Source organism: Ambystoma mexicanum, chromosome 6p (genome assembly GCF_040938575.1).
Source record: "Ambystoma mexicanum isolate Mex_15411 chromosome 6p, UKY_AmexF1_1, whole genome shotgun sequence".
In the NCBI taxonomy this organism is placed as follows: domain Eukaryota; kingdom Metazoa; phylum Chordata; class Amphibia; order Caudata; family Ambystomatidae; genus Ambystoma; species Ambystoma mexicanum.
The window spans coordinates 587,145,327-587,289,505 of record NC_090935.1 but is presented as its reverse complement, the minus strand read 5'-3'; positions in this window follow the sequence as shown (position 1 = coordinate 587,289,505).

Here is a 144,179-nt window from a genome sequence, read left to right as displayed (position 1 = left end):
TCTCTGTGTAATGCACTGGTTGCGCGACCTAGCCGTTCCTCCTCCATGTAACCTGTGATGGGCGAGTTTATAAAATGGACGTCAGCCACTTTAGAGTCAGGGGGAAGTCTTGCCTTTCTCTGAGCTCTGCAGTGGATATTGCTTACTCCACTCATTATTGCCCGCAACTAGCATCTTTCTGTGGCATCCTCTGGACGTTTTTGGTCTCCCTTGCTGCCTCAATCCTGTTCCCTGGCCAGAGGGTAAAAGTGCGTCAAAAAAAAGAATAATACTAATTTCGTGGAGACCCCATCACACCCTATGGTAGAAGTGACACTCATTTGCTTAACTCCGCCGCCTGCTCATTCTGATGCTTGGGGAGTTTGGGATTTGGGCAACCCTAGACAAAATGGAAAGTTGGCACCCATGCATGTAGATTTTCGGAGATCTTTTTGCAGCCTTCATGCACACACAGTGTGCTGAAATTCTGTCAGAGCCATGTATACCTTCTATTCTTATGCAGTTGATTAAATGAGTACCATTTTGGTGAGGCATACGCCAGTAACATCCATGTGCAATGCTGCTTTGTAGCTGCTGGCACTCATTGTGATGCAGTAATCGCCAGGTAGCCTATAGCCTGCAGTGATATGTTTGGAGTGCATGGGCTGTGAGAGCCGAAGGAGGTGGCTGGCGCTTGTTCTTCTTCTTGCTGATAGATTTTTATCCATCAGCGGTGATTTTTTTGGATACCGAGGCTTGAGCCTCATTACTCCATCTTCTCGGGTTGAGTGTGTAGTCGTGGGTTTGTATTCTTCTTGGTCTGTGTGGTCTTGTCACAGTAGGGCTGGTTTCACAGGGTCTTCGCAGTGATGGGCCGCGGGTAGCGGTCGAAGGGGTTTGCAGTGGTGGCAGTGAGTCTTCTGATCAGAGGGTTCGGGTTCTGATCCAGTTCTTGGCAGAAGTTCTTACTCAGCTTCGCTAGATGTTCATCCAACATCTCGATGTCCAGGTCTCTGTGAAGGTCTGCTATCCTTGTGAAGATTGGAGCTCCAGATGATATCCGCAGGGCCTTGTTCTGGACTATCTGAAGACTCTTCCGGTGTCGCTCATGGCAGGTCATCCATGCTGGTGAGGCATAAGTCAGGGTTGGTCTGATGATCGCCTTGTAGACGTTGATCTTTGTCCGGAGGGGCATGGACTTGCTCTTCAGGAGTGGGTACAGCGCTGCCATCTTTCCTGTTGCCTTCTGCTGAGTATTCTCGATGTGGCTTTCCCAGGTGGCTGGAAAGGCCTCGCTCTCTTTTATAGACACCCATTGGAAGCAGAGCATGCCTTAGGGGTGCGTCCGCCTGGGGCGCCCTGCCATTAGCCCCCCACCACGCCCGTTTGGGGGAGTCTTTCAAGGTCTCTCCTGAGCTGGCATGGTGGGAGAAGGCGTGGCAGGCGTACTATTGAAAATAAACACGCGCCGCTCACGGGAGTGGCGCGCATTTAACAACAACAGGAGCTGATCAGTGCCTATTGAACAATTTGGTGCAATATCCCCCCACCCCCACATGATCAGTGGCAAACTTGAGGGCAGGGGGGCACCAAATTTATGTTTTGCTTTCCAGGGCGCTAAGGCCGCTAAGGCCGGCGCTTATTTGAATTCTCGGGTTCCCCCCAAAAATATGTACTTGTTCCTAGGTCCCCAGCCCACCCTAACCCGCCATGCTAGTAGCTCCTGCTTGATGTGCTGGGCGGTCTGATGTGAGAGGGCAAAGGCAAGCGGCGCCGATCTATGCCTGCTCTTTACCGGCTCTGCCATGCCTGCTCTTTACCGGCTCTGCATCTGCTGCACACTTAATCTGTATGACTCCTCAACACATTTGTTTTGCAGGCAGCTGAAGACAAGGCCGTTTAACTTCTAAGGACCTTATTAGGAGTTTTGGAGTATGCAGTTAAATAACTATTATTATTTGATTGGTCTTATAGTTAAACAAGTTAACTTTTAACCATTTAAGAAAACAATAACATAATGCAATACTGCAATGACCACAAACTGTACTGCATACCCTGACCAACAGAGGTAGAATTGTCAAATAAGACATTTGGACACTTGCCATTGCTTGCCATGTTTTAAAAAAACATAGCACTTCTTCCTGGCTCCCTGGACGCCTCCAGTCTGCATCAGCCTTTCAAGTGCAGTCTGTGTACAGCCTATTGATTTACAGACCGGTGTCTCTGTACCTTTTGTTTTCATGGCATCTGATAATGTGGTTTTGAATGCCAGATAATGTGGTTATGAATGCCAGATGTTATGGTTATGGATGCCAGATAATGGGATTATGGATGCCAGGTAATGTGATTATGGATGCCAGGTAATGGGATTATGGATGCCAGATAATGTGATTATGGATGCCAGGTAATGGGATTATGGATGCCAGATAATGGGATTATGGATGCCAGGTAATGGGATTATGGATGCCAGATAATGTGATTATGGATGCCAGGTAATGGGATTATGGATGCCAGGTAATGGGATTATGGATGTATGGATGCCAGGTAATGTGATTATGGATGCCAGGTAATGGGATTATGGATGCCAGATAATGGGATTATGGATGCCAGATAATGTGATTATGGATGCCAGGTAATGGGATTATGGATGCCAGATAACGTATCTTTGCCTTAGATTGGCCTGAATGAATGAAAGGTTCAGTAATTGTAGCTGCTGGTTGTACTTGCTAACGTGGACAGTATGCTGAGTTATCGCTGTGCTCTGCTCTGGGGCGCGCAGTGTAGATCTTCTTCAGGGTGTTTTCCATTTTCCTCATGACAAGCCCTAATCAGGACAAAACACGGCTTTGATTATTGAACGTCTTTGACACATGTCTGTCCTCATGCAACTGCTGTAGAAAGGTGTGGTATCCTGGGCCAGGTAATAAGACAAGGAGCAGGAACCAGACTGACCCAGGTCAGTTATAAATAGAAGCAGGATGCTTTATTCTTCATAGTTACAGCTTAGCAGTATAGAGGTGGGAGGGAAGGTAGCATGCCTCCACTCTGGCCCCTGACTTATCTCCAGACCCTCCGGGTGTCCTGGGTTGCACATACCTCACAGCATTCTAACAGGCCTCTCACTGCAAGCCCTCAAGACTCATTCACTCTAGTCACTGCAAAAGGCACCTGCTTTGGCCAATGAAGACTGCCAATAATAAAACCAACATTTTCTTACCCCACCCATTGCCCTACCCTCCTAGTCAAGATCAGAGCACCGCAGGTTTATATTGTACACTTCATCCACTGTTTACTCAAAAATTGCCATCAGTTGCTTTCATTCAGTTACTGTATTTTATTTTACAGCAAACATGCAAAACTCATAAGGCGGCCCCAAGGCGCTGTGCCAGATGCCGCCGAACTGTCCGTTCTCCGAGCCCACATGCGGTAGTTGCACCCCTTCGAAATCACAGCGTCTTAAACCGCAGGTCACTGGTCACGCCATTGCTCCCATGTTGAAACGCAAGCGTATGTAGAGCAGGGCTTGCAAAATGCACCTGCCGGATGGTGGTGGGATGACAAGATTCTCATGAGCAAGAAAGAAGGTGAGTTCTGTCTAGTAGAGAAAATTCCTGCCTCGGAGGGCCAGATGCTGTTCGGCACAAAGGGATTCATACATAGTTAGAAAGGTGGAGATCGAGGTTGTATCGGAATTGATAAATGGGGCATAATCTGATTAGGCTGAAAATGCCAATTTGGCTGACCTGCGCAATGAAATCACAATGGGCAAAATGGAGAATGACCTCCGCATTTTGGCTGTGGCTAGGGGAATGGCGTGTAGCCCCTGGCCCAATTAGGGCCGGCTAGGTGCTTTGCTGGTCACCCGAAGGAAAGTGAATAAAATAAACACCAGGGTATGGAAGTATTTTATTTAAATGTATAAAGTGCTTATCTTTCACTGTAAAAACGTACCCGTTCTCTTTTTCAGAATGGACCATCCACTGTATGGAATTCTATGGTGGACCAATGGACAGAACTCCCCCGCCCTAAGCAATAGACTGGGCTGGGGAGAGATCTTGGAACGGAGAAACCGTTGGAATAACTGTTTTTGTTTTTGTTCATGGAACAGTTAACGAGATGGGAGGAGATCAGAAGGGAGAGAAGAATGCTCCCAGGGAAGCTGTGGACTCGTGCGCCCCCATGGCTCTGCATGAATTTAAGGTGCTGGAGCCGGCAGCAGTGAATGCACCAACCCCGGGCCATTGGGCGCCTCTCAAAGACAAAAGAGCGGAGGGCCACAGCGGTGTGTGTGGCGCTCCACGTGGGGCGCAGGGTGCCGCATTGAGACGACTGGCATGGGCCCCACGCAGGACAGTGATAACAGCAGTGCCCCACGTGGGCACGGGGCAATGCATGAACAATGACAGCACCTGGAGCATTAGGGAGGGCCAGGCCTGCCCTGAAGACCATCCACCAAAGATACTGCGCCTGCCCTATCCCTTCTTAAAGGGCATTTGGGTGTGGCTGACTTCACACTCCTGCACACAATCCAAATGTACATCGTTTTTCATGTAGTTAGATTAGATGCATTTGCTTGTTCATTGATATGAATATAGTTATTTGTGCATTTATTTATCTAGACATAATAGTCTGTGTTGCATAGGAAGGACTTAACATGGGTACTGTGGGGGAGTGGGGTGGTAAGTGGCCCCCATCCTGGCCCAGTGACACAAAAGGAAAAAGATTGGTGTTACTGTCTTTAAAGGCAAATATTCGCTTTTGGGCGAAACATGTTCCAGGTATCCTCAATAATGCGGCTGATGCTTTGTCCCGTTCTTTACAATGCAGGAGTTCCAGTGATGGCTGCCTGGGGTGGACCTGGCAATGGTGACATTTTTGGGAGCTGGGTCCTCGGAACTAGCATCTCTGATAAATATATCGGTATCAGGGAAGACAAAGAGGGCATATGAAAGAGCATTTGTGGAATTCAGGGAATTTTGTGCGGGGCGGGGGCGTGTTGACATTTTCCACAGGCAGGCCGCAAGAAGTTTTCTGGGCCACTTACATGCAGGAGAGCGACAATGGGGGTGCCAGATCTAAAATGGCAGCCATCGGTTTCTTTGCAGAGATACAAGGAAGGACCCCGCCTTCCACTGATTTTGCAGTAAAAAAGGCATTAGCAGGTTGGAAAAAGGCGGTGGCACCCGGGGGGATAGTAGAAGGCCACTGGGTCCACACAAGATAGGAGCAATGGTGCAGGAGCTTGGGCAAATGTGTAGGGATGGCTAGGAAAGAGCGCTGTTCAGGGCAGTTTTTGTAACACCATTCTTTGGGGCTTTTCAGATCGGGGAGCAGGTGTGCGGATCCACGACCGATTTTCGGGGAGGTTTGTTCAGGGATGATCTGTCTTTTGAAGGGGAGGCCCTGGCACACATTTGGTTGCGGAAGTCAAAAATGGACCTGGAAGGTAAAAGGGCCAAAGTGATTTTGTTGGCACATGCTATGGCAAACGTCTGCCCGATCAGGGGGCTATGAGAATACTTGGGGTACAGGGGGGACCGGGCGGGCCCCTTATTCATGCACAAGGACGGTTGTGCCTATCCAATTACCAGTTCAGAAAAATCTTTGAGAGGGCTTTGAAGGCTGCTGGGCTGGAGGGGATGGGGTTTGCCCCACATTCCTTTAGAATAGGGGCAGCCATGACAGCCGCAGGTTACAGAGAAGGACAACCAAAGGCATTGGAGCGGTGGAAATCGCACGCTTACAAGGCATACATCCGACCACACCTCCTGTGTTTAGTGGCAGCATGGAGGGTGTGGGGATCAGGGCACAGAAGAGTATATGAAATATATATATGTATAAATATATTTTAATTAAAGGGGGTCGTGTTTAATAATGCACTGTTTTTCTGTCATTTTGAGGAAAGAGATGGCAAAGTCGGTGGTGTGGGTCGTTAGGTATTCGTTCGTTTGTAGAATTGAGCAGAGGGTGCGAGAAAGACCTGGGTTGCTGGGGGACGTGGCAGACATGGACATATACTGGATTTTTCGTGGAGGATTGCGAGTGGGCCAAGTGCCTTCATTGGTCGAAGGGCATATTAGGAGGCAGCTGCCAAGTCCCGGATTGGTGATTTTGCACATTGGGGGAACGACCTGCTGAGATTGGGCAGGAAGGAGCTCATCAAACATTTGACTTTGTTATTTGCTTGGGAATGTCCGGGGGCATGGCTCGAGTAATCACAGATAATTCTGCCCAGGGCCGGCTCGACAATTGAACATGTCAACACGAAAATTGAACTCCTCGAGGGCCCGTACATCATCAGGAACGGCCTACTGAGGTGCCCAGGAACTTCTCATCAGGACGGGGTGCACCTGTCTGAGCATGGGACGGAACTTTTGTTACTGAACTTTGTGGCCTGGCTAAGGAACTTTTGTTAAGGGGGTTCGTGGACCAGGGTGTCCACACCCCTATGGCTGGTGGGGAGGACACTGAGACACTGAGATCCCTTTCCGGGGGACTGCGGAGCCGAAATGGGAAGGGGGCAGCTGACTCAGCCTGCCTTTATTTATTTATTTTTTTATTTAGCGCTACGAACCCTCTGGCATCTGAGCGCTGATTATTGCCCACGGTGTGTGGTGCTCATTTTATCGACCTAGGAAGGATAAAAGGCTGAGTTTGGCCCTGTGGGATTCGAACCTGCGTCAGCAGCCTCTGCATCTATGTCAAAGCGAGCGCTCTACTCGCTGTGCTATTTGACCGACCTTCAGTGATGCCTCCAGTGAAGGGCATGGTGGGGAGGGGACAGGGCCTCACCACCATGTATTGCCCCGGGCGGGGCAGAGGGCCATGGTCCACATGGACCACTTCCCAGCAGAATATGTTATGTGGAAATTGTTAATAATGTGTATTATATGTAACGTCACATTTTTGGCAGTGCATTTATAATTTGCTATGAGATTAAAATGTGACCGGTTTGGCATTCAAAGAAGTTATGTGTCACGTGTGTTCACTCTTCACCTAGGCATGCCCCCTTGCTCAGCCGAATGCCCTATTCCAGTGGGCCAGGGAAAGAATCACCAGGGCTACAAACACACATATTCTGAAGTGGTAGCTCATGCCCACGTGGACATAGAAATACTCGGAAAATGAGGGCAGTGCAAAGGACATGCATGCTGCCATCTGCCATGTGGTGAAGAACAGGAAATAATGGTGCACCTACAAGCAGCATTGAGCGTTGTAACAGCAGCAAGGAAGAAAGGGCTGTTACTGCACAAACAGCCCCACCAGCATCCTCAAGGCAAACAAAGAGAACCTCAACATGTCTCACGAGAAGTAGTTATCAGCCTTTCAGCTCAATGCAGGGTGCATCTTGTATGTGTCGACCTCATAAGTGCAGACCTGGGACCATGTAGGTCAGTTTGTGCACCTGTCCCTCCAGTGGTGGAAATGGAATAAAATGTGAGGGCGATCCCACAAAGGCGTGGGGGGTGGGTGGAGTTCTGAGGCGGGATTCTGAGGAGGTGGAGCTGGCAGTTGAACTCTGCTCAAAGGAAATGTTCAAAATAATAGTCTCAAAATGGTGCAATTTCTTTCTTGCTGCTTCTTTCCAGTAACTACGCTGGCAAAATATAAAAGGTGCTCACCTTTTAAACCCAGCCATCTATAGAGCAATATTCCCTGGAAAACAAAATATCCAAATATGAGACGTGTGCTTTGATGACAATTTTGTGTGGCCTTGTGAGTAAGCGTCAACACTGGGAATAGTAAAAGGCGAGGCAAACGACTACATTCCTGTACCTTTTTACAGCCCTGGCTAAGAAGTCATCACAATGCAGTGGGCCATGGGGCTGTTTGGGATGCTGGGTTTATGGGCCCATCCAAAAGGAGGCTATAGCAGGGCATTGCCCCTGGTGGCAGGAGTCTGAAGCAAGCATCACTGGAGACAGATCTCCACACTGCTGGAATGAGTATTCGGTGGTCAGCATTGGCCACAAAGTCTAGGACTGCGTACAAACACAGGCGACACGTTAGCTTGCCCAATCAGATGATGCGGCTAATTAACCTATTTTCTGATCTGGTGTACAAAAGAACCCTTGATTTTCCAGCTTCAATGTTGTAGACAATCACTCAGTTTATTTATTTTACATTTTTAAAGCGCTCACACAGCGTGCGGGGCGTCGAGGCGCTGTTACAGGAAATGTTGTTGTGTTATTTAGTTGCGTTGTGTATTTATAAGGTGCTTAAACACCCAGAGGTTTCTAAGCGCGGACCGGGGATCGAACCTGTGTTGCTTCGTGTCGTCTTGCTTCCTAGGCGCGCACGTTGGCGCTGAGCTATTCTCCCGGACAGTTAACTAACAGGTGCATGTCTTTCAGATTTCTGGGCTATGTATGAGACTCCTACAGGGTCAGGGAGACTGCAGTTGCCGGAGATATTAAACAATGTTGTGAAATAACGGAGTTGAATAATGTGTACCTATACCTGTCTGTCCTATGCAACTTGGGTTACAGGCTTCAATCACAGTAAAATAGCTGTGTTGGAGCACAAGGAGTTCATGCACCTTCTTCAGAGGTTGGTGTTAACCTGTAACTCAGAGGCTGCAACAGAGCTAAAATAGCTCATGGGATTCCTGCAAATATTATATACAGGGCTGGTGATAGCGCCATGAGTTCTGCCCCCCTGAACCTGCAGAAAATAAAAGGTGCTTTGTCTCCAGCTCGTGTCATGCAAACGTAGGTATCTGACCGATACTTCATTTTGCATGACAGTGAGCTGGAGGCAAAGCGCCCTTTATTTGCTATCGGGCAATAGTGGTGCGCCGGGTCACACACAATACAAGAACAGCTCGGGGCTCAATTGACACGAACAAACACTCACAGCACCTGAGCCCCCTGTGGGTCCCCTGAACCAAGGGACATTGAGAGCAGTTTTTTTCGATGCACCCCTGTCCCACGGACGGGGGTCGCCCTGAAAGATCTTGCAGCAGGCGTTGTGTGGGGTATTTGCCGGGACTGAGGCAGAGGCAAGCCGGATCCCGAGATCCGGCTAGAGATCTGATGCCGGATCTGGGATTCGGCGAGAGCCGGCCCATTGGCCAGCGCTGTGTCGCTCCTCTTGTTGAACAGCTTTTTGTGTCGCCTCTGCCTCCTTCCAGGCCACTGTGGCATTGAGTGATGCTGTGGGAAACGGTGCCCTGTCAGAAATCTTACAATTTACATTCAATGTATTCAGTGATCGAAGTGTAAAAAAGGAAAGTAGTCGAACTATGTTCCCCTGCCCCGCCCCTTTCTACTTCCGCACCGCCCCCCTCCCCAGCAATCCCATACTCAACCCCCACACAATGCAAACACCATACCTACCTTTTCTCCACTGCACCCCACACTGCTGTGTTTACAATAGTACTATGAAGACAGATGAGAACCCAACGAAAGAAAATGAGGCATTTAAATAACCATTCGTTCGTCATTGTCCCCCATAGCATGTAGCTTTCATCCGCCTCCCCCTTCCAATCACCCACCATTCCCACCTCTTAAGGGACATGCCTATGGCTATAGCCATACACCCCTGCCCGGCCTCATTACGAGTTTGGAGGTAGCCATGCCTTTAATACAGGCAGGCTACCCCCAAACTTGCCAAAAAATCTGCCACCCACGAATGGGCAATTACCGGGTCATGCCGAATTTGGCAGACCCAGTAATTACCCATTTGCGGGTGCCGGTAATAAGAGACTCCCCATTCCCATTCGGCCCCATAGGGCTGAATGGGAATGGGGGGGTGGTAGCACCGGTACCGTTAGTAACGGTACCGGTGCTACCATCATATTCTGCTCGCGGGGGCAGGTACGGCCACTAGGTCAGACCTGGTGGCTGCAAGGGCACCCGCGAGCAGAACTCGTAGTATGGCGGTACAGTAGCAAAGGTGCCGGTAGTGATACAGGCACCGTTGTTGTCTTACCGCCATCCTTGTAATGAGGCCGACACTCTGTGTCTGCAGCAATCCATGATTAGTTGCAGAAGGCACACATGAGTGCAGAGAACGGGGCTTTGTGACTGCTTGACAATGAGCATTATGTCCAACTCAGTCTATACAAAGGAAGAACAGCAGCCCTGCACCTGCGAGATAGCTGGGCATGGTCTGCCAATGGAGGTTACCTGCTCCACCTAGCTTCAAATCCCCAGTAGGGAAAAGTTATGAAATAAATAAATAAATAAATAAATAAAGGTGTTCAACACTGCGGTCTGGTGCTCCGGGTTAGATAAAGTAAGGGGACGCTCACTGATTTGCCAAAAAAGTAAGGCAAAGTCATACCTTTTAGTTCACACCCACTTTGACCGGTATTACTGAAACACATGTCTAATTTGATGTGGTTGAAGGCTGCACTTCACAGAGTTGCTGGTTTCCCTAATGCAGTGGGGCAACTGACGGCACGCACATCTCCTCGAGTTACAGAGAAGACCTACAGGACATGGAAAATGTGCCACTCACCCAAAATGCGGATGTCATGTGCAGGAGACCTGATTATCACTCGCTGTTTTAGTAACTTTCCTGGATCCTCTTATGATGCATTCATTGTAGGCCAGGGGTGGACTGGGAACCAAAAGAGGCCCTGAAAATCATGTTCAAAGTGGCCCAACAATATACATTTTCCACAAGCCCAACCATTTTCCTATGACAAAATGTGGAAATAAAATAGGTTACCACACAAAAGAGGCCCAGGGTGCAGAGGCCTACCGGGAAACTCCCGAGTTCCCTGTAGGCCAGTCCACCCCTGTTGTAGGCATCGCCATCATCATCATGGATGTCATCATCATCATTTCCAACAGAAAATTGGGTCTGTGTGCCATGTCAGAAACTGGTGTTAGAGGTTACTTTGGGTCACACTCCTTGATGCACACTACTTGTTCCTGCTGACAGCCCACTGCCACATTCTTTCTCTGAAGACTTTGGTTCCGGTGGGTTGTGATAGTCGCCCTGCATGGATGCACTTGCATCATCTTGGACTGTCGTGCTTGAGGTTGTGCCCCTTCTCTGGTACTCGAGGAGTGCTGTCGGCCTCTGGCCACACGGGCTATTACTGTGTATGACTGCCTAATGGGCACACCTTTGTGGTGCTCGGCTTCTATGGTAAGCCGATGATCTTAGATGGCCACACGAGTCTCTCAATGGACTCGGTTATCTTGGCCAGGCTTTCTCCTACGCCGCTTACCTCCTCCAGCACGCAGGCTTTATCCACGTGTGCATTGATGTTGGCCTTTTCCCTGCACTGCCCTATTTTGACAACTGCGCCTTGAGGCCCCCTCAATATCTCACCCTTATCCCTGGTGCTGGTCATGAGGCACTTCTAGTCCATTTTGTAAGGCATTTTTCATTCAGTCCATAACTCACTTGATGTATCTTTTGTGGTGTCAATGCCACCAACTCCTCTCAGACTTCCAGAATCCAACACCTTCCAACACTTCTCCTCTGCCCTGATGAAGTGCAGTGCAGCTGGTAAGGGGGTCCTCCACCTGCGCGCTTTGCATGCTCTTTGTGCAGCAGGTACTACCCGCATACACAGTGGTGGAGGCCATACCATATTCTAAAGTATGGTTTTCAATGTGGATTGACTTTGTTGTCAATGTCCTCCCCTGTGGCAGACTTAACTGCACAAGGTGTGTGGTGTGCACATGCCCCGAAAAGAACAGCTTCGCAATGAGTCACCTCAGGGTCCACTCCTCTGAGTTCTCATTGCGCTTCTGACAGGTGGAATCCGAGGTTGTTGCAGCCATATGGTGCCAAGTGGTGCCAATATCCAACCTACTACCACTGCTAGAGTTGCTCATTTTGCTGGCAGATTCATTATGTGTTGAAATCTGATTGCCACGTAGAACATCACATGCTACTTACTCGCTTTTTACTTGTTTTCGTCATCGGTATTCGATCCGTTCATCCTGGCAGCAGATATTTCTTGCATGCTGACTGGTGCTTTCCACCTCACATGCTCAGAGGCATTGCTAGGGGAGAGGGTATGGGGGATATAGCCCCAGGTCTTTTGGTTGTAGTCCCGGATAGAAGCTCAGGGGCTACAGCCAAAGGGCTAGCTAGCCCGAGTCCCGACAGTCCCGACATTAGCGTAGCCCCGGATGTTTTCCAGACCTAGCAACACCCCTGCTGATGCTTTTTGTATTTATTGTCGCCAGTAAATTCGACAATGTCTGCATCAGAATTGCTACTTGTCGCTACCTGATTGATGCTTAGCACATCACGTGCTACTTCTTTTCACTTTCCGAACTAAATTCGGCAACGTCAGTGTCTGATTCGTTATTTATCGCAAGCTGACTGGCACTTTGCACATCACATGCACCTGGTATAAGTGAGGAAATCTGAAACGAACCCACTGCCCTGGTTATAAGTTCATTTAGAGGCTTCCAGACTCAGAGCGCCAGTAGGATCACCATGCCCTTCTAGTAAGACGCGCTCTGCCTTTCAGTTTCCTTCCACTCCACTATTTTAGAAACAATGCACAAATATTTACCAAGTGAACACAGATGATTCATATTTCATATGGATGGCACATTCTTATGGATTCTCACTCTGTATGGTTCATAACTATCACATATTAACTCCAGGGTCAGCTTTTAGTACAGCATTGGGGAGCGTCTGTTGATTTAAGTACAGCAGCCGAATCTTGGGCATGGCAAGACGGTATAACTTCCTTTCATTGCGGGATTTTTTTTACTGTGACTTGTTTAATGAAAAAAACTCATCGAATTTTTAAGCGGAGTTGTAATAATATATATTTGGTTTTTGGGTTTTCGGGATCATATAAAAAACAAAGTGGATGGATGGTTTCTGGGAGGAACCACCCCAAAAAACAAAACACAAAAATGAGTTTTTTCGTTGAAAAATCTGCGGTAAAAAACCCTGTGAAAAAACCTCCCGCAAATTAAATGACATAGAACCGGCAAGACTAGGCAGCTGCCTCGGTTTGCTGGATATTCTACAAATACAATTCTGAATGTTGCTAAGGCTGCACCTCCTGATCTAGCACCCCCATTCCAACAATTGCACCCCAAACTTCGGGGACAATAAATAGTCTGTATTTGGAGTTAACATCCTATTTTATTCAATAGTGAATCAAAACTAAAGTTGGTCCCCTGCCTTCATGCTAGCGAAGTCACCAGAAATGTTATACAATCACAGGCAGTTTCTTTACAAAAATTAAACCTGCCTGTAAACATCTCGATACTTTACACTACACACAGACACCTTTTCATATAAATCTACTCTATATATGTATACACTTTTAGATTACAAGAATGATGTCGCTACTTGTAAGCCTGCATACTTTCTTATTCTAATTGACCATGGACAATTTAGTACAATTTATTTTCCCCAACATCAGTGACCCGTGTTGTTATAAAAAAAAAAGAATGTTTCAACATCAAAGATATACTTTATAACATTTTAATTTCTGTACATAGGGCTGTGGGCTTCTTGTGTATGGACGAATGTAAAATACACATTATTATGAGTTATATTAAGGATCTGTAGGATTGGGTTTAGGGAAGCTTTGCTTTAATTTTAGAGAACATGGACTAGTTGTTAATTCCACATAGAAACATAAAGATTTTCTGAATGGACAAGAACTATCCCCCCAATTCAACTGCACAGATCTGACTCGTCTAATTCAGGGTCACCGCCTTTCTATGCAATGTCATTAGAGGTATTTGAATGGCCATTTAATATTGTACAATTCTTTAGGCAATGGAGGTGGCTTCCCTAAACTCCATCCCAGCCCACTAGAATGATGTTTTCCCTCAATATATCTCTTTCAAATAACTATGGGCTTCACCGGTAACACAAATATGAATCCACTGTCAAGCTATGGTGCATTGTACACCGTCCAAAGCCTCAGTCTTTGGTTACACCTGTGAAAAGATTGGGTTTAATTTAGTTGGCCATATTGTGGAATGGGCAGCCTCCACGTGTGGACCTTTGACAGCCTTCAATTGTGTTTCACATGTGTCACTTGTTTACTGTGGGCTTTCTGAATTTTTCATTTTACCAATGTATTGCGTGACCTTTGACTTTCCCAAATGTATTTTTTTATCTTACACTGTATGTGACTGCACTGCACTGTATATGACTGTATATTGTGGGGGATATGGAACTCCAACTATGCTCCTGCCCAGACAAAGGGACTCCATTCCCTCTAAAGCCCAGTCAACCCTCCTGAAAACTAAACCTATTCCCGGCACAGGCAAAACAAAGAGGTGATGGCTGGAAGGTTTTGAATGAATCTTAAGCCTCTGGCAATTGCTCTGGGCAAACCTCCAGACCATCGTTCTTTGCCTGCCGAGCCATTACAGAAAGGGGAAAGACCATATGCATATCAGGCTTGGTCCCACCCCCAAAGTGGCAGTCCAGGCAAAACTGCTAGGTCACATCCCTTCTTCATGAGACCACAAGCATCCCCAGACATGTTTTGGCCTCATTGGGTATCATCAGTGAGGAGTACCTGGGGTCTCTAGGCCCAGCTGGCACGGGACCCATGTATGGGCATACCCATCGCACTTGGGGTGACAAAGCAATACAAAGAGGTGATGGCTGGAAGGTTTAGAAACAATCTTTAACCTCCAGTGTAATCTGCAGTCTGTGGGGTGGCCCTTTCATCGCTTCCTGAGAACTTTCTCCCCTCCCCAGTAACAGCATCTGTTGTCCCTGCCTGTGTTTGCCCACATGTCCTACACCCTGTGATCCCCCCTCCTGTTACCAAGCCTGCTTGAGCCATGGCAACAGCGAGAAACTAGTTCCATCATGGGGGTAGGTGTGGGTGAGCTCTGGGAGGGGGAGCAACAGCCTTATAAGCAGTTGTCGAAGTGTACGAAAAGAAGTAGTGGAACTATGTTCCCTGCTAGCCTGCACCCACTCCCCACAAACCCCACTACCATGCCCCCTCCCAATACAAACTCCCAAACACTTGCACCTGCTGTTTAAGGGAACGTTCAGTGCAGTGCACTGAAAGTGCAAGCTTCAACGTCTTCCTACACTTTTATTTTTAAAACGAAACCATTCCGGAACTGTTCCTTTTAAAAATAAAAGTATAGGAACTGTAAGACGTAATTTAAAAAAGTAGAGGAGCACCGCTCCCGCTCACTTCGACCACTGCTTATAAGTATGTGGAGAGAGGAACTGGGGCTCTTTTCTGGGTTGCCTGCAATGCTGTACCAAACGTGTGGGTGGGGGAAGAGAAGCTGAGGAGGCCCTTTAGCAGGTACCCTTTCCCCCGTCTGCCCTCACCCTCTCCCCTCATCCTCTTGTTCCTCTTTCTCCACCAAACTGCCCTATTTTTCCACCGGTCGGCCTCCCTGCCATCTCTGCCCCTGCTCTTCTAGTTCTCTCTCTCTCTTGCTCTCTCTCTCTGTCTCTCCTTCTCTTCCTTTCTCTCCTCCCCTTTCTCAATCTCCTTCTCTTTCCCTCTCTCTGTCTGTCTCTCATTCTTTCCAGCTCTTTCTCTCTCCCTTTCTCTCTCTTTCTTTCTCTCTTTCTTACCCTCTTATCTCAGCCCTCACCCTCCTTACCAGCCCCTTCTCTCCCATCCCCCACTATCTCCCCACCAGCTATTTTTCCTCCTTGCTCTTCACACTCTCTCTCATCGCTCCCCAGCTGCCCATTCTTTCTTCTCTCTCCCCTCTCTCCAGTCTCTCTCTCTTTCTCCCTTTCCCTCTCTCCTTTTCTCCTTTTCCCTCTCTCTTTCTATCACCTCCTATCTCTCTTTCTCTCATCCTATCTCCCTTTCTCTCCCTCTCTCTCTCTCTCTCTCTCTCTCTCTCTCTCTCTCTCTCTCTCTCTCTCTCTCTCCTTCTCTTTCTCTCTCTATGTCTCTCTCTTTCTGTTTCTCTCTCTTTTTCTCTCTCTTTCCGTCTCTTTCTTTTCCCCTTCTCTCAGCCCTCACCCCCTCTACCAGCCCTCTGGCAGTATTAAGAAAATGAACAAAGACTTTGGTGCGTGCACTGCTTGTTATTGTAAGAGGGCAACCCAATCTGCCTCCATACACAACACACCCTCACCAGGTCTGTTAATCTCTGGCCCAAAGCTGTGGCTCTGCCTGGGGTCTCCCGCACAGCCGTCCCCATTTTGGCCAGCCTCCCAAGTCCACAGTTTTCTGGTCTCGTGACTGGGATCTAGAACCTGGTCTAGGTCTCTGATCACGCAAAGAGCACCTCAACGTCTGCACCTTCTCTGACTGAACTCACCTCTGCCCTGCGCTCCTTTCCTCAGTCCGTTTCCTGCCTTCAGCAATAGCCATTTCTATCTATATGGATTCTAACTTTCACCTTTTTCATAATCCACAGACCAGAACCTAGCTGAGCCTGCCAGACCCAGAGAAGAGGTGTGCCTGCCCTCCAAGCTGTCTTCTGTACCCGTGCCTGGCTGTCTGTCTGCCGGATCAAGTAGTAAGGTAAGAACTGGAGCACCAGTCACACACACTGACATTGCGAGCTTGTAAATTGTGGGGTATGTACCTAGTCTCTGAGGGGGATGATAACACTGAGGGTAGGTCAGTGTACCCATCCAGTCAAACCAGTTCCAACTCCCACAGTGGTGAGGCGCTAGCTCATTGCCACTGTAGGAGGAGGACCTGCACATCCACACAACATCACACAGTTGTACTGGAAAAATTGTAGGGTGTACCTTTCTGGTTAATCTACCCAAGTAGTCATAGCTTACAGATCTTAACTCCTAGTTTTATCCGGTGTTCGGTTTTGCCCCCCGAGTGTTCCTCAGGAGAGAGGGGCCACCTACCCTGTATCGAACTCACCTTCTAGGCCCATACTGGAGCGTGAACAAGGGTAGCTGTGGCTCATTGTTCAACATATGGACTGGTCCACCTGGAGCCTCGTTTTAGAGCATGCTACCTGTCGCTTAATTCAGTTCACTACTACCAGGGCCACCTAGGCTGTACCAAACCCATCTCCTAGACACTCACTACGAGTGTACAAGTCTAGTAGAGGTCCCAACCTCACCCACTCATCCAGTTTGATTATGCCCATATCTTGGTTGTGAGGGACGTGCATTTCTTTAGAACCACAGGAGCGGTCCTCTAGAGATTGTCTTTGCCTGGAACTCTCATGTGCAAGAGTGTCTGACCTGCCTGCCTTCCTGAATCTGAGTAGTTTTCCAGGGATACCTGGGAATTGTACCTGACACTCTTTTTGGAAGTGGATCAGCAGTTTGACATTACTGTGCCCGCTGTCCTGCAACAGTTCATCACCCAACCCCTTCCCTAGTAGTGCACTTGTGAGTGCATCTGTGAGTGCCTGTGAGCGATTGTGAGTGCACTAGATTCACCCCGGTTGACAGACTGGAATAGTGGGGACTCAGTGGTGCTGACCTACTCCCTGTAGTGATTTAGTGTTTGTCGTGAGAAACTTGTCAAGAAATTATAGTTTGTGTACAACACATTTTCTCCTGTCAGAATGAGAAATTCTGCAAGCCAGGGAGTGAGACTTTGCCCTTATTCCCCTGTGGCCCTCATGGCCACAGTGTATGGCCCGGATAATGTCGGATGGATGCCAGTATGGCATAAAAAGACCAAGCACCAGAGCCTACTGGTCTGGACCCCAAAAATCTCCTTTGATGAGACTCACCTAGCTGCCGTGCGTGAGCTTCTTCAAAGGGAGAGAGGGAGCTCGGCAGTTAGACAGTGGGAGTTCTACATATTGTGGTAGCAGCAAAATGTGTCTGTGGCCTGGAAGAAGCGGCTGAAACAAGTGACCATAGAGAAAAAGCTAGAACAGCATAACTGTGAGTAGACAATGAGAAATGACCCCACTTATAGGTGTGACCCCTGTCTGTCCCGGTTTTACCCTCAGTAACCCATTCTGCCCCAGAGGAAGGCCTAGATTTGTCTGCATTTACTCCCCCACCCAGCTTTTCTGCTGCCTTCCCAGTCCCTGCCCCTTGTGCGTATGCCCCTGATGCATCAACCTCTGTAATGTCTGACCCACTGCACCTGCGCACCCTTGTAGTATCCTTCGCTTCTGAGGCCCCTGAGCTGGCAAGCCAGGCTGTGACTACCAGGCGTACTGACCAGGTCCCTGTTTTTCCATCCCCAGCTTTCCACTAGTGCCAACCTCTAAATAGGCGCAAGCCCTTTAGCAGTTAGAGGTGCACATGTCAGACCCTTTTACGCCGCGCATAGAGATTAGGAGGCAGAGCTCGGGGAAAAAGAAAGGAAGAATGGGAGCTCAAGAACAAGCTGGTAAAAGTGTGCACACAGACAGGACTAAGCTGGCCAGACACATTGCGCCTTGCCCTCATGTACATGAGAGGTATGCCCAGTCACTTTCCTGGACTTTCTACATTTGAGATCCTGATGCAAGACCAATGCCTCTGCTGGCTGCAGCTCCTCCCTCTGTGAGCAGGTTGCCTTTGGCACTGACTGATTGAGTTTTGGCATATTTCAAACACCTTACTTCTGTCATGAGACATATGTACTGCCAGGTCAGTGAAGCACAACCTGTGCAAGGCCAGCAAAAACTATATTTGGTGGAGGAGTGAGATCTAGTGATGCTCAAGGACTTTGCCCATGGAAATAGTCTGCAGCCCAGGTGGAAGGGACCATTAACTGTCCTTACGACCACTGACATCATTCTAAAGTTGCAAGGTGTAATGTCCTGGTTTCATGCCACCCATACCAAGAAGGTGAGGCAGCTTCCTGCTCCTGAAGTAGAACCTCCGTGCTGTCTTCTATGAAGCTGGGATCTTGTCCTCCACCTCACCCAGCCCTGAAGGGTCGGGGCTCTACCCAGTGTTGCCCTGGCAGCCTTCACTTGTGTTTCACATATATGTCACTTGTTGTTTACTGTGGGCTTTCTGTATTTTTCATTGCGTGACTTTCATTTTCACAAATGTATTATTCATCTTGCACTATATGTGACTGTATATTGTGGGGGTTGTGAAACTTCAGCCATGCTCCTGCCCAGACAAATGGACTCCATTATTTCCAAAGCCTGGCCAATCTTCCTGGAAACTAAACCTGTTCCCAGCCCAGGCAACAGCTGCCAGCTTTTACAGTCAGTGTAATCTGCAGCTAGGATGCTGGCCCTTTCATCTCTTCCTGAGAATGTCCTTCCCTGCTCAGTAACAGCATCTGTTATTCCTGCCTGTGTTTGGCCACCTGTCCTACACCCTGTGATTTCCCTCTCCCTTCCTGTCACCAAGCCTCCTTGGACCCTGGGAACAGCTGTGCTCATCATCGGGTGGGTGTTTGTGGGTTCTGAAGGTGGTGGGTGGTGACAGCTGTGGAGAGATGACATTTCCCTGCCTATCTGTGCCCACCTTTTCTATACCCGGTAAGTTCCTGCCCTCTTCCTGTCACCGGGCCTCCTTGGACCCTGGGAACAGCTGTGTTCATCATGGGGTGGGTGTGGGTGGGCTCTGGAGGGGGGAGTGAAAGCTGTGGAGAGAGGACATTTCCTTGCTTATGTTTGACCATCTGTACTACACCCTGTGATTTCCATCCCCCTTCCTGCTACCAATCCTCCTTCAGCCCTGGGAACAGCCAGAAACTAGTTCCACCCGTTGTGTCCATCATGGGTCTAGGCCGTGTTTGCCCATTTGGCCTATACCCTGTGATTTCTCTCTCCCTTCCTGTCACCAATCTTCCTTGAGCCCTGGGAACAGCCAGAAAGCAGTTCCACTTGTTGTGTTTATCATGGAAGTGGGTGTGTGAGGGCTCTGGAGGGGGTTCGGGGGGTGACACACTTATAAGCATGTGGAGAGAGGACACAGGGCTCTTTTCTTGGTTACCTGCTGTGGTGTGCTGAACGTGTGGGTAGGGGCAGAGATGCTGAGGAGGCCCTTTAGCAGGTACCATTTTCCCTGTCTGCCCTCTCTCTCTCCCCCTTTCCCTCCTCTTGTTCCTCATTTTCTCCCCCAACCTGCCCTATTTTTCCACCGGTTTTCCTCCTGGCCGTCTCTGCCCTGCTCTTCTCTTCTGACTGTCTGTCTGTCTGTCTCTCTTTTTTTCTCTTCCTCTCTCCCTCTTTCCCTCTCTTATTCTTTCTTTCTCTCTCCATCCTTCTCTCTATCTCTCTCTCTCTCTTTCACCCTTCTCTCAGCACTCACTCTCTCCACTACCCCCTTCTCTCCCCTATCCCATGACCTCCTCATTGGCTATTTGTCCTCCTCACTCCCCACTCTCTCTCTCTCTCTCTCTCTCATCTCTCCCCAGCTCCCCTCTCTCCAGTTTCTCTCCTTTTTTCCCAACAGCCTACCCACTCGGCTTGTCCCGCTACAACCCTTCGCTTCTCCTCTTGGTGTCCCTTTCCCCCCCTGCATGTAGGGGTACTCTGCAGGCCCTCGGACCCATGGCTGTTGAGGTGCCTAGACTGTATGCCTGCCATTGGTGCTCCTCCTGGTGCCCACAACCCAGTGAAAGCAAACATCCATGTCTAGTGTGCCTAACATGCTTTACCAGCAATAAGTTTACTTCTCTGTCAGTACGAAATACCCGAACAAGGACTTTGGTGCATTCCATCTGCATACACAACGCGCCGTTACTGGATCTGTTAATCCCTGGCCCAAAGCTGCGGCTATGCCTGGGGTCTCCCATACAGCCTTCCCCAATTTGACTTGCCTCCCAAGTGTACAATGGCTAAAAGATACTGTGTGCTATGCACATAAAATATTATCCTATTTTAAGTCAATACCATTCTAGCATAAATATGGCCAGAAAGCAAGGCACGTTTAATGCTAAAATGTCACAGTTTTCTATTTGAAAACAATTCCCTAGTAGCTCTCCTGCAAGTTCCTCCATTTCCATTGGCTTACTGATAAAGGATTTTTATTTTAAGGCAGAGAACGAGCATGCCCTCTCAAAGCTTCTAGGCAACTCTTCCCAGTCAGCTAGACCCACCAGTCTCTGCTTACAATTCATCTGAGGAAATCAGGTCTACTTTGGGCAAAGTCTGATTAAGGCTTCCGCTGAATAGGAAAAAACAGGGAAGTAAGTGGGCACCACTAGTTTAGAAATTTTTATATATCCAGGTAGATGTAGAGGTAAAAAATGTACAATGGTAGATATTTGAATGGAGCTGGCTGTGACAAGTCTGGAGACACCCGGACTTCAAAATACACCAACAGCTAAAGACTAAGTAAGAATACAAGGTCACACAACCGCTCTCAAAAAGGGCCCAGATCCGGGCATTCAGTCAAGACATTCAAAAATATAGTTCTTATCAAGGTATCACAGAAGTACTTCAAGGTTGGTAAATAATAAAGATGAGGTTGTCAGTTGATTTTCATATAGTATTTTATCGGAAGAATAAAGCTGTCACTAATATTTCCTTAGTGAGGGAGCATTTGCCGCAACCCATATATATTTCAGACTAAAGCCAATGCATTTCGGAACATTTTTCCTTCATCAGGGCAAGTCCATGTAATTCAACATTGAAAAAATAATATGCCGATTATAATACACACAATACAAACAGTGATATAAATAATGAAAACATACCAATCAGTAGCAAGTCCACACATGTTCATAAAATAGAGAAAAACAAAAATAGAGAAAAAAAACAAAAATAGAGAAAAACAAAAATGTAACATAGTAAGTGGATTAATGGTAACCAAATACTAAATGAGAATCAGAACAAGAACTGGTTTTACCTTGGAAGATTTGTATGGGAGCTGACAAGTGTTAAAGCTGCCCACAGTAGGGTGCAGCCGTGCGGCATGCAGCAGGCAGCCGTAATGTTAACACGTACGTGTTTCAGAGTGAAATCTTTTTGGAAACAAAGGTTGGGTTCAGAATGTCAGCGTGTCTGACAGGATCTGTGATAAAGGCAGAGTGAAATGGAAATGCTAGCGAAAATCGCGGCGAGAAAGTCGCCTACCTTAACGCATCTGGAGCACAGAAAAGCTCCTGCGTGTAGCCGCCGTGCTTAGGTTCCACTGAGCAGTGTTTAGGCGGTTGCCTGGACGACCGCTCGTGTTATAGTACACGTGACTCACGAGCGCCATTAAGTGGCCGGTGCTCGCGGATAACGCTGCATACAGGTGTGGGCCTGCAACATTACACAAATTAACCAATTTGGAGGCATGCTAGGGTGAAATGCATCCTAAAAATCAAATTTAGCTAGAACCTAAAATGTGGATATTTTCACAGATATAGAAAAAACACTCAAATATGATGAACATAGGTGATAAAATAAACAAACAAGTGTGGATGTATCTAAAATATTGGAAGTAAAGCAGAAAACAAAACAAAATACAAAATGCAAGATACAAGTTTTAGCGTGATGCACTATGTTGAAAATTAGTGCATAGGCAAGGCTGGTACAAATATGTGCAGTCATGAAAAGTAAAGAAAGGTCAACAGACAGAATTCATTAGGCATATCCTCGTCCAAAGTGGTGTTGCCCACAGGAGGCAGCACCTTGGGTCCCAGACCAAGGTCCGGGAGGTTGGACGAGGAGAATACAAAGATCACAAGCAGTCCTAGTGATGCATGATGTCTTAAACGTTTTAAACATATTGGTCAGTATTGGTATGAGCACAACAGGAACATCAACAGCCAGCACAATAAGCGTGCAGAAATGGATTCAAATATAACAATGGTAATTTATCTCTTCGTTCAAACCATGGGGGACCAAACTACAGAGTTTATAGATCCAGAATGTTTCTCTACGATTAAGACGTAGGCCCAAGTCCTCGTGGGGATTGTTTCTGGTTAGAACCTCTAACACCAGGAATTTGATCTGTGACAAATTGTGGTTATTCGTGGCCCAATGTCGTGCCACAGCAGAGTTTGGATTGGAAGCTCGGATGCAGGATCGGTGTTCGTTCCATCGGATCTTTGCAGCTCTGGTGGATTGGCCCACGTAATATTTTCCACATGGGCATTTAATGCCGTAAATGATGTTGGTGCTGTCACAGGTACCAAATGTTTTTAGAAAAATCTTTTTGCCTGTTCGTGGGTGAAAGATAACGTTTCCTTTGATTACCGAGTTGCAGTTAATGCAATGGAGGCAGGGGAATGTACCCATGCGCTGTGTGGACATTTTGGTTGGAGGTAATCTTGTCTGGGCAAGTTCATCCCTAAGATTCCTGCTCCTCTGGAAGGCAAATACTGGTGGTTCACTAAATAGATCCTGGACTCTTGTGTCGTTCTTAAAAATGTTCCAATGTTTCTTGATTGTGTTCTTGATTTTGTTACTTTGAATTGAAAATTTCGACACATACACCAGTGATTTAAATTCCCTAACCGGTTTCTTTGAAGCAGAGAGCAGGGTGTCCCGATCGAGGCTATTGATTCTATTAGCAGCAAGATCCAGTTCCTCTTGGCGGTAGCCTCTCTGAAGAAATTTCTCTTTCATTACCAGTTGTTGTGCAATACAGTCTTCAGGATCACTAACAATCCTTTTCACTCGTAGTAGTTGGTTGAATGGTAGATTCCTGAGAAGGCTGGGTTGATGGAAACTCAGCCTGTGGAGAAGATTATTACGATTGGTTGGTTTCCGGAATAATGTAGTCTTGTAGGTCATATCTTTCACTGTAATTTGCACATCAAGAAATGTAATTTTCTCTCGTGATGATTCTCTGGTAAACTGTATCCGTGGGTCAATGCTATTGATATATTCATGGAACTCATCGAATCGTTGCTCAGTGCCTGTCCATACACCGAAGATATCGTCGATATAACGGGTCCACATGTGGATGTCCTTCTTCCATTCTTGTTTGGTCAGTATGTGATCCATCTCATATTTAAACATGAAACAGTTGGCGTAAATTGGTGCCATGGTGGCACCCATAGAGGTGCCTGAGGTTTGTAAATAAAACTTATTGCAGTGTTGAAAATAGGAATTTTCAGAGATGAATTGCAACAAAGCTAGGATAAATTCTTTTTGTGCGTGTACATCCGGTGATTGAAGTAACAGCCATTCAACGGCTTCAATGCCGAGGTTGTGTGGAATGGAGGAGTACAAACTTTTGACGTCTATGGTGAACATCAATTGGTTCTCTTGTGGGTTGATTGAATTCAGTTTTTGCAGAAAATGGGTAGTGTCTCTGGTGTAGGTCGAGGTTTTCTGTATCAGCGGTTGAAGGAAAAAATCAATGTAGATTCCTAAGGGTTGGTTGAGACTGTCCATCCCTGCGACTATGGGTCTGCCAGGGGGTTTTCTGAGATCTTTGTGGATTTTTGGAAGTGTGTAGAAGTTGGGAACTCGTGGGTGGTTGTTAAGGAGAATCTTGCGTGTATATTCATTAAAGGGATGGTCTAGTAAAACATTTTATTTAAAAAATAGATAGGCCAAATAAAAAAAAAATACTAGCATCCTCCATTTTAAAACTTCCTATGTAAAATTTTGAGCTATTCAAGCTCAAAATTCGAAAAAGCAAGCACAGGGGCGCAGCCATTTTGCGAAATGGAGGCCCTCCTGTGCTGGCTTTTGCTTTTGCGGCACTATAATGAAGGAAAAGCCAGCCAGCTGTAGTAAACAAACTCTACCGCTGGGTGGCTTTCCCTTCATTAGTGCCGGGACTCGGAGGACGCGGACCGGAGACCAGAGCAGGAAAGCTGCAGCTGAATCTCGGTAAGTGCTATTTATTTTTTTTACAAAAAATAAGCACTAGCTGTGGTTTTTTTTCTACGTTTTCTGGGCTGGAGGAGCCCGGAAAACTTAGAACTAAAACCGCAGCTTTAAAAACGTTGTATTCATGTTTGCGGTCGCTTTTGAAGTGACCGCAAACATAAATACAACGTTATTGTGTTGGAAAACGCTGCGGTTTTTCTTTCCAAGTTTCTCAGGCTCCTCCGGCTCGGAGGAGCCTGAGAAACTTGGAAAGAAAAACCGCAGCGTTTTCCAACACAACTGCGTGTGTTTCTGCCTGCTGTGGCTATCACTTTGGGTCTCCGGTGCTCCCCAGGAGCACCGGAGACCCAAAGTGATAGCCACAGCAGGCAGAAACACACGCGGTTATGTTTACATGCCGCGTAGTGTTTCTACCTGCAGCTGATTTCCCATTTCAAATGGGAAATGCTAAATGCTGCGTTGTCTGCCTAAATCTGCTTTCCCATTTGGGGCTCTCGGGCTCCCGGTGGGGAGCCCGAGAGCCCCAAATGGGAAAGCAGATTCAGGTAGAAACAACGCGGTTGTTTTCCGCAAAGCCGCGGCAGAAACAACGCGGTTGTTTTCCGCAATGCGGCGTTGTTTCTGCCTGAATCTGCTTTTCCATTTGGGGCTCTCGGGCTCCCTGTGGGGAGCCCGAGAGCCCCAAATGGTAAAGCAGATTCAGGCAGACCCAACGCAGTTGTTTTCCGCAATGCCGCGTTGTTTCTGCCTGAATCTGCTTTTCCATTTGGGGCTCTCGGGTTCCCCATGGAGCCCGAGAGCCCCAAATGGTAAAGCAGATTCAGGCAGACACAACGCGGTTGTGTTGGAAAACGCTGCGGTTTTTCTTTCCAAGTTTCTCAGGCTCCTCCGAGCCGGAGGAGCCTGAGAAACTTGGAAAGAAAAACCGCAGCGTTTTCCAACACAATAACGTTGTATTTATGTTTGCGGTCGCTTCAAAAGCGACCGCAAACATAAATACAACGTTTTTAAAGCTGCGGTTTTATTTCTAAGTTTTCCGGGCTCCTCCAGCCCGGAAAACTTAGAAAAAAAACCACAGCTAGTGCTTATTTTTTGTAAAAAAAATAAATAGCACTTACCGAGATTCAGCTGCAGCTTTCCTGCTCTGGTCTCCGGTCCGCGTCCTCCGAGTCCCGGCACTAATGAAGGGAAAGCCACCCAGCGGTAGACTTTGTTTACTACAGCTGGCTGGCTTTTCCTTCATTAGTGCCGCAAAAGCAAAAGCCATTACAGGAGGGCCTCCATTTCACAAAATGGCTGCGCCCCTGTGCTTGCTTTTTCGAATTTTGAGCTTGAATAGCTCAAAATTTTACATAGGAAGTTTTAAAACGGAGGATGCTAGTATTTTTTTTTTTATGTGGCCTATCTATTTTTTAAATAAAAAATTTTACTAGACCATCCCTTTAATCCATTCCAGTTCCAATGCTTTATCAAGCAGGATAGCCAAGTTGTTTCTGATAGAGACAGTGGGATCATGATCTAATCTGGCGTATGTAGTTTCATCCTAAAGTTGCCTATAACATTCGGCATCATAATCCACAGTATTGAAAATCACAAGGGCACCCCCCTTGTCAGCTGGTCGAATTGTGATTCGTGTATCGCTGTACAAATCTTTAATCAATCTCATTTCATGCGGTTTAAGGTTTTTGTATGGTGGAGTTCTGTAGTTGATCCGTTCAAGATCGCGGGTAACAAGCTTCTGAAAAATCTCTATATAGGGTACATTGATGGGTGGTACAAATCCGCTTTTAGCCCTAAATTCCTGAAAGTCTGACATTTGGTCTGGTTTGTCAATGATTTCAAGTTCTTAGAAAAATACTTTCAATTTCAGCTTTCTTACAAATTTATATAGTTCGATCTTGCTATTGAACAATGTAGTCCCATAGGTCGGTACAAAGCTGAGACATTTTTGGAGTGTTTCTTCTTCTGGTTTCCTTAGGATCCTGTCTGAGATGTTAATGACTAAATTTTCCTCTGTTGTAGCCGTGTCTGTGGTTTTGGTCTTTGGTTTCCTCCTCCCCCTGCGGGTTCTTTTGGCCGGGCGCCTAAAAAAGCTGAGGTGGGGGGTATTTGTACTGATGGACTAGTTGTGCGTTCCAGGATGGTAGTTGTTTGTTCTGCAGGAGTGTCCAAGTCCCTTGGTGCTTCAGAGTCTGAGCTAGAGGTGTTATCTGATGGATGTTTATGGAACCTTTTAGGTGCTACTGGTCCATACCTTTCCATCCACGTGTAGACTTCATCATTGATGTAATCATATGTGTCCCGTTTGAATTTCTTCACTTTCTTTTGTTCCAATTCAGTTTTGTACTCTTCAAGTTTAACATTGATATCAGAAAGAATCACACACAGCGCATGGGTACATTCTCCTGCCTCCATTGCATTAACTGCAACTCGGTAATCAAAAGGAAACGTTATCTTTCACCCACGAACAGGCAAAAAGATTTTTCTAAAAACATTTGGTACCTGTGACAGCACCTGTGACAGCACCAACATCATTTACGGCATTAAATGCCCATGTGGAAAATATTACGTGGGCCAATCCACCAGAGCTGCAAAGATCCGATGGAACGAACACCGATCCTGCATCCGAACTTCCAATCCAAACTCTGCTGTGGCACGACATTGGGCCACGAATAACCACAATTTGTCACAGATCAAATTCCTGGTGTTAGAGGTTCTAACCAGAAACAATCCCCACGAGGACTTGGGCCTACGTCTTAATCATAGAGAAACATTCTGGATCGATAAACTCTGTAGTTTGGTCCCTCATGGTTTGAACGAAGAGATAAATTACCATTGTTATATTTGAATCCATTTCTGCACGCTTATTGTGCTGGCTGTTGATGTTCCTGTTGTGCTCATACCAATACTGACCAATATGTTTAAAACGTTTAAGACATCATGCATCACTAGGACTGCTTGTGATCTTTGTATTCTCCTCGTCCAACCTCCCGGACCTTGGTCTGGGACCCAAGGTGCTGCCTCCTGTGGGCAACACCACTTTGGACGAGGATATGCCTAATGAATTCTGTCTGTTGACCTTTCTTTACTTTTCATGACTGCACATATTTGTACCAGCCTTGCCTATGCACTAATTTTCAACATAGTGCATCACGCTAAAACTTGTATCTTGCATTTTGTATTTTGTTTTGTTTTCTGCTTTACTTCCAATATTTTAGATACATCCACACTTGTTTGTTTATTTTATCACCCATGTTCATCATATTTCAGTGTTTTTTCTATATCTATGAAAATCTCCACATTTTAGGTTCTAGCTAAATTTGATTTTTAGGATGCATTTCACCCTAGCATGCCTCTAAATTGGTTAATTTGTGTAATGTTGCAGGCCCACACCTGTATGCAGCGTGATCCGCAAGCACCGGCCACTTAATGGCGCTCGTGAGTAGTCACGTGTACTATACACGAGCGGTCATCCAGGCAACCGCCTAAACACTGCTCAGTGGAACCTAAGCACGGCGGCTACACGCGTGAGCTTTTCTGTGCTCCAGATGCGTTAAGGTACGCGACTTTCTCACCGCGATTTTCGCTAGCATTTCCATTTCACTCTGCCTTTATCACAGATCCTGTCAGACACGCTGACATTCTGAACCCGACCTTTGTTTCCGAACAGATTTCACTCTGAAACACGTACGTGTTAACATTACGGCTGCCTGCTGCATGCCGCACCGCTGCACCCTACTGTGGGCAGCTTTAACACTTGTCAGCTCCCATACAAATCTTCCAAGGTAAAACCAGTTCTTGTTCTGATTCTCATTTTGTATTTGATTACCATTAATCCACTTACTATGTTACATTTTTGTTTTTCTCTATTTTTGTTTTTACTTTTTTTCTCTATTTTTGTTTTTTCTCTATTTTTGTTTTTCTCTATTTTATGAACATGTGTGGACTTGCTACTGATCGGTATGTTTTCATTATTTATATCACTGTTTGTATTGTGTGTATTATAATCGGCATATTATTTTTTCAATGTTGAATTACATAGACTTGCCCTGATGAAGGAAAAATGTTCCGAAATGCATTGGCTTTAGTCTGAAATATATATGGGTTGCGGCAAATGCTCCCTCACTAAGGAAATATTAGTGACAGCTTTATTCTTCCGATAAAATACTATATGAAAATCAACTGACAACCTCATCTTTATTATTTACCAACCTTGAAGTACTTCTGTGATACCTTGATAAGAACTATATTTTTGAATGTCTTGACTGAATGCCCGGATCTGGGCCCTTTTTGAGAGCGGTTGTGTGACCTTGTATTCTTACTTGGTATTTAGCTGTTCCTCTGAATAGGACCCATGGGGAGTCCTACCATCTCTCCAGGTATTATATCACTTCAGCACTCATCCATTCAGGCAGGGATCCCTCTTCTTTCAGAATTCCCAGACCGTTCTCTAATTTCTGTGGGTTTTTGGATTCATATTGGGTCTAAATATTCCCACACTGTGTCATTTGACATCATCATCAGGTTGACACTTCCAGAGTATACAACCCTTGATTTGACAGGTCTAAGATTTTTAGACAAGTGACAAAGACAAGTGGCAAGGGGTGGTTCTGTTCAAATGGGATTCCAATAATTTTGTGCCATATCTTTTGATAGAAATGTTTCAATTTATTGAAATGTAGATATTCAGAATCCCACAATTGTACCGAATTCAGGCATATGCAACCTGTTTGTGTCATAAAAAATGGCAAAGGAATTAAAATTGATGTATTTATTAATTATTAATGTATATTAATATGTCATGTTTAGTCTTCTTTGATGGGTCTTTCTATTATTCAAAGCAACAGCGAGGAATGTATTTTTCATGATGGTGTTTTTTCAAATGATGATAAGTTTGTAGAGGAGGAGCCAAGTAACCCCACTCCACCTGCCCTGCCTTCATTACCTGAAACATATGAACCAAAGTATGTGACGTGTACTGAACAGTTAAACCAGCAAAGAGAAGAGGGTGGGCTCTGTGTATTACCCATAAGAATACCTATACCTAAGAGAATATGGGAGGTAAAGTACCCATTGAGGAAACCATACCTACATCCAAGACAATATGATGGCCATTTGAACGAGATTCCTGAAGAAACAAAGAAGCTAAATGACCAGGATGAATGATGACATCATATAAAGTTGAATTGACACCTATATAAAAGATAACCAGACCAGAGAGGTAGACGATTTATAAAGAACAAAGAAGTACTAAGGATAAGTGACATCTTGGGATCAAGATGACAAAACTAATGCCACAAACCTGATGAAGAAACTTAGTTCAAACGTGTACAGATGCAATGAAACACAAGCAGCAAAGTAATCATGAAGCTAGCAACGTGCTTTTAAATAGATTAGACCGCAGCAAGCGCCAACATATACATATATACCTCATAGATGCATATGGACAAGTAAAGGATGGATGTTTCCACTACGTATAAAGCAGTACTGAACAACGAGGAAGGCCTCATTCAGTGTCGCAGTTAAGAAAAGCAATTGAATTAAACAGAATAAAAGCTCAGCTAAGGAGTTGACTGAGCCAAGAAAGCCAAGGTCTTATCAAACTGGAGTTGGCTGACATTGGATACAATTAACGTGAAAGAACAGAAGCTCCTGTTCAAGAAGGTCAAGCAAAAACAAAAGACGTCAGAGGACTATTGAGAATAAAATCAAATACATGAAAAGGCTAAAATTCATGGTGTCCCGTCATGTGATAGAGGGATGTTGGACGAGTGAGATGATCACACCTATGCACGGAAGCCGGATAGTCCCCATACTCCTTAAAAATTCTCAGAACACAGTACAAACTGAAGGCCAACTTCAAAGTACTAATAGACACTGGACTATTGAGGTGATGATGGATGATATTTTAGTTGGTGGGAAGCTGGTATCAAGACGAGCTTATCCGCACCTGGTTGTTCAGTCTGCATGCTGCTAATGTAGGTAGGAAAAATACTGATGGGGTTAGAGGCAACCAATTGTAGGGGACAACGTATTTGGGTGTCCTATAGTATGTGTAGCCAATGGGATGTTGTACATTTAGTGACGTTCATTGTGGCCATTTTGAAGGGATGGCTTAGTCACCCCATCTGAGGTTGACTATCCAATTACCTCTTTCTGTTACTCTCTACAGATATAGAACCTATGCTTAGTTACTCACTTAGAACCAATCCCACTTCCCGATTGGTTTTAGTAGTTTGCCACGTAGGATGACGTTGGTAATGACGCGGGTCAACATGTCAGCTATGACCAATTATGGGTATAAGAACCTAACTTTTTTATGAAGTAGTTAGAGTCAGAGTATTGAGCGATTGCTGATGTTCGTTGTACTCCCTGTTTTGAGATATTTGACATTAAAACAGACAAACTTTGCCTAACTATTTGTGTCATCTTTATTATTGACATATGAATAAAATCTGTATCCCCATCTCTCTCCAGAGTACCGCTACTCATCTTAACGGGCTGGAAGCCTTCAGTTCAAGTTTCATTTCTTGAATTCTACCCATAGAGGTTTCATTTCAGTTTAATGATTCACTCAAACAACTTGCTGTGCCTCTTAGGGTTGAAGCCTCCCATTACCTCAGCACAGATGTACTTTATGGACAGCCAGAGTTAATTAAGGTCAAAGCTAAGTGGAAGCAAGTTCTTTTAATCTATTGTAGAGAAGGTCCTAGATCCCTTGCCCCCTCAAACTGAATGCATGTAACATGCCAGGCTGATCAATGGTTCCTGTCTCGCAAAAATCAGAATTATAGTGTTTTCTGAAGACAAAAAGTACATATAGGGCGACATATATTTTTTGTGTCAGAACAATCCAGGAGATGGAGGGTGTCTCAGGTATTACACGTACATCACGAATATCGAAAATGGAGTCTGAAAACTGGACAGAAAATAATCTTGCAAGCAGATGTAAAAAAAAGCAGAACATTCTGATGTAGAATATTCTTTGACAGACAGCTGGCTATTGGACAGTGATTGATAGTGAATCAGATAAGGAGCATGGAAGGCTACCAATGAGGTGCAACAGTTGCTTAACTAGCAACAAATGTGATGAGCTCATGAGGGGTTTTCACAGTATGGGCTGCCAAGTGAGTTTGGCAGGTCTCCACAATCAGATATGGGGCTTCTATTGGCAGGGATCTAAGGATTTATAATGAGGTCTGGCTGAGTTTCACACAAGCATATCAGATTATGTTTCAGTCAAATAATGCTTGCCACGGTGAAGTTATGTGGGTTTTGTGATTGACAAGTGAGCCAACCAATCAGATTTGTATTGTGCAATCATATGTAATGTTACATCAGTTTAAAAAGTGTACAAAAGCACAATGATTTTGGGAGCTCAGTGCTGCTGCTTCTGGTGTCTTGTGAACCTGTATTAAAGATTGCTTTGAACCAAATGCCCGGGTGTCCGTTTCCAGCCTCTGTCTCTGTCCTGTCTCCAGTGCCTGGGTCCACAGATGTCAAAGTTCATGGAGGGGATGCAGAGGGCCCCCCTGTTCACTATTGTTAAGGAAAAATACAGACTCAAGTCCCATGACCATCTATCTACCGTAAAGTACTGGGAGACTGGGAAATTCAGCCCTTTTTTTAACTATTGCCCAGGCTTTGCGCATGTGACTCTATTGATAGAGGTGACATACTGGGTGTCCTTGATGATGAATAGAAGGTCTGTTTTTTGATATATTGCTTGACATGTGGCCAACTCTGAGCCTCCCATTGTACTTGTTTCCTAATACAACGCAAACTTACCTTGTAATGGGATTCACTGAAGAACAAGCTTATGCAAAGCCCATTTAGGGCAGGATGCTATTTGTAACACTGATAAATCACATTTCTGCATGCTTTTTATATTCTAAAATTCCATCAGTTATTCCTGGTGCATTTAAAGTGCACAGGAAATGTACAAATACATCACAACAGTTCTGTAATATAACATTTTCCTTTTCTATCGCTGACTCTTAGAATTGTTTTCAGGACTATTACTGTGTTTCAAATAACTCATCGTTATTTGCCTTTACATCTCTCTGGGGGTACTGCATTGACTGCCTTTGTAACATTGCTTATCTCTTTTTATTTATATTTCCTAAAGCTGCTCTGGCATCAGCTTATCTTGCGATCACTCTGCAAGCTGATTCCTGGGAACTACAACTCCCAGCATGCACATGGCATTTGGAACCCTTAGCAGGTGTGTGGGCCCCAGCGGGTGTGCCCAGTTTGTGCCGGTTTGCATTCAGGACACGTCTGGGAACATCTCTCATGCTCAACTGCTACAAAAACTAGTAACAGGTGAGTTGTCCATGTCCTAACTGTGAATACTCTATCTCTGAACTGCCCCTTACTAAAAGCATTCTCTATACGTAAAATGCTGAAATTAGATAACTTCATGGCTACTGCATTAGCAACCAACCGGCTCGAATGTTAGGAAATGGTGGCACATTACCTAGAAATGGACTTTGAAAATGCCCTATACCTGTGCATTATCAATGCACACCAACCTACTTGCACTGTTTCTCTGGAGCAAGCCATGGATATCACTGTTGTTGCAGAATCGTCTGTTATGCCCTGCATGGAACTGCCCTCCAGTAAATCTGACACTCGTATGCAGAGTATGTCTGTTGGCAGCCTTTTAGCAAAGGCAGCCCCACAGATCTTAGAGGTTCCTAAAGGCCTGTCGATTCCTTTTCTACCATCAGAACCCCAAGCACACTTAAATGTTGCATTACTAAATACTAAATCACTAGTCGGTCATGCATCTCAAATTGATGACTATGTTCTGGAGTCACATGTTGACGTATTTGCTATTACGGAGACCTGGCTCCAAGAGGCAGAAACTCATGCCGTGGTTGCTGCCATGCCTGACGGATACAACATCCTACGTGTTGACCATGGCGGGCCCAGGGGTGGGGGAATCGCCTTGATCTATAAAAAATATCTAAAACTTCACAGTACAACAACATCGGATCTTGAACACTGTGAATCTATGATGGTCAAACTTAGTATCAGTGCTACAGCCACTTTGAGTATATTAGCAAAATACAGGCCACCCAATAAAACAGTAGACTTCGAGGAACAACTATTGGCTATCCTAGGTGCCTCTCTGAAGTCATCCTCTCACATGCTTGTAATGGGGGACTTTAATCTCTGGGCAGATAATCCATTGGACTTGGATGCAATGTCCTTGCTGAACTTGCTCGAAGCATCTGGCTACGTACAAAATGTAGACTCCTACGCACAGTGGAGGACATATCCTGGAAGGATTTTAACCAGAAATATCTGCATCTCACCTATAAAGATGGATGCCTGTCTCCGGTCTGACCACTTATTTATTTCATTCAGTCTCCTAATGCCTCACTCTCTGATTCCTGGCCCTCCGGAGGCAACAAAACCTATCATGGTTAGAAATACTAGGAATGTGGCCTCTGCAGCGTTTGCTTCTGTGGTGCTCCCACAACTGGCCGGTATTCCTAATGACATGTCTCTGGGTAACCTCACCAAACACTTTAGAAGAATCTCTAATGGTGCCTTCAATACTATGGCCCCTCCGCGTCCTATCAGGCCCAAAAAAGGATCTAAGCACAACTATTGGTTCAATACAGAGATATTTGTTCTTACGAAAGACAAACATACAGCCGAACAGAGCTGGAGAAAGAACTCCTGTGCCTCCACACTTGCAGCGCATAAAACGACCACCCAAAAATATAAAGAGACTATTCTAATAGCCAAGCAAACTAACTTTGATGACCGAATTACTTCCGCTAAGTCTAGTTCACGTGAGCTCTTTTCCATCTTGCATGAGCTAGAGGGAAAAACTACGACATCTTGCTTCATGGTGGATGATGATTGGTGTCAGAACATCCAAGATGAGCTCTCTAGGAAAGACATCCAGCACCAAGAGGCCATTACCAAATGTGTTTTACTTCTGGGGGAGCAAGCAACTGAACCCCACCCACAGACTACAATGGAGGAACCGTCTAGTTCTACAATATCCTTTATTTTCAAGAAACTGTCAGACTTAGAGGTTCCAAATATTGTGCAAGCCTTGAAACCAGTCTCCTGCAAAGGTAACACCTTTCCTGCCTCCTTGTTCAAAGACTGTCTTCTCCCACTGTTACTGTGGGTGACAATAATGATTAATATGTCCTTCACGGAAGCCCAGGTTCCAACCTGTTTGTTAGAAGCTTGGATTCTCCTCTTCTAAAAAAGGATAACTTGGATCCAACTATAGCCGCCAACCTTTGTCCTATAACCGACGTACCATTTCTAGTGAAAATCCTTGATAAAATTGCCTACTATCAATACTACAAATTTGCTGAGCAACACAAAATACTGGGGCTTGGCCAGTCGGGGTTTTGTTCAACACATGGAATGGAAACGGCACTATTGACATTGTGAAAATCATTGATAAAGGTCAAACTGTACTGCTCCTGTTACTCAACCTATCTGCCACTTTTGATCTGGTGGATCATGAGCTGATCGACCGGCTGATCACAAGAGGGAAATGCTCAGATTCTGCCGCAAAATGGTTCAGATCTTTTCTCGGGATAAGAAAAGCAATAGCAAATAAAAACGACAATCAATCCTCCCCCGTACTGCTGACCTGCGGCATACCACAGGATACCTGTCTCTCTCCCCTGTTGTTTTATGTGTTGTCATTAAGTCCTTAAGTGACCTGTGTGTGATGTGTAATAAACTGCCTGTCTATACCATCACTAGCCCTCTTTAAGAGGAGTCTGAAGACCTTCCTTTTTGATAAATATAAAGCTTAAGATTTCAGTCTCAACAGTTTAGGTTTATGTTTGTTTCTATGCTTTGTCTGTCCTGTCAGCGCTCTGAGGCCTCAGTGAGTAGCGCTAGCTAGATAGAACATTTGCAGAGAATGTGGCATGTTGGCTGATGGAATTAAATGTAAATGGGCCTCATTACACGGTAGGCGGAGAACCATGGCGCTATTAGCGCCATGGTTCATGCCGGTAAAATACCGGCACCGCCTTGGTGGAAAGGGGAATTACCGCCCCATTCCAAGGTTGGCGGGGCGGTAATTCCCCCTTCCACCATTGCCCTTCCCCATTCCCATTTTTGCCCCGTAGGGCATAATGGGAATGGGGAAGGCGCTAATGACGGCACCGCAAATTGCGGTACCGTAATTCCCTGGGTCCCTTTGCGGGTTGGTTTTTAAATTCCCCAACCCACAAAGGGACCTCGTAGTAAGGCGGTAAGCATTTACCGGTACCGATAAAATACCGGTACCGGTAAACCCTTACCGCCTACCGTGTAATGAGGCCCAATAACTTTACCTGTATTGTTACATGTTTTCAAATGCATCTTTGAATTATACTGCACTCTGAGTTTTTCCGAATCTGCATGGCAACACATTTTACATGATTCTCAGAAGCAGAGCACCAATCCTTTGATGTAGAATGCTCCAATTCAATAACTATTCTTAAATAAAAGTTCTCAGTAGTCTCCATGCAATTTGTAGAGAATAGCAGCCTGTCAAGAGATTTTACTTGAATGCAGTAAGGCCCCATTCTAGCGCCTCACGTTTAGCTCAATGTTGAAGTTCTGTGTCTATTGCATTTAGTCAGACAGAGTGCTACCAGTAGCGCGCCTCAAAATGACACTGCAGTCAAACAAACATTGGCAAAGCCAAGAGTTCTGGCTTTCATGTAGGCATGGGAAAGGCATTTGCCAGGCACTGCCGTAATGGTACTACCTGTCCATAACATAGCAACAGCTGGAAAATAGGGCGATTTCCTGGGCATATGATAGCATTGTTAGGCAAATGATTGACGAATACGATACTCAAACCAAAACTGTTAGCTTTGTCAACGTTTATTTGCAGCAGGACTTTGGTGCAAGGGACAGATGTCATGAAACACATACTGCTTATAAAACAATTTACTGAAGTCACACTTGGTTAAGAAAATGTTTTACACCAGTAGCTCGTTTACAGCTGCAATTAAGTTTACAGCTGCAATTAAGCCATTAACTCTGTAGCTCAAATAGATCCCAGGAGGATGTGTTTTGGGTAAGGGTGGGGGGGCAGGTAATCGGTTGAAATGGCCATAGGGATGTTCATAAAAACGGCAGTCATTTGGGGGAGGGTGCGGGGGCAAATAACCAAACAACACCTGCAAGCTGTGTGTCCCAACTCACATGTCAGCTCTCTTCCATCTGTAGTCCAATGCAATAGTTTCGGTTTATAGGTGGTGCTGAAGTGACACCTAATAGTCAAAACTAAAAAGCAATGGTTGTATGCCGAGGGAGAGAATGATGGGGAACCCTGTCTCCGGCAGGAGCACAGATTTTGAATAATATGTGTGATGTCACGAACAAAAGCAAGGGTCAAACATCTGAATGAAACAAGACAAACTCCTTTACCATGCAACTTTAAATGTGTTTTGTTCTTAGAGGATATCCTGAAAAACGAACACATTTTGTATCTATCTACATATGTGTAGAATCGTTTTGGATCATATTCCGGGCTAGCAGTGTGTGTTTCCCATGAAATGCCCCTTCCAGCCTTCCACGGCAAGTGGAGTGGGCACCATTAAAGCGGGCATAGGAGCGCCTACTGTTTACACTGCTACCATTTCTTTTCTCTGTCCTGTTCTAATGTCTTTCCCTATCCCTGCAGATTACTCTTATCACCAAGCCTCTACCACTCAGCCTCGCGAACCTCTCAAACCCTCACCTACCTTCACTACCCCCTTTCGGTCAATCTTCCTCCACCTATTACTCTTTCTTTATGGGGTGCATGCTCCCCCTGTAACCAGGCCCACTCGGTCCTACATACTTTCTTTCACCTTAATCTACACTTTCTTTGCATCACGGAAAACTGGATCTCTTCCCTAAACTCTGTTAATCCTGCTGCTCTTTCCACCTCCTCTTGTTTGTTCTTATAACCCCCCATTCAGGTCGCAGATATGGGGTGGGTTTACTCTTTCATTCTTCCTTTACACCTCCATCTGGCCCTACAGTTGTTTCACCTCTTTCGGCCATGGACCTGACCTCCTATTTCTCCCCCAAGGTCTCTTTCTTGCACTCTGCTATTACCCTATTATCTCTTTCCACTCCCTCAAACCCTCCTCTTCTCTCACCCCATACTATCTCTGATGCTGACACTGCCCTTTCTCTCTCTAAAGCCCATCCAACCACAACACCTTCTGACCATATTCCTGCCTCCCTCGTCCCTAAAATCTACCCTCCTCTATTGTCTTATTTTACGGCTATGTTTAATGTTTCACAGCTAACCTCAACCTTTCCGCCTTCGTTCAACAATGCCACCATTCTCCCTATCCTCAAAAAACCTTCTCTTAACCATTTGCTCCCTTCTAATTTCCATCCGATATCACTCCCCCTTTATCCATCTAAGCTTCTGGAACACGTTTACTCCCACATTTTCTCTCTTATCACTTCTAACTCCATTCTTCCCCACTTTCATTCTGGGTTCCGCCCCTTCCCGTCCACAGAGACTTCCCTCCTCTCTGTCAGCGACTCACTCCTTTCTACCCGCAATGCAAAACATTCTTCTCTCTTGATTCTTCTTCACTTGTCAGCTGGTTTTGACACTGTTGATCACTCTCTTCTTCTTTCTTCTTTTTCCTCTCTTAGCTTTTCTGTGGCTGCCCCGCGCTTGATCCAATCCTACCTGTTTGATTGCACATATTTGGGTTCCTGGGCAGGAAAATCTTCTCCTACTCTCCCCCTCTGCCATGGCATCCACCAAGGCTCCGTCCTGAGCCTGCTTCTTTTCTCCCTTTACACCTGTCTGCTTGCCTCTATCATTTCTTCCTTTGGGTTGTGTCATCATCTCTAACGCTCATGACACTCAGCTCTTTCTATCCTTCTGTACATTCCCCCCTCTATTCATGCTACTCTGACCTCTTTCCTTCTGGCCATCCAATCTTGGATGTCAGATCACTACCTCATTCCTAAGTCTTCTAAGACTGAGGTATTTTCTTTCCCGCCTCACCCATTCCTCCCTGACTGTCCCCTGCTATGATTTCCTTTCCTCCATCCTTGCTCCCCATCTCTCTTTCCGCCTGCAACCTAGGCGTATACCCTGATTCCTCTCTTTCCTTCTCTTCCCACATCTCATCTCTCTCTCTCTTGTCGGTTCCACCTGTTCAACATTCGGAATGCCCACTCTTTCCTCACTTTCCATGCTTCTAAACTCTTAATCTCGTCTCTTATCTTTTCTCATCTTTTATATTTCTCCTCTCTTCTCTTCAGACTTCCTATCTCCCACCTAAGCTCTCTTAAAAGTATTTATAACTCCTCTATTCGTCTCCTCTTTTCGCTCACCCACCACAACACTATCTCTTCAGCTCTTTCTTCCCTTCATTGGTTGCCTTTTCCTTCTCGTCTTCAGTTTAACTTCCTCCTCTTTGTCTTTAAGTCCCTCTATAATGTTGCCCCCTTACCTCTCTTCCTTGTTCTCTTGGTATTCCCCTGCACGTTCTCTCTGTTCCCAATTCCAATTCCTATCAGTTCCCCACCCACCTTGTGCCCAATCTCGCTTTCGCTCCTTTTCTCTTTTGCCACCCCCCCCCCCCCCCCCCCCCCCGCCCTCCCGTCACTGGAACTCACTTCCTCTTTCCCTCCATTCACTTTCTACCTATCCTCTCTTTCGTTCAGGCCTTAAGACCCACCTACTTTCTCTGTAACCTTTTGGCTTTCTGGTTATTTTATCATTTACGTTGTACCGTCTTGTGACTTTTTTCTTGTTCAGCCCTTTTTTGAAAAGCACTCTATAAATCAAAATAAAATAAAAAAATACAAAAAATACCAAATGACAAAAGTTGAGGCAGCAAACACAACATAAAAACTATTATTTACAATATGCATTGCAAAAGTGAAGCTGATATGCTTCACAAATTACCTTGTTGTCTTTTTTATTTTAAACATAGACAGTGATTTCAAAATGGTTGACCATAACATATTCGTTCATTTTATGGATGTCATTTTTTTCTTGCTGTGCTTGCTTATTGCATTACTAGGGTGCATTGCGAATTGTGTCCCGGTGGCAACAGGGTTTTATTAGGACTGCGTGGCTACCGCTCCAGTTTCAAACTTCTTGTCCTTATTTAAAAATCCAGTCATTGGCTAGCCAACCCCACTGCACCAACATGGCCGACTCGTGTCTCCCGTGACTCAGCCTTTTCAACATGATAAGCTTGGCCTGCCTCGCGCTTTCCCTCCTTCCTCTACACCCAGGAATCAAGGACAGTTACATTATATGGGATTTGAAGATCCCTCCGCGCCCCCCACTCCTCTCAGAGACCCCCGGATTCTTGTGATACTAGTATACCCCATCCGCCTTCAGTCCAGCATTATAGAAAAGCTGCATTCCACGTTAAACACCCATTCCCCCCGAGCAGCCATCTGCTGTTCGCTTCTTGGGCACGGTGCCCTCAGTTTAATGTACCACCGCTTGTTCCACCGCAGAGTATTTTGATCATACCCCATGGCCAGGAACGAGTCACAGAAAGGGGGAAACAGCTGCTAGGGCCCCTTTTCACGCTGCATTTATACTGCTAGACATAATTACGACTTCCCATAAAACAAGAGCTGCACGCATAGATCACACTGACAAGAGTGGAACTCGGAAAAGAGTTACATGTACAAATCTAGCACATGTCTAATGCGTGCGTACCAATGATCAGTTCCCAAACTGTTAGCTGTCACATGAACTATCTGCGAAAAGTTCTCCCAGCCCATATACTTTGTTGCACAGGAAACAAGATGGCAGAAGAGCTGGGTCACGCTCCCTTCTCTTATTGCAAGGCGCTGTTGTTTCTAAGCAATGTGGCTTAGTTTATGGAGCCAGGGTTCTATGTTCATTCCTCAATAGTCTTTTTTTCGATGTTTTTTTCCCCAAAAATGTTTCCTCGAAAAAACGTATTCACATTTTTATTTTTGGGGGGATCCCCCCAATCACCCTCCCCTATTAATTTTACACTATTCCCTACCATCCCCCAACCCTTATATACTCTTGCTCACACCCCCATATATTTTTTGATGAGTTTTTTCACAGAAAGAAATTCGGAAACCAATTGAAAACATGACTGTCGAGGAATTAACCTTATACCGGAGCCAGATCTGAGATGTCCGCTAGCATCCCATCACGTGCAAGTCAAGAGGAGTTTAACTCGGGCTATGTGATGGCTAAGCCCTCTTCATGCAAGAAAAAGGACCTTGGCTGTGAAGCCAGCGGTGTGGGCTGCACTCCCGAATACCACTAATGCGGTATCATTCTCTTTATATAAGCTTTCACATGATTTTTCTCAAAACAATTGTCTCCATATTTGATGATGTTTATTCTCTCATTAGTGTTCAACAGTTGAAACTCACTGTTTAGGCAGATGTATCAGAAGAGCTCAAAATGGCCTATGCATTTCAGATTCTTATCCTTCCTCAGGGCCAGCCCATACTGGTTGGCACAATTTCTAACCAATTATCAAGCATTGTAATGTCCCACCATTCGTAGGATCACCCGCAATTGACCATAAGTATACATACGTTTGCGCATAATATTCATACCACATTATACCATATTAATAGGAGCCATCCATCACAAATTCACAGGTATTCAGTACCAAATTGCCAAGTACAATATATTGACAGTCAAGGAGATGTGTGTAGGTACAATTCGTAGTATCCGCCGATTCGCTGTCCCACATTGTCATAGCCCACCAGTGACAGTGGGTGTGATATACATGCAAACCAGAGGTCGAAGTGGGCGGGAGCGGTCGGGAGCGGTGCTCCCATACTTTTTATTTTCAGGTTTCACGGTTCCTGTACTTTTATTTTAAAATGAAACCGTTCTGGAATGGTTTCGTTTTAAAATAAAAGTGTAGGAAGAAGTTGAAGCTTGCACTTCAGTGCACTGCACTGCACATTCGCATAAATAGCAGGTGTGCTTGTTTGGGGGTTTGGATTGTGTGTGGGAGGGGGCCCAGGGATGGGGTTTGTGGGGAGCGGTGCGGACCAGCAGGGAACATAGTTCTACTACTTCTTTTCGTACACTTCCACCACTGATGCAAACAGTTCATTATGTCCATAGAATTTTATATTCATCCAATAGCAATAATTTTGCATTCATGTAGAATATACTATGCATGTACATACGTGTTTTCATAGTTCCACACGTAATGTTGAAGCGCGGGTTAAAGAAAAAATGCTGATCTAGATTAGCAAAGTGGCTTGCTGCTAAAGAATGTATTGCTGCAGTTCTCTAAATGAGTAGTACCATCCAGTTCGACATGAGTACTAACCTGTGCCTGTTAATGCCGATGCGTGATCTACAACAGATAGCTGAAAATATTGGTAGGGTCAGAGAAACCTAATTGTCCCTTCTAACGTTACTGAGGGGGTCATTCATGGATTATTTGCGCCTAAAAAAACAGGCTTTGTGCGCCATTTTGCCCGCAAAACCCTGTTTACCAAATAGGGGATTTGCGGGCAGAATGGCGCACAAATCCCGTTTTTTTTCGGCGCAAATAATCCATGAGTTAATATATAAACAGATTCGTAGTGCATCTTACCATTGTGCTTCAAACATAGACTAGTGAATCAAAGTTCAGACTGCTGGGAGCGCGAGCCGTGCGCTGTAAGATTATAGAAAATCGTAGTCAAGGCGCTGTTGACATTTTTAGCCCTCTTCATGCCTCATACTGATCTGTTTAGCATCTTTGCTCAGTAACATGATACTATTTATGTATTCTTGGGTTCAAATATGGGATAGGGAGCTCTTAGACATAAGACTTTACATTTGAAAGGAGTTTACACTACTTTTATATGCAAGTTTGCTGGGGCTCTACACAACCACTGGCATACGCAGCTACAGGGAACTCGCATGTAGAATTGTATGTAAATCCACAGAGGCCAAATTATAAAAAAAAGACATAGAAACACTTGAACTTAATAATGCTATAAGCAAGGAACTCCTTTACAATGTAAAGTCTTATGGCTAAGAGCTCCCTACCAAATGCATGAACCCAACAGTATCATGTTACTGAGAAAAGCTGCTTTAACATTGCAGCAGGAAGGATGGAGAGCGCTTAGTTATCTCATAGCCAGAAGGAATCGCCTACTGAGTCTTATATTAAAACACTGCTGGAACGGTGTCCTCTTTTCATATCCTACCTTCAACATATTGGCTATGTTGCTGCACTGCCACTAGCATGGCCTCCATTTGCTGTGGCCCATCTGGAGGAGCACAGCTCCAGCCCTTCTCGGTTCGCATGGAAGAACGCACTACAGATTGCCCAAAAAGTAGATGTTTTGGCATAAACTGGTAACCACACGTCCCATAGAACTCGCGACTTCCTAAAGTAGAAACAAACATATATGAATCTCAAACTTCTGATGCATTAGGGTTCGTGCTCTCAAAAGAACATATTTTATGCTGCACCTGTTTGTTGCGATGAAAGCAAGATAATTAATTAATAATCCCAGAGCCGCGGAGGCATTACCGAGTCAGGTAATGCCCCAGGGCCCATAGTTAACAAAGGCCCGGGGCATTACATGACTCGATAACGCCCCCGTGGCGAGGGGCTTATTGTTATTGGTAACCCGGCCCGCAAGACCGGGGTACTAAGAGCATTGTTTTTCTGTTTTGAAACGCTCTGGTGTTTCGGCACAGAAAAAAGAATGTCAACAAAATGGCCACCGGGGAAAGGAAAATGGATTCCTTTCCATGGCGGCCATTCATACTGAATGGAAAAAGGTAAACAAATCAGATGGCCGCCATGGACAGGGAGAAGGCACTACAAGTAGTCAGTCAAAAGGCAGTCATGGAAAGGAAGAAGAGACTACAAGTAGTCCCTTCTTCCTTTCCATGGCATCCATTAAGAAAATTAGAAACATGTAAACAAAGAAAATGGCCACCATGCAAAGGCGAGAAGGGACTACGTGTAGTCCCTTCTTCCCTTCCATGACTGCCTATTGTGGATCGGGGGCAGACCCGCTGGAGACAGAAGTGTTCCCAACGCATTCGCTCCGGAAATGGACCAAAAAGCAAGTTAGTGGGATTGGGAGGGCAGGGAGGGTATTGTTTGGATTCAGGGGCGTGGGGAAACACTTACCTGAATCCCTGGTGGGGGAAGATGGCAGCCTCCAGCCGTGTGGTGGCTCAGAGCGGGGATTACCCTGTTCCAAGCCTCCTCATTGGCTGAGGGGCTGCCAAGTCCCCCTGTCCACCGCTGAGGACAAAGGAAAAGAAAGTCTGGAGACGGATTCCCGGTTGGGTAATGCCCCCCGGCGAATGCCAATCAGATTGCAGGTCACAATCTGATTGTCCCGCACAGGGTATTAATGTAACTTAATGAGTACAGCTTGACATGTCTTCTTACTCCCCACTCCTTCCAATCCTTTGTGTGTGCCTGCGTTGTTCCTCGTGATCCCTTATTTTGGTGCCACTACCGATTACAGCTCTACCACAGGGATGAGCGCAGGGAAAGACCTCTGATTCTTCTTCGGGGGAATGTTTGTTTGTTTATTTATTTATATCGCACACCTTACCCATGGGCAACAGGGCGCAGGCAAAAGATAATTCGAAGCTTACAATGTTGCAGAAATATACACTTTGAGGTAGTGATAAAGATAATCAGAATTACAGGAATAAGAAATGTACAAATCTTCATGCATACAAAGTCAATATCTATGCAGGGGTAAATATGCAAATATGTACAAGGCTGTTAAAGGCGGGTACTCCTGAGAACAATATTCAGGATTACAGGAATAAGAGGTATACACATCTTCATACATAAAAGGTCAATATCTATACAGGAGGTAAATGTACAGATGTGTGCTGTTAGGACTGTTAGAGGCGAGGGCGAAGTCGCGAGCAAGGTATCACTATCTATGCCTAGGAATAGAGAGTGCAGCTACATACAAAGGTTATTGGAGTTAAGGTGACTGATGAGGTGTCTTCTAAAGTGTAAGTATGGTTGGTCAGCTCTTAGGTTGTGTGGCAGAGAATTCCAGAGTATGGCAGCTTTCACCGGGAAACTGTTCCCACCAATGGTGGAGAGTTTGAATCTGGGAATTATCAGGCGGTTGGAATTGATAGTTCTTGTTTGTCGGATGGAGGACTTTCTCTTTACCTTGTCCATCAGGTAGCTGGGGGCGGCATTGTTGAGGGCTGTATGGGTTAGGGAGGCCAACTTTAGTTTGATTTTGTTGTCTGTGGAGAGCCATTTCTGTTGGCGTCTGGTGGTTGAGATATGATCTCTCTTATTAATGCCGAGGGCAGCTCTCAAGGCATTGTTTTGTAGGATTTGAAGCCTGTGGATAATGGCTTTGTTAGCGCCACTATAGAGGGCATTACAATAATCGAGCCTGGATAGTATGAGTGCTCTTGCCAGGATCAAGCAGCTGTCATTGGATAGGAATGGCCTGCCTGTCCTTATTAATTTGCAGGTGTACGCAGTGGTAGATGCTAGTGAGTTGACCTGTTTAGTGAATGACATAGTGGCATCTAGATAAAAGCCGAGGGTTTTTACTTCCCTGGATACTCTGATGAGATTGCCATCTATGTTGAATTCGGCATATTCAAGGCCTAGTTTGTTGATATGATAGGACAGGAAGCTTATCTGTGTATCCGGGGGCATATCCAGATATTTCCCCTGAGGAATATTTGCACCAATCAAGTACATGTTTTCTTTTTTAAAAAAAATATAATTCAGCCATATTCATGGCTTTTTATAACATTATTCATACAAATGACACAACATCATAAATTGATAGAATTATTACAAATATAATCAATTGGTGAATATAGTTAATCCATTCAAAATTAATTCATTCATACTAAGCCTTACATGTTAGACTTATCCATACTTTCTGTGCTGTGCCTTTTGATGATATAACTTGCTTTTATTCCTTGTCTATTCAAGTCTGAATGACTACCCAGGTTCTAGTTAGCTGATAAAACCAGAATATTTTACCCTGCCATATACTCAATCCATACATGTTCACAGTCTTTATGCAAAATATTAGTTACCCCTGCAACAAATAGAGTGCTTTTGTCAGTGTTTGTGTCCTGGGGCAACCACAAAATAAGTGTTTTGCCGATTCAAGTTGATTTCATCTACAAAGCCTGTATTTCTGAGGTCCTCTGCTTACATTGCTGCCCAGGATTCCACCAAGTTTAATATTATTTTCAAGTAAGCGGAGCGCAGATAAGTATTAGGAAATGCTATGAGATAACTAGGTTGTTAAGGTGTGCACTGGTTTGTTGTTCTACAATGTACATAGTTGTTATCACATTACTGTATAGAGTTCATTAGCATAGCTATTATGGTTATGGTTGCTATGCACATCACATGGTTCTTTGTGGAATGTATGTATTTGATTGTGGACATTCCTCTGGTGAAGGGAGCTGTGCTGCTTCCCTAGCTGGGGGTTGTTTCACTGTGATCTGAATAAACAAAGTGATCACAAGCTACTGCTGACTTTGTGTGAGTCATTATACACAACATTGGCGACGAGGATGGAATGGATTGAGGAGATGACCCCTGGCGGCTCGTGTGAGAGTGGATCCCTGCTTGCTTACTGTCCGACAAAGGCAGCCTGGCTGAGCGTTACTTGAAGTTGGTGAAGGTGAAGCTACATAAGAAGTGCCCCAGCGTGTCTTTCAAGGAGGCAAGAGTTGCCCAAAGTGGCTATCAGTGTGACCGAGCAGAGCTGTTTGGGATTCTGTTGTGACCGCATGGGTCTGCCTGCACTGCTCCTGGCACCCCCGGATTAGCACCAGCAGTAACAGGGAATTTCTGATTTCCCCACATGTTTGTGCTGAGGTACAATTGGTGGTAACACTTCATGGTTTGGACCCAGTGTTTACCTTTGGATGATATTGGGCCTCATTACACGCATGGCGGTATTAGCACATGGACCAAGGTGTTATTAGCACCTTGGTCCAAGCCGTAAAATTACCGGCAACGCCTTGGTGGAAGGGGGAATTACCGCCCCATTCCAAGGTTGGCGGGGCGGTAATTCCCCCTTCCACCACTGCCCTTCCCCATTCCCATTTTTGCCCCATAGGCAATTTTGCGGTGCTGTAATTAGCACCAAGGTCCCTTAGCGGGTTGGTTTTTAACGCCTGCAAAAAGCAGGCGTTAAAGTACCAACCCGCTAAGGGACCTCGTAGTAAGGCGGTAATGGTTAATGGTCACCGTTACCATTAACGGTCACCGTTAACCATTACCGCCATCCGTGTAATGAGGCCCATTGTCCGTTGCTGCAACGATATGTCTCTTGGTTGCCATGGTGGTTGAGCCCACGCATCGGGGATCCTATGCGACCAAGAAGGGGTTCAGTGACGTGGACCGCTGACACCGTTGAAACATTAGATGAAGGAACCTAGCGACGTAAAGAACGTGGGAACCATCTTTGGCTCGGATGTCCGAGGAAACAGAGAAACAAGCGTTTCATGTTGTGCAGAGGGACTGGTATCCAGGCAACCAGTTTCCCTTGCTTGAATTTGCAGTCACATCATCACCTTTTAGACTTGAATGAACATTTGGAGGCTGATGTGTCTTAACGAAAATCTCTTCATCAACTGGTGAGTGTGCGATTTGTTATGGGACTCCAGTGACTGTGTGGTGACTGAGTGGTGACCCTAACTGAAATTAGCTGAACGGCAATTACGATAAGAAGGAAGAATGGTGAACGTACCAGCACCAGTATTTTCCCTCTCCAGTCCAGGCGAGCCCAGAGTACATTGGGCAGACTGGAAAGAAGGATTTAACAAATATGCATTAGCTGTGTTTGGGGCTAACTACTCAAACGAACAAAAAGAAGCGCTGCTTTTCCATTGTCTAGTCCCTGTAGGTCAGGATGTGCTAAGGAAACTCCCAGAATCTACTGACATGCTTGATGCAGGCCCTTATGAGAGAACATTAGCCAAGTTAGACAAGCACTAATGTTGCAGGTAATCCTGAGTGATTTCAGCAAATTTAACAAGAATTAATTACGTATGAATTCCATAGGCGGGGCAATGATTTGAGGCAGGCAGCTTCCATTTTATCAATATATATGTTCTTTTTATTTCCCCAAACCTCTATACCAAACATTATTTTGGGCACGATCTTTGACTTATATATGGTACAGATGGAAGAGAGGGACCCACGGTGAAAACAAAATCAAAATATCGAGGCTGAGTACCCCAAAAGGAAATACACCGAACACGGGTTACAAAGGAACATACAAAGAACTTTATTTTATACTGAACAGTTTTCGGCCCTCAGTACAACACAATGAACCCCAGCGTGGTTTGGTGTATTCAGTGAGAGACGCTGTACATTAGAATTCGTTGCTCTTTTATACCATTTACGAACACGATGTCCAACCCTACTTCGGGTTAATATTCCTCTAATACATTACTGATCTAGGGTTCATGCCGAGTTAGCATATCCACATGTAACTAGTTTGCCTTCAATACATACGTCAACAAGCCTACACAGCAACTGTGTATTCTGGGATTACCCATACAGGTCTTCTCAAACATTAATACAATGTAGTTAAACAAGTATTCTCAGTTCAGTATTTGAATACATTGTTCTTAACATATGCTCGTGGATTGGTTTCATTGCACGAGTAATCTTTTACACACAGGTCAGCGAAGGACAAGGTCTCTGTTCACAACCTCAACAGGTGGCCTGCAGGCAAGTTACATACTAATTACACACAGAGGTCAAGATGGCCATGTTGTATTTCGGAATGACATCGTCCACCATTACTCACAGGGTGACTTTACAGAGAGAACCTAAAATGGCGGATTGACCTAAAATGGCGACTTACATTGATTCTAAGGTCAGGACCTTGCAACATGGATTTCTTCGCAAGTGGCTTACGAGCAGCTTGGCGTAGGCCAATATACATATATTCGTTGCAATAGGAGGTACGATATAATTTCCCCTTTGACAAACCCTCCTTTTGGCCTATGCCAAGTGCTAAACTACTTCGGATCCCCTTGCAAATAACTCCATGCATCATCGTCCATGCACCTTGAATCGCTGTCAGAAATATCTATTGCCATCAAGTCATTCGCTAAAATTTCTTTTAACACATATTCCTTGAAGTTTTATCTGGGGCATACACTTTATGTCCTATCGTACCCATCGCTTGTGCGCAACATCCCCCTAGCATCGAACATATACTAGGTAGACACTGGATACAACAACAAAAGGAACAACAGAATTCCCAAAATGATCAGTAAGACCGAAAGTACCTTCCAAACCCAAGATCGCAAGAAGTCCCAGAACCAAGCGCTAAGATCCCAGTTTCCCTCGGGAACATGCACTTCTGAACTAAGGACGTGCAGATTCTGTATTGCCTTGAAGATAGTTGGGGAGGAATCTGGCACGAAAACACAGCAAGCGGACCCCACTAATTTACACACTCCACCACGTTCTGCCAGAATGACATCTAATGCCATCCGGTTCTGAAGCGCTACTAATCTTATCGCTTTCTGTTCTAATGTCATATTATGGAGTATGTCCGTGGTCCAGTTGATGGTTCTCTCCAGTACTCTCGCTAGTCTTCTGATATCCTCGGAATTCGCTATTTGCCCCCAAAATGGCACAACTGATTTTGCTATATCTCCCAAGATTTGTGCTGGAGTGTCACCGTTCTCGTCCCACCATGGACGAGCCTTTGAAACCTCTATTGTACTAGCTATAAACACCCCAGGTAACAGGATCCCTAAATAACAGGTTCCCTGCCAATCCCTGGGCAACCATGCAAATGCTACATTACCGCAAACAAAGTAGACAGGTTCGCCTACATACAAAGGTCTGTCTTCCCCAGTCAAATTTGCAACGTTGGCACAACCTTTAAAATCTCCCATTGACTGAGTACCATTCCTCTGTATGCAAAAAGAAACAGAATCGGGGCTATGGTTAACAGTGTAAGAAGGAGGCATGGCATCCTTATTGCCTATCAGAGCCATCTTAAAGGAAATCAAAGATTGGAAAGGATGAGACAGTCTGTCAGAAGGCCTAATAGAAGCAACGTTGAGCTTCCTCCTATTTGCGAAAAGCGAGCATCCCAGGAGTTTCTCAAAACTATTCAAATTAGTGCCATCAAAGTTCCCTGAGATGCTATCATTCCAATGGCCAAAGAACAATGCTCTAAGAGAAGCATAACAAGCAGTTGTCAAAGGTAAGGATGAATATACCAACCTAGCCCCCTATCCCCGTGTTGCGGTAAATGTGAGCAGACCCAACAGTTGGATTTATTAAAAATGGCATGCGTAGCATTCATGATGCGTAGCAGAGTATTATTGTGGTACCTTTGTCTATGATGGGAGTCCCTAGGGGACAGAGTATGTGAATGTACAAAGGGAGTAGGAACAGTAGGTACATTTTCAGTCAGAAACAAGGACTCTAAAGGATGAGTTTCCTCGAGGTACCATAAGCCTAAAACAGTGACTATTATAAAACCAAATATTATAAAAACACAGCAATACGTTTTCGGGGCCCAAGATCTATGTCCATTGTCCCGGTTGGTCACACAATCATTTACAAGTCCCATACGAGCAGTAGCAGTGGCAGGCATTGTAGTCTTCAAACGACAAACCCCAGTATTCGTTGCTGGCGACCTCCCAGCTGCACAACTTCTTAGTCCTTCCACAACCCTAGCCAACAGAATCCCTCTTTCTCAAATTTGGGCAAAAACCAGCCCTCGATGATCGTTTCCTTCTCCAAATGCACAGCCGAAACGTGCCATAAGTCTATTTTCTTGAACGCAGATTGTACCTTGCTTTTCCTGGTACTGATTGATCCGGAAATAATGTGTCGTCACTTCCCGTTTGGAAGCAACGTATCAGAAACAAGTGAAGATGCCAAATTTGAAACAGCAGTTTCCGGAAGCAAAACGTTTGGAGAGTGTGGAGACAAAATGGCTGGTTTCCCAAGCCTCACGGGCTCAGAAAGATTCTCCGATACACTCTCAGCACAATCTACTGCTTTGGGATCGTTGGTTGCAGCGTTAGCGAGGGATTCTGTTTCTTCTGTATCGTGTGGCACTGAGTGAGGACGTTTCTTGACGTGCGATGCGTGGATCCAGTTCTTTCTTCCAGAAACCCGCACCGCCGCTTGTGTGACCAACAGGACCTGGAATGGGCCCCACCAGCGAGGTGCAAGGCAGGAAGAGCGCTCAAATGCCTTGATGAGCACCCAGCTTCCAGGCTGTATGCTGTGGCCCGGGCCCTCGTATCGCACAGGTAAAGCCTCTCGCACCTGGTGATATATCAAATACAGGTTTTTAGTCAACTGGCTGCAATAATCTGAAAGTAATACATTTTCAACATTTCTCAAAGATCTACATTTAGGAAGGTTCCAGATATTGGCAGGTCTCCCCATTACCACCTCAAATGGAGAGAGCCCAGTCTTAGTTTGAGGGGTTGTACGCATGGATAATAACACGATCGGTAAGGTGTCCGGCCATTTTAATTTAGTGCCGGCACACGTCTTAGCGAGCTTGTTCTTGATGATACCATTGTGTCTTTCTACTAGTCCGGCGCTCTGAGCGTGTCTGGCCGAATGTAACCGTTTGTCGATCTGTAATGCCGCACATATCTGCAGAATTACAGCAGCGACAAAATGTGGACCATTGTCCGACCAGATGACTCTTGGTAGCCCGAACCACGGGAAGTACTCTTTTAACATGGTTTTCGCCGTAGTCATGCCTGTAGCATCTTTGACAGGGAAAGCCTCAACCCATTTACTAAAAGCACAGATGACCACTAATACATACTTCATATTGTTGCACCGTTCCATTTCAATAAAATCAAAGTGGATGACTTCAAAGGGGACAGAGGGTGGCCCAAAACTTTCCCTTGGAGTTGCTGTCCCCTTTCCCACATTGTGTTGCAGGCAAATCATGCAATCCTGAACATAGCGTTGGGCAGTTTTTGAAATTTTGTCATTTACCCAAACTTTCTCTAACATTTTTGTTACTTTCTGGGCACATACATGCGTAGGACCATGGGCCATGATGACCATCATCATTACATAAGCGTCAGGGAGTAGCCATTTCCCTTCAACTATGTCCACCCAACACCCGTCATCATCGAGTTTCCCCAAGCCTTCAGCTCACCTCTTGGATTCTTCTAACGTGGCATCAGCTTGGATGTACAGACCCAACACCCTCGTCCATTACATAAGCATTTACAGTCTCCCTTGAAACATACATCTCCGCAAGGAGATCGGTAGCAGTTTGTCTAGCTATCTGATAGGCGAAAGCATTCCCTTTTCCTATGTCATCTGTAATCTTTCGATGTGCTGCACATTTCATAACGGCTAACTGAATAGGGAGCACAAGCGCTGAGAGTAGTTGTACTATTAGGGAGCCATGTTGGATCTTGGTACCATGTGAAGTTAAGAACCCTCTCTCTGACCAAAGTCTCCCAAAGTTGTGAACCACCCCAAAGGCATACTGACTATCAGTATATATGTTTACTGCAAGCCCTTGGAAAGTTCACAAGCTCGGGTCAATGCTATAATCTCTGCGGCCTGCGCAGAGTTATGCGTGATTCTCTTGGTTTCCACGACTGTGCTTAATGTGGTGATTGCATAAGCAGCTGTGGATGTACCATCCGAAAGTTTGAAGCAGGAGCCATCACAAAACAGCTCTCCTTGCGGATTATCCAAAGGATTGTCTTTCAAATCAATTCTACCCTTTGTCTCTTGTTCGGTAGTATACAGACAGTCATGTGACTCTTCATCGCCGCAAGTAGTACCTTGCGGGATTGGTAGGAGTTCAACCGGATTAAGAACACAACACCTCTTAATTTGGATGTGAGGAGCAAACAAGATCAATTCATATATCATCAACCGTGCGGAAGTGAGGTGTTGCGTTTGGGTTCGGTTCAGTAGAACATCTACAGAGTGAGGCACCATCAGGGTTAGATCATGGCCCAGGACCATTATCTCACTCTGTTTTACAGATGCAGCTGGAGCAGCAGCGACAGCTCGCAAACATCTTGGCAAAGCGCATGCTACAGGATCAAGGGCGGAAGAAAAGTAACTGCACGGCCTATTCTTCCCACCATATTCCTCTGTTAATACAGCCAAAGCACATCCATCACATTCATGCACAAACAACACAAAGACCTTTTCATAGTTTGGTGTGCCCAAAACTGGTGCCCAGCATAATGCAGTCTTAAGCAAATCAAACGATTGCTGGTGTTCCGCGTTCCACGGCAATGGCGAAGAAATGCCCTTCTTTGTCAAAGCCAACATCGTTTGATCACTAATGAAAAATTCGCAATCCGCAACCTACAGTAAGAAGCCATACCTATCAAGGCTCTAACTTCCTTCTGTGTATTTGGGACAGACATGCCAAAAATGTGTTTTATACGTTCAGGTGTCAATCTTCTTCCCTCCTTTGACAGGAGATAGCCTAAATAGGCGCCCTCCTGGCAATAATATTGAAACTTTTTAAGCAAAGCTCTGTGACCATGCTTAGCTAGATGAATAAGCAATAACAAAGTGCCCTCCTTACAGGCCCTCTCAGAGTCAGCAGCTAAAAGCAAGTCATCAACATATTGAAGCAATGTACAAGTAGAGGGCAATTCAAGGGTATCAAGCTGTTCTTTCAAAGCCCTACTATAGATGCTAGGACTCTCTGTGTACCCTTGAGGTGCACGAGTAAATGTGAACGAGCGTACCCCTAAGGTGAACGCGAACAAGAATCTACTATCCTTGTGTATAGGAATACTAAAGAAAGCATTCTTTAGATCCACAACACTAAAGTAGTTAGCTGTAGCTGGAATCATGGTTAATATTGTCGTCACATCAGGCACAATTGGAAATTGCGGCGCAACGACTTTATTAATGGCACGTAAATCAATTATGAAACGGAATGGAATTGCATTATCGCCTTTCTTGTATACGGGTAAAATCAGACTATTGCACAAACTTCCTGAAATTTCCTCAATCACCCCGCGATGCACAAAATCGGAAACAATGCATTTCAAAGCTTGCTCGCCTTCAACTGAAATCTTATACTGGGGAATGCGTGGCAGTGCAATCCCATATTTCAAAACTATCTTAACAGGCTCAATCTGTAAAACACCGACATCGTTGTCGTCAACAGCCCATAAGCTCTCTGGTACATCAATAAATTCTGGCGGCAAAGGTCGAGTCAAGAATTGCGAGACAGAAAATTGTTGTGGTGAAATCGTCAAGCGCACTCCATCAGAAGAACAATAAATCACTGCATTTAATTCTTTTCACAGGTTCAACCTCAGCAAATTCTCTCCACAATTCGAAGTCACTAGAAATGGACAGTGGTCCGTGAAGGGACCCAAAGAAATAGGTACCGGCGAAGAAACTGGACAAACAACTGGTGTTCCAGAAAACCCTACAGAAACATTGGTTTGCCCTGACAGTGGAATGTTTGGAACCCGAGAATGATCAATGGAACACTTCTGTGCTCCAGTATCTATCAAAAACTGATGTTTCCTATTTCCCACCACCATTTCAATGTAGGGACCTTTCTGATTGACGGGAATAGGTGTAGGTTCCAAACCCTGCTTCGGGCAATCCTAACGAAACAGAATATCATCAAAAGGAAGCTCTTCAGATAGATATGCAGCAGAAAGATGATCAAATATGTTCCTAGTATATGCTCCTAGTATCCACACCCGAAGTCTGATTATCCTGTGAAAAAGGTTGCTGAGGATCCTGTGCAAACTGACCTCTACCAGGGCCCCCTACACCCGGGCGACCTCTGGATCATCTACCCATATTCCCAAATGTGTTATTCGACCTCTGTCGAAGGATGGGCCATTGTGCATGCCAATTACCCTCTTGTCGACAATAGGCACACTGATTAATGTTCACAGGACCCAAGGGGACATTCCCTTGTGGAACATACGGACCTCTAATCTGGGAACTACCCCCTCTGGGGCCTCTAACAATTTGCTGTAATAGTACTTTAGTCGTTAAATCACCTTTTCGTTTTTCAACTCTATCTTTTTCATTATTGACACGATTCTCGTAGTACTGAGCCATATGCAGTACTTCTGATTGGGACTTCGCCTGCCAAGCGCTCTCAGAAGACATAATTTGTGAGTGGATTTCAGGCAGCAATCCATGAACAAATGTGTCCACAAATAACCTTTTCCCAGACTCTGCGCCTAAGTGTCACGCGCCGCGCGCCACTCGCCTGTTCTGGGGGTCGGGGTCCTCAGCTACGGCGGTCACCCTCCTGGAGATTGTATCCGCATTGGCGCCTTTCTCTTCGGCGTACCGCGGTCCGGGCTCCCGGCTCCCTGGGCGCGGCCATCTTGAATGTCCTGCGCATGCGCGGAACGTCAGTATCCGACGTTTCGCGCATGCGCAGTGACAGCGGCTTGCGTTCCAAGCCTCACTTTGGTCCCAGGCTATAAATAGCCATTGCAGACCCGGAAACAACGCGTCTCAACACGGTTTGTTCCGTGTCTACGCTCCAGGAGCCCTACTTGCCTGAATTTCCGTTCTGCTCCTGTCCTGTTCCTGTTTCCACCTCGTGCTAGCCCAGTGCTCCTTATCCTTGCCTTGTTCCTTTAGCCCTGCCCTGCCTAGTTATTCGCCCCTTTTGGGTTCCAGTCTGGTACTTGGTCTTTGGGGTAGGTAGGTCCCTGCCTGGGTTCCTCTCTAGCCCCGCACCATTCCTTGGTTAGGAAGGGGTCCGGTCCTGGGGTGTTCGTTCTCTTCCCCTACTCTTCCTTTCCTCCTTGAATGGTCTGCCTCCCCATTTCCTTTCTGCTGGTCTTGTGCCCTGCCGGTATCTGTGCCATTATTACCACCGAGGAATTACCGAAGATCTGTCCCTCGAACTGCTGGTACCGAAGTGGACTTCACCTGGCCTTCTCTGTCAGTGTTTACACTGTCCTGACGTCACGCAAATACAGAGAAGTGCTACCCGTGACGTTGGGAGCTGGTTCAGCTCAATCCTGTCATTTATTGTAGGAGGGTGTTGGGTCGGTTCCCCGCGTTGCTCTTTCATCTTTGTGAAGATCCATCGACAGACTGGCAGCCTCATCTCCTCGCTCCCCAGGAAGAAAAGGTAACCAGCGATCTCGTGACGCCTTCTATAACAGATTGAGACGCCTTTCCTCCAGCTCCGACATGGCAGACATGCAAGACCTACGTGAGGAAGTACGAGCCCTGCGTCTCGAGATGACCACCCTTCGCCAGGAGAATGACACTCTTCGGCAAGCAATGGGTCGAGGATTGAATATTGCTCCACTACCTGAGAATTCTATGGCCCACACAACTCCTATGAAGTTCGATGGTGATCCACGTCGAGTGGCGGAGTTTTGTACCCATTGCCGGATTCATTTTCAGTTTCGATCTAGCCATTTCAATCAAGACAAAGCCAAGATAGGGTACATCCTTGGTAACTTGACCGGCAACGCTCTAGCTTGGGCTGCTCCCCTGGTTTCCGCCGATAGTCCCTTGTTGAGTGATTTTGCTGCTTTTGAAAAGGCCTTTCTGGATATCTTCAAACCACCCAACCTGGCTGCCGTGGCCCAGAACCAGCTGATGGAAATCAAACAGGGATCTGGTGACATCATTAACTACATTAGTCGGTTTCGGCAGCTTGCAACTGATTCCCAATGGCCCGAAATCACTCAGAAGACTTTATTCCGTCGTGGGTTACGAGACGAATACAAGGATGAATTGCTGCATATTCCTGAACCAGAAACCCTACCCGCATTGTTGGATCAGGTCCTCCGTATCGACCACCGACTGGCTGAAAGGAGAAGTGAACGTCGTCGAACGGAAAGATACCATCCGGGACTCTCAGTACACCCTTCGGGATCTACAACCCCAACTGACGCGGGTCCTGAGCCCATGCAACTGGGAGCTATTTGCGGACCATTATCTGAGGCTGAGAAGAAGAGAAGACGTCAACAAAACCTATGTCTGTATTGTGGAGGGACTGGACATTATCTAGGTACCTGTCCTCTACGTCCCTTGAAGAAATCGGAAAACTAACGGGCCCGCTGTGTGGTGAGAAGGCAGCGGTGGGCCGTTTTTCTGATTCAGACCTTCCTCCCATGCACTCGGTGCCATTATTGGTCTTGGAAGTCGGTATTGCATGGCAAGGGAAATGCATTACGACCAGGGCTCTTCTGGACTGTGGAGCATCGGGCAATTACATTGATGCCTCGTTTGCGGTTTCCAATGGGATCCACCTGTATCGCAAGGAACATTCAGCAGTGGTTGAGGTAATCGATGGTACACCTTTGTCTTCGGGTCCTGTGTGCCAACATTCCGGTCAGTTATGGCTCTCAGTGGAAGAACATCTTGAACGGATTTCGTTGGATGTGATCAAGTCTCCCTCCTTACCGGTAGTGCTCGGCTTGCCTTGGCTGCTTTACCACAATCCACAGGTCAATTGGACTTCCCGAACCATGGTCTTTTCTTCTGCACGTTGTTCTCAGGAATGTCGTCTTCGTGATACCCTTCCGGCAAAATCTGGTTTGGGGCTACCCACTCCTGGAAACACCTCTGTCCGCCTATGTGTTACTCAGTCCATACCTCAGGAATATGCTGAATTTCTCAAGGTATTTTCCAAACCAGAAGACATTCCATTGCCTCCTCACAGACAGTTCGACTGCTCCATTGATATTCTGCCTGATGCAGTCATTCCTCATGGCAAGGTCATTTCTTTGACGCAATTGGAAAAGGGTGTCCTGCAGGAGTACATCGAGGATTGCCTTGATAAGGGCTACATTGTACCATCTAAATCCCCCGCGGGATTTCCGCTTTTCTTCGTCAAAAAGAAAGAGGGTACTTTGCGCCCGTGTATTGATTATCGCCGGTTGAATGAAATCACGTGCAAGGACCGATACCCCCTGCCACTCATCCGGGACATCATTGAATCCTTGAAATCTGCTCGGATCTTCACCAAGTTGGATTTAAGAGGAGCCTACCACTTAGTGCGGATTAAGGATGGTGATGAGTGGAAGACGGCCTTCAAAACACCTTTTGGGCATTACGAGTATAGGGTAATGCCGTTTGGACTTTGCAATGCCCGGCCGTCTTCCAACGGTTCATGGATGTTGTCTTTTCAGATCTTGTAGGAGTGTCAGTATGGGTATATCTGGACGACATCTTGATTTTTTCTTCTACTCGCAGGGCTCATGTTGAACATGTTCAGGAAGTCCTCCGTAGATTATCTGCCAATCATTTGTATGCCAAAGCTGAGAAATGCCAATTTCATCTGGAAAGTGTGGAATTCCTAGGCTATGTAATCAGCAGCACAGGAGTTCGGATGGACCCCACGAAACTGCAAGACATACGGGAATGGAAACAGCCCCATGATGTTAAGTCACTGCAACGGTTCTTGGGCTTCGCTAATTTCTACCGACGTTTCATTCCACAATTTTCTCACTTAACTGCCATGTTGACTCGTCTGACCAGCAACAAGATTCTTTTCTTTTGGGATTCTCAGGCCGAAGTGGCATTTCAGGAATTAAAAAAAGCCTTTATGTCAGCTCCTATTTTGAATCATCCGGATGACAAAGAACCATTCTTAGTAGAAACGGATGCCTCGGACTATGCAGTTGGTGCAGTCCTGTTGCAGCGTGATCCAGTTACAGAAATAGAACATCCTGTGGCCTACTATTCGCGGAAGCTGTCACCCAGCGAAAGAAACTACGCTGTGATCGAGAAGGAGCTTTTGGCCATAAAAGCAGCCTTCGAAGAGTGGCGACATCACTTGCTGGGTGGTAAATATCCAGTGGAAGTGCGCACAGACCACCGTAACCTTCAATTTTTACGTTCCTTGCAATGCAGAACCTCACGGCATGCACGTTGGGCCTTTTTCTTTTCTCAGTTCGATTTCGTGGTGACTTACATACCTTGCTCTCAGAACACAAAGGCCGATGCCCTGTCCCGATCTTTGGAGGACGACATAGACAGAGCCAAGACCAAGGAACCCTTGATTGCTTCGAAGCATTTCCTATCGATGTTGACTCCTCAGCTTCAGCAACTCTTAGATGCGACTCGGGCGGATCCCTCCAGATCCCTGGTGTTGCGACATTACGACATCTGTGAACGCGACGGATTGCTTTTCTTCAAGGATCGCCTGTACGTCCCCACTCTGAATCTTCAAAGGACTGTCCTACAGAATTGTCATGATTCCGTTGTCTGTGGTCATCGTGGGGTCAATACCACCCAAGAATTGGTTGCACGACAATTCTGGTGGCCAGGATGGGCCAAACAAGTTAAGCAATATGTGGATTCTTGCCCTGTTTGTGCTCAAGTGAAGGTTCCACGCAAGAAACCCCTTGGTCTACTGCGACCTACGTCTACGCCACCGTACCCATGGCATACTATTGCCACGGATTTCATTGTTGAATTACCACCCTCTGGTGGGAATACGTGTATCATGGTGGTGGTGGATTGTTTTTCCAAGTTGGCACACTTCATACCTTTTCCGAAGCTGCCCACTGCCTCCCAGATGGCTCGACGTTTCTTACATGAGGTGTATCGTCTTCACGGCCTTCCTGAGAAGATTCTGTCGGATCGTGGTTCGCAGTTTGTTTCTTCTTTCTGGGATCAACTGTGTCGTCATTTGGACATTCAGCGCGCTCTGAGTTCCGGTTACCATCCCCAAACCAATGGGCAAACCGAGCGTACTAACCAATTCCTAGAACAGTACCTGCGATGTTACGCCAATGCCACTCAGGACAACTGGTCAGATTGGTTAGACACCGCGGAGGTGGCTTACAACAATGCTGTTCATTCTGCTACCGGACTCAGTCCCTTCGTTTGTTCTGTTGGTCTGCACCCCAAGCTGCTGCCTCTTCGTCCGATGCCTCCTAGTGCCGTTCCGTCGGCTGATGCCATGGTGGCTCTCATCCGCGATCAACATCGCCTGGCGGCCAGTACCTTGGCAGTGGCACAAGCACGTATGAAGGTTCAGGCCGATAAACGGCGGAGTCCTGAGCCCGACCTTCAGGTTGGCGATATGGTTTGGCTATCTTCCAAGAATCTGCCTGCTCGCAATTTGCCCGTGAAATTGGCTCCCCGCTTTTTTGGGCCCTTTCGCGTCCTTCAACGCATTTCCCCTGTTGCCTTTCGTTTGTCTTTGCCTCACTCTTGGCGGATTCATCCTGTTTTTCATGTCTCCCTTTTGAAACCCTGTGTGCCCGATGTTCTTGGCCGTCCATGTTCCCGTCCTGCCCCGGTGTTGGTCCAGGGGGTCCCTGAGTTTGAGGTAGAGGAGATTTGTGATTCGCGGATTAGGCGTGGGGTGCTCCAGTATTTGGTCAGTTGGAAAGGCTATCCGGCTTGTGACCGCACTTGGGAGCCTTGCTCCTTCGTGCATGCCCCGTGCTTAGTTCGGGACTTCTTCCATCGCTATCCCTGGAAACCTGGTGCCCCGGGGTTGTCCGGGAGGGGGTATGGTGTCACGCGGCACGCGCCACTCGCCTGTTCTGGGGGTCGGGGTCCTCAGCTACGGCGGTCTCCCTCCTGGAGATTGTATCCGCGTTGGCGCCTTTCTCTTCGGCGTACCGCGGTCCGGGCTCCCGGCTCCCTGGGCGCGGCCATCTTGAATGTCCTGCGCATGCGCGGAACGTCAGTATCCGACGTTTCGCGCATGCGCAGTGACAGCGGCTTGCGTTCCAAGCCTCACTTTGGTCCCAGGCTATAAATAGCCATTGCAGACCCGGAAACAACGCGTCTCAACGCAGTTTGTTCCGTGTCTACGCTCCAGGAGCCCTACTTGCCTGAATTTCCGTTCTGCTCCTGTCCTGTTCCTGTTTCCACCTCGTGCTAGCCCAGTGCTCCTTATCCTTGCCTTGTTCCTTTAGCCCTGCCCTGCCTAGTTATTCGCCCCTTTTGGGTTCCAGTCTGGTACTTGGTCTTTGGGGTAGGTAGGTCCCTGCCTGGGTTCCTCTCTAGCCCCGCACCATTCCTTGGTTAGGAAGGGGTCCGGTCCTGGGGTGTTCGTTCTCTTCCCCTACTCTTCCTTTCCTCCTTGAATGGTCTGCCTCCCCATTTCCTTTCTGCTGGTCTTGTGCCCTGCCGGTATCTGTGCCATTATTACCACCGAGGAATTACCGAAGATCTGTCCCTCGAACTGCTGGTACCGAAGTGGACTTCACCTGGCCTTCTCTGTCAGTGTTTACACTGTCCTGACGTCACGCAAATACAGAGAAGTGCTACCCGTGACGTTGGGAGCTGGTTCAGCTCAATCCTGTCATTTATTGTAGGAGGGTGTTGGGTCGGTTCCCCGCGTTGCTCTTTCATCTTTGCGAAGATCCATCGACAGACTGGCAGCCTCATCTCCTCGCTCCCCAGGAAGAAAAGGTAACCAGCGATCTCGTGACGCCTTCTATAACACTAAGTCTTGTCCACTGAAATGCGAGAATACCTGTTCGAACCGATTAAAGAACTCGGTAGCACCCTCAGACTTCCCTTGGACACAGGCCATAAGTTTGTCCCAAATAATTCTTTTCTCAGGGATTATGGTTTTTAATTTTGCACTGATTCTATCAGGCAAAGTTAGTATCACCTGGGGCGGTCTTTCACCAGCTGGCCTTTCTCCATCGAATGTAGTTATATTCGCCAATGTATCTCCCAACCCTGGCACGTCGTCCATAGTCCTAACTTGTTTCCACAAATCTACGGGCAGGAGTACAGGAAATAACAAATCAATATCGCCTAAGGTGAACACTGAGGACTGCAAGACGGACTCTATTTCTTTATAGAATCCTGTCGGATTTTTCCTAATATCAGGAATAGATTGTCTAATAGTATTCACTTCTTGTCTTGAGATGAGAACGGGATGTGAACAAACTGTGATATATAATGTGCAGGAATGTTCACAGCGACTATACCCTGTGAAGCATCGGCCGCAATCTCAACCTTCGGGACAAATGTCGAAGGAACCTCTCTCATAGGCAACTGAGAAGTAGGTGACTCCGAACGCTTACTAAGCAACAGAGCTAAGTCAAGCGCTAAAGCAGTCGAAGAAGTGTCAAGTGAAAAAGCTCTCTTATAAATACTCAATAACTCTGTGGGACAACTAATCTTTCTTTTTACACAATCATCCTGTAGGTACTCACTCTATCATTACCTGTATCACTTTCCTCTGCATTTCTAGCGTATACTGACTATATGTGTCATATACCTCAACTGGAGTTATCGACATATCTGAAATCCATCTAAGCGCGTCCTTCATACAAATTCACGCTTCCTCAGATATCGATGTTCGACAAGGTAGGAACCGTTTCTGTACATACATACTTTCCCCCTCGTCATCCTCATTCTGTAACCTTTCCAACTCCTTTCTATACTCAAATAACCTCTCGACATGCTAATTTACTTTCTCCACAGTGTCTCTTGAAAACGCTAAAGTGTTTAGAATCCTTAACCCTTGCAGGAGATCTGTATTATTTAATTTGCCCCACATTACACATAAATGAATCCCTAAACCTTCAATAAAAAAATGTTCTCAGGAAAATTATCCATATTATAAAGTGTGGCAGAAACATTAGCTTGATCATCCCTCTCCATACAATGCTTAGCCCATGCAATCAACTCACGTTTCTTCTCTGGTGGTCGAGTATTATGAGTAACAACCTTGAACACGCACCTTGATCTACTACAAGCGGCACAGGACTACTTGGAAGAGAGGGAGCAGGCAAATTCAATGGAGGTACTGTTACTGGTGCAATAGGAAGAGGTGGAGGAATAGGTGGAGAAACAGTAACTGGAGGAAGAGGAACATTAGGAGGAGCAGGAACAACAGGAACAACAGCAGGTAGAGCAGGAATAACAAGAGGAAGAGGCAAAGTAGCAGGAAGAGGAACATACGGAGGTGGTGCAGAGGCACCAGACCTTCGTTCGTTTAACAATTTGTCTATGAATTCGTCGGAAACATGAAGGTCTTTAGAAGGATAGATTTTCTGAATTCCAAGTGAGAAAGCCCTATCCATATTCCTAGTCGACTCAGAATGCTTATCTTGGTCATACAATAATGCTTTTTCGGCATTCGTTTTATGACGGCGCGCATGTTTTTCTCTACTCTTAAGTTGCTGCAACGCTTCTTTTTTCCAATTCTGCAAAACATCAAATGCTGCAGGTCTAGCCTTTTTCTTTAATAGAATAGACTCTAAATACTCAATACGAGGGATTTCAAAACTACCATTGATTGGCCACTGAAGTTCGGAGGCATGTCTGGTTTGTCTGTGCCAAATATCATTAAATACTATACTTCCAATGCCATGCTTACAGTACATAGTACACGCAGGCGACCCCTCCTGTGGTGCTGGACAGCTAAATTCCAAAGATTGTCTATCACTGCAGAACAACGCCCTGAAGCAGGTAGACAATTTCCCAGGCATATCAAATTATTGGTGTTACCTAGTCAATAATTGTGTCTGCAGATACAATATGCCAAAATCAATTTATCAGGATTATTTAAGAGTCGGGTCACGACTCACCTGATCGATTTCCTAAGGAGGTCCGATCGGATTTCAAAGAATCTTACCTAACTAATCTTACCTCGTGTGTGGTGATTTTGGCAAATCTGCCCGCCTCGATAAGTGGACCATCGTCAAGATGCCGTTCTCGGACCACACGCTAATCGTCCAGGGATCGGGTCGTGCAGCACTGCTGAGGTGTCACGTCTCATTCAGTGGGGCCCCTTATTGTCACACCGTCCGATCCCGGTCCGATAGCGAGGGTCAACCTTCAATAATCCGGCATCAATCTTGAGGGTCCCTATTCGGGCGCCAACTGTGAAAACCAAATCAAAACATTGAGGCTGAATACCCCAAAAGGAATTATACCGAACGCGGGTTACAAAGGAACACACAAAGAACTTTATTTTATACTGAACAGTTTTCCAAGAAAAGTAACAGATAGCTATCGGCCCTCAGTACAACACAACGAACTCCAGTGTGGTTTGGTGTATTCAGTGAGAGATGCTGTACATTAGAATTCGTTTCTCTTTTATACCATTTGTGAACACGATGTCCAACCCTACTTCGGGTTAATATTCCTCTAATACATTACTGATCTAGGGTTCATGCCGAGTTCGCATATCCACATGCAACTAGTTTGCCTTCAATACATACGTCAACAAGCCTACACGGCAACTGTGTATTCTGGGATTTCCCATACAGGTCTTCTCAAACATTAATACAATGTAGTTAAACAAGTGTTCTCAGTTCAGTATTTGAATACATTGTTCTTAACATATGCTCGTGGATTAGTTTCATTGCACGAGTAATCCTTTACACGCAGGTCAGCGAAGGACAAGATCTCAGTTCACGACCTCAACCAGTGGCCTGAAGGCAAGTTAAATAGTAATTACACACAGAGGTCAAGACGGCCATGTTGTATTTCGGAAAGACATCGTCCACCATTTTAACTCACAGTGTGACTTTACAGAGAGAACCTAAAATGACGGATTGACCTAAAATGGCGACTTACATTGATTCTAAGGTCAGGACCTTGCAACACGGATTTCTTTGCAAGTGGCTTACGAGCAGCTTGGCGTAGGCCAATATACATATATTCGTTGCAATAGGAGGTACGATATAATTTCCCGTTTGACACCGCCACCATGTTTGCTCACAAATCGGTGGGTTACACCCACAACTTGGTGAATATTGTTTTCCAAAGACATTAAATATGGTCTCCATGAGAGGGTATCTTCAATAGGAATGCCAAGATATTTATATTGAATCACTTGTTCAATATCGGAGTGATCAAATTGCCATTTTGTTGTAGATTTAGATGGGCCTTTTTTGTTGTTATTGAATGTCATGATCTTTGTTTTTGTGACATTAATCTTGAGGTTGAAATGCGTGGCATAAGAGGAAGGTGTGATCAAACTCTGTAGCCATTTTGGTGTATAACTTAGTAAGAGAGTTCATCCGCGTAACCCAATCAGTTTATCTTGATATGACCCAGCTTGGGGAGGAGGGGTACGCAGTTGGCGATGCCAGGGATAATGATAGATCAGCCATATATATATTGAACAGTAACAGGGCCACGATACAACCTTATTTTAATCCTTGTCTAGTTGATATAGATTCAGTAAGAATGCCTTTTCCATCTATTCTAACTGTAGTAGAGGTATTTCAATATAAGGAGCTTATGATATTAAGCTGCCCATATGGAAGAGCCCATTTTTTAATTTTGTCCACAGTTTCTGTCTGTTGACGGTGTCAAATGTGGCACTAAAATCTACGAATGCCACATAAACAGGTAAATTACGTCTCCTCTAGGCTGATTTAATTATAGAGACTAGTGCGATGACATTGTCTGTGTTAGAGTACCCCTTTCTGGAGGCACTTGGCCACTCTGATGTAAATTTTTACACACAGGTCTGTTGGCTTTGGTGTTACAGTTCAGGCCGCACAGCCAATTGGAAATCAGTGATTCTTGGACTGAATCACATGTAATTATGAGGGGAAAGTGGTCCCTCTCCACTCTATGTTCACTTTCTAAGCCTAAAATATGGTGATAAAAGTGCACCTGAATAAAGCAGTAGTCAGTGGTAGATGTGCTGTTGAAGCTGAAACTAGTGAATTCACCAACAGTCCCCCTTGCATCGCATGAGGGTTCTCTTTTCAATTGAGAGTTTACCAGACAGCAATCACAGCCAAGCTTCAGGATGTCTGTATGAAAACTCAATATTAGTATTTCAAATGTCTTTACATATGAATTGTTCTATCACTGTGGTTAATTTTTCCATTTCCAGTTGTTCTACTGTTGGGATACCATTTGTATTAATTAATCAAGGACGTAGATGTAGTTTATAAAAGCCAGTAAGCTGCTCCGATTTAAGGTTTACTCTTGAGTGGAATTAAAAAGGCTTTGTATTTTTAATCCTCCCTCACAGATTAAGTTCTCCCTTTCAAATAAATTGGGTGAAGTGGTCACATTTATTTCCTCCATTTTGCTGTAATTAGAAGCCGGTAGCAGTGGTCTGAATGACTTATTCCGAGAGGGCGTATTGTGCTTCATCACCTCCAGTACCTGTTTAGTGTCCAATTTTGTTGATGTTCTTTTCTTGTTTTTTATTGAGGGTTTTAATGGGGGAGTTTTGTTCTCTCTAAATGATAAACTGACCCCATCCAGGATTGACGAATCATCAAGTGTATCGCTACCTTCCAGGCACACAGTGACTGTTTCAGGTTGTGTTGGAGCGATCAAATGGTCCCATATATCACCGGAATTGTACAGGGAACCCCCCTTCTTATTGCTGACTTTCTTTTGTTTGGCTTGATTTTTCATCCTGGGGCAGTATAATGTGGTTGTACCTTTGTCTATTCCCTCTACTCCTCTTCTTGTTTGTCTTTTTTCCAGTCCTATTTTTATCTCGTTGGATTAATTATCGAGCCCCTTATATTCGACTTGGTATTCTGTGGGGCTTGGTTTTTTATCTAATTATGTTTCTCTTTGGGTAACTCTATGACAGATTGGTTGCCTACCTTCATATTGTTCTCATTGGTATAATCTACTAGTCTCACATCATCACGTTTAGTTTTTTCTTATTTTTTTTATTTCTAGTCATTCTGCTGGTATTTTGATCCATTGTGTCCCTCGATATGAGTAGTGTCGAAGGTTGCCTTTCACGTTCCATGATAGACAAAAAGTTTGTTAAAAAAATATCTTTTGGTCAAATGTTTATTTTATTGATATTATTTCCTGTGCCCTCCGTATGTATCTTCCCTGCCTCCATTTCTTTAGGAACAAGACAAGCCACAGTAGATAAGTGGGGGTTTAATTCCCAATTTGTTGCAGATTGCTTTAATCAAGACTGTGTGCTCACCATTAGCTTGATGGATCTTTTCACATAGATTAACCAAGCTGGTGAGCAAATAGTCAAGCGCTTGTATTTTTAATCTGGAGGATAGAGAGTGGTGACAGAGATCACTTTGCTCACTGGGCTGTGTTGTATGATTGCCAAGATCTCGAGTTGCTCTCATTTTACGCCTGGATCCACTCGGTGAGATCATTTAATCTCTGAAATTGGGATTATCTGAGCTACTTTCTTCTGTTAGTCGTGGCTCTGAGTCAGCCAGAATGGAGTTATGTATCGGCAGCTCTGGAGTACGTAGGAGACTTTTATTTAGAAGCTCCTCATTCAAGCGGAGGATCATCATTTCTTCAGTTCTTAATTGATTATTTATAGCTTCCTTACAACAGGGAGCTGGGCCTTTATTTATTGGTTCATCAATGTTGTCGTTATTAGCAGTGCAAATGTCTGGGCAGGTCAAGATATCGTGGCCGGTAAGTGGCCCCCCATCCAATATAGGTGTATCAGTCTCCACCTCGCTCCTAAATAGCCAGGAAGGTTATGACCAGCATTCACATTCTTTTCGGCCTCCAGAGCAACAGCAGGCAATTGTTGAAGAGAAGTGATCTTTTATTGTGAAGTTGGTTATTTTTTTTTAGGATGGGATCACAAAAGAATGTAGTCATTTTCCTGATGTCACTTGCGTCTCTAGAGTTAGCCAAGAAGCCCTGATTGGTAATAAGCGTAGGCTTATTAGAATAGGCACAAAAACTGGGGTTGGCATAAAGAGGACAGCGAGGTTCATCGCAAGGACCTGTGCATTAAGGAGTGGTGTGAAACGCGCTGCAGGAGAGTGTAGGTGTGGGGACTTGCCAAGTCTTCCACCAACTGAGCCAAAGAAGGATTGTTTTTACAATCACACGTCGCGCACACACACAGGATTAGATTTATAATTGGTGTATATTTAATTCACGAGGAGGTAGCCTGACACGTGTTTCAAGCGACTGCTCTTCTACTGAGGCTACAAGTTAGTGTACATACAAGATAGGACAGTACAGTAAATAAAACAAAGTATGATACATATGAACAACCCAAGCAACGGAGCAAAATAGGCCATTTGGGGATTTCTCAAGTCATATGGCCTTTTACTTGTAATGTCTGATGGTTTAGAATCACTTACTTTTAAAGTTTGGACCTGTGGCTCCAAATCCGTCTGCATTGCCGTGTTGTCAGCTGCACGACTCATTTCCTCCCAAGCCAGCTCCTGGTGAGACAGCATGCCGGCAATGTGCTTGTCGCTGTTGCAACACTGAAGCGCAAATTCAGCGCTTGGCCACTCGATAAATGGGCTAACATGGGAATTTCAAAGGGCCGGTATCATGGATGATATAGTTCACATAAGGTATGTACGTATATGTGTGGCAAACAGTCGCACGCCACTTTCAACAAGTTACAAATAACAGGAAGTCAGTGCTTGCTCATCCCATGCTGCTTGCTATATGGGCCTATCTGGGCTGTTCAAAGGACTCAATCCCCGCAAGTCACTGCCGGTATCCTGGATAATGTAGTTCACGCAAGGTATGTAAGTATCAGTATGGCAAGCAGCCTCACGCCGCTTTCAACAAGCAGAAAACAGGAAGTCAGCACCACTTCAGCGATTGGCCGCTTGTTATTGGGCCAATCCAGGCAGGTCAAAGGGCGCAGACCACGCATTTAAGGGACCAGGACAAGACGGGGCTCAGTCCTGCAGTCTCCCAAAACTTCCATCCAGCCGGGGCTCCCTCCGCCCTGCAATACAATCCACTTTTTTAAAAATATGTATTTTTTTCTGGCCAGGATTCCAATGTGAGCTGTTACCCTTACACGCCAGTGTCATATCAGCCACTGCGCTATTTGGAAGGTGTTGAACTATCTTTTTTTTTTACATTTAATAGACTGTTTGTCACATAACGCCCAGTTACGGGCTTTGTGTAGCAAGCCCTCTATTGAATGAAACAAACTAATTCCACCACTTACCGAATAGCACCAGCGGCTGTGACACTGTCTGATTACCAGTAGGTTTCCAGTTCGGATCCGAGCACAAGAAAAGAACGTCTCTTTTCTTGCTGTTGGGAGTCGTGGGTGATTACATTTAACATAACATGCATTTAAATGACCACCATTAGTGGTTCATTATACCCCACAGCATGCAGTTTTATGCATTCTCCCGTTCGGAGGCTGCTGTGGGGATAATGACACATTAATGGTGGTCATTCAGGTGCATTTTCTTCCAGCTACTCCCACTACTTGCATGGCATGCGCAGCAGACTCCAGGCCACGCCCACCATTTGGACAACACACTCTTGTTACAGCCCCCCACCCCCGATTTCTCACGCCACTTAAAGCCATGACGCAGTCCTCTGCCGTCACTACCGGTATCCTGGATGATGTAGTTCACACAAGGTATGCAAGTATGCATGGCAAGCAGCTGCACGCCACTTTCAATACGTTTTGCAAAAAGCAGGAAGTCAGCACTGCATCAGCGCTTGGCCGCTCGTTATATGGGCCAATCCAAACGGCACAGTCCTCCACAGTCACTGCCGGTATCCTGGATGATGTAGTTCATACAAGGTACGTAAGTATCAGTATGGCAAGCAGCGGCACGCCTCTTTCAACAAGTTTAATGCAAAACAGGAAGTATATGTTTTTAAGGCTAATCCAGACAGGTTCTCATGCTTACTAGTCAGGAAACCTCCTAATTGGTGACCCGATAATCAGTGTTAATAGCCAAAAGTGACCAGCAGTACCTCTGCCGGAACCTCTGACTAATCAGTTAGTATCTGTCCCTCAATGACTCCGAAAGTCTTGTACCCTTCAGTTACTAACATTATTACCAGGGCCGGCCTTAGCGGCAGCAGCGCCCTGGGCAGAATTGGCACTTCCCCCTCCCCGTGCATCCCTGTCAACGGGGTTGAGGGAGGGTAGGAGCTCCACATTTTTTTTTATAACTCTCCCCACTCCGGCACCTGGCAGTTACTCACTGGAATAGGGTGCTCATCATCATGTGCGCCCTATTCCAATGAAAACTGCCTTGCTCCCGTGTTGGAGTGGGTAGGTAATCATCTCAAAGCATCAGCACCCTATTGTTAATAAATGCGCCCGCCGCTGCAGGCACAAACAAACGCCTTCCGCGCCTTCTCTTACTACTCCAGCTCGGAGGAACCCTTGAAAGACTCTCCCGAGCTGGCGTGGCAGAGGGCTAATGGCGCCCTGGCGCCCCAGGCGGTCACCTGGCCCGCCCTGCCCTAAGGCCGGCCCTGATTATTACTCAGCTCCTCAGTGACCCTATATCAGGACATACATTAAAGCCCAAGTCTGCACATTAGTTTAATCAGCACATTCAACCAATGTTAGAACATAATTACACCATGTCTTCAGAAATATAAAAGATCCAGTGCCAGCTTGTAATGCCCCCTTCTATCTGTTCATAATTGCCTGAGCACACAATGTTGCAATTTAGGTTGGCACAAGAGGGATGAAGAACCCTAACCTATTTTTAATTTTTTTTTTTTAAACGTGTTTATTTTAAACAGGCAGGTTATGGCAATACAAAGCTTAATCACCCGCGACATGTAGCATACAGTAATCCCATTTGACGCTCCTCCCACCTCACCCCTCGGGCTCAAGTTCCTTCTTCACCTCCCTGTGGAGGGTCTCCATCCCGAATAGTTCTTCTGGCCAGTTGGGGCTTGAAGGTCAGGGCTGGGAACCTTTGGTCAAACTCCAATACCGGACCCCAGATGTTACGAAAGCGATGCAGGGTGCCTGCTCCGGCAGCCGTTACCTTATCCGCGATCAGGATGTCCCAGACCTTCATCCACCAGAAAGGCATGAGAGGGCCTTCCTTCGTTTTCCAGGTGCGGGCTATCACGTTCCTACCCGCAAGTAGGCATTGTGACAATAGTTTGGCCTTGGGGCCGGACCTGGGGTAGATCCCGGGGACCGGAGCTCCAAGGAGGATAGGCTCGGGGGCCAAGGGCAGTCGCACTTGAGTGATATCCGCTATCGTCGCTAGGCATTGTTTCCAAAAGGCTTGGGCCTTGGGGCAGGACCACCACATGTGGAAGAAGGAGCCTATTCGGCCGCACTGCCTCCAGCATTGCGGGTTCATCGTGGAGTTCATGTGGTGGAGTCTCAGGGGAGGGTAGTACCACCGGAGAAGGATCTTGTAGGCGCCCTCTCTATTCGTGATGCATGATGAGGAGGTGTGAGCCCGGGACCAGATGTCAACCCATTGTTGGTCTTCAATCGGATGGCCCAAGTCCGCCTCCCATAGGGCCATATACCGGGTCTTGGAGGTTAGGAAGTCCGTTTGGAGGCGCTTGTACAGAGTGGAGATTCTCCCTCGGGCGGAAGCTCCTTGAGGGTCAATTTGATGGCTGTGGGGAGACGAGTAGCCGCCTGGCGCGTCCGACGATGAGTGCACCAGTGGCGTAGCTGGGTTTATGTGAACCTATCTCGTTCCTGGATCCCAAAAAGTTCTTTGCATCGCTCAAAGGTGCAGGGTTGGCCCCCTTCAAAAAGTTGACCCAGGGTCTCTAGGCCTCCTGCAATCCAGGCCTTGAAATTCCGGGGAGACAGACCAGGAGAGAAGGTCGGGTTCATGAACACTGGGGAGAGGGGGCTGAGCCCCATCGGGATATTCTTCTGTTTCAATGCCTTGTCCCACACTGAGATGGTGTGTTTGGTGGATGCCAGGAGATTCCGCCACTGTCGCCGTTCCGGAGGGGGGACATGTGGGAGAAAGCGTAGTGAAAGCGGTAGCTGCACTTGTTCGAGGTCTACTTATCTGGGGCGGTTGGTAAGGACTTGCCATGATTGGATACAAGACAGGTGAGCCGCCATTTGGTATTTCTGCAAGTCAGGGACCCCGAGCCCCCCCAATTTCGTGTTGCCCAGCATCGTGGATTTAGAGATCCTGGGTTTTTTCCCCTTCCAAATAAACTGCAGCATTTTCTTCTGTAAGCATTGGAGGGCTGGCGCCGGGACCAGCACCGGTAGTGTGGAGCATGCATACAGAAATCTCGGCAGTAAGTCCATCTTACAGGCTGTAATATGGCCCATCAGCGATATCTCCTGTGTTGCCCAGCGTCTCAAATCTGCCTCCAAGTTCGTAAATAATGGGGGAAAATTAGCCCGATAAGTTTCGCTTGGACTGGCCGGGATCTGAACTCCCAAGTAGCTAAGTTCCTTGGTCGACCAGTGTATTGGGCACAGCGGAACCAGGGTTTCTCGGGCCTCTTGGGTCAAGCCCACTCCCATGGCGACTGATTTCCGGTAGTTAACTGTGAAGCCTGTGAACCTGCCATAGTTTGTTATCTCGGCCAGGGCTTGAGGGAGGGAAGAGCGGGGTTTCGTAATAGTCAGGAGGACATCGTCTGCATATAGGGCCAGCTTGTGGTGCGCCGAGCCTGATTGAAAGCCTTCGACTGCAGGATTCAACCTGATCCGCTGGGCGAACGGTTCCATAATTAAAACGAAGAGTAGCGGCGACAGCGGGCATCCCTGTCGAGTTCCGCAAGTTAGGTTGATGGGGGAGGAGAGGGTGCCGTTAACTCTAAGAAGGGCTTTGGGGGCTTTGTAATTTGCCAGCGTCATGGTGCAGAACTCCGGGCCGAATCCAAAAGCCTCCAGGGTAAGCTTCATGAAAGTCCAATCCACTTTGTCAAACGCCTTGGTCGCGTCCAGGGCCAGGAGCACCAACTCCCGGGAATCTCGGGAAGCGAGCTCCACCAGATCCAAGGCTCTACGAATGTTGTCGGCCGTGGAGCGGTGTCTGAGGAAGCCACTCTGATCCGCACTGATTATCTCCGGCAAGAATCGAGACAGACGAGACGCCAGGATTTTAGAGTAAATGCTGGCATCTATATTAAGCAGGGCAATGGGTCTATATAATGCAGGGTTCTTCGGATCGCCCCTCGGTTTAGGCAGTAAGACCGTAATTGACTCCTGCATGGAGGGGGTTACAGTGCCTGTGGTCCTGAACAAGTTAAACAACTGTACCAAAGGAGCCAATAGCTGGGGTTTAAAAATCTTGTAGAACCTGGTTGTATAGCCATCAGGGCCAGGGGCTCGGGATTTGAGAGCTTTTATTGCCTCGTTCACTTCGTCAGTGATCAGCGCCTCCAGAGAGTCACGGGCTGTTCTTTTTAGCTGGGGAAGTTTCGCACCCCGCAAGTATTACTTCTGTTCCTCCGTGTCCCGCGCTGGAGCGGTCATCCCCTGACTCAGGTGGGCCGCAGCGAGCCGCAGTTTGTCCTGGTCAGCGTAGTGGATCTTGCCTCATTGGTCCCGCAGTCCCACAATTGTATTCTTTGCTTTGGCGAGTTTGGCCACTAGAAGCTTATTTGCTTTGTTGTTTTTAGCATAATAAAACCGTTTTGCTTTTGCCATTTGGTGGGCAGTGTGTTCAGCATAGTGGGCCTCAATCTTTTTCTGTGCTATCCGGATGGCCCGCTGGGTTTTAGGGGTCCAGCCCTTCTCCTTATGGGTCCTTTCTGCTTCTTTAAGATCTTCCTCAAGGCTCTGGCGAGTTTGACGCTTGTGTCTATGATAGGCCGTTCCTTGCGCAATCAGTTCACCCCGCACTACTGCCTTCATTGTGTCCCAAGTGTTGGCGGTAGAGGTGTCCTCACTAGGGTTTTCCTTAAAGAAGTTGGAGATCGTGGTTGCGATTGCGTCCCTGAGTGGCATCTCGTTGAGAATCGGATCATATGGGGTCCATCTGCGCTGTTGGGGGTTAGCTGGTTCCTGGACTAGGATCTCCAGGGTCACCGGTGCATGATCAGACAAGATTCTGGAGCCAATCGTCACATTGTTTGTAAACGTAAAGATTTGTGGGGACACTAGGAGAAGATCTATCCTGGAGAAGGTCCGGTGGACATAGGAGTAAAAGGAAAAGTCTCTTTCGGATGGGTGGAGAACTCTCCATGAGTCCACCATTCCCAAGGTTCTAAATAATTGTAAGAGAGCCAGGGCCATTGAAGTCCCCTCCGATCACTATCTGGCCTTCCAAAAACGGGGAGAGGGTTGTACACAGGGATTCATAGAACGGCGCCTGGCCTGAGTTGGGTGCGTATACAGAGATTATAGAGTAGAGTTGTCCTAGTAATAGGCATTTCACCGCCATGTATCGCCCCTCCAGGCAGCTTATGGAGTCCAGAATCTGAGGGTTCAAGTCCCTCCCGAATAGGATAGCTGTACCACCCCTCTTAGAGTTCCCAAATGCGAAAAGTTGCTTCGGAAAGTCTCGGGAGCGCAGGCGGCTGTGGTCTGCCGGCAGCAGATGGGTTTCTTGTAGCATAGCCACAGCTGCACCGTCGTTCTGAAGCTTCTGTAGGATAGACTTGCGTTTGGTGGGTGAATTTAGTCCCTTGAAATTCAGGGAGATGAACCTTAGAGTTCGATGTTCCGGGGCCAGGACCGGGGAGGTCGACGAGTCTTGGGAGAGAGGGGGAGATATAGAGGAATCAGCCATCATGTCGCGGAGTGTGAAGCCATTCCCCAACCTGCCTGCAGGGTTTTTTCTCGGGCCGCCAATGGGGGGACCGAGTTTTAACTGAGGGTGGCTGACCTTTTGCGGGTCTAACGCCTCCCTTGGCCAACGGGGCCATCGAACAGTGTGTAGCCAACATGGCTAACTTTCTGAGCAATCGTAGTGGTTGTTCCAAGGAATCATAGATGGATTGTGCCTTGGAACCGGGCATGGGCCGTGGAATAATGCCCGCTGCTTAAGAATAAAGCTTAACTGTGTTCCTGAGGGTGTAGATCGGATCATGGTGCTGGACTGTAAGCTGGGATAGAGGTAGAAGCTCCACCATGGGGTCGCATCTGGCTATTTCCTCTTCCGGAATCTGGGAACCCTCGACCAAGAGTTTTGTGTGGGATTAGGTGAGGCCCCCAGGGACGGATCAGCCGCTGCTTCGGAGGGCGGGAGAGACGAGGGGTTGGAAGCATCTGGACATAGGATGTCGGTAGCATCTTCCAGGTGACTAATTTTCCTGAGCGAGCCCTTGTAGGAAAATTGCAAAGCTGTAGGAAAGAGCCATCTGTAGCAGATTTTTTGAGCCTGAAGAAGGGCGGTTAAAGGGCAAAAGGCTCGCCTCTTTTGGAGGGTAAGCGGAGAAAGGTCCTGGAAGATCTGGAGAGAAGTCCCTTGAAATGTAATTTCGTCCTTGGAGCGGCTTATTGCCGAGATGGCTTCCTTCGTAGTAAAGAAGTGCACCCTAGTCATGACGTCGGGGGGGGGCATCCGATTCCACTCCGCGTCGGGGGTTCAGCCTGTGAGTGCGATCCAGGAGGAGCAGTGAATCTTCGAAGTCGGGGAGAAGAGATTGGAAAAAAAGGCCCACATATTCAGCTAACCCCTTGTCTGGGATTGAGGTGGGAACCCCCCGAATGCGGAGGTTGTTGCGCCGGGCCCTATTTTCGAGGTCTTCTTGCTTGTATTCCAGGATGTCGCACCTATCCTGCAGTAGTCCGATTGAGCGTTGGACCTCTGTTAGCGCGGAGGCATGGTCTTGGATATGATCCTCAACAACTCCTACTCTTTATTCAACCTCCGAGACATTTTTTGTCTGTGCTTTCCAGTTTAGTTGTGATTTCTGCCATACAAGAGCGGAATTCTGATTTGATATCCGCCATGAATTCACGAATATCCTCTTTAGTCGCCAAAGGTCCCTTGTTATCCAGGGATTCCTGTGGGAGAGAGGTGCCGGAATCTTGTTTTTTAGCTTTATCAGAAGCGGTCAGCAGCGTTGCTATGTCCGAAGACTTGGCGGTATTTTGTTGCTTGGACATCGCGCTAGATGTTAGAGGCAGGTCAATGGCCACCGGGAACGATGTAGTGGTGAGGAGGAGCCGGACTGTGGGCTGGGGCGCCCCAGGAAGCGCTCAGGGAGAAGCGCATGTGAGCTAGGCCTACCTTAAATCAAAGAGCTCCCGCCGCCAACCGTTGGGGGGAGGGTTTCTCATCTTCGCTCCAGGAATTGAATCGCTTCTTAGGGCCAATATCTGTGTCCATAAACCGGAAAGTAGGCCCCACCGAGCATCCAGGTGGGCCACTAACGCAGCCGCGTAGATCTCCGTCCGCTGGAAATTTGTAGGTGACGTGGGCCGGGGCGCCCCAGGAAGAAGAGGGGGTAGGGTGCGCAAGACGGGGCTGATGTAGGCGGGGCTCCCTGCCGGTTCCAGGGGGGGCCCTCGCTGGCCGATGGAAATAGTCCCTGTTTGTCTGGATATCCGGATGTCCGGCCGTCCTCTCCGGCTCAAGTGTTACGGGGATGATCACCCTCGACTCGTGACTGCGGCCTCCATCATAAGTGCGCCCGCCATCTTGGATTCTCTGAGTCGTAGAGGGGTGGACCAGGATTCAGGCGATGAGTACGGATAAAGTGCTCCCTCTCCCAGTTTTCATCTTTGAGCCGCTAGTGCTCCCTCGGTTCCGATCCACATAGCTGGCGTCGGTAGGTCGTATGGGCCCCAGGAACCGCAGAATTTTAGCTAAAGCAGCGGGCCGTCCACAGGCGGCTTTAGAGGAGCGACTGCATCGCATTGGCTCCAAGCCACGCCCCCAACCTATCTTTAATTTAAAAAAAATCTAATTTGGACACATCTAATCCCTCTCCCATTCGCTCTATATCCTTGTTGCCTTTTCTTTTTTTAAATTATTAGAAAGAAAAGTTAATTTCCAATTAAGTTAATTTCTTAACCTTTTAATTATTTCCCTCCTTCCAATCAGGCTTTCACCCTGGTTATTCAACAGAAAATGCCATCCTGGCCGTACCTTATTCCATTTTCCATGCACAAGATCCTAAACATCTTCTATTCATGTATTACTAGACGTATCTGCCGCGTTTGATACCGTTGATCATATTAAACTACCTTCTCCTCTTTGTCTTCACTTGGTATCTCGGTTGCAGTTCTATCATGGTTTACATCTTACCCTCAAATCGATCTTTCTCAGTAATTTAGCAGGGCTCCATGTCACAAACTCATTCTATTCAATTTGGCGTTCCACAGGGGTCTTTATTAGGTCATATCCTATTCTCACTTTTGACCACGCCACTTGCTCTCGGTTCTCAAGCACACTTGTATGCAGACAGCGCTCAACTTTTTCTATCCGTTTCTGACTTCTCTGATACTTCATAGCAGGAGTCTGCAACCTGCGGCTCGTCAGATGTTTTGGACTACAACTGCCAAAATCCCTCCCCATTGCCTATTGTGGCTAGGGTTGATGGGAGTCATCTGGAGAGCCAAAGTTTGCAGAGCGCTGCTTTATAGCACCAACTCACTAAATGTTTAATTGCCATTGAATCATGGATGGCATCTTATTATTTACAGTAAAAGCCCCAAAAAACTGAAATTCAGTATTTTCCATCATCATCCTTGGTTGCTCCCAGAAATGTAGGTTTTATTTTTGATTCTGCCCTTTCTTTCCAGAAACAAATGTTATCAGTCACCTGTACTTGTAGATTCCAACTATGACGAGAGCCGACATTTACTGACGTTTTCATCCACGAGTTATTAATTACTCAAATCTTGGGTATTCTCTCATACAGTAACTGCTGGTCCCTTTATGTTGGACTCCCTAAATATTCTACTATTCCTCTGCAATCTATTTTACACTTCACAATTCAGATCCTTTTTTAATTAAGTTACTCAGACCAAATAACTCCTTATTGAGCATGTTTACAGTGGCTGACTGTTCCTCTCAGATTTCAATTTCATTATGTATTTATTGTTTTTAAATGTGAGCTCGGTCTTGCTCCTTTATTCCTTGGATAAAGGCGCAATATGTATTCAATAAATAAATAAATAACCAGAGGTCAATCGCGGGATAATTAGGAGCACCAGAAGGGTTATATATGATTTTACCGGCCACAATTACAGAGTGGTAAATTTCATTGTGGCATAAATACAGAAAAACACCTTTTTTGTTTTTGTTTTTTTTAATTTGGGGGTTCCCTCCAAACCACCTGTTTATTTTTTTATTTTTTTTGTATTTACATATTTATTGATTTTTAACTAAACAGGCATTAACACAACACACCACTAATAACATATATACAGAAACATATATACAATGATGACAGTTCAATTCTTCACAGTTTGGTCAAATAACAATGGCAAATTGTTGGAAACGTTCATACAGTAACAAAACCTTGAAAGACAAATTTCACAGTTCTAAAATGTTTTCCCATATTTGTTCATACAAATTCCTTTTCTTGTCTCTGTAAATAATAATTCTATCCATTCTTGACACTTGTTGAATGTCCATCAGACATTCTGACACATCTGGTGTTTCCTCACTTTTCCATTTCCTCAGAATTATCTTTTTTGCAGAATTAGCAGCACTGAAAAACCAACAGCGTTGTGGGATAAAGAGATCTTCTACCAAATCTTCCTCACCAAGAATAATGCTTGTGTAATCAAAGTCTTCGCTTATCATCAGGACCTTATTTATTCTAGACGTAACCTCACTCCAAAAGGTCCACAAGCTGTTGCATTCCCAGATCATGAGCTCAAAGGTGCCCACAATGTGCTTACACCTCCAACAAGCCTCCGTTTCTAACAATCCTCTTGCATATAACTTTTGCAGAGTCCAAAATACTCTGTTTAAGATTTTAATTTTCCTACTTCATCACCTAGATTCAATGAGGTTAATGCCACATTCTTACACAAGCTCCTCCACCTGCTCTCACCCATCTCTGGCCCTGTTATCTCAGACCATTTGTCCAAAGCTCTTTATTTGGTTCTTTGAATTGTTCTAATTGTTTGTACACTTTAGAGACTATGGGCCTCATTACAAGAGTGGTGCTCCCATATTGAAGGGTGCCGGTACGGGTCCGGCACCCTTCATTACGGGAGCGCCGATTACGAGGTTCCCTTTGCGGGACCCTGTAAGGACGCCTGGTAAAACAAGGTGTCCTTTCCGGGTCCCTCGAGGGGAAGAGGGAGTCAATAACGGGCCAGTTGTAATGTGCCCGTTATTACCTCCCTCTCCATTCCCATTAAGCCCTATGGGTGCTCAAATGGGAATGAGGATGGATTCCTATGTCGGAATGACCCGGTAAATCCTCATTGCAAGAACCTGGTAATGGAGCCCGGTTTGGAGGCAGCCATGGTGCTAATAGCACCATATCTGCCTCCAAACTCGTAATGAGGTCCTATGTGACCATCAGATTTATAGGAGGTCATTACGACCTTGGTGCTAGTTGCACCAACTTTACCACCATGGTGTAAACGTAGTGAGTGGGGCGGTAAATCCCCATTTCCCATTTTCCCTTCCTCATTCCCATTTTTGCCCCATAGGGCATAATGGGACTGGGGAAGGCGCTAATTACGCCGCCGTAAATTACGGCGGCGTAATTAGCATCATGGCGGGTTAGCGCCATGGATTTTAACGCCTGCTAAAAGCAGGCGTTAAAATCGGAATCAGGCGTTAAGGGTTAACGGTGGCGTTAACCCTTAACGCCTGAGTTGTAATGAGGCCCATAGTCTCTTAAACTGTCAGGCCATCCTTTATACTCCTCTGGCAACCTATTCATCAATGCCTCCTTTAGCTTTCTGTATTCTCCCAGCGTGCCGTCTCTTAGACCTTTTTCTTGTTTTAAATGTTTGAAACTAATCAATTTTTTATCCATAAAAAGATCTTCCAGCCATTGTATTCCACACAAAAGCCAGTTTAGCCAGAGTAGTGATTTCCCTCCCAGTTTAATGTCTGGATTCAGCCACAAAGAAATCACACCAGAGCCAGAGACTTCTTTTTTAGCTTTTCTCAGTAGATTTTTCCAACATGTCCTTATAAAAATGGTTGGTGCATAAGATCTGCAACCTACAGCATCTTGCGATGAAAGTATTGCTCTAGGATCAAGGTTGTCCAACATACGGCCCACTGGCCACAATGCGGCCCTCCAAGCCATTTCATGTGGCCCATGAGGCTGAACAGACAAACAAAGGAATCAAACATCAACAAGCCGGCATTGTTTGTGATTTCCTTTGGCTGAGAAACAGCCAATGGAAATACTGTTGCCATGCAAGGCACATCATAGAGAAAAAAAAAAAAACTTGCATTCTCACAGTATTTCCATTGGCAGTTTCTCAGCCAATGGAAATCACAACACGTAATGTGCATGGGTGGAGTGAAGGCATACCGCGCCACCTTCACACTTCTGTTGCAGCCTGCGTGTGATCCAGCAGCCCACCCTCACGCTGACCAAGGCCTGCACCCCTGCACCTGGTAAGTTTGTCATTCTTTGTCTTGTTACAGGCCATGGGCCGGTTTATTTATTTGTTCAATCTTTGTCGGGTCCGTGGACCTGATTAATTTATTTATTTCTGCCATGTTGGTCGGGTCTGTGGCAGAGGACTGTTACTGCCTCTCAAGGCAGTTAAAGGCCACGGCCTGTTTTATTTATTTATTTTCCCAATGTTTGACGGGTCCGTGGACCAGATTAATTAATTTATTTCTGCAATGTTAGTCGGGTACGGTACCCGACAAACATTGCAGAAATAAATAAATTACCCGGGTCGTGGAAGAGGAGTGGGCCGTGGCGGAGGACTGTTACTGCCTCTGGTGACCCCTGGAACGGGGCACCAGAGGCAGTTACAAGCCACGGTACGGTTTATTTATTTATTTATTTATTTGGTCAATGTTTGTCAGGTCCGTGGACCCGATTAATTTATTTATTTCTGTAGGGTCCGACCAATGTTTGTCAGCGTGGCTCGCTGCTCTAACTCAATGCACACTCCTGTATCCGGGTTACACATGTCGGCATACAACACACGATTACGCAAATGTAAAATAAATCAGTAAGTATTTAAGCGTACACACCTGACATGTTGTTACTAGTATGAACAGTAAATACCAGCAATGAACATCAATATCCAAAATATTACTGGGATGAGTGGTTGGGACTTAGAACAAGTGAATAATTGAGCAAATGGATACAAATCTTGTTATTTTAGACTTTAGAATTTTAACTAGTCGACTCTTTTGAGTCTCTATGTATCTGTTTTTCATATTACAACAAATGGAATCTGCGAGTTAAAAAGGATTACCTTCCCATGGACCTATTGGGTTATTTCTAGATTGAGCAAGTATCATGAGGGTGACCATTTGGGATTCAATTTGTTGTGGACTTTAAAAGCCCTGGAGTTGTTTCTCCTACCCCCCATTTTGTTTAAAAAATGTTCTCGCATTGCCTCATTGTTTGGGGCTCAATAGAGCACTGACAGGCCAGCAGGCAGCATACATTTTTTACCATCATTTGGTGCAGCAGTGAAGCTACGGATTACTAAGGTGCAGAGAAATATTGCCACATGATAAAGCTGTCGCAATCCCTTGTGGGAAGATGTGTTCATGCTGTCTGTGTCCTTATATGCCAGTGCTCCCATCCTAAGAACACATTCATGCTTGTTTTCCCCATGTGGCCAGTAATACCACTGTAGAAAGAGCATGTCTATGCTAGAGGGGGCCGGGAGGATAGCTCAGGGGCAACACGCTCACCATGGAAACAAAACGACGCAGAGCAACACAGGTTTGATCCCTGCATCCCCGCTTAGAAACCTCTGGGTACTAGGCGCGTTATAACTAACCTATTACAACTACATATAAGGCAAAAGTCCCACAAAAGTATACCCATGTGTTGGCATTACCCATAATGCCATTAATGTAAGAACACATGTCTATACAGGCTGTGCACATATTTGACAGAATTCAGTGCAAGGAACAGACATACATCGAGTGACTGAATGCGCACTTGGTTAAGCCATTCTAATAACACCAGTTGTGCATTTACGATTGCAATAAAGCCTTTAACTGTCAGCAGAATTCTAAGACATAACTCTGGCATGGCAATGTTACTGCTGGCTAGAGCTGACTTAAAAGATCCCAGGAGGATGTGTTACGGGTGGGGAGGGCCAGGAAGTGGGTGAGAAGGGTCGCATGACCATGGGAACTGAATGGGTGTTACCCACCCATTTATTACCAAGCACCCCCAAGCTATGTGCCCCACCTCACATTTCATCTCCCTCCTACCCGTATTTTGTTTTTGTGCATTTATATAGCACTACAAACCCTCAGGTATATGAGCGCTGCTTATTTCCCACGGTGTGTGGTACTCATTTATCGACCTCGGAAGGATGAAAGGCCGAGTTGGGTTCTACCGGGATTCGAACCTGCGACAGCAGACTCTGATGTCAAAGCGAGCACTCTACTCGCTGTGCTATCCGACCGGTGTTTCAATTCAATCCTTTTAGCTTACAGGTGGCGCGTAGTAGCCAAAATGAAAACATGACGGCCTGGGCAGAAACCAGGCTGCACTGGATCTAGTTGGAGCTCACTAATTGTGCCCGCTGCTCCTCATGTACCCCTATAGTTGGTCAATCTAATTACCTATTCTACTGGAGAGATGGGATGTGAGGAGGAGCACACAGCCTGTGGGCTTTGTTTATTTTTTACCCACCCGTTAAGGTCCATGTGGGGAGGCCCAACTGATGAATGCATTTATTTCTGCAATGTTGGTCGGATACAGGTACCCAACCAACATTGCAGAAATAAATACATTAACTGGTTCGTGGCAGCAGTGGCATCACAGGAATCAAATTTAGGAAGGGCACAGAGGGCACCAAAGGCAAAAGTAGGGGCCTTGGTCAACATAGATACAGAATATTTGCTTGGCAACACTGGTCAAAACTATTATCTGCATAGTGAAGTACCTAGTCACCAGTGCCATGGAAGTGGTTCAAAGTGGAATTGATATGTAGTTTGGGAAAGAAGCATTGTGAAAGAATTTGCACCCCCCCACTTATACATTATGTGTACTGGTTAATAGCCTTGCCTTTAATTTGCAGCACTACGAAGCTGCAAGACTCTGGCCACAAGCACAACATAAAAAATAAAACATGTTGTTCTCCTCAACAGGCATAATTTGTTGATTAAGCAAGGCCACCTCCAACTCGATCAGCTCGCCGCAGCAACAACTTTTCCGGCTTTTGTTTACTTCCGTTTCTCGTTTGATTGCGTGGTTTAACCTGTTCAGGAAAGGTTATCAACAAGTGACTAATCATGCAATAAAAAAAGTCCTTCATACTTTTATATTGTGCTCACATTGCGTTTCTTCAATTGGGTTCACCTTTGGGTGATCGCTTTTCCACATTTTATCTTTTGAATTGGATTATGCTTCTTTCATTACAACAGAAGTAATGAATGTGTATTGGGTACACTGCACATGCTCAGGCAGCATCAATCATGCTTTGTACAGGACAATGCTGCTCTAAATTGGGAACAGCCAGCATAGACATGTTGCTACAGAGGCATATTTTGGGCACAACCAGCATGACAATGTGTTACATCAGTGACCGTGCTGCCTTACCCTGTGGACACATTGATCATTAAAATGTGTTGTGTTCTACAATGTTCTTGTCTGCTGTTGGTGACATGGAATGTACATGTTCCCCTTTAGAACTGATTGTAAACTTATGGCTTTTTTGTCACTTTTCCTGCTGTAAAATGCACCATTTCAGCCCCATATTTGGGAAAGAAATCTTGGGGGGGTCCCTCCCTAGATCGTTATAGCTTCCTCGCTACGCTCGGTCGCCCGACTAGTTCAGAAAAATATCAACACATACACACTGGAAGAAATCACAAGAAACTAACCTTTGATCACTGCCCCTGACACCAAAAGCTATCTTTGGGTCTGCATGGCTACCACTGACTGTGATGCTATTGTGTCAAAGGTCACACACCATTGTTTTTGAATATACTGCTTTGGGTGAGGGTGTTGACTTTTGGCTCACCGGCCCACCGGGTGTCATGATTCCTGCCCCTCATGTCCCCGGCCCTCCAAGATGTCAGGCTGAGCCAGGCCAAGATCACCTACATGGCCCTCAAGGGCCTTCCCCATCCCTCCAAAGACCCACTTGGAGTCGGACTTGGCGCTTGTGGCACCAGACTCACTCACTCCCATAGGATTGGGGATTGGACTTGTAGTGCATTGATGGGGACAAGATGGATGCCCCCACATATTTTGGTTCCCAGAACTACATGTGCAGTCTAGTCTTTTGGGGGTGGTTCAGCCCAGAGACACCTGGGATACCCGGAGACTATTTAAGCCACGCCCAGGTTGAGAAACATGCTTTGCGTTTTCTGCACCTGCAGCGTGACACTCACTGTGTTCCGATCGTTCTCCAGTAGGCCTGCATCTTTCTTCTGCACTCTGCTCCTGCAAGAACAAGAACATCGTTAGGAACAGCCTTACCTTGCAGCGCTTCTGCCCATCATTCATCGCTCATTCTGTTCTGCGGGCATCTTCGGCGGTGTCATTCCCATCCCGGCACGCCGCTTCCTAAGGAAAAGGGAAAAGAACAGAAAAATGGCATTAGTAAGCATTGTGCAAATCTTCGCTTAATTGTAAAGACTGTACGAGCTTCAAACGCTTACCTGAATCCCAGCCGCTCTGGGGGAACTCTGTCTCCGGAACTTCTCATCCATCTGTAAGAGGGAAAAGAAACTCAAGGTTAGCGTGGAAACATCTAGAGGCGCCGCATACCGCGCTTACTCACTGCATTTGTTCTTTTGAACAGTTCTCTAACTTCGTTCCTTTCCTTCCTTAGATGATGGCCGGCATCCGGGGATGGCGACGTGCTGCTGAGATGAGTAGCGCTGAAGGTGAGTGAGAGCGCGATGCGCAATGCGACCCTTTCGTATTTGTATTGAACTGAGTTATTTTTCTTTGCCTTTTAGGTGCCGCGACGTTTTCAGCATGGATGCCGGTTATGAAGAATAAATGCGGTGAGTAAGCGTGGTATGCGGCGCCTCTAGATGTTTCCACGCTAACCTGGAGTGTCTTTCCCTCTTGCAGATGGATGAGAAGTTCCGGAGACAGAGTTCCCCCAGAGCGGCTGGGATTCAGGTAAGCTTTTGAAGCTCGTACAGTCTTTAAAAATAAGCGAAGATTTGGTGAATGCTTACTAATCCCTTTTTTCTGTTCTTTTCCCTTTTCCTTTGGAAGCAGCGTGCCGGGATGGGAATGACACCGCCGAAGATGCCCACAGAACAGAAGAAGCAATGAATGATGGGCAGAAGCGCTGCAAGATAAGGCTGTTCCTAACAGTGTTCTTGTTCTTGTTCTTGCAGGAGCTGAGCGCAAAAGAAATATGCAGGCCTACTGGAGACCGATCCGAACACGGTGAGTGTCACACTGAAGGTGCAGAAAACACAAAGCAAGTTTCTCAGCCTGGGCGTGGCTTAAATAGTCTCTGGGTATCCCAGGTGTATCTGGGCTGAACCACACCCAAAAGACTAGATTGCACATGCAGTTCTGGGAACCAAAATATGTGGGGGCATCCATCTTGTCCCCATCAATGCACTACAAGTCCAATCCCCAATGTTATCCTATGGGAGTGAGTGAGTCTGGTGCCACAAGCACCAAGTCTGACTCCAAGTGGGTCTTTGGAGGGATTGAGAGGTCCTTGAGGGCCATGTAGGTGATCGTGGCCTGGCTGCAGCCTGACATCTTGGAGGGATGGGGATATGAGGGGCAGGAATCATGACAGCACTCCCCCCCAAGGCTCCTCTCAAGGTGGCTCTTCTGTCTGGTCCTGGTTTGTTTGGATGGTTTTGATGAAATCGTCTAAGCAAGCGAGGGGCATGGATGTACTCACAAGGCTCCCATGTCCTGTCTTGTGGACCATACCCCTTCCAGTCTACTAAGTAGTATAATTTGGATCTGACGTACTTTGAATCGTGGATGTCCGTGACTTTGAATTCTGGCTCCCCGGCGACTACTACTGGCTGTGGTGGCGTTGCTACCCGGATCCCAGATTGAACAGGTTTAAGGAGAGATACGTGGAACACAGGATGAATCTGCATGTTTGACGGCAAAGCTAGATTGACCGCCACAGGATTTATCACGGAGGTGACAGTGAATGGACCTAGGTATCTTGGACGGAAAGTTCGGGTTCCATTAATGGACACGTGTTTAGATGCCAGCCAGACTTTGTTCCCACTTGTTAGTTGGGGGCCTTTGCTTGGCGTTGATCAGCAAACTTCTTTTGGTGATTTTTGGCTTGAAGTAGGTGTTCAGCTGCCCTTTTAAAGGTTTGAGAAATTGTCATGTGCAAGGTTTTGACTGCTGGCATTTCCAGGGTTGTAAGAACGTCCAACTCAGAAGTATGTGGGTGCCTGCCATACATGGTATAAAAGGGTGTCTGCCCAGTGCTGGTGTGTAGGGAATTATTATAAGCATATTCAGCTATCCATAATAGGTCGAACGAGGTTCCTTCAGTTTGGTGTAACATGCAACGCAGATACTGCTTGAGCGTCTGATTTGTCCTCTCAGTTTGACCATCCGTCTGGGGATGGTGACTGGTGGATAGCCGGATGTCGATCTGGGCCATAGAGCAGCATTTTCTCCAGAAGTTAGATACGAATTGAGTACCTCGGTCTGAGACTAAAACTGAAAGAAACCTATGGAGCCGTACGATGTCTTCAAGAAAAACCTTTGCCAGAGTGGAAGCATTTGGGAGCCCCTTAAGAGGAATGAAATGTGCCATTTTTGAAAATAGGTCCACGACCACAGGAATAGTGTTAAACCCTTGACTGGGTGGTATGTCAGTAATAAAATCGAGGGACAACGTGTGCCAGGGTGCTGGTGGGATTTCCAATGGTTGTAATAGCCCAGCCGGTTTCTGCTTGGATGACTTGTTTTGAGCACACACTCCACAAGATAGGATGAATTGGATAATGCCTTTACACCACGTGGGCCACCAATAATTTCGTTTTACATTGGCTAGGGTTTTAGCGATTCTGGGGTGGCCCTCGATCAAGGAATCACGATAACCGGACATGACTTGTTCTCATAGTTCTTCGTTTGGTAAGAATAAACAATTCCTGAAGTAGGGCAACTGATCTTTTATCATGTAATGTTCTCCTTGTGCACTCCACGCTTGTAATTGCTCCGGACTCATCAGGTTTTGGATTTCTTCATGTAATTCTTTCTGAGTTATGGTTGCTGTGATTCCTAGGAGCTTGTCATTCGGGATGATTGCTATTGGCTCAGGGGTTTGATACCCTTGCTCTTCCACCCCCATACGGGAAAGGGCATTGGTCTTCCCGTTTTTCACCCTTGGTCGAAATGTAATCACGTAGTCATATTCAGCAAAAAAAAGAGCCCAACGTAGTTGTCGTGAGGATTGGGCCTTTGCCGTTTTTAGGTACTGCAGGTTCCGGTGGTCAGTTATTACGGTGATTGTGTGTCTGGCGCCCAAGAGGTAGTGCCGCCATGCCTTAAAGGCTGACTTAATGGTCAGGAGTTCTTTGTCTGTGATAGCGTAATTGAGTTCAGGGGGTGTGAATTTACGCGACCAGAAGGCAACAGGGTGTAACTGGCCCGTTTCGGGGTCCTTTTGTGAGAGGACGGCACCCATAGCCATGCTTGAGGTGTCCGTTTCCACCAGGTATGGGAGATCAGGGCGAGGGTGGCGTAAGATTGGGGGGCAGATGTGAATCTTGCTTTGAGTTCCTGAAAAGCTTCCTCGGCTTCTGTTATCCACTGGAACTTTTTGTTGCTTTTCCTTAGCAATGACGTGATGGGATGCACGATTTGCGAAAATCCTGGGATGAACCGGCGGTAGAAATTTGCAAAACCCAGCATACTTTGAACCCCCTTGAATGAATTTGGGGATGGCCAGTTCAGGATAGCATCTACCTTGTGTACATCCATTCGGATTCCATTCGGGCTGAGAATAAAGTCCAGGAATTCCACCTCAGAGACGTGGACTGAGCACTTTTCGAGCTTGGCGTACAGCTGGTGTTGACGGAGTTTCTCTAATACGGATCGGACGTGTTTAACGTGGTCCTGATTTGATACGGAATATACTAGAATATCGTCAATGTACACTAGAGCACAGACATCAATCAATTCCCGTAGGACATCGTTCATGAAGTATTGAAATGCTACAGGCGCGTTGCAAAGGCCAAAGGGCATTACTTGATATTCGTACAAGCCGTATTTGGTGCGAAAAGCGGTTTTCCATTTGCCCCCCTGTTTTACGCGAACAAGGTGATATGCCCTCCTCAGGTCTAGTTTTGTGTAGATTTGGGCATCTTTGACTTGATCAAGCAATTCAGGGATCAGTGGCAGGGGGTAGCGTTTTTTTACGGTAATCTGGTTCAGTGCGCGATAGTCGATGCACGTTCTCAAGTCCCCCTCCTTTCTCGGTATGAAGAATAGAGGACTGGCTGCTGGAGACTTCGAGAGACGGATGAACCCGTTGGCTAGGTATTGGTCAAGATAGGCTTTCAGGTGCTGGTTTTCTGGTTCCGTGAGTGCGTAATTTCGCCCACAAGGGATTTGTGCGCCGGGTATCAGGGCGATTTGGCAATCGTGTGGTCTATGCGGTGGCAGGGTATTAGCCTGTTCTTTCTGAAAGACATCTTGAAAGTCCTGGTATTCACTTGGTAGGGTGCCGATTGCCACAGTCGCAAGCGTGGAGGTTCTGGTGTCTATTGGTTGTTTCTCTTGGCGATAACATGTGTGGGCGCAAGTCTCGGGAAAGGCCAATTCTTTTGCTCGCCAATCGATTCGAGGATTGTGAGCTACCAACCATGGCATTCCCAAAATCAACCGGAACTGTGGTGCCTTAATGCGGTCGAAAACGATAGATTCTTGGTGTCCATCCTGGCACAGAAGGGTTAAAGCTGCAGTGCATTGGGATACTGGACCAGAAGCTATTCCCGTGCCGTCGACAGTGGTAACAGTGTCAGTGGTTGATTTAGGGCGTAACGGAAGCCCCATCTTTGCCGCAAGATCCTGGTCGACGTAATTCCCAATGGCTCCACTGTCTCCAGACTCGTAGTTGAAGCAGAATGGCCAGTGGAGAAGAGAACCACGTTATTTCATCAGGGGTTGCGGGGGCAGCTCAAGGATGTTCTCGCACAAGTAGTGAACCCTCCGAAAGACTGCTCAGAATTCATTGACGTTTTTGTTCAACTGGATCATAGGTTGCAGGACCGAAGAGCAGATCGAACCAGACCGGACCCTCGCCCTATGTATGTGCGTTCAAAGGACAATATTGCCCGCACAACGGAAGGTTCAGGAGAACCAATGCAAATCGGGGGGGGTCAGATCCCCCTTGACTAAAGTGGAAAGGGATAAAAGGAGACAACAGAAGTTATGTCTGTACTGTGGAAGGTCAGGTCATTTCCTTAAAGAGTGCCCTGTGAAGCCACCGAGGAGGAAGGTAGGGGCCACGGACAAGGAAGATACCATCAAGGAATCGGAAAACTCCCCAGCCCGGCAAGTGTAGGGGTCCACTTGTCGAGCGAAGAAAGTGAACTACAGACCTCCCATTTTCTGTGGTCTTGATCAATCACCAACAACCATCTCGGATGCAACCAGTAAGAGCGTACATAGACAGTGGAGCCGTTTGGAATTACATCGAGCAGGATCTTGCGGCAAAGATGGGGCTCCCGTTATGCCCTAAATCAACCACCGACACTGTTACCACTGTCAACGGCACAGAAATAGCTTCTGGTCCAGTATCCCAATGCACTGCAGCTTTAACCCTTCTGTGCCAGGATGGACACCAAGAATCTATTGTTTTCGACCTCATTAAGGCACCACAGTTCCGGTTGATTTTGGGAATGCCATGGTTGGTAGCTCACAACCCTCGAATCGATTGGTGAGTGAAAGAATTGGCCTTTCCCGAGACTTGCGCCCACACATGTTATCGCCAAGAGAAACAACCAATAGACACCAAAACCTCCACGCTTGCGACTGTGACAATCGGCACCCTACCAATTGAATACCAGGACTTTCAAGATGTCTTTCAGAAAGAACAGGCTAACACCCTGCCACCGCATAGACCATACGATTGCCAAATTGACCTGATACCCGGCGCACAAATCCTTTGTGGGCGAATTTACGCACTCACGGAACCAGAAAACCAGCACCTGAAGGCCTATCTTGACCAATACCTAGCCAACGGGTTCATCCGTCTCTCGAAGTCTCCAGCAGCCAGTCCTCTATTCTTCATACCGAAAAAGGAGTGGGACTTGAGAATGTGCATCGACTATCACACACTGAACCAGATTACCGTAAAAAAACACTACCCCCTGCCACTGATCCCTGAATTGCTTGATAAAGTCAAAGATGCCCAAATCTACACAAAACTAGACCTGAAGGGGCATATCACCTTGTTTGCGTAAAACAGGGGGACGAATGGAAAACCGCTTTTCGCACCAAATACGGCTTGTACGAATATCAAGTAATGCCCTTTGGCCTTTGCAACGTGCCTACTGCATTTCAATACTTCATGAACGATGTCCTACGGGAAATGATTGATGTCTGTGCTCTAGTGTACATCGACGATATCCTAGTATATTCCGCATCAAAGCAGGACCACGTTAAACACGTCTGAACCGTACTGGAGAAACTCTGTCAACACCAGCTCTATGCCAAGCTCGAAAAGTGCTCATTCCACATCTCCGAGGTGGAATTCCTGGGCTTTATTCTCAGCCCGAATGGAATCCGAATGGATGTACACAAGGTAGATGCTATCCTGAACTGGCCATCCCCAAATTCATTCAAGGGGGTTCAAAGTATGCTGGGTTTTGCAAACTTCTACCGCCGGTTCATCCCAGGATTTTCGCAAATCGTGCATCCCATCACGTCATTACTAAGGAAAAGCAACAAAAAGTTCCAGTGGACAACAGAAGCCGAGGAGGCTTTCCAGGAACTCAAAGCAAGATTCACATCTGCCCCAATCTTACGCCACCCTCGCCCTGATCTCCCATACCTGGTGGAAACTGACGCGTCAAACATGGCTATGGGAGCCGTCCTCTCACAAAAGGACCCCGAAATGGGCCAGTTACACCCTGTTGCCTTCTGGTCGCGTAAATTCACACCCCCTGAACTCAATTACGCTATCACAGACAAAGAACTCCTGGCCATTAGGTCACCCTTTAAGGCATGGCGGCACTACCTCTTTGGCACCAGACACACAATCACCGTAATAACTGACCACCGGAACCTCCAGTACCTAAAAACGGCAAAGGCCCAATCCTCACGACAACTACGTTGTTTTTTTTTTTTTGCTGAATATGACTACGTGATTACTTTTTGACCAGGGGTGAAAAACGGGAAGGCCGATGCCCTTTCCTGTATGGGGGTGGAAGAGCAAGGATATCAGACCCCTGACCCAATAGCAATCACCCAGAGTGACAAGCTCCTGGGAATCACAGCAACCATAACTCAGAAAGAATTACATGAAGGAATCCAAAATCTGATGAGTCCGCAGCAATTACAAGCGTGGAGTGCACAAGGAGAACATTACATGATAAAAGATCAGTTGCCCTACTTCAGGAATCGTTTATTCTTACCAAACCAAGAACTACGAGAACAAGTCATGTCCGGTTATCATGATTCCTTGATCGAGGGCCACCCCGGAATCGCTAAAACCCTAGCCAAAGTAAAACAAAATTATTGGTGGCCCACTAAAGACATTATTCAATTCATCCTATCTTCTGGAGTGTGTGCTTAAAACAAGTCATCCAAGCAGAAACTGGCTGGGGTATTACAACCATTGGAAATCCCACCAGCACCCTTGCACACGTTGTCTCTCGATTTTATTACTGACTTACCACCCAGTCAAGGGTTTAACACTATTCTTGTGGTCGTGGACCTATTTTCAAAAATGGCACATTTCATTCCTCTTAAGGGTCTTCCAAATGCTTCCACTCTGGCAAAGGTATTTCTTGAAGGCATCGTACGGCTCCATGGGTTTCCTTCAGTTTTGGTCTCAGACCGAGGTACTCAATTTGTAGCTAACTTCTGGAGAAAATGCTGCTCTATGGCCCAGATCGACATCCGGCTATCCACCAGTCACCATGTCCAAACGGATGGTCAAACTGAGAGGACAAATCAGACGCTCGAGCAGTATCTGCGTTGCATGTTACACCAAGCTGAAGGAAGCTGGATCGACCTATTATGGATATCTGAATATGCTTATAATAATTCCCTACACACCAGCACTGAGCAGACACCCTTTTATACCATGTTTGGCAGGCACCCACGTACTTCTGAGTTGGACGTTCCTACAACCCTGGAAATGCCAGCAGTCAAAACCTTGCAAACAACCATTTCTCAAACCTTTAAAAGGGCAGCTGAACACCTATTTCAAGCTAAGAATTGCCAAAAGAAGTTTGCTGATCAACACCGAGCAAAGGCCCCCAACTACCAAGTGGGAGACAAAGTCTGGCTGACGTCTAAACACGTGTCCATTAAAGGAACCCGCACTTTCCGTCCAAGATACCTGGGTCCATTCATTGTCACCGCCGTGATAAATCCTGTGGCGGTCAGACTAGCTTTGCCGTCAAACAATCAGATTCATCCTGTGTTCCACGTGTCTCTCCTTAAACCTGTTCAACCTGGGACCCGGGTAGCAACGCCACCGCAGCCATAGTAGTCGCCGGGGAGCTAGAATTCGAAGTCAAGGACATCCTAGATTCAAAGTACGTCAGATCCAAATTATACTACTTAGTATACTGGAAGGGGTATGGTCCACAAGACAGGACATGGGAGCCTTGTGAGTACATCCATGCACCTCGCTTGCTTAGACGATTTCATCAAAACCATCCAACCAAACCAGGACCAGACAGAAGAGACACCTTGAGAGGAGCCTTGGGGGGGAGTGCTGTCATGATTCCTGCCCCTCATGTCCCCATCCCTCCAAGATGTCAGGCTGCAGCCAGGCCACGATCACCTACATGGCCCTCAATGACCTCTCCATCCCTCCAAAGACCCACTTGGAGTCAGACTTGGCGCTTGTGGCACCAGACTCACTCACTCCCATAGGATAACATTGGGGATTGGACTTGTAGTGCATTGATGGGTACAAGATGGATGCCCCCACATATTTTGGTTCCCAGAACTGCATGTGCAGTCTAGTCTTTTGGGTGTGGTTCAGCCCAGAGATTATTTAATCCACGCCCACGCTGAGAAACATGCTTTGCGTTTTCTGCACCTGCAGCGTGACACTAACCGTGTTCAGATTGGTCTCCAGTAGGCCTGCATCTTTCTTCTGCGCTCAGTTCCGGCAAGAACAAGAACACCGTTAGGAACAGCCTTACCTTGCAGCGCTTCTGCCCATCATTCATCGCTCCTTCTGTTCTGCGGGCATCTTCGGCGGTGTCATTCCCATCCCGGCACACCGCTTCCTAAGGAAAAGGGAAAAGAACAGAAAAAAGGCATTAGGAAGCATTCTGCAAATCTTCGCTTATTTTTAAAGACTGTACGAGCTTCAAACGCTTACCTGAATCCCAGCCGCTCTGGCGGAACTCTCTCCGGAACTTCTCATCCATCTGTAAGAGGGAAAAGACACTCCAGGTTAGCGTGGAAACATCTAGAGGCGCCGCATACCACGCTTACTCACTGCATTTGTTCTTCATAACCGGCATCCACGCTGAAAACATCGCGGCACCTAAAACACACAGAAAAAGAACTCAGTTCAATACAAATACGAAAGGGGTGCATCGTGCATCGCGCTCTTACCTTCAGCGCTACTCATCTCAGCAGCACGCCGCCATCCCCAGACGCCGGCCATCATCTAAGGAAAGAAAGGAACGAAGTTGGAGAACTGTTCAAAAGACTCATTATACTTATCTGTCGGACTCTTGCCAGTGAAGTAACTAGGCAGCAACGAGCCCGCATCAATCAACGTGCCCCTGCGCTGAAAGCAGGATGGAGAGCACACTATCCAAGAAAACAAGGTGAGCTGTGGATCAAAGGGAAGGGTTGGACCCCGGGGAAGAAGGGGTTCAAGCACACAGAGACAATAGTGAGTTAAACTCTACCAATCCTGTGCTTCAGGCCCAGTCTCCAGTCGAGTAGCCTCCAGGGAAGGGTTCGAGGTCATAAGAGGTCAGAACTGGCTGAGTGACGTCCCCGTGGATACCAGGTGAGCGTTACACCGGGTGACAACAAGTTAATGCTTCGGCCCCACATTCAAAAAGGGTGGGCAAGCCTGCTAGGTGATAACGGAGAAGACATACAAGTCTCAGCTGGTGTCCAGACATCTGTTGAATTTTCTAGGAATGGAAGTAGATGTCGAGCTCCGAACGCCAGATGGTAGTTTTCAAAATCTGGCACACCCAGACCACCTCTTTCTGTTGATAGCTGAAGTTTCCATAGTTTCAAACGTGGAAGTTTTCCATCCCACAGAAAAGAATTAATCAAGCTTTCTATTTTCTTTATAGCTTTCTTTTTAAGCTGAATAGGGATCATGCTCCAAATGTAATTGTTTCGTGGTGTTGACATCACCTTTATGGCATTCACTCTACCCCAAAGGCTTAATCTTAGTTCCTCCCACCTTCTTAAGTTAGTCTCCAAGTTTTGAGTTATGGATGCAAGATTAACATCCATCATTTGAGCCACTTCTTCTGTAAGCCAAACACCTACATAGCGCATTTTATCAGGACACCATTTGAACCCATAGTCATTCATCTGCTGGATCGAACATGTATGTGAATCTGGCAATCCTTACAATCAGGAACGTCATTTGGGGGTCGCCAGCGACCCCTGTCAATCTCTTGCGACCTCTGGCGTTGACCAATCAGAGGAGGAGGGTGTGTGGCCACAGCATGCTGAGACGCTTGTGTTGGCCTCCATTTTGATTATTGTTGCATGTGAAACGCGTGTGGTGCGCTTCTCGTCTCGCTGGCGCTGCTGAGGCTGAGAGTTTGTTGTGTCCACATGCAGGCTGCATCCACGTCGGTCCACCAAGGAGGCCAGAGTGACCAGTGACTTTGACTCGAGGTGAGTGACTGAGTCCAGCGGTGGTCGCCGCTGACCGACGGCAGCCGCAGGTAGTACCTAATTAATTTTACTAACGTGCAAATATGTGTCGGCGGCGGCTTGCAAGCTGCCGCCGACACATATTCGCACGTTAGTAAAATGAATTTGGTGCCGACGGCAGGCAGCACCTAATTAATTTTACTAACGTGCAAATATGTGTCGGCGGCGGCTTGCAAGCTGCCGCCGACACATATTTGCACTTTAGTAAAATGAATTTGGTGCCGATGGCAGCCGCAGCACCAAAGCAAAGCAGTCCGTGCTTCGCCGTCCTACCCAGGGCCTGCCTGAGCCCACTGGCGTCGCTGTGGACTGGTGCCTGCCTTGCCGCACCTCTCTCTCCCCCGAGCAGGAGTGAATAGCCGACGGTTGTTCCTCAGGAACCAAGCGGCTCCAAGTATGCGTCCACGTAGGTATTTTAGCAACGTGCACTGGTGTCGCCAAAAAGGCCCGCCCTACTCTGGTACTTGGTACTTCCTGCTTCCTTTTCACTCTCCCTCGTCCTTTCTCTCATGCGAATGCCGGGCATACGCCAGCCACCTCATATTTCGACTCAGGGCTGGCACAGTCGATTGAGTGACCCACTGTGACCTATGCGGCCAGCATGTGCCCCCATTGATTGCAGGAAGCGCCCACCAGGCACGGGGCAAGATGAGGGAAGAGGAGAGGGGTATAGTTCCATGACAAATTAAACGCCCACGTTCACGCAGCAAAAACGACACTAAAATGGGGCATGGGGGCTTGTGAAGTGGAAGTGGCTAGGAAGTGGATATTTTTTAAAGTGAAATATGCAAAGGTCGTTAATATGGCTGGTAGACATCAATGAACAGGACAGGTGCCTTTCAGAAAAAGAATCTGCGACATCCAAAATAAAAACCTCAAAAAAGAGGTCTTTATGACTTTGCAGGAAAATTGGAAAAGATGGTGGTTTTGAAAGCCAAGAAGCTGTATGGAAATATTCCCTGCAGAGGGCACTATGATGTGGCAGGGCCAGGGCGTCTCTGTTTTCTCTCCCCCGCCGGCCAGGGGCAGCCTTTCGTTCTCCAAACAAAACATGAAGAAACAAATTTCTTTGTTTCTTCTTTTTTTGTTTTGCATGTGCGCTGGGGGACCTCCATCAATCTGAGGTTAGCTGACACTGAGTGATTTCTAAATGCCGGTAGTTGCACAGAGGGAGCTGGCAACAAGTGCACTTACATGCACTGCAGTCCCCGTATTACAATTGTCACTGTTTTCTCTCCGACAGTGCAAATAATGCACTTAAATCCATGTGGTCCAGGCCTTATATGCATTATATGCAATTCACAGTGCAAACAACATAACGGCCTCCCACTATGTACGCCGATGGGAGGCATATCACATGGATTCCTATGAAATCCACCAGCTTTTAACAGGTGCTGAAAGGTCTTGGATTCCATAGTAACTAACCCGGTGCATTTCACAGCAGCATCACAATGAGAAGTCGGTGCAAATGCATTCGTTTTCGGCAAGCAGAGCAGATACAGGAGGCAGGGCAAGGTAATTGGGTTCCTTCTCTCCTATTCGCCTGCCACAATGAGCAGAATCCCACAGAGTAACGAAGCATGAAGGAAACCACGTGTACACCTTTTACACATTTTTTTTAAATGCTGTAATACCGCAGGAACTTCAAAAGGCAGCACCACTGTCTTTTCTGGAGAGAGTTCAGAAGTCACCGTGCCCTAGGTGCATGGCAGCTCAATTCCTGAAATCCATGAGGAATAAGCACCCTACACTGCTGGGAGGGCACAGAGAAGCACAGCAAGTCTGGAAGAGCCCCGTGATCTGCATCTTCTAGGGCAGGGGGCGAGGAGCCACGTGTGAACCCAGGTTGACATGATTTCTTTGACCTCTGCCTCATATACTGTGTTAATGCGGGGGGCAGTGGCAGCCGAGGGAACGTTTCATTGCAAGGGCATACGTTTCCTTTCCCCCACAAATGCACCAGAGAGACCCAGCGTAGAAAAGGAGCCCCACCAAACAAAGGTTTAGAAAGAGGGGTGTCACCCTCGAGAATGTTTTTAAAATAATGGACTACAATGGTACATTTTTCAGCACACATTTTGTGAAAGATTTGGCAAAAAGCCATGCAATTGGCAATCGGTTTTGTAGGGTAACGTGAAAAAATCGTCAGGTCACCAACAGTGCACGGTAGCATTTTCTAACGCATTTTCATGATTCCTTTGCCCACAATAAAGGCCAGTATTCTGCCATTGCAATGAGACATTTTCCTTCTGGCTGTACTCATAACACCTGCTAGGATCACTCAGAACCCTATGAGCCCATCCAGAAATCAGAGGCTGGCTCTGCCAAAAAAAAAAGTTGCCTTTACCTACTCCTTTAGAAATATGGACCTGTAAGAACCACCGAGATTAAGTAACCCTTTCTGGTCTCCCCATCAAAGTGTGTCATGTATCCACTCTGCTGAGCTCAAATGCCCATCCTCACAGAAGCCTGGTCATGCCATCCCTGCTAGCTAGAGCCCCTAGGACCAGACGCGCGATTAGGCATGTCCCGCACTCACACTTAAAATGTATATGTAAGGAGGAACATTTTAGGCAGAAAGGTCAGGAGAAAGAAACTGAAGTACAGAATAAGTGACTACGTGACAGGCAGATGCTGTGTGATTGTGTTACGCTCTGCCACTTGCCTTTGTTAGTGGTTCACCTAAGGCCTGTCCCGGCCAGAGTGCAGGGCAGGGCAGAGGCAGGGCAGAGTCACATAGCTGTCAGGTCAGTGGATTGCTCTGAGTCCAATCAAAGTAATCACCTACCAGCCACTGTACAGACAGACTAATGTGTTGCATGCTATGTCCTGCAGCCTGCCTTAGAGTCACATACATTACCTGCCTCTGTAAAAAGCAGTAGGATCTGTCACTGAAATCTGTAGGCGGTAGGACTGCTTAAAAAGCAGTAGCCTACTGCCTAAATCTGTACGGTTGGCAAGTATGTTAGTATAATGAATTCAGTGCTGGCACGGCAGCGGCTTTACATTAGGGAAAGTAAGCAAGCCGCTGATGCCGGCAGCACCAAATTCGTTTTACTAACGTTACATTTTGTCTTTTATAGATCATGTGGGGGCGGGATTGGAGTCATTTTTACTTCCTGCTGTAAGATAAGTCATCGCCGGTTCCATGTGCCCCCAACCCCAGCCAGTGTCCATGTGCCCCTCGTCACTGTGTCCATGTGCCCCTTGCCACTGTGCTCATGTGCCCTCCTGAGCCCATCTTACAGCAACAGTTTATGCAAATTAAACTGCTTAAATTAACCACAGACAGATGAAATCCAAGTAATTTGTGGCCTGCACCCTATACATTTTGCAATGCATTTAACTAGGATTTTACATTGTGACACAACATTATGTAAACTGCTCCTTGCCCGAGCCACACACTCAGCCTGGGCCTGCTGCAGCCTACAAAGCTAGTTCCTAGGGATCCTAGGGCAATGGTGCATAACATGCGTCCCTCTTAGTCACAGAAGGTTAATGATGAATCGTTGCCGGGCCTGAAGTCATTCTCTAGGTCTGTCATGTGCAAAGCCTCTGTGGTCCAGTTTGTCTTTGCATGATGCGTGCGCCCCAGAACTCTAAAACTCTATTAAAAATTAATATGGTCTGGTGTTGCACAAATTAATCTTTCTGATATTTTGTTATTATTTTCAGACCTGCATCTTCGTGCGGGAGTTCCTTCCTTTCTGTGTTCTCAACGCCAGCAAACAGTACCACCATTGAGCAGCTGACATCCAGCCTTATCTGTGACCGCTGTGAGAGGTAAATGAACGTGAAGCAACATATTGAAAATGTACAGCATATGTTAATGATCTAATTAGTCCATATCTATTTATGCATTTCAGCCTTGTCCTAGTTGTTTCAACACTAAATATGGCTTTTTCTCTTCCATTTAATCAGAGAACACCACAAAATTAACTTCAAACTGTATGTGACTGAACGCATGCTTAACTTCAGTTTTTTGGGACCCACATGTTTCCTTTTTTCTTAGGGGCAGAGTTTGAACAGGTTGCAACTGTTAATCTCTCACATGTAAAGTATTACCCTGACAGATAGGACTGACCTAAAAGTAAGCTATGAAAATAAATACTTGAAATCACTGCTTAGGTATGTACTCAGTGCTCCAGATAAGATTTTGAAGTGGGACTATTGTATTCCCTATTTTGTAAACTTGGAAGTAAAATAATTTTTAGGGAGTAAAAATGTAAATCTAGTTCCTCACAGCAGTATTTTGTAAGCAAGTGAAAATGCTTTAACTAAAAAACGGAAAGGTTTTTCTAATTATTGTTGCACCTAGTTACTCATATACATTAAAAGATCATGTGCATGTCTACCGATCGAGCAGTAATAATAGTACTTTCTTCCTTTGGAACTACGTGCGCTACCTCTCCAACCATCCATGGAGCTGTGTGCGTGAAAGCAGGGGCTCAGGGTCCACAGTGTTTGTTTCCTATTTTTTGTTGGGAGTATTTGTAATCTGTTTTTCTTTTTGGGGAGTACTCGCTTATTTTCAGGGAGTACACTGATAAACTTGTAAGCCAAAGCAATACATTTCAGATTTGTCTCCTCTTTGGTATTCAGCGGAAGTGGTCCTCCAAAGAAGAGTGAAGCACAAAAGAAGTCGTAAGGACACTGAGGAATCCATCATTTGCTTGAATAATAGCTTCTTATTTAGTAGTACTAAAAGAACAAACATGTCTACACCTACAGGAAAACCCAAGGATCCAAAACAGAGGTCAAACGTCGATATGTTTTCTCCAAAAGCAAGAGGAGCTGGCCCTACTCCAGGGTCTGATGCAAGCAAGCGCAAGAGGTCTGATGATACCTCAAGTGGCAGTTCAAACACAGCTGCCCATTTTGTCCAACCATCGGCCAGCACATCAACTCTTGCTAGCAGCGAAGCTCCTTCTTCAGGTGCAGACAGTGCATCTACATGTGCTGACATTGGTTCACTATCTCCACATGCTGACTCTTTTTCTACAGCTCCACCTTCCTTGGCTGACATAGCATCTCCTTCATTTGTAGTGGCCACTGAAGGCTCTTGTTCACGTGCAGACATTGCTGTGACGGTTTCACGTGATGCTGATGACCTAATCAACACTTCAACGTTCCTGGATAGCGCTGAGTGCTCTTTCAACCCTGATGTTGAGGTTTGTTCTTCCCGTATTGGCATGTTTGATGATCCTCCCACGTGCTTGCTCTCCCGACATTTCACTCCTTGGGGAGAGCACAAGCAGCTCTTGGTTGCAGAGCGATAACAGTATGCAGATGTGTCTAGCTGAGCAGGGCATTCCAAGAAGATCTCCAGCTCCCAATTTAGATGACAGTGTGGTGACTGATCTGTCACCAAATCCATGCAGTGACCCTGTACAGCCAAAACTTCCTACATACCCTGTAACTGGTTCCCGTAAGTTTAACGGAGACTACAAAACATATCCTTGGGTGGAGTATTCCGTTCTGAAAGATAAAGTATACTGCTTTGCATGCAGACATTTTGGTTCTAATTCTGGAGGAGGGGGGCGTGCACGTGGCAATGTTCCATTTGTTGACATTGGCTTCGCTAAATGGGAAAAGACATGTCGTTCTTTAAAGATGCACTCAGATTCTGATAAGCATAAATCTTCGGTTGTAGCTTGGGCAGACTTTAAGCGTGTACTACAGACTACAGGTCCTCACCACTCAATTGTTTCAATGCTAGAAAAGGTTGGGGACCAAGAGATTGAAGAGAATTGTGAACATGTGCTGCAGTTACAAAAGGTTGTATGTGTTTTGGGTCGTCAAGGACTTGCTTTCCGAGCCACAGATGAATCGCAAGACTCTCACAATAAGAGAAACTTCATAGCAATATTGCGTTTGCTGTCTGATAATAATGAACTTCTTAAAGTAAAAATGGCTAGACGCAATGGGCACTACACATCGCCAGAGTATCAAAATGACGTGATCTCAGTTGTGGCAAATCTTATACGTCAGAATATCGTTAGGAAAGTGACAAAGCACTTTGCAGTGTTGGTTGATGAAACCAAAGACATTTCGCATAAAGAACAGATGAGCTTTGTGATCCGGTTTGTAGATCAAGATGGGAACATTCAGGAAAAAGCCATGGGATGTTACCACATGGAGAAGTTGGATGCCTCCAGTTTAGCTGCAGCTATTGACAAATCTGTACGCAATGCTGGCCTTGACTGGAAGAACTGTGTGGCACAATGCTATGATGGGGCATCAGTTATGAGTGGCTGTTTCAATGGAGTGCAAGCGAAAATAAAAGAAATTGCTCCACAGGCAGTTTACATTCACTGTCATGCACATCGTCTAAACCTTGCGTTAGTGCAAACTATCACTAACATACAAACAGTGAAGGATTTTTTCTCAACTTTGCAGGCTGTGTATGTGTTCCTTTCACAAAGTTCTCCTCAGCACGAACTCTTTGTAAAAGCTCAAACAGAAAGCGGTCTGGAAGTACAAGAATTAGAAAGACTTTGTGGCACTAGATGGTTTTATTGGTACGCGTGTGTTAAAAAAATACAGGCTCGATTTGAAACCATTATAGTTGTTCTCAGTGTAATAGAATCATAGTAACAACGTGACAAGCAGGCTTGTTCAGAAGCCAGAGGACTTCTCCAAAATATGCAGTGCTTTGGTTTTTGCTAACTTTGTTAAGTATGGAAGCAATTTTGAAAAAGATTTGCGTGTTATCTGATGAACTTCAGAGAAAGCATCTTGATTTGCCAGATGCAAGTCACCTAATTCAAGTGACAAGAACTGCCCTCGTCAACCTTAGACAAGAATGCCATTGGGTGAAAATCGTCAATGACGCAACGGAATTGGCAGAAAAATGTGGTATTGAAAAAGTTGAAGACCACGACCGCAGAGCTTTACCAGTAAGGCAGCACCAACTGAGCAGCAAACCCAAAGAATACCTTGTTGGTACTACTGTAGGGAAGAGGCCTGGACATTATGAGCACTCTGAGGATCGAATGCCACAGACTGAACGGATAAAGCAGGAGGTGTTTTTCTGCACCTTGGATAGGTTTGTAAGAGAGTTGGATGCTCGTTTTATAGATAACATGGGGCTTATCAAGGCTGCCGGCATGTTCAATCCAAGGGCTACAAATTTCTTGGAGGACTCATCTGCAGATTTTCTTGCTCGGCACTACCTAGGGCCCCAAGTAGATTATGCTGCATTGCATTCAGGCCTTGACACTGCAAGGGGCTATTTATCTGGCAAGACTTTAGCAGGTATTCACTCTGTCAGGTACTATCTCAATGAATCTCCAAGAGGCTTTTCTGATGTCCTAAATCTGTTGGCTCTGGTTCTTGCATTGCCGATTACAACTGCAACAAATGAGAGGTTCTTCTCCTGTTTGAAAAGAGTTAAAAACTATTTGCGAAATAGATGTGGAGACAACAGACTTAGTGATTTGTTGGTAATGGCATGTGAACCTATGGAGGTTGACGAGGTAAATTTGAGTGATGCCATTGACCGATTTGCTGACATGCGAAACAGGAGGTATCCTCTGGAAAGATGAACCATTATATTCTTTGACACTGTTAGATTATAGCTCAATTTTCCAGTTATGTCTTTCTTTTCAAGTTACGCAGACCTAATCAGCACCACATACAGTCTTCAAAACCATCTGCTACTCTCCTACACTACCAGCCTCTTCTCCTCATGAAGTCAGCCATGATACATCGCTCATGCACTACATCCAGTTTGTCTTATCTTCAAAACACTGCATGGTATGCTGTTGAGTTTTGTCAACATCCTATTTTTTACCAGTGAGCTAAGCAACAATGGACCATTACGTCAGAAACAGCATGTGTGTCTTTAAAATGGCATCATCTGCCACACCGCCGGCATCCTACAGATTTTCAGTCTAAGCAACAGGAAGACATTCAATTAGCCTTTTCCTGTGAAGCCAGACAGGCACTACTAGTAGCACAGCCACAAGCATCTCTCAACCGCCAGTCTCTTAGAATCTGAGTAGCCTCCATCAGCATCTTCTTGACAAGTCAGCCAGAAGCTGCAGCACAGCTGGAGTTTTGTGTCATGAAGACATTTACTATCCGATTCCCGCCTGGCTCTTCTTCATTTCCAGTCAAGGAAGCAATGATGAGCCATCTAAGCAGCAACTTCCTTTAAGCCAGTCACCAGCTGCCCACCAGCTACAGTTCTGTCTTCACAATGCCAGCACCGTATCCTTGATTTGTAGTCAACCAAGCAATGATGAGACACACCCAGTCAGTGCCCTCTGTTAAAACCAGCCCGGCACCATTGGCATCACAGCCAGTATTCTGTGACCTCAAAACAGCACCTGCCGTACTTGCAGCCTCTTCTCTGCCAAACACCTGCAGCTCCACTACCAGAGTTCTGTGACCTCAAAACAGCACCTACCATACTTGCAGCCTCTTCTCTGCCAAACACCTGCAACTCCACTATCAGAGTTCTGTGTCTTCTTGATCTGTTGCCATTGAACACTCACAGACCTCTCCTCTGGTTTCCAGTCACCTAAGAAACAAGCTGCCTTCGAGTCAGAATCTTCACCTTACATGCCATTGAAACAGCAGCACCGGCACGTCTGTCAAGCCACTGTTCTGCTCAATCTGGTAAGAAACTACATTGTAAGTCTTATGATCAGAGTGAAGGAAGAGCAACTGCTGGGCATTATCCAAAAATCTATATAATAGTACTAATTGTTGGAATGTGTACCATTGTGGAGAGGTGCGGGGTGTGGAGGACAATGAACATGTAGGAACAGAAACCTAGGCATATAAAGAGGTTTGGTGAGTGTGGGAGTAATGCAAATTGCAGCCAGGATTTTTCCCCCATAAAATCTGGGGACTGGACTGATGAGGCGTTTGGTACTGAAGTTTGTATCACTCAGTAATGCACTGTATGCCTTCAACACATTTTGAACTAATCTTTTGGCAGCCAAAATAACACAAGCAGAAGAGTCATTAAAAACTGAGGATGCCATTCATGTTTTCTGGTGAAATATTCTCCCTCTCCCCTTTTATCCTGGCTTTCCCCTATCCCTGTGCCCGCCTATCTGTCCCTGTCCCCCCAGAATGTGATTTCGCTCTGTAGTCCTGTTGAAATAACAGGGCAGATCCACACAAAGAGGGGATTGGGGTTCATACACTTCACGTGACAACATGGACCTTGACACTGATACATATGATGATCCATTCTTGTATGAAATGTCACAATACACTGATATCGTAACCATTTTTTTCTTAATGCACTGAGGGATAATGCTTTATTAGGCCACTTCCTGTGATTTTATGGTGGGGGTGTGGTCTAATGACATCACTTCCTGTGGGGTGTGGTCAAATGACATCACTTCCTGTGGGGGTGTGGTCAAATGACATCACTTCCTGGGGTGTCACTCTTGGGGGTGTGGCACTGTGATGTCACTTCCGCTATCCCTGGCATTTTGGTGAAATGACGTCCCTGCTTACAATTTCGTCCAATTAATCTTGTATCCTGAAAGCCTATGAAAAATATACATTTTTATCAATTAAGCGCCGTACAGATGAATCCAGTTTTTGTAGTACCAGGAGCATATCATCAGCCCAGAGCCACATTTTTTGACAGGCTTCGCCAGAATGTAGTGATTCAATTAGAATATCTTCTCTTATTCTCACTGCCAGGGGTTCCATTGCGATGACAAAAAGCAAAGGGGAGAGTGGGCAATCTTGTCTTGTCCCCTTTTTCAGTTCAAATCCTTCCGACATGAAGCCGCTTGTGTTCACACTAGCCGTTGGACATGAATGTAAGAGCCAAGTCCTTTCTATCATATTTTCTCCAAATCCAAAACCTTCTAACGCTGCCATGAGGTATTCCCATTCAATTCGATCGAATGCCTTCTCCGCATCAAGTGATAATACCATCACCTCCTCTGAAATATTCTTGCTCTCGTGTAATGTCAACAATAATCTCCTCATGTTCTCTGAGGCATGCTTACCTTTTACAAAGCCTGCTTAACTCTGACCGATAATGCTTAAGTGCTCCAGTCTCAATGCAATGGCGTCAAACTGAAGTTTTCTGCAGTTCAAACAGGTGCTCAATCGAGTGTGGATCGTGAGGGCCACCAGGGTCGGTTTGACAGTCTTTTCGATGGAAAAGATTCTGGTGACTGGAAGCGCAGTTCAAATCAGGTTGTTTGTCTCAGGGTACAAAGGTCATGGTTCAATCAAGATGATGAAGATTGGCAACGAAGATTCTGGCATTTCGAAAGGTATTTAGAATGATGTGGGTTCAGCAATTAGCCTTTTGTTCAAGCCGGGCAACAACACACTTGCTGGCTCAGTGCCATAGCGAATTGGTTCGAAGGTGCAATACAGTGCTTTGAAAATTGGTCACGTGACAAAGGCAGCACAGGAGGATCCTGTTGGTTCGACTGGATCGAACAGGCTCAAAACACAGTTCGAAGCGGTTTGACGGCGACAGGGATTCAGGCTGTCTTGACTCTTGGGTTGCTACGAGACCCATTCCAGAGACTCAACAGTAAGATTAGTCCTTGTTCTCAGGCTCCCACCACAGGGGAGGCTGGCGCACACCTTTAGGGGTCCTGCAACATGGTGATGTCCTGGGCAACAGTGTGGCTGGGCTGAGATGCAGGTCTTGCTCCAGCAGCAGGTCACACCAAATGTGCCCTTGGGATGGTTAGGGTGCTTGCCTCTGCCTTGGACACTCAGTCTTCACCTCCGGCATGAGGGCTTTGTAGAGTCAACTTTCCCAACAGAGGTCCAGTGAATTTTTCCTTAGGTGTTTGTTCCAAAATTAATCAAGGAAGGGGTGGGAAACACCTTCTTTTAAAGGCAGAAGTCCACAGTTGATTGAATTAAAGCAAGCCTTGTTTCAAGGGGACAATCTCTGTGCTTGAGGGAAAGTGGTATTTACCTTCTGACATCACACCCAAAGTACTTTGTACCAGGGGAGTTGCTAGGTCTGGAAAAGACCCGGGGCTACGCTGATGTCGGAACTGTTGGCACTCGGGGCTAGCTAGTCTTCTGGCTGTAGCTCCTGAGATTCTATCCGGGGCTACAACCAAAAGATCAGGGGCTATAGCCCTCTTAGCCCCCCCTAGCAACGCCCTTCTTTGTGCTAAAGATAGTGGCAGAGACAGGAAGGCAAGGTAGTGATGGAGAGAAAGAAGGTGGTGGAATCGCTCTTGTCCTGGGCTCAGCCCCCCCTGTCTACATTAATTCCTCCCCCTTGCCTTGTCAATAGCATCAAAGGCCCTTTTGGGATGGGTGTGCCCGTTGATGCCTATTTACCAGGGCAGCTCCTGCTGGGAGGCTGGCTAACTGGGGAGGGGTGTTATGTCACAAGGGATGAGAGAAAGGCAACACCCAGGGATGCAGTCTTGCTGGGAGCAGCATAGGCAGTCTGGCTGGGGGGAACACACATAACCTTTCCAGAGCTGATCCATGCTCACAGGGCTGACACATGTATGAATGATACTAGCCAGCATACCTTAAATCCAGGAATGGCTTATATTTTAAGTTTTCAACTGCTACCAGGATAGTAACTCTCATTTTTATCTGGTTATTGTAACATGGATGACTGTCTTAAATGCTGCCCATGTCCTGCAGTGACTTGACTATCATAGCAGATGTACAATGGGCACTTGCAAACACCTGAATCTGCATTTGTGCCACTTGAGGGCAGGTGCTGCAGATCGGGATACTGATCGAGCAGGCCACATGTGTACACTATGCTTTTGGCAAGGAGTTTATGAAAGGGAGCTCTGATTGACGGATTACCCTTCCTGAGATGGAACTACCTGTATCATATGCTGTTTGCTGTCCTACTGTACTAGCCTGGCCCTATGCTGTTTGCTGCCCTACTTTAATAGCCTGGCCCTATGCTGCTTGCTGCCCTACTGTACTAGCCTGGCCCTATGCTGTTTGCTGCTCTACTGTACTAGCCTGGCTCTATGCTGCTTGCTGCCCTACTGTCCTAGCCTGGCTCTATGCTGTTTGCTGCCCTATTGTACTAGCATGGCCCTCATGCTGCTTGCTACTACACTGTACAAGCCTGGCTCTATGCTGTTTGCTGCCCTATTGTACTAGCCTGACCCTCATGCTGCTTGCTGCTACACTGTACTAGCCTGGCCCTATGCAGTCTACTGCCCTTCTGTACTAGCCTAGCCTTATGCTGTTTACTGCCCTACTGTACTAGCCATGGCCCTATGCTGTTTACTGCCCTAGTATACTAGCCTGGCCCTATGCTGCTTACTGCCCTACTGTACTAGCCTGGCTCTATGCTGTTTGCTGCCCTATTGTACTAGCTTGGTCCTCATGCTGCTTGCTGCTACACTGTACTAGCCTGGCTCTATGCTGTTTGCTGCCCTATTGTACTAGCCTGGCCCTCATGCTGCTTGCTGCTACACTGTACTAGCCTGGCCCTATGCTGTTTTCTGCCCTCCTGTACTATCCTGGCTCTATGCTGTTTGCTGCCCTATTGTACTAGCCTGGCCCTCATGCTGCTTGCTGCTGCACTGTACTAGCCTGGCCCTATGCTGTTTACTGCCCTACTGTACTATCCTGGCCCTATGCTGTTCGCTGCCCTACTGTACTAGCCTGGCCCTATGCTGTTTTCTGCCCTACTGTACTAGCCTGGCCCTATGCTGCTTGCTGCTACACTGTACTAGCCTGGCCCTATGCTGTTTACTGCCCTCTGTACTAGCCTGGCCCTATGCTGTTTGCTGCCCTACTGTACTAGCCTGGCCCTTATGCTGTTTGCTGTTGCACAGCACTAGCCGGGCCCTATGCTGTGTGCTACCATCTTGAACTAGTCAATTCCTATACCCTACACTTGCCGTTTACTGGCAATCTCCCATACCAACATTGATATGACATCACCCATGCTCAATCTGCCAACTTGCTCTCTAGCCATCCTTACCACACTTACTGCCCTATCTACAATGGCAGCTCTCCACTATAGACTCCTGACAGTATGGGGACTGTCTAGCAAGACGTATTCCCAGCCTCCGACCCAACAGTCATTAGAGCCCATCTCCCAGATCTATCAGAGTCAGGTCTGCCCCACTATTCTAAGAAACCTTAAACTAGGATCTAGACTGCCTAAGCCACCATGAGCCCATCTTTCTCATGGTCACTCCAAGATGGAACCTACATGAGTACCGTACAACTCCTCCAAAAGTAAACCTATCGGTACTCAGAAACCTATCCGTACTCAGAAACCCTGTACTAAATCATCTGAAACCTTATTCAACATTGACCACACTAGTGTTACCATGAAAGGAACACATAATCTTAAGGGAGGCTTCATCAACGTTAGATCCTTGATAGCCCATGTCTCTGAAATAGCAGATATCCTCATCTGCAACCAACTCGATTTCCTAGCAGTGATAAACATGGCTGCACAAAGCGGCTGGTCCAGCCCTAATGCTCGCCATACCTCCTAACTTCACCATCTTTAGAAAGGACAGAGAAACTTCCAAAGGAGGCGGCATAGCTTTCATCTGTAGAGCCGACCTCACTATCAAAGAAACAGATCATATGACTATGCCTTCAGCAGAACTACTCTCCCTAAAACTAGGAATCTCTGCCTCAAGCACTATTACTGTGCACCTTATCTACAGACCTCCAGGCCCACTAGGTACTTTTGAAGAAGACCTAACCACCCTTCTTAACACCAATGCTAAATCGGGGACACAAATCATCCTACTTGGTGACTTCAACCTAGGCTACAATGACCCTAAAGACTCTAATGCCTCTATCCTAGCCAACACAATATTGGAAGCAGGCCTCACCATCTGAAACAACAGCCCCACACATGTCAAAGACCGTACACTGGACTGGGTGGCAGAAATGAACTGCGCCTCCACCATAACGTCTATTGAACCATGCATATTGACTGATCATCATCTGATCTCGCTGACCATCTCAGACTTACCTCAATCTAAGACAACCAAACTACCGGCACCTCCAGCCCTCACACGCTGTAAAAAACATAACAGTCACAAATCTCCTCCCTCTGATTCAGCCCATCACTAATCACTCTAATCTTATCACTAACCCTAATGATCTGGTTGACCTGTATAACAACACTATCAACTCAGCTATAGACGTCATTGCGCCACTGAAACTAAGTAAATCTAAACCTTCTGCCCATCTTAACACTTGGTTCACCCCAAGCCTAAAAGCCTTGTACAAACAAAAAAGACAAGCAGATGCCTGCTGGAAAAAAAACCTTACCCTCATAACAAAAATCTCCTCACTACCCTCACCAATAGTTACAAGAAACAAATCATTCAGGCAAAAAAAGAGCCCTTTAATGACAGAATTAAAAAAGCAAATTCTAACACCAGGGAAATCTTCACCATCCTCGGAGAATTAGAATCCCCTATCACACCCATAGACTCCTGTACCAAAGATAAAATCTGGTGCACCAACATTCAAAATGCCTTATACAATAAAATCACCATGTTACAAGACATAATATCTGCCAAAAGATACTCCCTCCACAACATTGCGCTCTCCACTCAACCAAATTAAACCACACAACCAATTTAATTTTATAGCTATCTCCATTGTAGAAGCGAAGAATATCATTACATCTCTTAAACCCTCTCGTTGACTTGGCGACACCTGTCCAGCCCCTATTATCAAAGAAGCTGCACAAGAACTAGCCCCTTTTCGTCACCTACTCTATCAACTCATCCTTCAAATCATGCTCTGTGCCCACCAACCTCAAAGATGCCTGGATACTACCCCTCCTAAAAAATGCCAATCTAGACCCTAATGTCCCACCGAACTTAATATCTTAGATAAAACTGCCTATCTACTGATCCAATCCTACCTGGAGATTAATCATTTACATCTACTATAATTAATCTACTAGACAATCTGGATTCAGACCGAGACACAGAACCGAGACGGCCCTCCTTGATCTCAAAAACCAACTAGATGAGCGCAAAGACAAAGGAGACACCTCCATTCTTCTACTCCTAGATCTCTCAGCCGCATTTGACTTGGTAGAGCACAAAGTACTTTGTAACCATCTTAAATCGGCTGCCAACTTCTCCACCAAGGCCACGGCATGGATACATTAATTCCTGGATAATAGAACTATAAGCGTCTTCTCGCCCATTTCAGCCGCTGACCCAGTTCCCATCACCTATGGTGTTCCTCAGGGGTCATGTGTCTCCCCTACATTGTATAATATTTTTACAAAGCCTCTCTTTGATATCTTAGACAAATTGGGTGTCTCATATACTAATAATGCTGACGACACCCAGATCCTCATCCCAATCCAAGGAGACTACGACAAAGACACTATCCTCATAAACAAAATCTACCAAATCATTCAAACTTGGATGGCCACACACGGTCTATGTCTTAACAACAATAAAACCGAGCTCGTAATCATTGGATCCACCAGCAAACTAAACAAACTTTCCCACCTGTACAAATCCATCACTATTGATGGTATCAAAATCAATGTAGCCAAGGAAGTCAAAACTTTAGGATTCTACTTAGACTCAGCTCTCAACCTCAACAAGCAAGTTAATGCCACACCCTCAGCAACCAGCTACACTTGCAAGCTAATTCATGAATGTAAACCATTTCTGTCTATGGACAGTTGCATCACCATCGCACGAGCCCTTATCCTATCGAAACTAGACTATTGTAACGCACTTTATCTAGGCACCAGCAAACACAACACCCATAAACTCCAAACCTTGCAAAACAACGCCCTCAGAACACCACTAGGGATTCCCAAAGGACAACATATATCTGACGAAAGAAGAACTGCTAACTAGCTGGCCAGCGATGACCGAATCAAACTTAAAACTCTGAACATTACACACAACTGTCTTAATAACAAAGCACCTGCATACCTCACTGAGAAATTCACTAGGTACACATCCGAACGTCCCATTAGAAAAGCCCAAACCAATAGTATCAGAATCCCAAACTTCAATCTGAAAAGAACTGGAGGTTCAAGATTCCCAGCATTGGCTGCACATCTATGGAACTCTATTCCGGATCCACTGAGAGCCACTCCCTCCTTTCACCTGTTCAAAACCAATGTTAAACTCTGGCTACACACCAACGACTGCTGCCACCTCTCCTCTGAATGACCGGTTTCCACTGACCTAGACACCTCTCTCCTCTCCCTATGCCTTTTCTAATTCTTTTTCTGCCACCGATAACTGTAAATATATACTAATATCCTGTATGTAATTGTAAAATATGCTTGCAACTGTAACATAGGAAATGTAAGATATTTATGTAACGGTAACCTGTAACTGTAACCTAAGATTTTTCACATGCGCCCAGTTGCCTAACGGCCCGGTGCACTCTACAAATAAATAAACAATACAATACAATACAATATTAATTTAATAATAATTAAAAAAGCCAGGGCTTTTACACCCTCACTGTATCTGGCTGTCACAGCTGGCCATTCCAAAATGTACAGGTCACCTTGTTCACAACGGAATATCATGGTTTTTTGACCCATGGTTTAGAAATGACCCTTTATACTGAAGTTCCGCAAAAGTATGATTATCTTGTTTATGAAATATTTATTTATTTATTTAGTCATTTGTATAGCGCACAAAGCCCGAGGGCATCTAGGCACTTTTAGCTTATGAGATTGTTTACATTTGTTTCTTGCAATACCAGGTTACAGTCATAGCATGCTACATAAGATATGCAGTTACAGGTGGGTAGGGAACGACATATTTTGGGAACACACTTTGGAAAACCTCATCTCATGGTGCGGGGTTCTACATCAAAATATGCCCTCACCTCATGGTACTGGGCGCTGCATCAAAATATGCAGTTACAAGTAGGTAAGATGTGACTTAATTTTATATTAAGAAAGTGGGTATTCATTTAGAAGATTACACAAACCAGGAACCATCAAGGAGTTGGAAAATGACCAGTGGAGCAAGAAGTCCAGCAGCGCAGCAGAGCAGTGGGCAAGATGAGGAAGGGGCTCCAAGTGGAAAAGGGCAAGACCGGGGGCAAGGATGGGAGGGGGTGAGACAGCTGGGGAGAGTGGAGTGCAGGGTGGATAATGAAAGGGTCCAGAGGATACTGGGGGGTTTGCTAGGAGCGGGACAGTGAGGAAAGGCGCACATGAATAAATACAGTGAGCACATGGCGTAGCTGGCGAAGTACGGACAACATTGAAAAAACGGATGCTAGGAAAAAGAAGGGGTTCTGAGGAACTGGAGAAAGACCCACTTCGTAACAACCGAATCGGGGTAAGAGTACATTGGAAGAAACGGCATGGATCCATTGACAAAGCCTGGACTTTCTGAACCTTTCAACGTATGCTGCCCGAAGGTGAGCATTTTCTGGCAGTCCCTGTGTGTAGCCAACAGCATTTGCGCCATTCCCACCCACCCTTTTCATTCACTCATATAATGTTGACAACAGTACTGGGCTAATATTCCCAAATAAATACACATGCATCATCTCAGAACCAGCGAGAAAAAGTATGATTTCATTGAAGGATAAAAAAAGACTTTACTGCATAACGTACTTCGGCAGCGCAGGCGTTTCAGAGAAATATTTCTATACCCATATGGGAAAACAGGTGAATGGAAAAACATATGGTCACTTGCTGGTCACATCATAGGGCAGTGTTATTTAATCCGAGGCTCCCTGTAGCCCTGCTCGGAACTAGGCGGGAGCCACGCTGGTAAACAGGAAGCCGGCCCTGAGCGATACAATGAATAGTGGAGGCCGAGTTTCCACGACCATATAAAGCTGAATGCGAGCCTGCTTCCCAGCCTCGAGTAGCACTCTGACTGATAAACACGCCGCCAAGGCCCCCATCCGCCTGGACAGGTCCCCACCGAGATCGCCCTGCTTTCAATGACAGGAAACGACTTCGCACTTAACAATTGCTCTTTGTTGCAAAATATGGAAAACACCTCTTCTGTGCTGTACATCATTCCTGCAAAATGGTTTGTGTTAAACCTCTATAATACACAGTAAAAGCTATTGAATGATGAATGACAGAAAAAACCTGGCCTAGTTCAGGCCAAGATAGAAAGTGTGCTTAAGAAAGAAAGGAGAGACGAGATATAATATAAGAGCACAGATAAACACGTAAAGCAAAGGCAAGGGTCATAGATCAAGTGCTTCCCAAAGATGATACATAGGATGACCAGATTTAAAAAGTAAAAAACTGGGACAGGGCAACTAACATAAAAGTAGGACTAACTCTTGACGGTGGCTGTCAAGGCACTACGCTTCAGTAGCGTTTGGAGGAGAAGGCGGTTTAAGTGTTACTGTTCAAATAAACACATGTTACAATCAATGTATCACAAACTAACACTATCTTAAGTTGTAGTAAAATGCAGCATTTCTTTTATGTGAGCTGTGTCTGCCAGCTATGAAGACCTACTACCAAAAACCGGGACCACTGCAGTTTCTAATGGGATCATAATCTTGAGAAAGGGGAACGGAACAGCAAAACCCTGGACATTCCCGTAAACTACGGGGACGTCTGGTCACCCTAGTTACACAGAATGTACAATTTCCCCACATTCCCTTCGGTTCCTCATAGTCTTCCGTCACCATGCCCAATGGCTCTCAATGCAATATAAAACCCCACTTCACATTTTTACTCCTTGTCTTCAGATGTACCTCTCTCTACTCTGCCTCCATGGCTGTCCTCACCTCAACTCTCAACAACTGGCCTGACCCACCCGCCACCCCCCCTCCCTGCAGCGCCACCTCCCACTTTCTCTACTGTCCCCATCAAAGCAACCCTGTCGTTTGAACTGTCTAACTCAAGGCTCCTGGTCCACCTGCAAGCCCGCGAAGGAACCGCATTAACCCCCACCCCCTATGACATGCTCCCCTAATCATCTCCCTGCCTTGCCCATATGTGAGAAATAATGGATATATGTACATTGCATTCATGTAAATATTGACCAATGGCCTAAATAATCACCATAATTGTGTGTCTCCATGTCCTCCTTCTAGGTATCAACACATAACCCCTTGTGCACCGGTTCACCCTCACCAATAAAACCACTATTTCTATGTAAAAGCACCCGTGTCGTTGGGCTGCCTCCACTAGCTGTATCTGTACAACACTTCTGGTAGCATTGTCTGCCTAACTTACGAAAGAAACACAAGCACAAAATGGCAACACACCAAGATGCATCAGAGAACTCAAGTGTGTAAGTTATTCCTACACCATCACTTCTGTTCGAATCGGACTTTAGCCACAAATTAAATCAAATACTCCAGTTAGCTCTACACAAGAGGTGCCCATTCTATCTCCAACATGGTCATTATGAGAAGGGTGGAATGCACCCCCCCCCCGGCTCCTAGCAGTAGCCTGACTATACCCCCCAAAGTCCTGGCCAAACCCACACACCACATATGTATAACAGAGAGTGACTAAACGCATGATGAATGCCAGATGAAATTAGTAATTAGTCAGTCACTGCGCATGTATGGTGATTCCTGATGTGGGTCAGAAGAAGGACACAGGGCCTCATTACGACCCTGGCGGAAATGGAAAAATGATGGCGGAAATGCAATACCGCCATCGAACACCGCTCGTTGCGATTATGACCCGTCACCGTAAAGTACGATGCCATTAGCGACACCGCAGTGAACGGCAACGCTAACTGCACCAAGTACGCGCACGCGCGCCTTGCAAAACCGGAATCACCGCCATGGCGCAACGGTACGCGAATTCTGACCCTAGCGGACATGTACTGAACGCCATCAAGCACGTCGTAAAGTACCATTCCGCCATGGCGAGAAATACGGCATCGTGAACCAACCGTAAATGGCCCACTGAGTGCCTGTACTCCACTCCCTGGCCACATTGCACAACTCCTGGCAGGCGCAATGTACTCACACTATGCAACCAGTGAAATCTACAATTCACCCATGCATGCCAACGTAGAAATGCATGCAGGGGCTCAAAGCGCCCCGTGAGTGGGCATCCATGTACGGCATGTCACCATAGCCGTACTGATGCAGCACAGGCATGTGAAGGTACAATACATCAAAATGAAAATCAAGAACACATGACACAAAACAACAGTAGTCCCCCATCGCTTGCCACCAGCGCAAGGCAACATCCAAAACAGCATCCTGAGGGGGATTGCACCAGCCCTGTACTCTTGCCAGTAAACAAACCAACCATCAGCAGAAGCATGTACCACACAAGTTGGCAGAGTGACTGAGCAGCCAGGCTCATCCCAAGAGGGGCCGATGGGAGCTGCAGGGCACAGATGGCATGAATACAGAAGCTATTCCAATGGACATGACCCCAGTCCCCCTCCAACAAACGCACGCAAACACAGGCACCTGTGACCAGCCACATTCTGAACATCCCATCATTCCACCAATCGACCTGGCTGACAGGCACCAGTCGGCCAAAAGCCAATCCCCCGCCCCTGAACAGCACATCATGTAAACAGTCACAATGGCAGCCCCTATCCGTGACCATACTGTGCTACGTAGGCAAACGCGCCCAGTACTGTACCACACAACTCAACTCAGAAGGCGGAACACAATGCAGATCATCTCGCAATACATACCGCCACAAATCGAAAATCGCCACATCACCTGCAAAGAATAACGCAACACGACAAATATCGGAATACAATTTAAATGCACATCCAAATGACAAAGGCCCCACAGCAATTTGCAAAATAACACCAAAACATCCATCATCACCGAGGGCTGCATCTGCAATAATTGACCAGCTTCCACTTGTGTGACGCCCTGTACCATCATGGCACACAGGGCCTACATCAACGTTCCAAAAGGCAACATGGAAGCGGCAAGAACCGCAGGTCCGTCCCATGAGGCAGGCACTAGTCGAGCTGAAAGGCCGAAATGTTGCACCTAGCCACCAGTACAGCGTAAGGGCATGTGGCCCATTGGCGATCGTCCCATAAGATCGAAATGGTGCTCCACTGATTCACCCGAAGCTGCAGGTGTCGAGAGTAAAACCCATCTGGAGGAGTGGCGTAGAGATGGCATCTGCAATAGGGCAGGAGATACCTGTCACCCAAATGAAACACAAATTAACCGATTGCATTACGGGACTCATGATGCATTACAATCTTCATTCAACACACCAAATCCACACCCATATGCATGCTAGCCCACTCCAAAGGAATATACAGACCCCTAAATCAGTATCGATTCATAACGAAATCAATCGAGGTAAATACACCATTGGCAACGTCGGTTACTGTGCATGCGTCCGTCAAGATAGAACCCATGACATGGGATTAGTAACGTGCCTAGACACAAGTGTATGAAGGCGCGTCGAGACAGGGAGGATCCGACAAGGGCAGATAGACGTAAGTCCCACTATGGCAGCCTTGCATCACATAGCGCAGGGGAAGGGGAGTGATTCAAAAAACCCATGTACATGGCAGACCCTAAACGGAATCATCTGTCCATGCATCCATTCATCATTCCCTCATCCCGCAATGAAAACGCATGAATATTCACTCACATAATATGTGAAACTTCCATCGCGTCTGTGCGTAATGCAGTCTGCAAAAACCACTGTGCTCCTGGCCGGATCTGTAGTGTTGTGAAGCAAGATGGATTTGGGAACGTCCTGCCTTATCGTCCACTACGCTATTGCGCATCCCATTCAATTCATATCATTCATTGCTTGCTCGTTATGGGCCATGTCCCAAGGACATTCTACAATAGAACGTTACATTTCCAGCCAGACCTGTGGGCGTATCCTCGCCGCTACTTCAAAACCAAAAATGCTGGCCTTCGAATTCCTCACTTGCAACATTACGTCGAAAAGGCTTCTGTGAACGCTTGCATTCACAATTACATCAATGTAGTGCGGCTGTGTGTCATAATGCTAACTGGCTGCAATCACAAATGGGACGCCACGCCCGTCGGTGAAGTACGTTACTGTGCTGCATGAGGGTCGGCCATCGATCGAGCCCTACATACCACTGACTCTTCACAGGTATGTAAGCGGCTGCAATCATAGCATGTGTAACAATGGGAGCATAGCATGAAAATCAGTCAAAGTACATCACACTGCCATCGGGATTTGATACATGATTCCAATCCCAAGATGCCATGCGGCCAAATGCAGCCTTACGTGCGGGACGTGCTCGGCCAGAAGGGATTGCATCTGCCACAGATTCATTCAATCAGCACAGGTGGAGGCCATACAGGCCGACAGCACATATATAGCAGACCCAAACCCCTCCCACAACCACTCCCACTCCAAAATGCTACCGGCAGGACTAGCGATGTTGGGCCTGGGGGACCAGATAGCACTGCAAGTGCTACAACTACAAGAAGACGACGAACAACAACAGGTACAACAACCGGGCGCACAGGGGAGACGGAGGAGAAGGAGGAGGAGGAGGGCAAGGCAGGGTCAGCAAGGCCCACAAGCACTGCCACTACCACCACGCAGGCGGCCCGCAATCCCACGCCTCCGAGCCGATCCGTTCAACCTCACTGCTGAGCAGATCCACACCCTCTACCGTTTGGACCGGGACACCATAATCGCCATTGTGGACATGACACATGCTGACCTCGTGAGCATGATAGATAGCCCAACCGCCATCCCACCCCTACTGAAGGTGGTGTCTGCACTCCACTTCCTGGCCACAGGCACCTACCAGCACACAGTGGGACAGTTGCATGGCATTTCACAGCCACTGTTCTCACGGACACTCTTCCAAGTGCACGATGCCCTCCTGAAGCACGCCGACGACCACATCACACTACCACGCACGTACCAGGAGATTACCAACGCAAAAGTGGGATTCCATGCACTTGGCGGCATCCCGGGTTGCATTGGTGCCATCGACTGCACCCATGTTGAATTGGTTGTCCCACATGCCATGGAGGTCCAGTACCGCAACCGGAAACAATTTCATTCAATCAATGTGCAAATGGTGTGTGACTCCAACAAGATCTTTACGCATTGTTGTGCCAGATTTCCAGGATCTACCCATGATTCTATGGTCCTGAGGAACACAAGAATACCACGCTACATGGAGCGACACGCAGGGCACAGATCCTGGCTACTCGGTGAGTCTCATTCCATGCATGACATCGTGGCCCATTTGATGCGTCAATGACCTTGCAGGAGGGGGGGGGGGCTACTTAGCACTATCATTCCACTGACACCCTTTATTCGTCTCATACAGGTGATGCCGGGTATCCACTGAAGAGATGGCTCCTTACACCAATCCGGAACCCACAGAACGAGCATGAGGAGGACTACAACCATGCCCACTCACGTACCCGTGTGGTCATTGAACAGGCATTCGGCCTACTGAAGGCTCGTTTCCGCAGCCTCAGCAGGTCTGGCGGGGCACTCATGTACAGCCATGAGAAGGTTTCTAAGATGGTCATGGCATGTGTCATGCTGCACAACATGTGCATACGTAGGAATGTGCCCATGCCCCCTGACGCTGTACTGCATGCACCTGAAGATGATGATGATGATGAGGGTGGGGATGTGGAGGCACCTCAAGGAGTCCATGAGGCACAGGATGCACGTGCAATCCGACAGAGCATCATAGATGCATGCTTCTAGCAACCACGCATGGTGCCTATTACACGGAAAGGGGACCTGTGGCACTGTGTGTGTGTAGTACAGGCACATTGTGGACTGTACGCCTATGAAGGCCTCGTACGCAAATATCAATGTCCACACATGTCATTGGATGATAATGAGGTGCTGTATTGTTAATGTGATTTTATTTATACACCCTATGGACCCGCCACCCAGTGAAGCCCAACACACCCCCTCCACCCTACTACCTCCCCCCCCAACACCAGTGTCCAAATATGCATGCTGTCCGTGGGTAGACGCTATTGCAAGCCCCCTCTACGGGTATCAGGGGCACCCCTGCCCGTGGAGCGCAGGTTCCTGCCAGATCTGCGTTGGGGGCTGCCCTGGACGGAACTTGCCACGGATGATGTCTCTGCCTGCTCGCGTCCATGCATGTCTCTGAGGGTTTGTGAGAGCTCCGAGAGCACACGGCGCACAGCAGCAAGTTCAGCACAAACGTCTTTGGACGTCGCATGCAGTTCCCCCCTCAGGCTCTCGGTGCTTTTCTCCATTTGTGCTCTCAGGCTCTCGGTGCTTCTCTCCATTTCTCCCCTGAGGCTCTCACTACTTTTCTCTATTTGTGCCCTGAGTGTCTCGGTGGATGTTTCCATGGCTGCCCTGGAACCCCCGCATTCATTTGCATGGTCCTTGAGTAGCGTGGACACTTCCTGCTGTTGCTCGATCAGCAGGTCGAGGGACTGTTGCCTCTGCTGGGCCATGGACATTTGCGGTGGTGTGACAGGGGGGCTGCTCAACACATGTTGCCTTGGCACAGGACTTGTGGGGGTTGGCCAGTCGTCGTCTTCAGGGTGCCCCTGCGTGGTTTCGTCATGGTGTAGGGGATGGAACATGCAGGGGGATTGGGAAAGGTCATGGATGGTACCTACGTCGCCAGCACTGTTTTCCGTGTCGGAGCATGCTGGCATGACAGCTGTGTCACCTATGGTGCTGCTACCACCAGAGGCAGTGCCATCAGATACGTTCTTTGGGGGGACCTGTGGTGCTGGGGTTGTGGACTTGCTGGCTGCTGGGGTGCCTGTTGCAGTCCCCTCCAGTGTGCTGCCACTTGATTCCTGCTGCTGCCGTGTCTTGATCCTTGCACCTGAGGTGGAGGCTCTTGGGACGTTGGTCCTGGCCCTCTTTGCAGGCGTGCTGGTAGGGGTGTCCTGCAGCTCGTCGTTGGTATCGGACCCTGTGGTGGAGTAAAGAGGGGCGAGCGTTAGTTATGGGTCTGTCGGATTTGGAATGGCAACGTATCAAATGCATTGGGGTGGTACATGAGGCTGATTTGGGACTGGGCCTTGGAGGTGGTCTCATTTTCGTGTGGATTGAGGATGCATTCATTTGGCTGCCTGCAGTTAGGGGGTGCATGCTGCACATGTAGGGGTTGTTTATGGCATCTTGATTGATTTGTTTATTCATTCTGACTTTTAGAGGGCGCTGTCAGGGCAAAGTATGTATTGCACTATGGGGTCACATGGTACTGCACATGTTCGTGTTTTGTGGATTTCGCATTGTTTCTCTTGGCCAACCTACCTGATTCTCCGGATGTCGGCACTCCTTTCTCCATCCCTCCGACTCCCTCTATGCTCTCCATTCCTATGGTGGAGGCGCAGATATCCTCCCAGGGGGTCAACTTGATGGGCGACTCTGAACCCCCCCCGGTAGCTGTGGCGATGTTCCTGTTCGCAGAAAGTATGCTGCGTACGCGGATCCGCAGGTCGTCCCACCGCTTGCGACATTGCTGTGGCGTGCGGGGTGTTGTCCCCACCGCACTTACGCGCTGTGCCACCAGGGCCCATATGGCCTTCTTGTTGGCAAGGGCCGTCCTGGTCATTTGACTGGAGAAGACGACGGCGGCATTTTCCTGGAGGGTCTCGGTGAGCACGGTCAGTTCCTCTCGGGAGAAGTGTACCTGCCGCTTGCGATCACACGCTTTCTTGGCTACCTTTCCCATATTTATTTTTTTAACTGGGGTTGCTAACGGGTTGGGATGTGTGTCAGGGTCGGATTTTTAATGGTTGTGTTGGGATTCGGATTTTATAGTTGTGCGGCGTGCTGTTTCCCGTTCCGGCCACATGCTTTTACTTCCGTTTCCGTATATTTACGGTGCCCGTAATTTGCGGTGCCCGCTCGTTACGGTGACCGCTCATTACGGTGACCGCTAAGATGGGTGGCGGTATTGCACCTGGTGCAGCGTACGGCGGCGGTAAGGGCCGTTTTGGGGTCATTTCCGCCATCGCAGCCTTTCGGATTCCGCCATGGCGTAATGCTCGTGCCCGATGGGTCGTAATTAGCCGCACTTTGCTCCTTCGTGCAATGGCGGAAACGCTATTTACGCTGTTGCGGTCCGGTCAGTCACTTTCCGCCAGGGTCGTAATGAGGCCCACAGACTCTTATTAGACATTTCCGAATGGTATTGTACGAAATAAACGGAAACAAAGGCAGAATGTGCTTCAACTGCAAATTCGGCTTGGTAAAAAACATCGAATTCCATAATGCCGAACATGGGGAGCAGGGGTTGCAGGGGTGTCCCCCGCTCCGCATGTTTGGCATTATGGGCTTCCGGGTTGCGGGGGTGTCCCCCGCTTCCATGACATTGGACGCGGGGAAAATAAAGAGAAAACAAAAGAAAGAAACAAAAAAAGGGACCCTGCAACGCCAGCTCCGACACACTGTAGTGGGAGGGAACGGACACTGCAGGGAAAGATGAGAGTCGGCGGCACACTTCTGTGTGTGCTGCCGAAAAGGTACATGGGGGAGGGGTGGGGGAATGCGGGATGCCGGGAAAGTGATCTATGTGATCACTGCCCAGCGTGATTTTGGAATTTGATATGTTCGGATTCACAATTCCACGCTGCAAAGTAATCACCTAAATCCTTCTGAATTGGTGTATATTAAAGAAAAAAGTTAACACCTCTCTCTCCCTACATCTATGGGGTTTCCCTACCTAACAAACTAACTAACGTGCTCATCAGTCATCAGTGAATGTCTTAAAAAAAACCTGTCCTCTGTCTCTAACCATAGCTGACCCTTCCACTACATTAACAACTAAGTACAGGAGAATGGCTCCTTTCTCCTGGGTTCTTGCAAAGTTATTTTCAATAACTGATCTTCAAATAGTTCTTTGTAACTTCTTTGATTAGTTCACATAGTTCCTTTTAGTAAATCTTTACTCTTGTTATTCCTCTGTAGAAGTGGTATTCTCGGCTCTGTACTGATATGTCTTCTCTTCTCAGAGTCTATTATTTCTTGGTTACTTTCTTCCTTAATTTTATTTCCAAAGGTTATTCTTCCCTAATCCCAGGGTAGATTTATCCAAGCTTTCTGAGATTCTCTTTTGACTTTTCTTCCTCTTACAGGTTCCATCCCTTGGATAGTGATTGTTTCTTTACTTTGACTGGGGTGAGTAGGATTACTCTTATAATGATTATCCTCCAATTCCTTCTATTTTTGGAATACACCCTCGATGTCTTTACTGAGACAAGTAGGAATATATGATTTTGCTTCTCTCATCTTATTCTTAGTATTATACTTTTGCTATCTCAACTGTGATGAGTATGAGCACTTTGATAACAATCTTCTATTATTCTTCTCAGTCTGCAGGCTACTTCCTGGTTGGCTTGACTGTGATGAATGTGAATATTCTGATAAGGATTATCATTCACTTCTCTCCTTCACAATGGTATATTTTCATTATATGGGCTGGGACGAGTATGAATGTTCATATAATAATTTTCATTCACTTCTCTTCTTCTCAATTGTATATGCTCATGACATTGACTGGGACGAGTATGCATCATGTTCATATTGTGAGTTCCCATGTCCTCCCCTGGTTTCCCGCCTTCACTGTCACCTATTTTTCTCTGGGATAACGTCACAGAGTTTCCGTTTCGTTCGGGTTTGCTTTTCTCTTTTGCTCGTATGCAGCCTTTTTCTCTCCCAACCTCCCGTTCTCAGTCTCTTCCTTTTTGAGGGCTTTTGGTATCTCAGCATCGGTTTGTTAGGTGGTCCAGTTCCCTCCCCTTGCTGAGGTAATGTAGCCATAGGCCTTCCCTGGCTTACCATCTCCTTTCTTGCTCCCTCTTGTGACCTCTTGAAGCCCTTCGTTTTCGTTAGTCATCATCTTCGTCTCAGTAAAATAAAGTTCTTCCCTTAAAGGGATAGGTAGAATTTCTGTTTCACAATAACATGTATTGGTTCCTTCTTCATATAATTCACATTGGGTCAAGGTTGAAGAGGTGCATTTCAGGGTATTGTGGAGCGGGCTCACCTCCCTAGGCCTCACAGAGGAGGGGGGATCCCACTGGGGGCAAAGGGAAAAAGTGCTGTGATTCATCACACTCCTCACCGCGTCTTTGCTGCATGCACAGAGCAGAGATGTGCAGCGGTGGACAGCATTTCACTTGCAACCCCCTTCTGTCATTTATTTTGGTTTATTGCATCTGGTTTGAGCCAGTGCAGAAACACCGGCCACACTCCTTCCAACTGTACACCAGTGCCATGAGTATCGGAATCTCCAAGCATCACCACGTGTTTGTAAGGTTTCCCCATATGTGCGGTGGCCCTCTGTGCCTCGATGAAGAAAACCTGCTTCATCAGAAAATATCTTAGACAACACATCTACTTAAATGCTAGTAATGAGCATGCAAGATATTCAATTCGTTTCAATGTATATCCATTCAAACCTATTTGCATATACTATAATATTTCTTTTGGAATAAGTCTTAATTAGCATTTCAGAAATAGAAACATCAAAAACGGTGGAAACTCCACCATTAGAAACATCTCAACAACTGTAAAATGACAAAGGTATAAACCCTCTACAGGTCATACACCCCAACTCTGTAGGTCATGTGAGGCCATAGCTGTCAACCACAGGGTAGCAAACATTCATAGCATATTAAAACAAGTCAGGCACAAACCATGCTGCGCATGTGAAGAGTATCACATTCAAGTGCCATGAAGACAGCAGTATCAGCAGAAAATGCATCATTCACAGCGCCTAGCTGCTATGTGGAACCTCCAGGAACCTCTCCAAATGGCAATCTCCATTCCTGAAATCAAGGCTCCCTCACCTCCATCGAGGATGGTTGCTGCTCTCGATCTTCCCCAAACTTCCTTGCCTCCTCTCATATTGAGTCCAACAAGAACCTTCCATCTTCTGGCTTTTGAAACAAAAAAGGGTTATGACCCCCTTAATCACCCTGAGCTTAGAAGGACAAAGTAGAGAGAGATTCAGGGCTCATTACCAATAGGATCAGCTGCCCTTCTTCTGCCTGCATTCACCTTAATTACATATTAGTCTTTGAGCCATCAGCCCCTCAGGAACCTTCCTTTCTTCCCCTCCACCTTATTGGGCGAGTATGGTCAGACCATCCTCCCATTGCCCTCCCTGGTTCCACCCGTACTCATCAGTCAGGGTTTTGAGTGATATCTTCCTAAAGCCAATTGGTACAAAGGTCCTTCACATTTGAGCCCTCAACCACCTCGGGGGAATCCGACCCATCTCATTTGTGATGCTCTTGGGATAGTCCTCACCTTTTCAAGGTGGTGTCATAACTCTTTGTTTTCTGTGACGTGGGGTGGGACTAGCCCCTTCAACTCCCTCACACCATCCTCCTGCTCCAACGCTTTGATTTATGTCTTTTTTGTAGTGTGTTGATCTGGGGCACACAATTCCATCTTTGTCACAGCCACATTCAATATTTCCAAGATGGTCTCTGTTTTGGATGTAGTCATTTTGAGCATATGAAGCATCCCCATTTTTGCATTCCCTCGGGGAAGAAGAGTGTGGAGAGAGGATCTCTTCTGGGCCTTTTCTCTGTGATGTCCTCAGAAATAAGACACCACACTCCCTGCATTCTCTGAGCATGCGTCTATTGGACAGATTGAGTCAGTGCTCCAATAGGAGCACGTTGTTTGCCCCCTAGAAGCACATATGCGACCCGTGCTCTGAAACACCATGGGACTCAACCCTGATTTCAGGCTCTTCCCCTAGAGGTACTACTTTAATATGTTGTGGTAAGGAGCAATGAAAAGTGCTTTATTTGTGTGGCCTACTTTATTATTGTTGCCTATGGATATTCATTGTTCCAGTCCGACCCTGTCCCTCACCCCCACCCCACCCCACTCTGGGACAGGACTGGCTCGTGTGAAAACCCTGGTAGGCCTCGTGCCTTAGGTTGAGAGAGCTCCCTATACCCCCTGATGGGTTGTAGCCTCTGACCTTGTCACATATGGCATTGGACAGGCCATCTATTGAGGCATATGCCTGAGCACTGTGTTGACACATCGCCCTAATGAAGCCTCCAATGAGGCCTTTCAAATATCCTCCTGTTCCTGGACTTCCTGCTAAGAAATGCCTATCTGCCAGAACTGCCCTGAAATTAGGCATCTTGGTTGACATCTTTTGGTGAAACCTGGCCCATCCCAGTGGCCTGTGGTGGCAATGAGGGTGCCTGGAAGGCGCCTGCATCCTCTCCAGAGGTACTCACTGAATAGCAGCTGTCATCAGTCTCAGTGCCAACTGGATGATCTCGAGTATCAGCAAGTGGGTAGTGGGCCAAGACAACCTGGGTGTCGGCAGGCAGGCCGGCTCATGTGTGTCTGCGATGTCAGTGGCCCTGGTTCCCACAATGTGCACTGGTCTATACACACCTACCTCCAAAATGAAGTTGTGCAGTACATTGAATAGAGTGGGGAAATTAAAAGTCATGTACTACATTGCAAATTAAAAGGGGAATAGAAACTGCCATTTCCACACCAGGTGGAATGAAGCACACTGCATGGGCTGCAGTGGTGAGCAAAATAAGGGCCTGGTTACTTGTAGCTATCAGAGTGATTACAGCTATTTTACTGCTGGCAGTTGCTTTTACAAACTCTATGATTCTGGTGATCACTGTTTTTCTGTCTTTTACTGCTGTAACTCTCAGCACTTAGATCCATGAACCTGTACATGTTGTACCCATGTTAGAGTCTACTCCGACCTGTTGAATGTAGCTTACTTACCTTGAACTCTCCAAGCCAGAGGCATGATTGAAGGGTCTTGTGTGGTGTTGTTTCCAGTTCCTCAGTCTTTTCTCTTGCTCTACATTCCCTTTTCTAAGGCACTCATTGTTGCAACAGTCATTTATTGAGTCTTAGCTAACAGTATGTAGTTTTTTGTCTGCTTCATTCCTGATTCAAGTGTAGGTTTTCCCTAGTTTATTAATCTATTTTAGCACCCTGGGGAGAGGTGCAGCATAATCCCATTGACTGGCATGCAGGGTGCATTAACCGATAAAAGCCCTGGGTCCCCCGCGGCTGCCGGCAACTCTCCCTAGACTGCCATTTTCTCTCTTGCCTGCACTAAGCTCGGCCCCCATCTGTGTCCCCTGTGATTCACCATGCCCAGGCGGCCCTCTTATGGTCCCCCTGCCACCTCTTTCCTCCTCGTAGACCTCACTTACCTGTTGCCAGCTGCTTGGTCCCCCGCAGCCTCGCTCTCTACTGTCACAATGGATGCCAACAGCATAGAAATGGGACTTTGACCATTTTCTACGTCACGGAGCATCCATTATTTTTTTAAAGGGACTCAGGCTTGCAATATCAGTGTGCACTGGATTTGCTTAAAAAACAATATCAGCCCTGAAAATCTCATAGCATTACCCACCAGGTTGGGCATGCAAGCTTGGCCGGTAACTGCCGTAAACCCTAGTGGAAGTCCTCACTTCACTCAGGCCCGCCATGGCTCAGACTAGCTATTTGTTACAGTCCAAGCCCACGCCCAGCCCAGTGTTAAATGCATAAATGTTGCTTCTGTTCACTTTACCCGAATTCAACAGGCACCTTGAAACACTTGTGTATAGGTACGTTATAAATGCCATATCATATCATATCATACCATACCAATCCAGTTTTCCACGTTCAAAAAGCTGAGCCTTCAGAGGCAGATTTAACACTCAGACAAGGTACAAATGCCCACAAGGCCACCTACTCTGCCTTTCACACATCAAGGGCAAACAGCCCAGGCTGCACGGGGCCTCCCACTGTGATCATATCCTTTTTAATAGGGTCAGCAAGCGCAGAATTTACAGTGGGAGGTGATTAGTGATGTTGACAGGTTACAGTACACGGAACATTTGTCCCTAAGGTTCATTAATGTTGCACTTGTTATAGCCATTAGCTCCTCCCACCGCAAGCACCAGGGCCCTCTGTTAGTCTTGCCTACAGGGCCCTGTGTCTTAAATTTGTCACTGCTCTCCTTGACAATCTTTTCTTGCTATGTGAGACACACCATCTTGCTTCATTTTATGCTTATATCTGTTCTTTTAAGTGCTCTGTTTGGTTACAATAACATACATGCCAACCTTCTATGACCAAAAATCTGTAGGAATCTTAAAGTTTCAAAAATATTGAAAAAATCGGTATTTGTTGCCACTAAATTGGTAGGCAGTAGGACTGCTTAAAAAGCGGTATCCGAACGCCTAAATCGGTAGGGTTGGCAAGTATGTAGCAGGTGCCGAAGAGAGGGCCGCTGCGTTGTGCAGCTACGCTGAAGAAATAGCATATTGCACTTGCAGGCAGGTGGAAGTGGCGAGACTTGCGCAGGGCGGGGCTGAAACATGCGGTTTCCCCCCACCACCGCTCCTGGTGCAAGCTCACACCTGCCAGAACTCATTAGGAAGAGTGGCTCGCCATTGCTTCAGCGGCTCGCCCAGCATGTAGATGACTGGCACCGGGTAGCTGAGGTACAGTGAACCATGTGGCTGTTGATATCCAGAAGTGCTGGAGCGGATCTCACGGGCGCCTCTGACAGTATGGGGAGGTTGCACTGGTGCACTGGTCTGCTAACTGCTGCCAGTAAGAACACACCATTATAAAAGCTGCAGCTGGGATACATCCCCACTGAAGAATGTTCCTCGGATTCTTCGTACTTGCGCACCCTGCAACCATGAATGGACAGGCTACTAAATCCAGCCCCCCCCCCACCAAAAAAACCAAAAAAAAAAACATTAAAAAAAAAAATCGGTATTTGTTGCCACCAAATTGGTAGGCGCTAGGACTGCTCAAAAGTCCTACCGCCTAAATCGGTAGGGTTGGCAAGTATGCAATAAAGGAGGTGCATGAGTTTGAGGACACTTCATAGCACCTCACACCAAGAGAGCACTTTAGCTCACTTTTCTTGGAGAGATGCTGTATTATTCTACAATAGCAAACTACCACATGGTGGTATTGGGTCTCTATGCGCACTCCAGGTAGATTGCGCCATGCAAATAATGCAATGTAATTAATTCAGTGGTAGATGGACCAGATGCTGCTTTGCCATGGTCCATCAATTTTCCAATCCTGGGCTTTCATTGAACAAAGTAATATGTTATGTGAGTTTGAGACCTTTGAACACATTTCACTGGTGCACTTGAGCAAAAGGAGTTGTAAAAGGAAAGCTTAGGGTTGTGAAAGGGATGTCCTGGTGACATGGAGTGACCAGGACAGCCGAATAATGTGTCGGTTGTGGTCTTCATTCTGTAGTTCTTCCACCTTTCCTTTGGACACCTGGCGTACACCGATTTCCTGCTTTGCCAATTGTTTCCTGTAGTGTAGCTCCTGAGTATGTGTATCTCCTCCTCCCTGTTCCCTGTGCACTTCCTGCCTGGCAAACGCACATAGAGCCAAGTCTAGTACATGCTGAAATGCCACTCCTGCTGACTTTCTCTTTCCTGACAATCCTATGCACCATCTCAGAATCCAGCATTCACCCACTTACACCTGCAACGCACATGATGACCACACAGACACGCAACATGGTACAAAATAGGCAAGCCGTTCATATGAACAGATACCTGGGTATTTGATTACTGGAAGTCAGGTTTCATGTTTATTAAGGCACATTTCGGCCATCAGACCTTTAGTGCCAGAAATGGACTACATGCAGGTCATATATACACATCAGGTTGCATAGCAACAGCAGCATATGGGCCAAGTAGTCGGCCAAGTAGTCTGCGCACAGGCCTGAAAAGGAGGACATCATTCAGGCTCCGGGAAGTTCACGGTGCATGTGATTACGGAAGGACACATACCTCATTATGAGTTGGCCGGTATTCCTGTGGTAAATCTGCCGGAATACTGCCCAATGGAATTAACGTTACTGTCACGTGGATTAACTGTCGAATTACAAGTGGTGGTGGCAGTGTTAGTCCCCATTAATTTGGAATCCATAGGACCCGATTGGGGAGTTCAGTGGATTTACCGCCAGCACTAATATGGCTGATTTTGCCGATTTTTCTGCAGAAAGTGGGAGGATTTACCATAATGCTGGAGGTAAATCCCCCACTCCAGGGCCAAACTCGTAGTATGACGGACTGGGAAATGTGGCGGTGATTCCGTTACCGCCACTTTTTTCTGTACCGCCATACTCGTAATGAGGCATTGTATAGACTCAGTGCCGGGCAGCACACACGCATGGGAGGGGGCAAAGCACTGGCTCAGAAAAGGGATATAGCACGCAGATGGGGGAGCAACACACAGGAGAAACTAGGAGAAACTGCATTCAAGCCCTGAAGAGGAGCAGCGCACTGTGATACAGGTGGCAGGATCATGGGCACGGACAGTGGCAGGACAAGTGGAGGGTCAATGGGGTCAACCACCCGCCTGGCTTCAACCCCATGTTCCGATGTGCCTCCCTGCTGCATGCAATGCCATGCTTGCAGTATGTGGATGGAGACGAGTGCTGCCTCTGTATCGTCTCCAAAGATTACAGAAACCTGTCTGGCAATGAAATGCTAGCTAGGCCCCTGCTCATCACGTGACTGTTATGGCACGTAGGACGTCACGTACTGGAGCGGGAATTAGGAAGGCAGTGTTCTCAGTGAGCATGGTGCCTAAGAAAGATGTTACAGGAGGCGTGGACCTGGAATGGAGAGAAAAGGACATCAACACTGCATGGAAAAGTACGTTAAAAATAAAAGTGTATGCGTGATATAAGTGGTGGTGTGTGTGTCTTGGGCAGGTCTGTCGGCATGTGTGTGTGGCTGTGACTGCAATGCATGTATATATGTGTGGTTGGGACTGACAGGGGAGTGCCTCATTGATGATGCATTCTGGCGGGGAAAGTGCCGAGTAGAGTTCTTCCTCACCTTCTGTTGTTGCCCAGGTTTCATTTTAATGTATTTTTCAGTAAGTGTCCCTTGTCTGTTTTCAGCTTCATTTCGTTTTCTTAAAGACTATGGAACTTTCGGTTCACACGCCCATATGCCTGTCCATCAGGGCAGAGAATTCCCGCTCCAAGCCGTACATGCCACCATCTCTGAACTACCCCTCCAGCATCCCAGTAAGCCCAGTGCATACCTGGAGAACGCAGTTCTAACTGTATGATACAAGGACACAATCACTTTGTGCTTCAAGTGGGAAAGAGAAGAAGGGGCAGAAAATGTGTGCACCACCACCAGATGCCAGTCCACGGTACTCCGGTCGCACGAGTGCCCCTGGCTATGCAGCAAACTGGATATCCTTTCCCTGCGAGACCGCCTTCTACCTTACATTGCCTGTCGGGTATGGAAGATACCCTTGCCTGAGTTCCAGCCCACAGACACCTGGTTGGCACCTGAAGAACTCTTCTAGATGTGTGATAGCAAGGCCTACAAGTAGCTGCCTAAAGTTTGGAGCGGCAGCTCAACTTTCTTTCTTCTCCTGCTGTCCCCTCTCTTCCCTCCACAGCTTCCTTGCCTCCCCCTGCTGTGTCCTCCTTGGCTACCTTGCCCTCTCCTCCTTCCTCTTCTGCCCCACCTCGGGCTGCTTCTACACCTCCGCAGGGCTTACCTCTGATTTGTACCCCTCCCAGAAGTCTTTCAAGGAGGGTACTCCCCCAGGCCCCTGATTCCATGTCAGTGGGTGTGCCGAGCTGGTCCAGTGTGTCTAATTTATTCTGCTGGGAATTAGTTTACTCTTCTTCCTGTAATAAATCTGTTCCTAGTTTCTACAAAGTTTTGGTGCCTTCAATGTGTTCCCACTTTTCCATGTAACCTGCCTGCTATTACCAGAAAGGAGACCCAGTACGTTTGCGTACACAACACACCCCCACCGGGTCTGTTGACTCCCTGGTCCAAAACTGTGGTTCTGACAGGGGTCTCCCACACTCCCTCACCCATTTTGGCTTGCCTCCCACTTCCACACTGGGCCTTCTTCTACTACCACACTCAGAACTTCACTCCTCTTACATGACGCAGATGGAATCGATCTTTCTGTTCCCACTCTTCCTGCAGCCAATCCGCGGTGGCACAGAGCAGGCATGTGGCCACGTGGGAGTTTCCTTTTTCACCACTTCCATTATTTGAAGCATAAAAAGCGTATGTTTGTGGCCATTTTGTCTGCCTTTAAGTATTTAAACACAAAAGTAAACTTGGGGGCCTTATTATTATTAACTTGTTTATACATTATTTTCCATCAAAACCAGGTGCTTTTTAGGAAAATCCATATATATATAATTCTTTTTGTATTATATTTTACTTTTTTCATACTAACTAGCAGCATAGGTTATTCCCCCCCATCACAGTGGTATACAAATGAGCACATTGATGCACATAGAATTGATTAATCACCTATCATAGCATCTCCATAAGTTGATTAGCCCGAAAGCACAAACATACTCAAATTCACCAAACAGCATGAACATTACCAACTTCTCAGTGAATCATTTAAAATGACTGCAAAAGCATTTTCAAATTCATCAAGTTAACCTCATTTAAGCAGCGGTATATTGTGGAAACATCCCTCCGCAAATGTAAACTTCCTGTGTGGCGCCATTTCATGACTTTCTACCTGATTTTCTGGCATACTGTCCTGGCATTCTGTGACCTGACTTGGGCCAACCTTTGGTTTTGGTTTATCTGGCCTTTTCTCATCTGTTTCTGTGCCGCCTTCTTCAAGCCACCCTTGGTCTTGACTTCGGCTAGTTTGATGGATTTGGCACTGCGTATTTTGCTGTGGATCCTGCTTGTGTGCTCGTCCTGGTAGGTCCTGAATTTTGCTTTCTCGTTCTGGTGGGTCCTAGTCTTTGCATCCTCATGTCAGCGGGAGACGGCTGGCATTCGCATGCTGGCGGGTCTCCTGCAGTTTTCTCTGTCAGAACGGTGTGCTCACAACATCCCCCTAGGGATACAAACTCTTTTGCCTTAAGTCTTCTCCTTTATTCCCCTTCCTCTATATTGAAATTGACATCCCTTCTTCAGGTACTGATATCTTGTATTTGCACTAAAACCATATTTTAATTTTATACTCAGAGTATTATCAATTCTTCCATGTTTTGTTTTGCAGCATGGGTTTGCATGAAATATCCTGTTCCTAAAATCATCCCACCCACATTTGTTCTGATCTGCATTGTTGATATGTTCAGCATGGTCTCAGGATTAGAGATGAAGAGGATTGTCTCCACGGGTCTGCTGAGCCTGGCAGGTTCTGGAGCCCACACATCATCTTTCCCACCCAGAAAGCCCAGAAAGAATGTTGGTGCTGACAGTGGTGTGCGGTCAAATGGTCGGAAATAAAAAATCGAATGACCATTTGATCGAAGTAAAATGGTCGAAAAAAAGGTTGATTTTTTAATTTATTTATTTATATATTTTTTTTAGTTTTGGTTGGTTAAAAAATATTTTTAATAAAGAAAAAGGGGGGTTGGGAGGAACCCCCCCATAAAATAAAAAATAAAAAATTCGACCTTTTTTTTCGACCATTTTACTTCGATCAAATGGTCATTCGATCATTTGGTTTTCGACCAAATGACTGGTAACCGCTGACAGTGTGACTACCTGAATACAGACCATCACTGACTTATGTTTAGGGATGGCGGTCTCCCCTGGGAGAGCTAAAAGGGCAAAGTCAACAACCAAACGTAGGTCCGTTAGTGGGCAATAATGATGTATGCAGTCAGATTAACACAAAGTCTTACCATACTAGATATATACCATAAATACCATGATAATAATGGATCCCAATGTAATCCGCCTGCTTTTACCATGTGGAATTTCAGGTGGATTCCATAGAAATGATTTGTTTTTCCACCAGCATGTAAATACACGCTGGCGGAAAACCTTGGTGCTCTTTGATAGCAAATTGGCAGAGCAGCATGTAAACATACATCCGGTTCTGTGCCTCCACTCTGCCTTCAAATTGTACCAAAATCCCTTGGATAGTTAAAGTAATGCGTAAACGGCATGAGACTTGCTTTTACACTCTGCTGTAATGATCCGGGGGTTTAGAAAATGACCCCCTTTGTGTTTGTCCCAAGCCTATCATGACACAAATTGTGCAAACCCCTTGTTAAAAAAATCCTGTGCCCCCCTTCTCCATTGAAAGTAGCTGTGTGTGTGAAAATTGCTTTTAGCTGTGCCTCCTTCCTGCATTGAAAGTAGCTGTCTGTGAAAATCGTTTTAGCTTGCCTTCTTCCTCCACTGAAAGTAGCTGTGTGCGTGAAAATCGCCTTTAGCTGTGCCTTCTTCCTCTGCTGAAAGTAGCTGTGTGTGTGAAAATTGCTTTTAGCTGTGCCTCCTTCCCCCACTGAAAGTAGCTGTGTGTGTGAAAATCGCTTTTAGCTGTGCCTCCTTCCTCTGTTGAAAGTAGCTGTGTGTGAAAATCGCTTTTAGCTGTGCCTCCTTCCTCCATTGAAAGTAGCTGTGTGTGAAAATCGCTTTTAGCTGTGCCTCCTTCCTCCGTTGAAAGTAGCTGTGTGTGAAAATCGCTTTTAGATGTGTCACTATCTATCTCTCCTATCTTCTCTAACTGCTTCTCTATTTCCCATCCCTCTCCTATCATTAAATCTGCCCAGAAGAAACTTAAGAAGGACATACTGGGCTCCAACCCAAGCCTTCCTTTGCAGACACCTATGTCACGGCTTCCGCCAGAGAGACCCTGACAGACATACTCTTTCGTTACTTCACTCAACCTATGGAAGCGGCACATGGTCGCCTTACTCTCTCCTATCGCCTCTTCTCCCATTAATGGCGGCACCCACTGGGAGATCCTCCTTGACCTCATTGCCATTTTTAGGGTCATCATTAATGTCTATCGGAATGGAACTATCATGGTCCTCAGCCCAACCTTCTTCTCTTCAACAGGCTCCTACCTCGCCTCTCAAACCTCACCTCGCCCCCTGGACAGGCTCCCTTGCCTGCTGTGCCTTCCTCCTCCTCGGCACAAGCTCCCTTGCCTACTGTGCCTTCCTCATCCTCTGCACAGCCACCCTTGCCTGTTGTGCCTTCCTCCTCCTCAGCACAGGCTCCCTTGCCTACTGTGCCTTGCACAGGCGCCCTTGCCTTACCCCACTGTCCCAGCTCCCCTGTCGGTCTTGGCTCCTCTGCCATCCTCCACCATCACTCAGGCTCATGTGTCACCCTCGGGCGGGGACCACCGTCCCCTGTGCCAGCCCCCCCTTCGGAAGACCTTCAAAGACGGCAAACTGCACCATAGTGCCACGCTCAACTCTCGCTCTGCTGTCAAACACTCGTCTGACATCTGCAACCTCCTTGAATGCATGGGTCTAGATGTGCTCGCCCTCACGGAGACATGGTTCAAGCACAGCTCTGTCACAAGCTTTGACACAGTCCTCCATGAAGGATACAAGATCCTCTCTGTGCCCAGGCCCAAGGGGTCAGGAGGGGGAGTGGTGATGATCTTCCCTGAATGGATGCTTGTGTCCAACATCCCCACTACTCCTCCTTCAAGTGCCTAGTCTGCAGGCTCTCATTCTCCCCTAATCCTCTCTCCTTATGGCCACCTTCTATTGGCCACCAGGACAGTCCACTCTCTTCCTCTTGGAATGGGCTGACCTGGCTTCCTCTCTACTTTCCTCCTCCTCTCAACTCCTCCTACTGGGTGACCTCAATATCCATCTGGACTCTCCTGACTCCTCAGAACCTTTACGCAACCTATGCGATTCTCTCTCCCTCTCCATCCCACCCTGCGGCTCCACGCACACACTGGGTCACACTTTGGATGCTCTCATCTTTCCCGACATCCCTCTCTCTATCCCTATCACTACATCTCTCTCTTGGACAGACCACACTCTTCTCTCTTCACACTTGAGGCTCTCCTCTCCTCTTGCATCGGCACACCTGGCGCTGCCCCACGGATTCAAAGTCACCAGACCCATGAAAAGAGTGACAGTGGCTGCCTTTGCCTCCGCCTACTCTCTGCCTCCTACTCCTGCAGCTGACTCCCACCCTGACAAAGCCCTAGCTAACTTCAATCTCTCTCTATCTTTAACACCCTTGATACTCTTGCCCCTGTCATGAGGGTCTGACTGAAGCCTTCCAAAAAGTGCAACTCTTGGTAAGATTTGGATATGGCTGCTCTTAAAAGCAAGTGTAGGGTAGCTGAGCGGAAATGGAATTTGTCAGGCGGACCCTCTGACAAAATGGCCTTCCGCCTCCTTCAAAGGTAATATGGACTCTGCATCCACACAAAGAAAAGTCTTTATTCAAGCCTGCATCTCTGTGGCATCAAACAACACGGCCATACTTTTTAAAGTCTGTAATGAACTGGCAATCCCGCAGCAGCCTCCTCTTCTGTCACACCCACCCAGGACCTCTGCTCGGCCCTGGCAGCACACTTCACCTCAAAAACCCAAGACATCCTTTCCTCTCTCACTTCCACACCGCATCATACACCAACACCTTTGGAGCCTCCCTTGGCCCCTCCACCACTTCTCCTCTCTTCTCTCACTCCCATCCCACCTGATGAGGTGGCCAGAAAAGTCTGGTCTATGAAGGCCTCATCCAAACAGGTTGACCCCTTCCCCTCCAAAACCATTAAGGACAACATTGACTCTCTCGCTCCAGCCTTGGCTGATCTCTTCAATCTCTCTTTTGCCACTGGAGTTTTCCCAACTTCTCTTAAGCACTCCCTTGTGTACCCTTTGCTTAAGAAACCCTCTGCCGACCTCTCCGTTCCGGCAAACTACCGCCCCATCCCTATCACCCCTTTCCTGGGCAAACTCCTGGAGAAGCTGGCTATCTCTGAGCTCACCCTCCACAGTGAACCTGCTGGTTGCCTCCACGGCCATCAGTCTGGCTTTGGAGCATCCAGGGGCACGGAAACTGCTCTTCTGAACACCGTGAAGGCCTGCTCTCAAGTCTTAACACTAATACTTCATCTGTCCTCATTCTTCTTGACCTCTCCTCTGCCTAGGACACGGTAAACCACAACATCCTGATCGCACGTTTCAGTGACACCCTCGGAATCAAAGGTCAGGCTCTGTCGTGGTTAACCTCCTTATTTTCCGACTGCCCATTCCAGGTGGAACTTGGGCCTTTTCTCTCTACTGTCACTCTTTCAGCCTGTGGCGTTCCTCAAGGTTCTAACCTATCCCCCTGGTTCTTCAATGTCTACATGGCTGCCCTGGTATGTGTGATTGCCACTTTCATCTCTAACTTCCAGTGGTATGCGGATGACACGCAACTCTCCTTCAGGCTACCCTCAGCCACCACCTCTACCTCGCTCATATCTGACTGTCTTTCCGCAATTCAGTCATGTTGTGCTGCAAACGACTGCTGCCTCAACGCCAGTAAGACTGAGATCGTTCGCACTGGCACTCCCGCTCGCTTTCCCACTCTCTCTCTGGCTGGCCTCCCTTGGCCTTGTGCCCGCACACACCTGTGAGGCAAAAAACCTTGGGGTCATCTTCGACTACACTCTCTCCTTCTCCACTCACATTTTAGACATCTCTAAAAAGTCCAACTACCAGCTGCACCTCCTCAGAGATACTCTTCCTTTTCTCACCTTCCCCCAGCGGCTCACCGTCTCCAGAGTCCTGGTTCTCTCAAGGCTGGACTACTGCAACATCCTCTTTCTCAACCTTCCTGCCTCTGCTTTGCACCCTCTGCAAATCATCGAGAACAGAACCGCAAGACTTATCCTTGGCCTCAACCCCATGGATGGCATCTCTCCAGAGCTGAAATCCCTCCACTGGCTCCCCGTGGCTGCAAGGATCAAGTTAAAGACGCTCTGCATTGTCCATAAGGCTTTCTGGGGCCAGGGACCTTCCTTTCTGCAACAATGCCTACCTAAATACTGTCCTTCCTGAGCCCTCCGCTCATCTACCTCCAACCTTCTGCATGTGAATCGTTTCTCCAAGAAGCAATTTGGAGAGAGATCCTTATCATCAGCAGGGGCCTCCCCCCTGGAATAGCCTCCCTGTAACTTGAGCCTGATCTCCTTAAATTCCGGAAACTCCTTAAGACATTCCTCTTCTCCTCCTCCTTCTCTCTCCCTTTACCCTGCTAACCTCTCTCTCCGCTCTATCCATCTGTCCCTCCTTTTCCACACAGCTTGCTGACTGGTCGCCGGGTGCACCTCAGAGTCTCACAGGTCCCTGGCACCCTCGCCCATCCTCTTGCACTGCCTCCGGGCCTGCACTTGCCTCATAGCTACTGCACTAGGTCAATGACCCATGAGAGTGGCATCTCTCAGCACTTACCCCAGTTTCTGACTGACTGGGCAGAGTTGGACCCCAACTCCATCCAATTGTCCTCCTCCTCCCCTCACCTGTTCAGTCTGTGCACTTGCAGGATCTGAATGTACCGGGCCTTGTAGATCGTCTATCTTCCTTGTCTCCGCTCCTGCATGGTGGTGCCTCAATGCACTTGGAAAGACTGCACAATTGTTGTGAGACCTGTTTTCTGTTATCTACACTGTTAATGGTATTATATGCACTTACGCTGCCTGTGCAGGCTTGTATTGTTCAAAAATTCAAGGGCTTTGAATGACTGGCTTTGAATGACTGGCTTTGAATGACTGTCATTTCCCTCCCCTCCTTGAGCGCTTTGAAACACTTGCCTCGTGTATAGGCGATTTACGAATAATCATCACCATTACCATTACCCTCCATATGCCCTGACTCAGCAAAAGCTCTGAGTATTCGAAGGTTTCCAAGGATCTCCTAAAATATGCAGCCATACTTATCGAATTGGCAGCAGGAATCTTGTGACAAAAATCAAACAGGTTTTAGTGTTTCCCAGAATTCAGAAGGAAAACAGAAAGTTGCAATAAGCCGGGTTCCTTTTCGATCAGTACCTTACCTGGAATCATTGGCATTCTTCAAATGGATGAACGTCTTACAGAACGGTTGGAGGAATTATGAAGATACAATTCCCTTATCCTTGCTAGGCCATGCGGTCCTTCCTAATCTACGAAGGCTGCTAATCTACCACTTCTCTTTCTGTTCATCTCTTTCCTTCATCAAAATCATGGGTGATGGGTGTTCTGCATTACTTGCCCCCAAACTCCTGTGGGTTTTAATGCTTACAGCTTATTGGCCCCATCGAGCTAAGCTGCGTTAGGAAGACAAAGTCCACTACCATCATCTTCTTTAAATCCTCACTAAAGTTTCCCCTCTTGAGTCAAGAGGGAAACCTCAACTTACTGCCACATTACTGCTCCTCCCTGACAACCCCATTTCTAACTCCTCAGTTTATAGCAACTTGTATGTACACAATCTCCATGTACTCCGATCTGTCTTGCTTCTGATCTCGTCTCTTGTCCCTATTCTCTGTATTCCACTCAACCAACCAGTCACTTTTTCACACAACCTTTCCCTTGATTTTACAGTACCAGGAACAGGATTCCCCCCGTTAACCTCTATATTCTTTTTGTAAGTGTTTCTAGGTGAAACAAATGGTTCCCTCAATAAATGAATACTCATATAAATATGTCTCTGTTTGAGCAAATTGTTTATATGATATGACCTTCTGATTTATGATTGGTTGGTCGGGCTCGCAAGATATATTTCTTAAAGATAAACAGGTTAATAAAAATCCCCAGCACATAAGTACTATTGGATTCCTATGGAATCCTCCTAGTCTTGATCACGTGCAACACTGAGGTGGATTCCTTAGGAATCCATTTGTTATACGCCTGCATGAAAATCTCATGCTGGTGTACAATGGGAAGGACTGATGAGACGGAGGAAGAAGGCCAGCAGAGATCTTATCGCCACTCCGTGCCGCTCCTCCATCTGCCTAATTTAAAATAAGGCCCAATATATCTTCAAACGGATTCATGTTAATGTTAAAGGACATTTGTACCGCGCACTATCACCACCGGAGTGGTCCCTTGGCGCTCTGGCGGCTCTGAAAGGGGAGGGGAGGTTGAGTTAGTGGGAGGAAGCAGGAAAAGTGCAAGAGAGCAGTGATGTGCTGTTGGCGGCCTCAGCCCGGTGGGTCCGTTGGCTGGGCCTGGGTGTTTGCGGCCGGTAGTCGTCGTGTACAGTTGTGCAAGGCTATGTGTGTTTTTGTTTTGTTGTTGCAATGTAGTGAAGTTTGTGCGGTTTGTTGTGCTGTAGGTTTTGGTTGTGTTTGGTTTGGAGTTTGAGAGGTGTATGCAGAAAGGGAAATTGTTAGTAGGGTTGGTTAGTTTGCGTCTCTATCCTGAATTGAAGCGCTTGGCTTGCGTAGTCTCCCCTGTTGCGGCTCTGTCCTGATCTAGGTCTGACTGGCATACAGGTTCCTTACTCCTCTAGCCCCCGCCTCTAACATGCTCTATCATAGCTCCCCTTATCCCCCATTCATTCTCCTGTGGCCAGTGCACCTGCCAATGACAACCTCTCAGGTAGTGGTGTGATTGCCAATATCTCGATAATTCCACACCTATGTGGTACCTGGCGGTAATTAAATTAAGGGGCGGGTGAAAGTGTTGGTGGGATTGTCTGGGTTAGTTGACTCAGTCTCCGTGCGTGCCGCCTGTGTTCCTGTCTATCCGGTATCACCCGTCCAGCTGCCGTGGGCTTTACTCTCCTGGGTCAGGGATGTCCGTGTCTTTTCGGTTTAGTTATCCTTTTTCCAGTTTCGGTTTCCAGGTTCAGTCTGTGGTGCTGTAGAGCCAGGTTTTTAGTGATTTCCTGAATTTTAGGTGATCTTCAGTGTTTCTTATTTCCTTTGTGATGTTGTTCCAGGTTTTTGCGGCTAAGTGGTAGAAGGAGGTGCCTCCAAGTTTTTTCTTAAGGTATGGTTTGAGTTCCAGGCGGATTTCGTTGCTCGATCGGAGCGGTCTCGTTGGTTTGTAGACTATTTTCTTTTGTAGGAATTCTGCTCCTTGTCCGCTGATTTCCCTGTGCGTTATGCACATTGTTTTGAAGGTGATGCGATGTTTTACTGGGAGCCAGTGTAGTGTTTTTAGGGCTGGAGTGATGTGGTCTCTTCTGGATAGTTTGAGGAGTAGTCTTGCTGCTGCATTTTGGATCTGTTGCAGTTTCTTCAGGAGGTATTCTGGTATTCCGAGGTAGAGGCTGTTTGCATAGTCTATTTTAGACATGATTAGGGTGACGATAGTGAATGTATTGTGCGCGAAGGAGAGGAAAGGTAGAATTCTTCTTGCCGTCCGGAGGAGGAAAAAGCATTTCTTCACTGTTGCATTTATTTGTGGCTCCAGGGTTAGGTTGTTGTCCATTAGGACTCCCAGATTATTTACTACTTTCGATGGTGTTGGTGCGTTTCCCATTTCCGTAGGCCATGGGATGGTGGTTTCGTTCTCTTGGTCTTTGGATACGATCATGATTTCCGTCTTTCCTGGGTTGATTTTCCAGTTGTTGGCATCCATCCAGTCGAAGACTTCTTTTAGACAGTCGGTTAGAGTTGAATGGTCGGCATCGGTGTCTTTGATTTTGTAGATGATCTCAGTGTCATCTGCGTAGTTGTAACATGTAATGTTGTATTTTTTGAAGATTCTGATGACCGGAGTCTGGTAGATGTTGAAATATAGTGGAGATAGTGAGGATCCTTGTGGTACTCCACAATCGTTAACTCGTGGAGTGGATTTGAAAGGTTTTATCCATGCGGTTTCTGTTCTGTCTGCTAGGAATGATTTGGTCCAGTGTAGTGCTGTGTCTCTTATGCCTATGTTTTCTAGTCTTTTGGTCAGGGTGTCGTGGCTAACTGTGTCAAAGGCTGCGGAGAGGTCGAGCAGAAAAAGGGCCGAAGTAGTGTTTGAGTCTGCGTTAGTTTTGAGGTCATCCCTGATGGATAGTAGTGCTGTTTCCGTTCCTCTCGCTGTTCTGAAACCGATTTGAGCTTGGTCCAACAGGTGGTGTTTTTCCTACATGTTCTTGGCTTAGTTTATATACGTAGGTTTTTAGAAGTTTCGCTGGGTAGGGGATGTTAGAGATCGGCCTGTAGTTGGAGTGGTCATCTACGTCACCACTTGTGTTTTTTAAGAGTGGCTTGATGTATGCCTATTTGAAGATCTTCGGTACATTCCCTGTTTATAGTGATAGATTTAGTAGGTTTCTGTAGTGTTCTGCTGGCGATCCTTGCGCGAGGATTGATTTGTAGATCTCTGGGGGACATGGGTCCGTGGGTGATCCCGCTTTCTTGCTTCGTTTAACCAGCATTGCGAATGCCTCTGCTATTATTTCAGGAAAGCTTTGGAGTTTGTGTTGTGGTTCCGAGTTGGGTTCGTTGGGTTGTATGTTGTGGTTGGTTGTTCGCTTTTGTATGGTTTGACGGATGTCGTTGATTTTTTTTTTTAAGTGATCTGCCAGGTCGTTACACAGTTTTTCTGAGGGGGTTGGGGTGTTATCACAGCCTGGTGGGTTTCTCATTTCTTCAATGATGCTGAACATTTCTTTTTGTGTGTTGGTGGCATTGTTGATTCTGTCATCGTAATGTCTTTTCTTTGCCTTTTCAATTTCATTATTGTATGCACGGATTTGTTTCTGGTACAGTGTTTTTTTCCCTGGGTTGTATTCTTTCCTCCATTCCAATTCCATCTTTCTATTTTCCTTTTTCATGTCGTTTAATAGTGAGGTGAACCATTTTGCCATTGCTCTTTTTTTTGATGGGGTGAACGGTTTTTCTGGGGCGATCTTGTCTATCGTATCTGCGATCCATTTGTGTAGTATCTCTGCTTTTCCGTCTAGGTCAGCTAGCTCCAGTTCTGTAGTTGAGAGTTTCGTTAATTCCAGTTTTTCGAATAGGTTGCTTTTTTTGACGTGTTTCCAGTTTCTTTTGGTGGTGGTTGTGGGTGTTGGATGTAGGCTTGAGTAGGCAGAGTGATCACAAATGGGATGATGAGATGGTCGCTGAGTTGCTCAATTAGTGAGTTTTGGGAGTTGGGAGTAATATTGCATCATTACATATGTATCCCACATATATCCTCTTGGTCATGGACTTCCTTGGAAAGAAGACAATTAGTATCCTCCAACACGAGTTTAACCTGCATTAGTAAACACTGCCTGCAAAGCGTGTTTGCAGGCGGCGTTAACTTTTCCCTGAGGCGAAGTGGAAAATGGAAAGAGTAAAAGCAAGTTTGCTTAGCAAAAAGATGTTTTGCAAAGTTATTTTGTTAAAAACATCAATTTGAAACACTGTAGTTCAGGTTTGCCCCTTCGTGGATAATACAGAAGAGAGTTCAGAGGGGTGCTGTAAACTCTGCCTGCTCTTACATTGTGCACAGCCTGCTCTTTATTTTCCAAGTCCTTCCTCTATTTCAAACACTGGGTATGGCCGGGAGGACTGTGTGGGGGAGGTTGGGATGTGAAGAAGGGGAGGATGGTGGGGAGTTATCACGGTAAACCACCGGTATAAAACGGCCGAATTCTTCCTACAGACTACTCAGTGAAATGGCTCAAGTGGCTCAGGCAACAATTGTTTATGGTCGCTCCATTTGAGCCTAATCAACGTTTCAAAAAAGTCCACTTTCTGTTGGCAGCTTGGTGGATTTCTTCCGTTTACATTTTCTCTCCTGCTGTCATCTGTCATGTAATATCGAATGAGGTTCATTTCCGTGTCCCTAATCATGAAAGCTGCGTTTGGCTTGATCTGCGCATAATGTAATCGGAGCAGTTTAGGCCTTTTCCAGATCTGTTCCCCGGATCAGTTCCCTTGAAGGGAAATGCTATTTGGAATACACGCGTGCACTGAATGCCCAGCCGACAAAGGCCCCCTTCTTCGCTGCGCTTTGTGTGGCCCATCTTGCCGTAGACAAAACATGCATTATGCCAGCTTTGCAAATATACAGTCCATCGCCGGCAAACTGCTTGCTGACATTTCGACCCCTATCTTTATGCTGATGTCCAAACACTGCTCTCAGCATGCACGTCTGTCATTATACTGGGCCTTCACTCAGAATAAACATTCTTATAATTACACATGCTATCAAGTCCCGAATTCATGTTATCATTTGATTTGAAACATTTCATGAAGTGCTCTTGTTCCCAAGTCGCGCACCAAAAGAACACACAAAGAAGTTTTTCATGCATCTGTCTAATGTATTTGATGTACAAAAGACAAACAAAATCTACTTTTTCACATTCAGTTTGATCAAATGTAGCAACACGAAGCTACCAAAGTGAAGTATGTTAACATTTAACTGTCACACGCCATCAGCTATTCAAAGTAATATTAAGTTTGAAAGGTAATGGTGTTAATGTTAAAGGATATTTATACCGCGCACTATCACCACCGGAGTGGACCCTGGTGCTCTGGCGGATCTGAAAAAAAGAGGGTTGGTGGGGGTACGTTAGTAGGACAAAGTTTGGAGAAAGAGCAAGGGAGCTGTGATGTGCTGTTGGCAGCTTCAGTTCGGTTAACACCGTTCGCTGAGCTTTTTGGTGTGTCATCCGGTGGGTATCCATCGTGTCCTGTTGAGTAAGGCTATGTGTGGTTTGTTTGTTGTTGTTCTGTAGTGAGGTGCATGTGGTTTGCTGTGGTTTTAGAGGTATGGTTGTGTTAGAGATTGAGAGGTGTATGCAGAGGGGTGAGGTTTTAGTAGAGTTGGTTATTAGCATTGTTGTCTGAAGAGACGCACACTCATGTCTCGGTGTGACTCTAAGTAATATTCACAATCCCCCCTGTATGCGACGCCAGCCAATATTCACAGCAATATCCTAACGCGGAACAAGTCAATATTCACAGTTCTTTCTTAGTGTGGCACAGATCAATAATCATAGTCCTCTCTAGGTGTGACTCAAGGTAATATTCACAGCTCAGTCTTAGTGTGGGACAGGTTGATATTCACAGTTCTATCTTAGTGTGGCACATGCTAATAATCACAGTCCTCTCTAGGTGTGGCTCAAGGTAATATTCACAATCCTCTCTGGATGCGATGCAGGCCAATATTCACAGTTCTGTCTTAGTGTGGCATAGGCTAATAGTGGCAGTCCTCTCTAGATGTGACTCAAGGTAATATTCACAATCCTCTCTGGATGCGATACCGGCTAATATTCACAGTTCTATCTTAGTGTGGCACAGATCAATAATCACAGTCCTCTCTAGGTGTGACTCAAGGCAACATTCACAAATCGCTCTGTAGTCGATGCCGGCTAATATTCACATTTCTTTCTTAGTGTGGGACAGGCTAATATTCACAGTTCTACCTTAGTGTGGCACAGGCTAATAATCACAGTGCAGTGTGGCACAAGCTAATAATCAAAGTTCTGTGTGGCACAGGCTAATATTCACAATTGTATCAGTGTGGCACATGCTACTATTCACAGTTCTATTTTAGTGTGGCACAGGCTAATATTCACAGTTCTGTCTTAGTGAGGTACAGGCTAATATTCACAGCTCTTTCCTAGTTTGGCACAGGCTAATAATCACAGTTCGATTTTTGTGTGGGACAGGCTAATATTTGCTGTTCTACCTTAGTGTGGCTCAGGCTAAAAATCACAATTCTGTCTTAGTGTGGTATTGGCTAATATTCACAGTTCTGTCTTAGTGTGGCACAGGCTAATATTCACACTTCTATTTTAGTGTGGGACAGGCTAATATTCATGGTTCTATTTTAGTGTGGCACAGGCTAATAGACACAGTTACGTCTTAGTGTGGCATAGGCTAATAATCACAGTTCTTTCTTAGTGAGGCATAGGCCAATATTCACAGTTCTATTTTAGTGTGGGACAGGCTGATATTCACAGTTCCAACTTAGTGTGGCACAGGCTAATAATCACCGTTCTATCTTAGTGTGGCATAAGCTAATATTCACAGTTCTCCCTTAGTGAGGCATAGGCCAATATTCACAGTTCTATTTTAGTGTGGGACAGGCTAATATTCATAGTTCTACGTCAATGCCGTACAGGCTAATATTCACAGCTCTATCCTAGTATGGCACATGCTAATAATCACAGTTCTGTCTTAGTGTGGCATAAGCTAATATTCACAGTTCTCTCTTAGTGAGGCACAGGGCAATATCCACAGTTCTATTTTAGTATGGACCAGGCACAGGCTAATATTCACGGTTCTACTTTAGTGTGGCACAGGCTACTAATCACAGTTCTCTCTTAGTGTGGCATAGGCTAATAATCACAGTTCTATCTTAGTGTGGCAAATGCCAATATTCACAGTTCTA